This window comes from Bos javanicus, chromosome 17 (genome assembly GCF_032452875.1).
Source record: "Bos javanicus breed banteng chromosome 17, ARS-OSU_banteng_1.0, whole genome shotgun sequence".
Taxonomy (NCBI): Eukaryota; Metazoa; Chordata; class Mammalia; order Artiodactyla; family Bovidae; genus Bos; species Bos javanicus.
Genome location: NC_083884.1, coordinates 19978779 through 20122957, shown reverse-complemented (window position 1 = coordinate 20122957; position 144179 = coordinate 19978779). Strand labels below are relative to the sequence as shown.

Here is a 144179-nt window from a genome sequence, read left to right as displayed (position 1 = left end):
TACTTACTCAATTTGCTCATGTGTCAGAGAAAAATCATTCACTATATTCTCAAGGTATATGAAGAATGTTTAATAAATATCACTGCAGAAATATAGAAATGTCCATTTCAATATTCTCTTCCGTTTTTCTGCGCACATCCAGGAAGCCATTTCATCCCAACTAAATCTCTGAGACCAAGACTAATTTAGGTTATGTTGTGACTAAAATTTAGCTTGCTTTCTTATTTAACAATTATCTCTCACTGTATTATCTTTTTGCTAAATATATCATTTTGGAAATAGATGCTTGATATACATATTTCACATAAACCAATGGTAGGATCCATAGGAAAAATCTTACACTGTTACAGGAAATAAAATACTTGAATGTTGTTTGTGTCAGCTGCTAGAAAGATTGAGGTCAAATTTTCAGCCAAGCTATAGCAAAGCCTATTGGACATTATGGAATATAATCTATGTTTAAACATTATCCCCAGATTTATTTTACTTTTCCTATTTATTTCCCTATTTTCCAATTTTATTACCTAAAAAAATGGTATCTTATAAGCCCTTTTAAATATTTATTTTAAAAATGAGGGCTATAAGTAATAAATACATAAAATTAATCTACTTTTCTTGAGACTGCAATATCCTAAAGTCAAAAATATTACACAGGTGTATAATTCTATTAAATAAAAAGAAATTACCAGCTTTAGGATATTTTCTTAAAAGTAGAATGATTTTAAAATTAGTTGGAAGGTGCAAGAAAACTCTAAAGATTTCCTAATTTGCTCCTAATGTTGAGATAAGCCATTTATTCATTTTTATCTATTTTTTTCCCTCTAAGGGTAAGGTAAATAAAACTTCCACCTGGCGATCTCACTTTTACAATTTTATCATAAAGTACAAAGGTTAGAAATCTTGGCTTTCAAAATTCCTTGCAATACTCACAGAGCTATAAAGTTATAAGAAATGCAGAGTGGTACTATTCACTAAGAATCTTGTTTTCCAAGGCTACAGCCATGCATCAACTAAACAAACTATAAATATGAAATATTATTGGCTATTCATCATCTGAAAGACCTTCAATTCAGTTTGGTCGTTCAGTCATGTCCGATTCTTTGCAACCCCATAAACCACAGCACACCAGGCCTCCCTGTCCATCACCAACTCCCAGAGTCTACCCAGACCCATGTCCATTGAGTCGGTGATGCCATCCAACCATCTCATCTTCTGTTGTCCCCTTCTCCTCCTGCCCTCAATCTTTCCCAGCATCAGGGTCTTTTCCAATGAGTCGGCTCTTCGCATCAGGTGGCCAAAGTACTGGAGCTTTAGCTTCAACATCAGCCCTTCCAATGAACACCCAGGATCGATTTCCTTTAGGGTGGACTGATTGGATCTCCTTGCAGTTCAAGGGATTCTCAAGAGTCTTCTCCAACATCACAGTTCAAAAGCATCAATTCTTTGGCGCTCAGCTTTCTTTATAGTCCAACTCTCACATCCACACATGACCACTGGAAAAATCATAGCCTTGATTAGACGGACCTTTGTTGGCAAAGTAATGTCTCTGTTTTTTAATATGCTATCTAGGTTGGTCATAACTTTCCTTCCAAGGAGTAAGCATCTTTTAATTTCACAGCTGCAGTCACCATCTGCAGTGATTTTGGAACCCCCCAAAATAAAGTCTGACACTGTTTCCACTGTTTCCCCATCTATTTCCCATGAAGTGATGGGACCGGATGCCATGATCTTCATTTTCTGAATGTTGAGCTTTAAGTCAACTTTTCACTCTCCTCTTTCACTTTCATCAAGAAGCTCTTTAGTTCTTCTTCACTTTCTGCGATAGGGTGGTGTCATCTGCATATCTGAGGTTACCTTTAAAATGGGCTTCCCTGATAGCTCAGTTGGTAAAGAATCAGTCTACAATGCAGGAGACCATGGTTCAATTCTTGGACCAGGAAGATCCCCTGCAGAAGGGATAGGCTACACCCTCCAGTATTCTTGGGCTTCCCTTGTGGCTCAGCTGGTAAAGAATCTGCCTGCAATGTGGGACACCTGGGTTTGATCCCTGTGTTGGGAAGATCCTTGGAGAAGGAAAAGACTACCCACTCCAGTATTCTTGCCTGGAGATTTCCATGGACTGTATATAGTTCATGGCGTCACAAAAAGCAACTTTCACACTAGTCACAAACACACCTTTAAAATATGTAGTTCTCTCACTAAAACAAGATGAAAACTTAGAATTTGAAGCTGATTAACAGCAAAAATCACTGCAAGTGTCATGAAATTTCGTCAGAACTTATTTCCAAAATTTCCCATCTTTAGTAATGCCATGTCATACATATTTTGCTTTTATTTGTATACTTTCATTTCCAATTAAAATGTTTCAAAAATTAATGTTTTGAGTAAAAAGAGTCATTAAAAGGCCAACGCAAAATATGAAATTTTACAAAAACAGTCTTTTAAAAAATATGTCTCAGATTAAAAGGTTTTTTATGAACTGGTTATTTAAATGTGTGGAAGTGAGCAAATGTTGTATTATTGCTGACTCAAAAGAAGACGCTTGCTGTGTGGGCAGAGAATGTGGAAGCTATTTGTGAAGGGAAGAGTTTGTCACTTGAATTAATGTGGTAGACTTGCCTCATAAGTCATCTCCACCATACTGCTCTACTACACTGCTGGGAAGAGTCAAGGTCAATATTCTACTCATTTAGAACATACAGAGCCTATTTATTTACTAAAGGACTCATATCCCTTCATGTGGTCAGGATACAATAAGACTCAGAATAAAAGCTTCTTTAAGAAACCAATTACTCAGGGAAATGAATAAACTATTGCATTTGAACAAATATGTCAAAATCTTGCTTGCTCTCCTCTGCAGCTGAATGCCACACCTCGCCTATCCACACAGAGGAGGTGGTCACCTACCAACTCAGATTTCGGTCCTACTGAATAGGTTCCTTATTACAATGCAATATTGTTTCTCTCTTTATGTCTTCCTTGAAGCCCTGATTTCTATTATATTTTCCCAAAGTCCTTTAAAAAAGAACAAAGCATTCCTTTGTGCAATAGGATTTAAGAATTGAACTTGTTTATGCAGAAAGAGCTCTGTCTTCAACATGGCGGCCAAGCTCTCAAAAAGCAGAAAGTCAAAGCAGTACATGGGAATGTCAGAGAAAAAGAGACACTGAAAGTGTTAAAAACAAACTTTAGCCCGGGTCAGCATTCTGTTTCTGGTTCACTTTTTGCTGAAGGTAAGAACATACTCCATATACCTAGGATAAGAATTTATTCTGAATATTCATATTGATGATTTCTATTTATAGGAAATAATCATGGCTGGTCACAAAAATAACTGAATATGGAACAAATGGACTCTTCCTGGCCCTGTGGGCCAGTTTCCAACAGTGAACATATTCTTGGTACTATTTTGTTCCCATAGATTCACAAAGAGTGGCTGCTTTGGTTTTCTTGTCCAGAGAATTGGTCCATTCAGCACATCCATATGGTGCCCTAGATTCTATTGAAAAGTCGATGAATCATGTGGGTGAATGGACCACTTCTATGTCCTCATTTTCTTTTCCATTATTTGGGGTTTTAAAACTTTGGTTTGAGTTCATTTTGATTGCTAACTATTAATACTGGCTTTATGCTGTGCTCACAGTCGTGTCTGACTCTTTGCGACCCCATGGACTGTCACCCTCCAGGCTCCTCTGTCCATGGGATTATCCTGGCAAGAACACTGGAGTGGGTTGCCATTTCCTGCTCCAGTCTCTCTAGCTGGTTAGAACTGTTAAAGGAGCTGAGAAAATGGTGGGAAAAGGCAAAAGGCTGGGAAAAGACTCAAGGTTGGCACAGGCATGCAGCCAACTAGGATGTCCATTTCCTAATGCTCTGGAAAGATCTCTGTATTAAGCTTTTCTGCTAGTCTTTGCTTCAAACCAAACTGATCAGCAACTTCTGTCAGAGGATATTTTAAAAATACTCATTAAGCACTAAGTATACATGAAGCACTGTTAGAAAGACTTTCAATTACATTTTTTTTTTTAATAATTCCTATTTTCACAGAGCTCAGGGTCCTTGTGAAGTCACCATGGAAGTAATACACCTGAATAAAAACTTCTCCGATGACTGGGGGCAGGTTATGAAGAGATCAAAGTGTCTCAGGAGATAAGATATGGAAAGGTTATCTAGCAGAAGAAACAAAGACTATGATAAAGAAAGCGTCATAAAACTGCGACTGAGAAATATAATATCATTTCAACATATGAGAAGCAGGGAATCACTTCCAATTTCTCACCAACTGGGGAGATAATAATACAACTGGAGCTTTGTGTTTCTACCCCATGCACTTTTAGCTACCTCCTATTTCTATTTATGCACCATTAGCTGGTTGCCTGGAATCTCTGCTACCACATGTTCATCATCCCTGCTCCTCTTTCATTTTTTATGAAAAATGACTCAATTTCTGTAAACAAATGTTCTCATAGGTCTCTATTTCCCTATAATTTTATCATCGTTAGACCTTTCCTTGACCATTTGTAAGCTCTCTAAATTCAACTGTAATGGAGTTTTCAGAAGGGCAGAGGAATCAAACCTGGAGCACATCAAAATTGGTTTCCCTCCTCCCCTGTGAAGTACGGTTAAAATGAATATCAAGGAAATCTATGAAGGCAACTAAACAGATAGGAGATCTCTTAAAACCAATGAGAAGAAAAATGAAATGAAGCAAAAAGTAATTAATCCCTGCTGCTTCCGCCTGTGGAGGAAATACTGTCACAGGGGCGGGAGTGGGGACGCAGCCACGGAGGGCTCTCCCACTTTGTCTCCCGGCGTTTTCCACGCGACATAAAGCAATCAAACCCCCGGTGCCCGCTTCAGGCCTGCATTCAAGTTGCATCCCTGTGCTTGTAAAAACCCTCCATTCAGCTGGAACAGAGGGGACTAACTTAGTTCTCACAGCAAGGAAGAAAGCACATGGAGCAGAAGTTCAGCTGCAGAACAGACAAGAATACACCGGTGTCTCAGAGGGCCTCCAGCAACCGGAAGCAGAAGAAACCAGGCAGAGCACACACAACACAATCCAGAGCAGAAACGCTTCCGCGTGTTCAGCACGCCTTCACCACCCTGCCCTTTCTGCCCGTCAGTTCTCCAATAACTGTCTTAGGTACTGACACTGTACCTCTCCCATTAGTAATATTTTCACTTGTCCAAATATACTTCTGCTCTCAACCTCCTGGTGTAGGAGATAGGATGGTAGAATGGCCACTATTCTCTTGAAAAGCAGATCCCATCTTCAGTTGTTTACTGAACGGCTGACAATTGTTCACTCCTACCAACCACTTCCAGAAAGTCAGAGAAGGAACTGCCCATCACCCTGAAGGAGAAAGAAAGGTAATTTCTCTGTGATTTTTAAATGCATGAAAAGAAAAATCTCTACTGCAGCATTAACTATAAACTGCACAAACATTAAATTGTTTTGAAGATTAAGCTCCCAAGAGCTGCCATGATTAATATGAATCAATGGCATCAGCAAATTTTACACAACAGAAACAGAGCAATTGTGAAAAACCAACAAGCACAACTAAGTTTTGTTGTAATTGGCTCAAGTCATCTTAGATGTCATGAAAACGGAAAATAAAACAGTATTAAATGGTACAAAGTTTAGGAATCCTGAATTTGTACTGAAAGAGTTTGATTTTAATTGTAAAATTTTAGGGTAAGTTTTGATTCATAATGTGTTCCCATTTTCAAGGATGTAGTTTTCTTAGGCCAAACATCTAGTTTACCATTAATGTAAGATTTTTTCCTGTATTTTTGGATCTTTGACAAAAATACTTTATTTAACCCCTTTTCATATCCTTTATTTTTTCTGCCTACTGGAATAAGTTTGAGGTGAATGAATAAGCTATCCAATTTAGCAAGCATTTTCAACCCTTAAAAAGCTGATGTAAAGGTGGCTCTAAGAGACACCCAAGAAAATAGAATGGATCAGTAGGATAACCTAAAGCAGAAGGGTTGTCTCTGATCTTTTCTGCACCTCTACTTATTGTCTAATGCAGGATATAGCATAGACTAGGTTTTCAGACTTGCTGGATGAAACTGGTTAAAGATGAATATGCTTATGTTGTAAGAATACAGTAAATTATCATTTGTCACCCAGTTCTTTCAACATGACCTCCACAGAAGTAAGAGAGCACCCTGACTCTTGGAAGTAAGCCTTGAAAGATGGATTTGCCAAAGGAAATGTCAATAAGGCCAGTTACAGGATCATCCTTAATAATCAGATCAATCTGGGCTAAAAATTTAGCTCTGTATGTGTTAATTAGAAATGATATTATTGGAGTTTTAAAGAGTGAGACTGCACCACAGTTTAACTCAAAATATCTCTTCAAGGAGGAGTCATGTAAAACAGAAAGAGCACTGAGGCAGGAGTCGGCTGACAGAACTCTATCTTGACTGACTGTGTCCTTTTAAATGAATTTCTTTAATTTTTGAGGTCTCAGTGTGCTCATCTACAAAATGAAACAAGTTGAATTCCCAAATTTCCTATGTATGTCAGGGTGAAACTTTTTAAGTAGCTTGTTGGCTTTCATCTAGAAAACCAACAAATGTGAGATAACCAAAATGGAGGTCTTTAAATTTTAATAATTAATAACAAAAATTGAAAAAAAAATGTGATGAAGGGGGCATCTTATTTGATTTCTTCCCCAGGGCCTTGTCTTTCATCATCATTTTTCTTCCTCATTTTTATGCTGTTAGTATCACGGGAGAGCATGTGTGTGCACATCTGATCCCATTTTGACTACCTAGAGGGCTTAGTTTCTTGGATTTCCCATGAGATTCAATTTGCCTGCCTGCACCAGCTCTTTTGTGATTTTTAGTAACTGTTCTCTAATCTCCAATATCACCCACCCTTCCAGAACATCACTTCCTCATCAAGGCCCCACATTTGTCTATAGTCTAATTTTTTTTCCACAAAGTCTAATAAATCTTTTATTCCCATGGAACTTAGACTGGCTCTGTTCTCCTAACTGAAAGCTGATGGGTACAATGGCATGACATACCACGCTGACCACCAATCAAGTCTCTGACTTGTTTGTACATGTTGAGTCTCTATCTTCAAATCTCTTTGTCCTCAAGAAGATACCCCAAGGGAAAAGGACAATGAACTTCCCTGACAATGTGATACATCCAAAATCACTGCATATTATACATCTATTTTTTTAATTGGAGAATAACTAGTTCACAATATTGTGGTGGTATCTGCCATAAATCAATATGAATCAGTCCTAATTATATTTATATGTATAAAAAATACATATTATATATGTGTGTGTATGTATGTGTGTGTGTATATATATATATATATATATAGAGAGAGAGAGAGAGAGAGAGAGACTCTCCGACCATTTCACCACTCCAGGTCATCACAGAGCACCAGGCTGGGCTCCCTGTGTTATACACCTTTTTTTCACCACGTGGAACATGAGGTCTTAAGGGCTGCTTCTTGCTGAAAGAACTTCCCTGCCTATTCTGTGGGTATAAGAAGACAATTAGTATGAAACAGAAATCTTTCTGGGCAGTTCTCTTTTTTAGTATCATCTAAAACTGTGGAAAATTCTTTTAAGAGATGGGAATACCAGACCACCTGATCTGCCTCTTGAGAAACCTGTATGCAGGTCAGGAATCAACAGTTAGAACTGAACATGGAACAACAGACTGGTTCCAAATAGGAAAAGGAGTACATCAAGGCTGTATATTGTCACCCTGCTTATTTAACTTCTATGCAGAGTTCATCATGAGAAACGCTGGGCTGGAAGAAGCACAAGCTGGAATCAAGATTGCTGGGAGAAATATCAATAACCTCAGATATGCAGATGACACCACCCTTATGGCAGAAAGTGAAGAGGAACTAAAAAGCCTCTTGATGAAAGTGAAAGTGGAGAGTGAAAAAGTTGGCTTAAAGCTCAACATTCAGAAAACGAAGATCATGGCATCCGGTCCCATCACTTCATGGGAAATAGATGGGGAAACAGTGTCAGACTTTATTTTGGGGGGCTCCAAAATCACTGCAGATGGTGACTGCAGCCATGAAATTAAAAGACGCTTACTCCTTGGAAGGAAAGTTATGACCAACCTAGATAGCATATTCAAAAGCAGAGACATTACTTTGCCAACAAAGATCTGTCTGGTCAAGGCTATGGTTTTTCCAGTGGTCACGTACGGATGTGAGAGTTGGACAGTGAAGAAAACTGAGTGCCAAAGAATTGATGCTTTTGAACTGTGGTGTTGGAGAAGACTCTTGAAAGTCCCTTGGACTGCAAGGAGATCCAACCAGTCCATTCTAAAGGAGACTAGTCCTGGGTGTTCATTGGAAGGACTGACCCTGAAGCTGAAACTCCAATACTTTGGCTATCTCATGCGAAGAGTTGACTTGTTGGAAAAGACTCTGATGCTGGGAGGGATTGGGGGCAGAAAGAGGGGACCACAGAGGATGAGATGGCTGGATGGCATCACTGACTCGATGGATGTGAGTCTGAGTGAACTCTGGGAGTTGGTGATGGACAGGGAGGCCTGGCATGCTGCAGTTTATGGGGTCGCAAAGAGTCAGACACGACTGAGTGACTGAACTGAACTGAAAACTGTTCCTGAAGGTAAGAGACAGGAAACTAATTATCAGGTGGAACTCATGTCACTGTCCCCAAGACCTTTACACATTTTAAAATCTATGCTTTGTCTAATAAAAATTAGAGTGAACTGCAGAAAATAGGAAAATGAAAACCTGATATGAAGGATGTATTTAGTTAATGAAAGTCAGTATCAGATGTAAAACATACTAAAAAATAAAAGCAAAACTATTTTATTGACAAATAGATTTCAAGTTGTTCAATGACACAGAAACATAATCACTAGTCCAAGTGAAGGAAAGTATGACCTTCACTACTTTAAAAGGCACTCTGTCTTCTTTGTCCTGTTGTTTTTCCAGTCCATTTCTAAGTGGCAATGCCCTATCAAATGCTCAAATGCAAAAACTTGAGTTCAAATAATTGTCAATGCTTATCTGAATTCTTTTTTATTCCATCTTACATTTCTAAATCATGTTTATTTCATAAAGTTAAACTCAAGCCAGATGCAATCCCTTGACAAAAGAATCGAACAAGTCCAAATTGATCTCTTAAGTGGATCAATAGAAACTTAACTGAAATGGATTGGGGATTTTATCAAACTTGATGTAGTAGAACACTAATAAGATCACTTCCAATTCACACATATAGAACGAAATTTTCAGCACAAATTGATCTTATTACTAAGGATGAATGGTCACCTTTAATAATGGATTAAGGTGGTAAAGAATTCTCTTTTTATTCAAAAATCTTTTTTTTTCTTTTAAACTATTGGAGATTGTCTTAACTTTTTCTCTTACATTGAACTTTACTCACTTTTTACATGATCAGGTTTGAGGTTTAGGATTGTTTTAATTTTCATAATTTGACCTGGATTTTTAAACTCAGAAATATCTTCTGATGTGTTCTCAAAGGAGAATTTTGTAACAGCCAGAAAATCCATGATGATACAAATGTATTGCTCCAGTAAACCATAACATTCCTACAAGCTGTTTGTAAAACAGTGCAAATAATAGTTAGTAAAGCTGTCAGTATGACAGAGGATTGTACATTTGAAGTGCTAGGTTTGTCTATTTGTGACTATTAATGTGATAATCAGGTATGTTTCTTAGATCTGTTACATGCTAGAATTTATTAATATTATTCATAAAATGTATGCATGAAAATTTGATGATCAATCTTCTAGGTGGTTTCGGTAAAGACAATATAGTGAAGAATAAAGGCCAAAGACTTTATCTCTTTAAAAAACCCTAATCTACCTCCAGTCTATTTGTTTGTTTGTTTGTTTTTTCATTTTATTTTATTTTTTAACTTTACAATATTGTATTGGTTTTGCCATATATCAAAATGAATCCACCACAGGTATACATGTGTTCCCCATCCTGAACCCTCCTCCCACCTCCCTCCCCATACCATCCTTCTGGGTCGTCCCAGTGCACTAGCCCCAAGCATCCAGTATCGTGCATCGAACAATCCATTTGAAATATCAGAAGATTTATCCATCCTAAAATCCATCTCTTCATGTCTACATGCAGAGACTGGCCTCTGCAATGGTGTCAAATGTTGGTTCAGATTGCTCCCAGCAATTTTTGCTGCTCTTCAGCGAAAACAAAGAGAACTGCTATGAAACGTTCAGATACTTGGAGATTTTACTGGACACTTTGCCAGTGAATGCATGTGAATGTAACTTTTCCAGAACGTTTCTTCCTCCATCTCATATTAGTTAAATAGATCCAAAAGAATAAAACGTCTCTATACCTAAGAAAATGTTCAAACATTCATGTAAAACTTTGTATCCTGTTCTTGCACTCACTTCTGCCTACTGCTGGGTGTGCTCTGAATTATAAATTCTTAACTGTATTTGCAAACATTTAAGGCATGCTGCAGTCCACGGGGTCGCAAAGAGTTGGACACGACTGAGCAACTGAACTGAACTGAAACATATTTGTGCTTCAGTAAGGAAATACTGGGCTTCCCTGGTGGCTCAGACAGTAAAGAATCCATCTGCAATGAGGGAGACCTGGGTTCAATCCCTGGGTTGGGAAGATCTGCTGGAGGAAGGCATGGCAACCCACTCTAGTATACTTGCCTGAAGAATACCCATGGAGAGAGGAAGCTGGCGGGTTATAGTCCACTGGGTCGCAAAGAGTCAGAAACAACTGAGCGACTAAGCACAATACAAGTAAATAATAAGATAGGTAATATGGTGTACTCTGCTTTTATGTTCTTAAACCTAGAAGGGCTTCCCTAGTGACTCAGATGGTAAAGAATCTGCCTGCAATTCAGGAGCCCTGGGTTCGATCTCTGAGTTGGGAAGATACCCTGGAAAAGGGAATGGCAATCCACTCCAGTATTCTTGCCTGAGAAATCCCATGGAGAAAGGACCCTGGCAGGCTACAGTCCATAGATGGTTTAGATGGAGAAAATCCACCCAAAACATTCTTGATCTTTTGGGGGCAGGATAACTCAGAAGAGTTTTATATTGGAGTATGGGTCTAAATATGGAGTTCTATATATGGAATTATATGAATTACCGTATAAGAATTATATAGTATATGGGTAAGACTAGCGATCACTTTAAGAAAATTAGAGACCCCAAGGGAACATTTCATGCAAAGAAGGGCACAATAAAGGACAGAAATGCTATGGACCTAACAGAAGCAGAAGATATTGAGAAGAGGTGGCAAGAATACACAGAAGAATACACAAAAAAGATCTTAATGACTCAGATAATCATGACGGTGTGGTCATGCACCTAGAGCCAGACTTCCTAGAGTGTGAAGTCAAGTGGGCCTTAGGGAACATCACTGCGAATAAAGCTAGTGGAGGTGATGGAATTTTCAGTTGAGCTATTTCAAATCCCAAAAATGATGCTGTTAAAGTGCTGCACTCAATATGCCAGCAAATTTGGAAAACTCAGCAGTGGCCACAGGACTGGAAAAGGTCCATTTTCACTCCAATCCCAAAGAAAGGCAATGCCAAAGAATGTTCAAACTACTACATAATTGCACTCATCTCACATGCTAGCAAGTCAATGCTCAAAATTCTCCAAGCCAGGCTTCAACAGTACATGAACTAAAACTCCCAGATGTTCAAGCTGGATTTAGAAAAGGCAGAGGAACAAGAGATCAAATTGCCAACATCTCTTGGATCATAGAAAAATCAAGAGAATTCCAGGAAATCATCTACTTCTGCTTCATTGACTATGCTAAAGTCTGACTGTGTGGATTACAACAAATTGTGGAAAATTCTTCAAGACAGGGGAATATAAGACCACCTTACACTACCATATGTAAAATAGATAGCCAATGGAAATTTGCTGTATGACTCAAGGGAACTCAAGCTGGGGTGCTGTAACAACCTAGAGGGGTGGGAAAAGTTGGGAAGTGGGACAGAGGTTCAAAAGGAAGGGACATTTGTACACCTGTGGTTAATTCATGTTGATGTATGGCAGAAATCAGACCGGTATTGTAAAGCAATGATCTTTTAACTAAAAATAGATAAATTTTTAAAAAAGAAAAAAAAAATACCACCTTACCTGCCTCCTGAGAAATCTGTATGCAAGTCAAGAAGCAATAGTTAGAATCTGACATGGAACAACTAACTGGTTCCAAATTGAGAAAGGAAGATGTTAAGGTGAATACTGTCACCCTGCTTATTTAACTTATATGCAGAGTACATCATGTGAAATGCCAGACTGGATGAAGCACAAGCTGGAATCAAGATTGTTGGGAGAAATATCAATAACCTCAGATACACAGATGACAGCATCTTTATGGCAGAATACAAACAGGAACTAAAGAACCTCTTGATGAAAGTGAAAGAGGGGAGTGAAAAAGCTGACTTAAAACTCAACATTGAAAAAAACTAAGCTCATGGCAACTAGTTCCATCATGGCAAATAGATGGGGAAACAATGGAAACAGTGACAGACTTTATTGGTGGGGGCTCCAAAATCACTGCAGATGGTGGCTGCAGCCATGTAATTAAAAGACACTTGCTCCTTGGAAGAAAAGCTATGACCAAACTAGATAGCATATTCAAAAGCAGAGACATTACTGCACTGACAAATGTCCTTACAATCAAAGCTTAGGAATTTCCAGTAGTCTGTATGGATGTGAGAGGTGGACCATTAATACAGCTGAGCATGGAAGAATTGATACTTTTCAACTGTGGTGTTGGAGAAGACTCTTGAGAATCCCTTGGACAACAAGGAGATTATACCAGTTGATCCTAAAGGAAATCAGTCCTGAATATTCATTGGAACAACTGATGCTGAAGCTCCAGTATTTTGGCCACCTGATGCAAACAACTGATGCATTGGAAAAGATCCTGATGCTGGGAAAGATTGAAGGCAGGAGGAGAAGGGAAAGACAGAGGATGAGATGGTTGGATGGCATCATCAACCCAATAGACATGAGTTTGAGCAAGCTCTGGGAGTTGGTGATGGAGAAGGAAGCATTGCATGCTGCAGTCCATGGGGTCACAAAGAGTTGGACACAACTGAGCAACTGAACTGATATATGGAATATGGAAATATCCCCTGGAGGAGGGCATGGGAACCCACTCCAGTATTCTTGCCTGGAGAATCCCCATGGACAGAGGAGCCTTGCAGGCTATAATCCATAGGGTCATAAAGAGTCAGAGATGACTGAAGCAACTTAGCACATGGGTCTAAAGCCCTAGAAACTTCTGCAGTGTCTTTTCCCCCCACCATGGGATGCCTTCTCTGTTCAGCATTGCCCAAAATCTTGTCTGCATACATACACACACATATACACACAAAGACATAAATGCTGATTTGTCTAATGTAGATTTAGATATGTGTTTCTAAAAGTAATACTGCCATAAGGAGGGTCACACACATCTTTTTAACATTGGGAAAAATAATTAATATAAAAAAGAACAAGATATTATAAATACTATCAAGTGACATGCAATTACCACTGACTTCCCTGAAGTCAGTCTCTCCTGTGGGTGTGCATGCATACACACATGTGCTTAATAGTTGAGTTCTGTCCAACTCTTTGAGACCCCTTGGACTATGCCCATCAGGCTCCTCTGTCCATGGAATTCTCCAGGCAATAACACTGGAGTGGGTTGTCATTTCCTATTCCAGGGGATAATCTGGACCCAGGGATTGAACCTGCATCCCCTGTATGGGCAGGCAGATTTTTTTTTTACTACTGTGTCACCTAGTTCAGTTCAGTTGCTCAGTCATGTCCAACTCTTTGTGACCCCATGGACTGTGCCATGCCAGGCCTCCCTGTCCATCAACAACTCCTGGAGCTTACTCAAATTCATATCCATTGAGTCGGTGATGCCATCCAACCATCTCATCCTCTGTCGTCCCCTTCTCCTCCTGCCTTCAATCTTTCCAAGCATCAGGGTCTTTTTTAATGAGTCAGTTCTTTGCATCAGGTGGCTAAAGTATTGGAGTTTCAGCTTTAACATCAGGCCTTCCAAAGAATATTCAGGACTGATTTCCTTTAGGATGGGCTAATTGGATCTCCTTGCAGTCCAAAGGACTCTCAAGAGTCTTCTCCAACACCACAGTTCAAAATCATCAATTCTTCAGTGCTCAACTTTCTTTATAATCCAACTCTCACATCCATAGCTTTGACTAGACGGACCTTTGCTGGCAAAGTAATGTCTCTGCCCTTTCATAAGCTGTCTAGGTTGGTCATAACTTTTCTTCCGAGGAGCAAGCGTCTTTTAATTTCATGGCTGCAGTGACTTTCTGCAGTGATTTTGGAGCCCACAAAAATAAAGTCTGTCACTATTTCCACTGTTTCTCCTTCTATTTGCAATGAAGTAATGGGACCAGATACCATGATCTCAGTTTTCTGAATGTTGAGTTTTAAGCCAACTTTTTCACTCTCCTCTTTCACTTTCATTAAGAGGCTCTTTAGTTCTTCTTCACTTTCTGGCATAGTGTGGTATCATCTGCATATCTGAGGTTATTGATATTTCTCCCGGCAATCTTGATTCCAGCTTGTGCTTCATCCAGCCCAGTGTTTCTCATGATGTACTCTGCATATTAGTTAAATAAGCAAGGTGACAATATACAGCCTTGACGTACTCCTTTTCCTATTTGGAACCTTTCTGTTGTTCCATGTCCAGTTCTAACTTTTGCTTGCTGACCTGCATACAGATTTCTCAAGAGGGATGTCAGATGGTCTGGTATCCCATGTCTTTCAGAATTTTCCACAGTTTCTTGCGATCCACACAAAGGCTTTGGCATAGTCAATAAAGCAGAAATGTTTTTCTGGAACTCTCTTGCTTTTTCGATGATCAAGCAGAAGTTGACAATTTGATCTCTTGTTCCTCTGCCTTTTCTAAATCCAGTTTGAACACCTGGAATTTCATGGTTCACATATTGCTGAAGCTTGGCTTGGAGAATTTTGAGCATTACTTTACTAGCATGTGAGATGAGTGCAATTGTGCGGTAGTTTGAACTTTCTTCGGCATTGCCTCTCTTTGGGATTGGAATGAAAACTGACCTTTTCCATTCCTGTGGCCACTGCTGAGTCTTCCAAATTTGCTGGCATATTGACTGTAGCACTTTCACAGCATCATCTTTTAGGATTTGACATAGCTCAACTGGAATTCTGTCACTCCCACTAGCTTTGTTCGTAGTGATGCTTCCTATGCCCACTTGACTTAGCACTATAGGATGTCTGGCTCTAGGTGAGTCATCACACCATCATGGTTATCTGGGTCATGAAGATCTTTCTTGTACAGTTCTGTGTATTCTTGCCACCTCTTCTTAATATCTTCTGCTTCTGTTAGGTCCATACCATTTCTGTCCTTTATCGAGTCCATCTTTGCATGAAATGTTCGCTTGGTATCTCTAATTTTCTTGAAGAGATCTCTAGTCTTTCCCACACTATTGTTTTCCTCTATTTCTTTGCACTGATCACTAAGGAAGGCTTTTTTTTATCTCTCCTTGCTATTCTTTGGAACTATGCATTCAAATAGGTATATCTTTCCTTTTCTCCCTTGCTTTTCACTTCTCTTCTTTTCACAGCTATTTGTAAGGCCTCCTCAGACAGCCATTTTGCTTTTTTGCATCTTTTTCTTGGGGATGGTCTTGATCCCTGCCTCCTGTACACTCTTTAATTAAAATGTTTTGGAAAATAAGTTCATTGTATTTTTTCTAAATGTAAAAGCAATAATGTGCTTATTATAAAATAAATGTTTGGAAAATATAGAAAACTAAGAAAAAATTAAAGATATAAAAACTCATTTAATACCACAAATCAGAGGAAAATCACTACATTTTAGTGAGAAACTAGTCTGGGCTTAAGTTGAAAAGTTCTGGAGCTAAAGTGTTGAACTGGAAATGTCTGTTTCTATACCAAATCCCAAATAGTGGTCACATGTTTCAAATATTCAATGGAAGGCCACCATTGCAGAAAGAAGCAGAAAGAAAAATGTTTAGGATATTCACAGAGAATAGTTACTTCATTTTTTTACTAAAAGCTAACTAGTTCCATCCCCATTCCACTCACTCGTCTTACCTGATTATATCAGAAATAATTCAAAAGGGAGAGAGAGTAAATATGCATGGTCTGACAACTATGAGAGAGAGGATGCTCCAGGCTACTGGCAGCACCAGCGCACTCCATCTCAGCACAGAGAAAGCTCCTATCCATTTTCAGCTGGAAGATAATGTCTCTGACTTTGAGCAACTCATCTCCTTAAGGCCCACTGAGTGGAATATTCCTACCTCTTCTCAAATAAAGAGTCAGAATGTTGTGAGAGGAAACAATGTTTGAACTCCTTGAGAGTCCAGAACCATAGTACAAGATATGACATGAGTATGGGTAACTAACAGGGAGTGGCGACAATTAATTAACGTGAAATAGTGCACTTCCCATGTGGCTCATCGGTAAAGAATCCATCCGCCAATGCAGGCAATGCGGGTTTGATCCCTGGGTTGGGAATATCCCCTGGAGAAGGGAAAGGCAACCCACTCCAGTATTCTTACCTGGAGAATTCCACGGACAGAGGAGCCTGGCTAGGCTACAGTCCATGGAATAGCAGAAGTGTCGGACATGCCTCAGTGACTTCACCACCACCACTACAAAGTGGCCAAGTTATTTAGTGTGAGACAGTGGAGGCAATGAGAGCTGAGGGTCACCTGCTGTGAGGTCCAATGTTATTCCTTCCCTTCCTTTAGTGCCCCTCTTGGGGGGATGCTTCTATGTCCCCACTCTGCTGAACCTGAACTTCCTCTGGCCAAACAAACATGTGTGAAGTGCTGTGAGCTAATGAGGTGCAGAGCTTTTAAGAGCCTATGAGTGGTTTGCCATGCCTCTTTACTCATTCCAGATAGCTATGGTTCCATCACCTTAAGTTCTAAGGGAAATAAAAGGAACAGATAACTAATTTCTCAGGCAGGATATAGCATGAGAAAAATAAACATGACAGTTATAAGTTAATAGGATTTATGTGTTATTTTATGAATAATAACCTATTCTGATGGATATATGCCAAGTACCAAAGATTTCACCTCCAAGATGAGATGTAATAGATGACACCAACAAGAAGGAGCAGAGCAAACACAGCTGTGAGAACTGCAAAAGAGATTTGTTTGTTTTTTTTTTTTAATATAAGAGTGAAAGGGAAATTTCTGGAAGCTGCATACACTCAATTTTTCCCCCACGTATTTGATTTTGAGTCATGTTGATTTTACTCAATGTAATACTGTGAACATTTCTCATGTTTTGAACATTTGGGGAAAGCAACATTTTTAATGCTTATCTATCTCACTTATTTACTTATTGCACCACTGACATTTATCTCCTATAATATGCCATTTCAATACTATAAAAACATCATTGTCTTGATACTCAAATTTTGAATATACAATTTTATAACCTTAGTTGACTATGGATTTTACTTATTTAATATCTTTTTTGTACTATCTCTTGTATTAGATTATAGCTCCTTATATGTACATTTTATGTTTATTATTTTCTCTTAATTTCCCTTGATACTTATCCCAGTAAATTACATAGAGCTAATACATATAGTCATTATAACTTGCCAACTAACCAAATAGTGCCATGAACATGCTTTTCTCCGACTCTTATAGAGATAACTAACAGGATGGTGGGATGTTAACAATAGCTTATGTATGGGTGATGTAACAGCATAAACTTTCATATTTACTTATAGGAAGGCTGATTCTGATTTTATTATATTCTACTTTTGATATAGATGGTCAGGTTCTCATTAAAGTTCCTTAGACAATTTAAGAAAAATAGCAAAAGCCAATACTTAATATATCCAAATATCTATTTTACTTCTTATTCAATAATTAAAAGCTATGAAACACAGTAAGATGTTACAAAATCAAGTTCATGACTGATTCAAATGTGAAACAGATAAGTATGTGAATGAAAGAAAAACTAAAGTCTTTACAATTAATCATCCGTAGATGATAAACATTCATGCAGACAATTTAGATAACCCAGAAGGGAGAGAAGGAAAAGAACTAAGCTTCACTCAAATTATCATGTATGCTATACAATTAGATTCTAAATTCACCAAATGTAATGTATTGATAAGCTACAGTAGGGTGATAGTTGAGAATGATAGCCAAAATTCTGACTTGAGCAGCAAGGTGATACCATTCTCTAAGAGGGGGAAATATAGGTTGAGGGGCTGAGTTGAAGAGCAAAATTCTCAAATAATCATGGACATGTGGAAAAATGTGAGACCAGGGTGTCTAATGTGTATATACACACAATTATCCACTTGTCAGATTGGTGGCAATTTCCTATACTTATAAACCTGGTTGGCACAGTATCTAATCCTATTCATTAGCTATTAATAGTTATGTCCTGTGATTTAAACTTACAAGAGGACAGAAAAGCAGTGGAAAAATAGCAAAGTGTTTTACTAAGGCAGTAAAGTAGAAATAAATGCTTACACAATAATATGCTTTAACTCATTTGGAGTAAGTGTTGGTCATTAAATATAGTCAAAACAGTTACCATGCTGTGAATTACAGGGTCTTAAACATTCCTTTCACTGATACTTGACTTGTTAAAGGATAATGGTGGGTGGAGAGAGGAGTATCACAATAAATAATTGAAGACAAATTCTAGGCCTGTCAGCAATGATTTCTTATGTATTATTTTCATTTAAACAGTGAAAGAAATGACGAAGGCATAAATAGAATGAAAGCCAACTTAATAAAGTCTCTCTTTCACAGTTCAGCAACGCTGAATCTAAACCAGTTTTCAGGCAGGGCAATTTTGGCACTAGAATCAGATCTCATGACTGGTTTTCTGGGATCAAAACTGAGATGCACTTATAGCATTGTCTTTATTAGAATGAGCCAAAATGGTTAATATCTTCATATCATCTAACTTTTTGCATTTTTTCAAATTGATGGTGTCTGCAATATCCTTTTAAATTTACAAGATTTATACTGTAGGTAGAGATGGGCTTCTCTGGTGGCTCAGATGATAAAGAATCTGCCTGTAATATAGGAGACCCAGGTTCAATCCCTGAGTTGGGAAGATCCCCTGGAGAAGGAAATAGCAAACCACTTCAGTAGTCTTGCCTGGAGAATCCCATGGACAGAAAAGCCTGGCGGGTTACAGTCCATAGTATTGCAAAGAGAAGGACATGACTGAGAGACCAATACCACCACCAGAGATGTGCTGCAGATTAGTGAATACTAAGTTGTTTCAGAGTTTTGCGAGCAGCAGTAAATCTACATGAAGAAACACTACAGACTTTCAAAAGCTAATGGGTCTCCAGTACAAGTCAGTCTACTTTTAGCTTCTAAGAGTGTCTATCTGAACTGCCACTGATCCAAATTTACATCATCACTACAAAATCAAAGCAAGTCACAGTCGTAAAGAACAATCCTATGGACACCAAGTGGGAAAAGGGGGGTGGGGGGTGGGGATGAATTGAGAGATTGAGATTGACACATATATACTATTGATAATGTGTATAAAATAGGTAACTAATGAGAACCTATTATATAACACAGGGAACTCTATGCAATGCTTTGTAGTAACCTAAGTGGGAAGGAAATTCAAAAAAGAGAGGATATATGTACATGTATAGCTGAATGGGGAGAAGGCAATGGCACCCTACCCCAGTACTGTTGCCCGGAAAATCCCATGGATGGAGGAGCCTGGTAGGCTGCAGTCCATGGGGTCGCTAAGAGTCAGACACGACTGAGCGACTTCACTTTCACTTTCCACTTTCATGCATTGGAGAAGGAAATGGCAACCCACTCCAGTGTTCTTGCCTGAAGAATCCCATGGACGGAGAAGCCTGGTGGGCTGCAGTCCATGGGGTCGCACAGAGTTGGACATGACTGAAGTGACTTAGCAGCAGCAGCAGCAGCAGCATAGCTGAATGACTTCGTTGTACAGTAGAAACTAACATGCCATTGTAAGAAACTATACTCCAAAGAAATTCCTTTTCAAAAAAAGCAAGTCAAAGATTATACTGTATTGACTTGCCACATACTTATAACTGTCTAGAAACAAACTTTGCTTCAAGAAAGTCAGTTAGTTCTGTATATTAATACATACATTCAACCATTTTATTAAGAAGGTATTTAATGTCAGATATCAGGTCAATACTGATATAATCAAAATATTAAGTGTACCTTCCCCATCTCTCTTTGAGACCTAGATATATGACCTGAATTGTGATGGCTGATTCATGTGAATGTACGGCAAAACCACCACAATACTGTAATTAGCCTCCAATTAAAATAAAATTAAAATAAATAAATAAAATATTGGGAAAGTCAAAGCCTTTCTCACAACTGATGTTTCCAGAGCCCTGTTTTATCTTGAAGCCATCTGCTTCCACACCCATCCATTTGTGAAACTTAGTGCTTCTAATGGAAGGCACACGCATGTGGTGGGGGCTCAGTGGTGAAGAATCGCCTCCAATGCAGTAGCCACAGGAGACACAAATTAATCCCTGGGTTGGGAAGACCCTCTGGAGGAGTAAATGGCAACCCTCTCCAGCAGTACTGCCTGCAAAATCCCATAGACAAAAGAGCCTGGTGGGCTAGATAGTCCAAGGGGTCGCAAAGAGGCAGGCATGACTGAAGCAACTGAGCAGGCATTCCCACACATGCACACCTGGCTATTTCTCAAGTTTAATGATGCTGTTAAACAATGTGCTCCTGGGGCCTCCCTGGTGGGTCTGTGGCTGAGTCTCTACACTTTCAATCCAGGGGGCCTGGGTTCAATCCCTGGTCAGGGGATCCCAAGTGCAGCAACTAAGAGTTTGCATGCCACAAAGAAAGATACCTCAAACCACAACTAAGACCAGCCAAACAAATAAATATTTTTAAAAATGTACTCGCGAGTATGAAATTAACATGGCAGAATGTATAGCCTTCTCCCAGCTCTCTAGTTCCCTGTGTCTCTCCACTAAAACTCTCTTCTCTTCCTCCACTCTCCTCCATCTCTCAAGACCTAAAGGGCAGTGTGCTCCGTGTTCAGGCAGATCTTGCTTCAACAGTGTTTGGAAAGAACAGATCCAGGGACAGCCCTTGTTGCAGTCTCTGACCACCCTCCAACCTTTTTTTCCAGCTGGAACCTTTGGAATCAGCCACTCAGCTGTTCTCCGCCACCTTGACCAACCAATTTCTTTTCTTTCTTTTTTTTTTTTTTAGCTTAAAATTCCTTATTACCTATCATCCACATGCTCTTGGATTCCTCAACTTATTCCAATGAGGTGGAGGCTATCATCAGACACCGGGTCAATGCGCATCTGCGTGCCTCCTACACTTACCTTTCTCTGGGCTTCTTTTTCGACCTCCACAACGTGGCTCGGGGCCGCTTGGGCCACTTTTTTCCCCCACAAAACCGCGCAGGAGCAGCAAGAGGAGTCAGGCCTCTCTTCAAGTGCAAACCAGTGCTGTAGCTGTTCCCTCCCCTTCCTGAACGTGCTGAAGCCTTCTCAAGTCATTGAGTGGCGTGAAACCCAGCCCACTGTGGAAGTCCCCGTGCTCACCGAGAATAACCTGAAACATACCCTTGTGGATCGCACGTCCCAGGTCCTGCCCTTGCAGACCCCTACCTCTGTGACTGCCGGGAGAACCACACACTAGGGAACAGGTGAAACTTATCAAGAAGATGGCGACCAGCTAACCAATCTCTGCAGGCTGGCTGGTTCTCAGGCTCGGCTGGGCGAGGATCTCGTGGAAACTCTCACCTGTAAGAAGGACTAGCAGCTTCCGAGGCCCACCAGTATTTGCGGTGTGGGGGTGGGCCCTTCTGGTGTCAGGGCTTCTATCTGAAGCCCCTCTCTGCAGTCACTAGTTGGATTTTTAACCACCCTGAAGTTGTCTCCCAAGCCTTGGACCAAATAGAAACAATAAAGCTTCTTGCAGCAAAAAATAAAAGACCTAAGCAAATTCTTTTTCCAGATGCATGCCTGATATTTCTGTCTTATTTTATTGAAATGTTCTAAATCAAACACAAGCCTCTCTCTAGAGAGTCTGTTAAGTTGTATGTTCCAGTAAAACCTCTAATTTAAAGAGCAAGGTTGCTGAATATAACTCATTGCAATGAAGGAAATGTTCAATATTCATCTTGTCCATAGAATAGCCATATGTGACTACTAAACATCTTAAGTGTAGCTAGGACAAATAAGGACCTGAAGTTTTATTTAATTTTCATTAACTAATGTTTAAATAACCACATGTAGCTAGAGGCTACTATATGGAACAGCACCACTCTAGAGCAAGTAACTTCTGCCAAGCATTCAAGTACTTACTTAATAATCAGGGTTATATTAGCAACCAAGTCAGTAAGTGTATCCTTATAGACCTAATTTTATTCACATTAAATATTTTAAACTCTTAAAAAAAAAAAAAAAACAAGGACTGATTTAATGAATTAGACTCACCTGAATCAGAGTTTCAAACTTTGAAAGTGTTAATCACTCAATTCTGTCTGACTCTCTGTGACCCTGCTAAGTCTCCTCTGTCCATGGAATTCTCTGCGAAGAATACCAGAATGGGCTGCCATTTCCTTCTCCAGGGGACTTTCCCAACCTAGGGACTGAAGCCAGTCTCCAGCATTGCAGGCAGACTTTTACCATCTAAGTCTTTTGATTTTTAAATCAATCTTTGAAACAAGCAAAACAAAGAGGGCTAGAAGCCCTCCTACAGCTTCCCTGGTGTTTTCTCGCCACATCAGAATACCTTCCAGCCCTGATTAACATGAGATCACTAATAATATATGTGCCTACACTACCTACACAGAAGGGATCTATTTTAATTGTAAATAACTTCATTTTATACCAAATACCATGACATTTCCTGAAAGGTGATGCCCACACATCCGTAGATTTCATTCCCCCAAATTCACAGATTCCCATAAGCAATCATGGACAGACCAGGTGCATCTGCTCACAGCCTTTCATAGATAGAAGACTCTCAAACTGCTAAATACCATTAGTGCATTTCCCAGCAGTTCTGTAATTAGGATGTTTATAAGAAGGCTTCTAGGTCACCTTTGTTCTTTCTTGGAGGCATTTTCCAAGTAAAGGAAGAGAATGGATCAAAGACTTGATGCTTAAACCTTCACTTCCTACTCAAGAAACTGTGTTCACTGAAGCTCTGCTGAATCTTATGTGCATCCAACAGTTAGGCAGCTATGGTGAGCCCACTCCAGTACTCTTGCCTGGAAAATCCCATGGACGGAAGAGCCTGGTAGGCTGCAGTCCATGGGGTCACTTAGAGTCAGACAGGACTGAGCAACTTCACTTTCACTTTTTACTTTCATGCATTGGAGAAGCAAATGGCAATCCACTCCAGTGTTCTTGCCTGGAGAATCCCAGGGATGGGGGAGCCTGGTGGACTGCCATCTATGGGGTCGCACAGAGTCGGATACAACTGAAGTAAGTGACTTAGCAGCAGCAGCAAGATGTAGTTCTATATTTGGTTCAAGTTCAACAATATTAGGGGAGCACTGAAAATGAACTCTTACTATCAGCTTCAGGTTACCTATAATATGGAAATCTAGAGTTTTAATGTCTAATATAGAAGCCACTAGACACATGTTGAGTCCTTGAATGTGACTAGTTCAAATTGAAATGTACTGTGAGTACAAAATGCACACCAGTTTTTGCAGAATTAGCATTTAAAAAAGGAATGTGACATATTTCACTGATAGTTTTACATTAATTACATGTTTAAGTGAAAATATTCTGGATATGTTTTGTTAAATAAATTATTAAAACTAATTCCATTATTTATTTTCACTTTTTTAAATGTGACTACAAGAGCATTTTAAATTACCAATGTGGGCTTGTCTTTTGCAATTCACATTATATTTCTATTGGGCACCACTGGCCTAAAATATCCTAATTCAAATATACTTTTTTTGTTGTTAAAATTCAAAGCCTCTTTTTGATCTCTTGAAATTCTAAGATTTTACATTTCCATGGCACTTCTGCCAATACTTCCTCTATACACACTATCTCTGTTTTGCTCTATCCCAGCTCAGCCCAAAATTCATAACCTTTATCAGTTATTGATTTAAATGAAAGGATTTACAAGTACAGAAATGTTATTGACAATTTATGGGCCAGAGTTGTATCTTAAGATCTCCTGCATTCTCTTTGCTTTCTTACTTTTTCTTTTTATTCTTTGTTCATTCTTCCTTTTCCTCTCCTCTCTCCTCAGGAACAAAACAATCTATCTCTCTTTCTCCCACAAAGCAGTTTAGCAGGCATGGTATTTTGTTTAAGCATGCTTTTGAGGTCTGTCTCTTTACCTGAAGACCGGCAAAATTTCTCCCCAGGATAAAGTCTAAGGAATGCTTTTTCTCCTCATCTTTTTATTCTTGCAATACAAAGATGAAAGCCACTGGGGAGATTTTTAAGTGTGTTCATAATCTAGAGGAGGATACAGAGAAGTAAAACAAAAATGAAAATGGAATATGAAAAGAGCCACAATCAAACTTTGCACAAGATGCTTTGAGACTATAGGGAACCAACAGCACGAATCGTTAATTAAACAGATTGACAAAAGCAATCACAGCTGCATCATTTTGGCTACATTCACCCTATGCTCTAGCCAAGCAACTATGTGACGTTCATCATTCACTCTATCCCAAATTCTCTACTCAGGAGATTTTCATATTTTAATACAATTCTATAACAAACACCCTCATTTAAATAAAACCCTATGGGAAAAATGTGAGCATATGACTCAAATAAAAGCACAGTCATTTTGATTTTGGTGACAGATGCAGGGTCCCACTTATTCACTCCTTTTTGCTATTGTGAAATAGGTAACCCCTAGAGGGACTTTGAGGAGTACAATGTAAAAACTATTGCTCTGTTGTCTTGGCTCCTGAGATATTCTCTTCAGCAATTTTCTAACAAAACCTTTTTCAGTCAGAATTGAGGGCTTTTCTTCCAAACATCCCTAAAGTCGGCTTCTTGTTGTTCTTCCCACCCTCAATTTCTTCCGATGTGTTTTCTTCCAACATGGCCTCAACTCTGCTGTCTAAAGGCTGAAAACATCCAAATCTAGACTTCCAACACAATTTTCATCCAGGTTTCAGGTTCTGATAGCAACATGTCTGCTAGATAACTAGATATCTCTTGTTGGCTTGAAGTTCCACAGGTACCTCCAGATCTACGTGCTCCACACCTCACATGTGAGTTGACAATTAGCATAACCTGAACAATTCTTCCTCCAGTATACCCCATCCCCATTGATGGCACCTCTGAAAGTCAGCTAAGTTAAACAGCTAGGAGTGTTTCACTTTCTCTTTCACTTATTCCACACCATCTTCATAAATTACTGCTGCTGCTGCTGCTAAGTTGCTTCAGTCATGTCCGACTCTGTGCGACCCCATAGATAGCAGCCTACCAGGCTCCCCCATCCCTGGGATTCTCCAGGCAAGAACACTGGAGTGGCTTGCCATTTCCTTCTCCAATGCATGAAAGTGAAAAGTGAAAGTGAAGTTGCTCAGTCGTGTCTGACTCTTAGCGACCCCATGGACTGCAGCCTACCAGGCTCCTGTGTCCATGGGATTTTCCAGGCAAGAGTACTGGAGTGGGTTGCCATTGCCTTCTCCATCATGAATTACTAAGTCCTCCTAAATATTTTTTCAACTTGTCCCTTGTGGTAGACAGAATAATGACCCATAACATATGTTTCCATCTTTATCCCTCACACCTGTTCATACATGGTAAAAGGAACTTTGTAAAGGGGATTCAGGTAAGGATTTGTGAGATGAGGATGATAATACAGGATAGTATTATCTGGGTGAGTCAATCCCAATGTGAGTCATTATAAGAGGGACACAGGAGGGTCACAGTCAGAGATATGATGACAAAAACAGAAGTCAGAGTGATGCAAGGAAGAGAAAATGAAGCAAGGAATGCAGGAAATCTGGAAAAGGCAAAGAAGCAGATTCTCCCCTAAAGCAACCAGAAGGAACACAGTTTTGCTGATATCTTGATTTTAGCCACTTAAGACCTATTTCAGACTTCTGACCTCCAGAAATTTGCATTGTTTTAAGCCATTTAAATATGTGCATGGGTGCTAAGTTGCTTCAGTCATGTCTGACTCTTTGTGACCCTATGGGCTGTAGCTCACCGGCTCCCCTGTCCATGAGATTCTCCAGGCGAGAATACTGGAGTGGATTGCCATGCCCTCCTCCAGTGGATATTCCTGACCCAGGAATATCTTGCATCTCTTATGTCCCCTGCATTGGTGGGTGGGTTCTTTACCACTAATACCACATGGGAAGCCCCCATTTAAATATGTAGTAATTTATTAGCACCACTGTATTGCAGCAATAGAAAATCAATACACCCCTTTATCTCAGTCTCAATGTCCACAGCTCTGGTTTAGTTCTTGATGTGTCTTGTCTAAAAAACTGTCAGAACCAATTTACTGTGATTCTTCTTACATGCTAGACTCTAGTCTCTACCCACTACGGGGTTTTGTGAAACTTCCCCTTGCTTCCCCCAAGGAATCATATAAAGATTGTTCACCAGTGTTGTATGTCATTCCATGTGACCTCTGCTTACTTCTCCAGCTTTATGCTTTTACACCTCCCACAAACACCACTTGAGGTCCTGTAGTAGAGAAGAACAAACTTGATTCCATACTGGATCTGTTCCTTATTCCTAACTCTAACCCTTGTGTTCTGTTGCCTGTGCTTAGTCATGCTGGTCCAGCTCCTTTTGTAAAAGAATGTTACCTAAAGCCTGAAACTACAGAATGGCCCCATTCTCAAGGCTCTAATCTTTAAAGGAATAACACTTTTCCATTCATATAGAGATAAAAAGTTGCAGACAGAGAATAACATAGGAACCCCATGACCTGACCCATGTAGACAGCTGCAAGAACAAAGGATTCCTGAAATAAGGAGTGTGCAACAACCAGCCACACTCCCTCCCCTTTTTGTATAAAATAAGCCTGAATTCTAACCTAGGTAAAGATGATTCTTTGGAACACTAACCTGCCACCTTCCCGGTCTATTTGCTTTCCAGATAAAGTCGCTCTTCCTTTCCCCAGCAGCTTGTCTTTTGATTTACTGGCCTGTCCCGTGGTGAGAAGCACAAGCTTGGAGCCTAACATGGTCTCTGTGCACTCTGTACAATTTCTTCCTCCATGGCATTACACACATTGCACCCACTAGCTAGAATGCTTTCCACAGTCTCCACCCTCCCACACCCTCTTTGCCTGGGTAACCTTTAATGCCAAGTTGATTCATCACCCCTCCAGGATCTCATCTCTATTCTCTTTAGGTGGGATTTGGTTTTACTCTTAAAGGCTCCCATAAGCCCCCCATGCATGCCTCTATCCAGCCCTTATAACACTGTCTTAAATTTGTTTATGGGTCTCTTTTTCACTGTTAATTAGTTGAGAAAAACAGTATACAACAGTCAACTATGGCACACAGTAGTTGCTTTTCTATGTTGCATAAATTTAATTATTCCATTAAACTACATAATATTGTACATCTATGCAAAGACTAGTTTCTAACAAAGGGATGGAAATAATTTAACGGCAAATTGGAATATTGAGAAACTGTGATAGAAACATATGTCACCAGTGAGAGAAATCTTAACGCATGTTATAAAACATCACAACTCATTCTGTTATTTATAACCTGGAAAATCCATCTAAGATAGGAAATGGTGTATAAAACAACCCAGGGTTGCAATGGTAAATTTCTAGTTTAAAAGTAGAAATTACCTTTGCATTGGTATGATGCAGATAAGACTCATATTTGCTCAATGAAGGAAAAAGATTTTATAGGATAAGAAGTAATTTTAAATTGATATTCATATTGGAACTCAAATGAAAGTCTCTGGAATGATCTCCCTTTGCCATATTTATCTTATTATATAGCTGAAAGGTTAATAAGCCCGTCTCAAGGCTTCTTTTTGTTGCTTCATTTAGTATGGAGTTAAATTGTGGAGACTATTTTATGATTCATGCGATATTAGTATTTGAAAATTATACTACCTGGAAACTTCAGATGATTAGGTCAAAAATTTGGCCAGGCAAGCTGAGAAGTGAGGAAGTTTGTTCTATGCTTCGTTTTTCTCTGAAACCCAGAAACAGGAATGAATTCCCTGGATAATGAAGCAGAAGATTGCAGTAATCCACAAAGGAAATGGACTTCTCTTGCTAACATGGCAAACTCACCATCTTTATTCTTCTTAATGTTTTATTGTCTTTTATGGATGACAGATGCATAAGTAACTAAAAAATTGATGATAATTTATAACATGCATTGACATTTCATTGGTACAAACATTTCTATTACAGCTCCTCAGTATCAATTTAATTTCCTGTAAAACAACCCCCTACCACTGGACAAGGAAATGGCAACCCACTCCAGTATTCTTGCCTCAGAAATCCCATGGACAGAGGAGCTTAAGGGGCTACAACCCTTGGGATCCCAAAGAACTGGACACAATTTATGGACTAAACAACATCAATCATTCTAAAAACTGATTTAAATGGAACACATTCTTATTGCATTACTGCAGTTAGTTTTTTCAAAACTATTATCTTTTTAAAATACAGGAGAAGGCAATGGCGACCCACTCCAGTACTCTTGCCTGGAAAATCTCATGGACAGAGAAGCCTGGTAGGCTGCAGTCCCTGGGGTCATGAAGAGTCAGACACAACTGAGTGACTTCACTTTCACTTTTCACTTTCATGCATTAGAGAAGGAAATGGCAACCCACTCCAGTATTCTTGCCTAGAGGATCCCAGGGACGGGGGAGCCTGGTGGGCTGCCGTCTATGGGGTCACACAGAGTCAAACAGGATGGAAGCGACTCAGCAGCAGCAGCAAGCAGTTTCTCAGTTCATGACCTGTCATCTTGAACAACATGTGCAATGCCTCTGCTGGTTTTGTGGCTGTTATACTGTTGTTATTATTGTTGATTTCCCCGTTCATCTGCATCTCCATTCTCCTTGCCTTCAAAATTTCCCTCCTAAATGCTTTAACTGTCACGGAAAATTGCTGGCTTGTTTGTGCTCTTCATTATCATGTAGTTCTAGGTATTCTGTAAATTTTTTACCCAAGAGTACAGATTTATAGACTTTTTAAAGCTATACTTTTCTAATTTCTAATTTTACTATATTATCATCATAGTCTCCAAGATACTGATTCCTTGAGATTTAGGTGGTTTTCATTGAGTTCCAACAGAAGCTAAATATCTGTGGGTGGTACATGGATGCTCAAAATAATATTTGCTTATTGGTATTAAGTACACACATATGTATATACAATTTTATGCATCAACATATAATTTATATGTAATTAATTATATAAATATAATTACTATTTTCAAACATTCTATAGCTTCATGTCTTATGTGTTTGATATAAACAATTTCTGAGGAAGTGTTAAAAACTTCCAGTCAAAATTGACAGTTCATCCAAATCTCCCTGCCGTCCTACCCACTGCTCACCCCCACTGCATCCCTACTAATAAAGTTTCTGAAGCCAAGAAACTAAAAGGAACATGGAATTGTTAGTTAGAAGTAGAATCATTTTTACTAGCTATAGGCTCAGGGTAGGATTGCGGAAGTCAGGTCTATAATTTGAGTTAAATTGTTTTACTATTTGCAGGATTTTCCAGTGGTAAGAGAACCCGGCAAATTACACTTCCACTCTTAACATCTTCCCACAGCTGGATAAGGTATCCTCCAGGTGAATATCAGCACACCCTGTGACCTATGAGTATCCCAAAGAACCAGTAGTACTATCACCAATCCTTTCCATTATCAATCCTTTTACCAATGGAGGTTTCCTGAACTTTTTCTCAGTAAGCAAATGCAATAATTATGAACAGACAAAAAATAAAACATTTGGTGGCTGGAGAATATGAATAATTTTTAAATGTTTTTATTTAAAGACATCTGAAATGTTCCAGACACATACTGTGTGATTTTGGATGTTTTGGGCTTGATTCCAGCTTGCCTTCATTTTTTTCCTAAGAATACTGCTACTGCTAAGTCGCTTCAGTCGTGTCCGACTCTATATGACCCCATGGACGGCAGCCCACGAGGCTCCCCCGTCCCTGGGATTCTCCAGGCAAGAACACTGGAGTGGCTTGCCATTTCCTTCTCCAATGCATGAAAGTGAAAAGTGAAAGTGAAGTCGCTCAGTCGTGTCCGACTCTTAGCGACCCCATAGACTGCAGCCCACCAGGCTCCTCCGTCCATGGGATTTTCCAGGCAAGAGTGCTGGAGTGGGGTGCCATTGCCTTCTCCATCCTAAGAATGAGGACCTCCAAATGTTGTTATCACATTAAATGAGTTAGTGTATAGTGCTTAAATAGTGCTAAAGGCAGGTAACATGCATTTGTTAAGCGTTAGCTATTTTTATCTTGCTGGTTGCATTTCACTCTTCCTAGTCATTCCAGCTTCTGGATTTATTCATGTTTTACATGAATGTGTCTGTGTATGTGCGGTATGTGTGTGATAGAGAGGAAACATTTTATAGTGAGTGCAGCCTCTGAGAATTCTTCCTCCTCTAAAATATGTATCCATTCAGTTCTGCAGGAACCTGAAAACCATAACTGGATTCTGCTTGGGGTTAAAATTCATTACCTGACTAAAAGATCTGAGAGTTCATCTGAGTTTTTCTCTTGATTGGAAGATGTGCGTAAATTCAGGCACTGGATACAGAAGGACAGTACAGGGGAAAATAGAGGTAGAATAGAGTCACACAGAGATGGAGATAAGGAATGGAGAGAATGTTTCCCAGCTTCCTGGAGCTCTCTGTTCCAGGCCTGGGCCCTCTCTGAGGCCAGACCACATTCCTGACAAATGGTTCTTCAAGGTATGGCTATAACCATACATCCCATTTCCTCTTTTACTTCATTACTTGAACTGGTTTCTGTTACCTGCATCTAATAAAGTCTAAGTAATATGTCACAACAACCTGGTTAAGGCTGAAACATGCCCATTAAGGCTGAAAAATGCCCATTAAGGCTGAAAATTGTGTTTTTGATGGATCAGAAGATGAAACAGTAATCACTGTTGGACATCTTTTCTTTAATCACATTCCTGAAACCACAAAGGCTAGAAGAGCTGTCAACTTGATCAAAATATGGAAAAAATAGAGAATGACATCAATGGAAGTATTCTGAAACTACAACACACCATGTCGTCATGCAAAATAGACAGCCATCTCAGATCTACAGTCATACTAGGTGCCCTCTGTCCTTTTCCCACTTAATTCCCTTAATCCCCTTGCTCCATTTCCTGCCCATCTCAGGCAAGTTCATTCCACGGGGCTACACTTTTCTCTTTTTACTCTCTGCAATGGAAATCCACCAAGTTGGATTTCTGCAATGGAAATCCATCATTTTCAACTGACAATTTTATTTACCCATTTAATCAAAAACTATTTGTTGGGCAATTAATATTTTCCAGGTACCAGATTATCAGATTGTAGATACGAAATACGTATTTTCTGAACCCGTGAAGGTCCGTTTCTATACAGAGCACTTCTAAAGTGTTGGGGTGAGAAAAAGAAGTGGTTCTTTCCCATAACTGATATTTACTCCCATGCAGAAACCACCATGAGACACTCTTGGCCTCATTCTAGAAAAGTAGTGCCCTAATCTTACTGGTGAGTTTGGAAAGGAAAAAAAAGAAAGCTGACTATACGTCTTTTCCCTCTTGGGAGCCATCCTGGCCTCAGAGGGCATTAATTCTGCTGTCCTGCTTCATGTCTTAAGTTTTCCAGGGCCAGAGACCCAAAGAAAGAGGTGTGAATGGGTACAAGACTGCCTGCAAGGGAGTGAGGAAATCTTTCTAACCCCAGAATTCAACGGTAGAAAGCCCACTTGCCCTTAGCTTCTAATATAGAAGAATCAGATTCTTCTATATTAGCTGCATCAACAATAAAGGTGATCTTTTATTCTATCTGCTTTAAAATGTCCACTTACAGCTTAATTGATTTATAATTCAAAAAGGGAAGAGAGGTGTTATGTATAAGCCTTCCCAAGAATATTAACAATGTGTATCTAAATCTTCTCCTCTCACCTGAGTTCTTGACTTATAATCTGTTGATCAGGGGATGTGTCCAGATGGAATTATCACTATCTCAAATTTAGCACTTCACAAATGAAAATGTGCTCTAATCTCCAATCAGCTCAAAAAAGGAAATCAGAAGTTTGCCAGCAAACATGTCTGTTCAGTCACATGCTCCCTTATTTGTTTATTTAGCTCGTTCAGGTTGGGCTTCCCTGATGGTTCAGCAGGTAAAGTATCTAGCTGGAATGCAGGAGACACAGGAAATGTAAGTTCAATCCCTGGATCAGTAAGATCCCCTGGAGAAGGAACTGGCAACCACTCCAGTACTTTTGCCTGAAAAATTCCATGGACATAGGAGCCTGGTGGGCTACAGTCCAATGGGTGGCAGAGTTGGACACGACAGCACAGCACAGGCTTGACACCATGGAGTCACCTATGACCCCTGCTCCTCTTAATCCTCCAAAGTAAGTCAGGCACAAAGGTTTGACTTTTTTGCTAAATTTCTTATTCATCTGCCCTTTTATCTCCAATCCCAACTAGACTTCTTCATGCCTGTTTATTGCAAAAACTCTTCAGCTAGATTTTGCTGAACCCAGATTTGTCTTCATAAACTCTAGCAGAGCTGACAACTGCCCAGTTGCCACTTTGACCATATGATTCCCTTCAGAAATGCCTTCAGTGGCTTCCATCCTCAGATCACGCTCGTTTTCCTGATTTAAAGGTACTGCCATAAGTGACCAGGATACAGTCAACTTCTCTGTATTTACTACCCTCAATTCTATTTGGACTTACATCCTTTATGAACCAAAGGCAGACTATCCTTTTAATATATGCCTTTCACCAAATTGTAAACCATATATACACATCATCCAAATCAACTTCTACTCTACAATCTCCTTCAAATGTTTAAGGACTAATGCAAAGTCCAACACACATTTTTCAGTTACTCCCATAATGTATTCAATTATGTGTCCCTGTGGTTTATTACAGATTCTTCTTTATCCAAGCTGAATTTGTGTGAGATTCAGCTGAAGAATCATGGTACATTTCCCATACCATAAAGTTCACTGTAAATCATAGATATGAAATAAATATTTAATGACTGATTGACTTACAAATATAAGAAAGTAACTGTTTTCAACCTAAGCGATGATTTGATCCAACATTCAGGAACTTAAGAGTGATTTAAGTAGTAATCAGAATTTCTACTCTGATCTTTTTGACTTTCTCTGTGGCTCGAGGCAAGCATTTTAGCTATTTTGGACTCATTTTCTTAATCCAAAAATGGAAGTAAGACTTGTCATCTGTCTTATTCATAGAAAGTGTTGAGGAGTATCCTAGTCAATGCAAAGCACATGGCTAATACAAAGTTTAATAAAAATGATAAATAACATCTATTACGAAATTGAACCATTGTTCAATTTCTTCTGCCCTTTCAGTCCTTTGATTCAATATTCTCTCACTGGAATCTGAGAGCTGTGATTTGAGAAAGTGCTTTACTAATAATCATAGACTTTCCACATTAACCTTTTCTTATCATTAGCCACACCTGGATGATATCAAATTATTCTTTTAAGGAAATCAATATATCACTATAAATACAGAGAAACATCTGGTAATGGGACTTCAGATTAGGGAGACTTGGGTATGGAAAAACTGCATCAGAGCAAAATGGCAAAATGGATGGTTCCTGACTTCAGTTCCCCTCATAGAAAGAGTGACTAGCAGTGCACACAGACAAGATGCCTTTGTGAAGATCCCAGAACATGGGGACGAAGCTGAAGCACACACCTGGACCACAAAAACCAAGGAAAAACATATTAAAAGGGTCAGGGAACTTGCTTCCTTTTGGCCAAATCTCTCCTACCCCAGGCCAGTATGCTGCCACACCAGGAGGTTCCCCTTCCCCACCAACTTGACCTGTAATTTCTCCAGGGAAAAAAGGAGGGCCCAAGGCAGATACCCAGCTTCTCCAGCATGCAGAAAGCTTCCCAGGAAACCCTCTGAGGTATTGCCTCATGGGATTTCCCTGGGGAACAGCTAGAATTGGGATGGAGGAGCTTACAGATCTTGACAGACAACTTTCTGCTGGTGGTGACGCCTGATCCTAGATTCCAGCCAGCAGCTCTGTCCATCTATGGACCCAAGTCGGTGGCCCTGTCTAACCAGACAGCTTAGTAGGAAGTTTTGCTCAGTTTCGGTCCACAGCCAGTAGGCTGTCCCAGTGGCAGGGCCAATTCTGTACACTTGCCTAGACAGTGAAGCAAGTTTGCAGCTTCACTCAGCTGCTAGACAGAGCCTCCAGCCCTGCCTGACCAGCAAGCCCAGCCAGAGACCTTGAGCAGCTGTGATGCTCACCCTGGAACCCAGCTGAGGCAGAGAGCCAAGTTGGCTGCCCCAACCAACCACAGTACATAACTTCCAGTCCCATGGCATGGCATGGGAACCCAAAGCATGACCCTAGGCATTCTCGTGTTGAGCCCACACTGCCACTTAAAGGCTGAACACAGCCATCTTCCTCTTCTGGGCAGAGCCCAGCCAGCCACCCTTTCCCAGCCATGGTATGTAGACTGAGGCTCCATGTGCCCAGGAAACTTGGACAGCAACCCTTACAGATCACAGACTCCAGCACCACCCAACTGCAAGGTACAGCTGGAGGGCCTGCTCCGCCAGGGATCCCAGCCAGAGACAAAGAGTGAATTTCAGCCAGCAGACTCCATGATTACAGACTGCAGCCAGGATTGAACACAGAGTCCAACCAGGGGCACCATCCAGCTGGGGGGGCATGGCCTGATGAACACAGATTCAAGTATTGTGAACAAAATACAAGCAAATGAAATTCAACATTAAAAGGATTGTACACAATGACCAAGTGGGATTTATTTCAAGGATTGTAAAGATGGTATGAATCAATGCAAATCAATAAATAGGATTCATCACATTAATAGAATGAAAGATTAAAATCATATGATTTTCTCGATAGATGACGAAAAGGCATTTGATAAAGCAGAATACCCTTTAATGATAAAAACTCTCGAAAGATTGGATACAGGAGGAATATACCTCAACATACACATGCTCGGCAAACCAAACAGCTAACATCATATTTAACCGTGAAAAGCTGAACGCTTTTGCTCTAAAATAAGGAACAAGAGTGCATACTCACCACTCCTATTCAAAGAGTACTAAAAGGCCTAGCCACATCAGTTAGGCAAGAAAGAGAAATAAAAGGAGTCCAAATCAGAAAGGAAGACGTAAAATTGTCTTCGTTTGTCGATGACGTGATTATATATTTACCAAAAAACTCTTAGACAAATACTTTCTGATCTCACTAATATGTAGAATTTAAAAAGTCAAATTCATAGAAAGCAGGTTTATGGCTACCAGGGACTGAAGGGTGGCAGTAATGGGGAGATGGCCAAAAGCTACACATTTTCTGTTATAAAACGAACACATTCTACACATGTAATATACAACATGGTGACTGTATTAACAATACTGTACTGTACACTTGAAATTTGCTAAGAGAATAGATTCTAAATGTTGTTAACACAGGAAAAAGCGGTTAGTGTATGAGGCAAAGGATGTGTTAACTAACCTTACTTGATAATCATTTCATAATATGTATCAAATCATCACCTTGTACTAAACTTACACAATAATATTTGTCAATTGTATCTCAACAAAGCTGGGGGGGCGGGAAATGGTATCAGAGAACTCCCTATTTTCCATGGATCTGTTCTTTAAATAATCTCAAATCGTTTTTGTCACTTTACTTCCCAATTGCTCAAATAAAATTCTTGTTCTCTTGTCGGAAGTGTCACTTTTCATCAATTGTTGATTATGAAGAGTAGAAAAAAAATACTAAACATTCTTCTCCGTATTTCTACAGAACCAGAAAAATTTCAAATATTTATGGTATTGACATTTTAAAAATTAACCCATTAGAGTCAAATGTATGATACTTTTACCTGTGAGACAATGACTCTGTTATAGTAGGTCATTCAAGGTAGACTTTTATTTAATATTTTCATTTGGACAAAAAATAAATTTAGAAGTTAAGAAGAGATGTAAATTATAGCACCAGAGGACTACCTCTCAAAAAAAAATTACAAACCTTTCTAGAGATGATAGTTGATGAGGTTCAACATTGTAGATCAGATGTGATCTAACTTGAACAAAAGAGGGGAAAACATGCTAAGGAGAGCCAGCAATAAAATTCCTGGAAAAAGAGATTTATCTCTTTTGTTGATTACACATTCCTGTAGTTACTTTCTCTTTCAATATTATATGTTGAGCCTATTGTACTTTGCAAATACTTCTGGCAGTGTGAACTAATTAGATAAGATATAAGAATAACAAGAAAGTGGTAAAAAAACAATTCATCATTTACTACTGAAATAATTATATTTAGAAACTTTGCAAAAGGGTAAAATTTGAAATTTTGATAAGGTTCAATGTTCACGTCACATGCGAATTTCATTTGTCTCTACCATCTCCATCATACTGGGTAAAGACCACAATTTTGAACGTTGCCTAATAAGTCCTCTGCAACTGCTCTTCTTCTTTGGAAAGTACATTATGATTTTGTGTTGTGCTCTAGGAACACTGATCTTGCATCTATTTCCTTTAACAAATGTTGCTTTTTTTGGCTCAGGGCCTTTATCACACAGACTGCTTTGCCTATAACCCTTCTCATCCCACTTCCACTTTACCTGGTGAATTCACATCGTATCATTAGGAAAGCCTTCCCCAACCTCCTAGACCAGATCATATCGGAGTATACTGCATTCTAGCACCTGAGATTTACCTTAATTCTTAACAAGACATATGAGTGATTAAGGGAAAAATATCTATGTCCTCAACTTTTTGAATCATAGGCCATACTAACTCTTAAGCACTGTATCTCTAGCATCATTATATTGCTTGGCATAGGGCAGGTGCTTGAATTTTTGTCAAATCAGTAAATGAATAATTAAACTTTGATTTTAATACCTTAAGTAACAAATTTGAAAGGAAAATGACAATGTGGGAGTGAGAAATAAACATAAGTTTAAGATAGAATCCAGAACATGAAAGAAAGAAAGTTTTATGGTGTATTGAGATTTTAGAAAATGGAGTACAGAATGATAATAATGACATATTGTATATTTACAATGTTAATTACTATGAGAAAAGTAAGATTAGTCTCTTATTTTTAACAAAAATTAGAATGAGAGGAAAATAACTGGCTTACTCATACATTTCTTAGGGTTATACTCATTTATACTTACCAATTTACTTTATTATAGCTAGAGGGTATTTCAATTTTTATAGTAATTTAACCTGAATTAACACCTTTGAAATTCTCTTTCATGTCTTTCAGAGATTAATAAATCTTCAAAGCTAAACATTTAAAAGGTATTGAATCCTAATTATATTTTTATTTCTAAATTCTTTCAAACATAAAACATTTTAAGATCATAGTTTTGAGTTAATGTCTGCTGGGGACCAGGTGTTCTTAAACTTAAGACCATAAAAACAATAACGTGGCTATGAAGACCCAACCTTCAAAGTCAGATTTCTAGAAAGTCTGAAAATGTAATTCCAGGGCATGTGGAGGCAAAAGCAACAATTCAGTTATTTAGGACCTGCCTACCCATTCCAGGATCAGTTCAGTGCAGTTCAGTTGCTCAGTTGTGTCCAACACTTTGCGACCTCATGAACTGCAACACGCCAGGCCTCCCTGTCCATCACCAACTCCCAGAGTCCACCCAAACCCATGTCCACTGAGTCGGTAATGCCATCCAACCATCTCATCCTCCATCATCCCCTTCTTTTCCTGCCTTCAATCTTTCCCAACATCAGGGTCTTTTCCAATGAGTCAGCTCTTCGCATCAGGTGGCCAAAGTATTGGAGTTTCAGCTTCAACATCAGTCCCTCCAATGAACACCCAGGACGGATTTCCTTTAGGATGGACTGGTTGGATCTCCTTGCAGTCCAAGGGACTCTCAAGAGTCTTCTCCAACACCACAGTTCAAAAGCATCAATTCTTCAGTGCTCAGCTTTCTTTATAGTCCAACTCTCACATCCATACATGACCACTGGAAAAACCATAACTTGACTAGATGGACCTTTGTTGACAAAGTAATGTCTCTGCTTTTTAATTTGCTGTCTAGGTTGGTCATATACATCAGCTCAAATTTTTATGAATTAGAAACAGCCTAAAATTCACAGTAGAAAATGATTAGATGTAGTTCAGGTGCAAAGTCATTGTGAACCTAAACCAGGAGGTTTAAGAGCCTAATTATGTATTTTCTAATTTTTTAAGACATTTTCAATAAATACATTTCTAGTTATATTCATTAAGATAAGTATATAAAATAAGTATAAATACATATCACATGGTTTGTATTTCTCTTCAAGTGTTTAAATTTAACAGGTGCAAAAGTTATTAATAGTTTCCTTTCTTATTGTTCTCCTAAAATATATTAGGAAAAAGTGCTACTTAATCTCCTGTGTCTACTTCAAAGAGAAGCTGAATCATCAAAGATATAAATTTTCTGTCTATTTCAGACCATTATTTGTTTTCATGCTACTGTTATGAAAAAGATACCTTATCAAGACTGCTGCTACTGCCAAGTCGCTTCAGTCGTGTCTGACTCTGTGCGACCCCATAGACAGCAGCCCACCAGGCCCCGCCGTCCCTGGGATTCTCCAGGCAAGAACACTGGAGTGGGTTGCCATTTCCTCCTCCAGTGCATGAAAGTGAAAAGTGAAAGTGAAGTCGCTCAGTCGTGTCTGACTCTTAGTGACCCCATGGACTGCAGCCCACCAGGCTCCTCCATCCATGGGATTTTCCAGGCAAGAGTGCTGGAGTGGGGTGCCGTTGCCTTCTCCCTTATCAAGACTATAGGAACCCAAATATCTTTCATGGGATGAGTTCATAGTAGGTCATTTGCCATTTTTTCTATTCAAGACCCACTTAGCAACATGAACTAGCAATGCAGGAGGGTGTAGAAAGAAAGAGGAGGAGAAAAGAAAGACTGAAACTCTCCACTTTTCTTATGTTCTGAAGGTAAGACATTTCATAGAACTCCACAGAATCGAAAAGATTGCTTAAAGGTAATACAAACTGCTTCCAAAAGAAAAAAACCTTACAATGAAACCTAATAAATAACCATTACTGTTCATTTATTGAATGTATGAATCTAAAACACTGAAGACTTCCCAGGTGGTAAAAAAAACCACCTGCCAATACAGGGGACATGTGTTCGATCCCTGGTACAGGAAGACTGCACATGCCAGGAAGCAACTAAGCCAGTGCATCCCAAGTACGAGCCCGTGCTCTGGAACCCGCAAGGCACAACTGCTGAAGCCTGCATGCCCTAGAGCCCGTGTGCTGCAGCATAGAGAAGCCACTGCAGTGAGAAGCCTGCACACTGCAAGTAACAGTATCCCCCTCACTGCAACTAGAGAGGAGCCCCCCTTGCCACAACTAGAGAAAGCCTGCACACAGCAATGAAGACCCAGCACAGACATGAATAAATAAATAAAAATCAAAAAAACACTGGGTACCTATTATATACTTCAGTTGAGTAAAAGATAACTACATGTTGCAAATCCGGGCAGAGAAAGGAATTAGGCAAAATCAATTTCAACGCTGTACTATGAGTTCCACTAAAGAAGCGTAGTGCAGAAGATGAACATGGTTGGCAGTCAGATCCTAATCCAACTTGGAAGATGGAATTAGTGACTTTGCTATGGTTTTTCCTGTGGTCATGTTTGGATGTGAGAGTTGGACTGTGAAGAAGGCTGAGAGCCGAAGAATTGATGCTTTTGAACTGTGGTGTTGGAGAAGACTCTTGAGAGTCCCTTGGCCTGCAAGGAGAGCCAACCAGTCCATTCTGAAGGAGATCAGCCCTGGGATTTCTTTGGAAGGAATGATGCTAAAGCTGAAACTCAAGTACTTTGGCCACCTGATGCGAAGAATTGATTCATTGGAAAAGACTCTGATGCTGGGAGGGATTGGGGGCAGGAGGAGAAGGGGACAACAGAGGATGAGATGGCGGGATGGCATCACTGACTCGATGGACGTGAGTCTGAGTGAACTCCAGGAGTTGGTGATGGACAGGGAGGCCTGGCGTGCTGCGATTCATGGGGTCGCAAAGAGTCGGACACGACTGAGCGACTGATCTGATCTGATACTCAAACTTGAATGTTGGGTAGCAGTATGCTATGTTGGGTGTAGAACATCAATGGGGGAGGATAATATAATTCCTGTAGGTATCTGCAGAATCCCTACATTGTTTCAACTATGTCAGATGAAATAATGGTATCTTTTTCTTTGTTAGACTACTAAAAAGGCATTCAATATTGTGGCAGAGAATATGGAGGTGGCCATTTGCAGCTGGAGAAAGAAATGTGGCAAATTATGGAAAATACTGCATGCTATACAGAAGTATGGGTTTTACCCACCCAGGAAAAAAAGTTAATAAATGTGAAACTATCGAGGATTTTTATCATCGCTGTGTTTTAGAAAGAACATCCTGGGGAAAACATGTGAGGCTGAATTAGAGATAGACAGGAGATAAGACTTTTGTTAAGACACAAGAAATAAGAGGACCGAACTAGGACAGGCAAAAATGGAAGAGAGAAGTTGCTAGATATTTCAGGGCAAAGGACAGATGAATGTAGGCCATGAGGAAGAATGTCTACAGTGTTGCTGAATTCACCACCACTTTCAGGGTTTAGTATAGGAAATTGTTTTGAAGTGAGACACTCCAACAAATTTACATAATTAGTGAAAAATCCGATCATTAAAACCAAAACCTTCAATTTAATGGAATGTACACTAAAAAATGTATGCTAAATAAAAACACAGCATAAATTTTTTTGGTAAACTATCAAATGTTTATTTAATTTCCATTTAAAGTATTTTCTACTAAAAATATGTACAAAAATATGTATTCAAAGTTTGAACCAGAAGCATGACAGGTATACATGTACATAAATACAACTGAAATAAATGCAATGCAACACTAACATCATATTGCACCAAAATTTATTCCACAAGAAAACACATGCATCAAGAGTTTCCACCAGATGAATGCACACTTATTTCATAGTATCTTACCACTTACACAAATAGCCCATAAACACCATCTGGTAGTGTGATTGCTGTACCAGAACTCTCCCCAGAGGGCAATCATTAAGCTGTAGAAAAATCCATTTTATTTCACATATCACATGCTGGTATAGGTATCAGTGCCAGAGAATCCTAAGAAGCACTGCACACTCCACAAATGAAAGTCCCTTTGCATCATTTGAATTTTCATAAATATCTTAGTACTTCTATTGTCTTGGAATACAGATGCAGAAAAGGAATTTTGCACCATAAGAATTTATCAATGGATACTGTGTAAAATGTGTATAAAATACACACAGTCCCATTTGCCAAGGTTCACAATCACAATGCTAAGAGGCAGAAACACTGCCGCAGATGAGGACCAGTGAGAATGGTGAGGCTCTCTCCCTCTGCCCGACTTCTCATTCTTCTACTTGAGAGCATCAGGCCAACCCCACCTCCCTCCCTCTTCCAATCAGAGAAACATTCCAAGGTCTTGGGGAATGCATTCCAGACCCAAGTTAATGGATTAGGCTGGCTGGCTGGTCTATTCATTACAATCTAAGCCAGATCAAAGAGACAGCTGCCGACACAGCCCTCCAGGGTAACCGAACTCTTTTCCCACTGGGCTAAATTGATTCCCTTGGTGCAAATTACTGGTTCTTGCCAGAGACTATGAAAGACATTTAAATACATTCACATATAGTACCTAATAATATGTTAATGAACATACCAATACATATGGATATTTTCTGTCCCTTGATAGTTGAAAAAGAAATTATTGTTACCAGGTCAAATCTGAACAAAAAATTCACTAAACCCATTTTTCATAGGGTCGATACAGTTATATATATACAAAAGACAACATGAAAGATTCAAAATGAAATGAATTCTGAGTCAATAAGTAAAAACCATCTCTACCAGTGCATTGCTACCGTCTATGAAAACTAAAACCCAAGCACAACAAAGCCCAGCATCAAAACTTTGATAGCAAACTAGGAAAAATTAAGTTCTCAAAGCATCCAGTACAAGAAGTCCTTTGATTTTCCTCTTTGTGACTTGTATTTATTATAAAACTGCAGGTAATCAACATGTAGTATCAGTTAAACAATTCTACACCACGTTTGTCCACCCTAAGAGAAGACACTGCATTACATGGTAATAAGCAATGTTTTTTGTTTTGTTTTGTTTTTAATACAAAACATCCAATGCTTATGTTTGCAAAGTTCCCCAAATACTGAGAGGTACCACTGACAATTCATTACTATAGTGCTATAATCCATCTACAAAAAGATAAAAATTTGGGGCAAATGCCTGTGTTCACAATAAGCAAGAATAGAGTGATATGCCATTCTTGGAACATGGATATTGTCAAAAGATGAACCCTGTTTTCAAGATATAAGCATCAATAGTTTAGTTCTAGATTTATAACAGTAGTAATAACATTCACAAGGGAAAACCATTAGATAAAACATTTCTCCAAAAAGAGGATCGAAATAATCCCAGACTTTAAAAAACAAAGAAGAAATAATTCTAGACCATTTAAAATCTTTGAAGGGTTCTTGTGGTTTGTGTGAAAACCATAGTTATATGCTTCCAGAGCAATTAAAAAGTGCTGTGTGGTAGTGTTTGAAGTAATTGACATACACAGTAGTTTAATGTAGATAATTTCTATTCTATTATAATCATACATTCATTTGAAACAATCTGTGTTTTACTTTTCCAAAGTATTTTTACTTTATAGTCCATTAGTCAGTGAGTGAAGATTTGGAATGAAGGAGGAATGTAAGGGAAAAAATAATTCAGAAATCCTTTAAAATAAGACAGTTCAAACTCAAACCAGGGAACCGTACTGCATCACCCTCTAGTGCACTGTGAATGTGTTTCCAAGTGTGCACAGAAAGATGCTAATCAGTAGAAATAAGCTGAGTCCAACTTCACAATCCTCATTTAAGTCAGGCCTCTCAAACCCAACCAGCTACACAGCTGTGACATCCAAAGGCCTAAACTGTTTTCCCACAAGATTCTGTGCAAAATACCCTGTTGCACAAAGTACTCAAATACAGTCACTACTGCAAATGAGATAAATAACTGTGCGTTGGTCTTTTTTTTGTCTCTCTCTCTAGCTTTCAACATGCCCTTTAGAGGCTTCAACAAGAGGTAACAAGAGTCCTTGTTAGGACTCAGGAAGCAAATCTTCTAACCAAGAAAATTAATTCACTTGAAAGTCATACTTTCAAAAATAAAATCAGTAGTGTATCTGTTGAGGGAAAAACGTATGCTCACTTTCAAACCAGTGCATCCATCTGTATGGGCTCCCAGACATCTAATGTTCCACAGTTTCTCTTTCTTGAGAGATCGTTATCTATACAACTGTTAAGGCAGTTATTGATACTATAAATGTACCCTTGGTCCAAGTAGCCAAAACACACACAGGTAACAGATAGCTATCTGGAGACTGTAACCATCCTCCACCAGTATTTTAAAGCCAATGGTAACAAAGAGAAGGTTGTGGGGACTCCTAAGTACCCACAACTAACCGAAGTGGTAGCTTCATGCTAAGAATATCAAGTAATTGTGTAAAAGTAAATTAAGGCTCACTCTTATTTTGAAAATAACTTGTCAAAAAAAACGAAAAATAGAAAGAATCACTGATTAACTAAAAGGAACAGAGAAATGCTTCAAAAATATCACGTATCCTGATGAGGTGACAATATCTCACAACATATGGAAAATTGATGAACTTTCTATGAGACCATAATGAACACCTTTGTGAATTTGTATCAGATCTAAAAATAGATCAAGCATTTATTTTTAGATGCCAACTAATTTCTAAATGCAACAGAAAGAAGAAAGGATCATCTCTCAAAATTGGCTATTAAAATATCTTCTTAAGTACAGTACTAATAATACCTAGAGGTTACACTTTTAGGTAATATATATATTGAGATATGTTAAAAAATAGTTTATCAGAAAATTAACCTAAAATACATTTATAGGTAATAAACTCTGTCCATGGGATTTTCCCAGCAAGAATACTGGAGTGGGTTGCCAGGCCCTCCTCCAGGGGAATTGCCTGACCCAGGGATCAAACCCACCTCTCCTGCATGGCAGACAGATTCTTTATTGCTGAGCCACCAGGGAAGCCCTAATAATTATTTTATATATAAATAATGTAAACAGAAGCTGTCAAAATGACTCATTATCTACTCTAATTTGCATCCACCGTGAGCTTCTCGTCAGTTACACAATGACATGCTTTGATTCCTGACTTTGAATGGTTAGGAAAGTTAGGAAATGTAGCTCTGTAAACATGATCAATACCAACATACAGCATATTACACAGGGTAAAATGAAGCAGGGTTTAACTGAAATCAAATTTCTTGACTCATCTGCATTCAAATCTCAAATATCTCCATATTTCTTTCCAAACTAAGAAAAAGAGCTACAATTAAAATCTCATTCATTGTTTTCCTATCATTCAGAATTGACACATAAAATGTCAAAAGTGCAACTCTCTCCTTATATACTACATATAATATGTATTAGGAGAAAGCCACTCTATAGTTACAAAGAGATAATTTAATTAACTCACATCTATATTCCTTAAAAAATATATCCAACAAATATCCCATGCTTATTTCTAGTGGAAAAAGGAGTGAGAATCCTTTGTTCTCTCTCACAGGGACAGATGCAGATTTTGTAGGGCCAGAAATAAATATATAATTTTGCCAATCTTCTTCAAGAAAAGTAATACAAAATTCTTAATGCAAAATGAGATACAGGACCCTAACAAAGGCATGTCTAAGTGACAGGCACTGAACCTTACATTTCATTAGCTTTTAGGGGTATCTGTGTACAGCAGTTAATTTTTACAAATTTCTCTGACTATATTGCATAATGTTAGACCAAAGTATTGCTACCTCCAATCACATACTACCTTTCATTTCCTGCTACTCTCTATCAGCTTCTATCTTTTCATAACCCATTCCTTGACTGTAAGAAACCAGCTACAGGTCAAAGGTGCGCCCTTTTTCAGTTAGCATTACATACATCTCAAATACTAGAGATAATGAGTTTCCTGAAGACTGATTCAGTTCAACATGGAATTCTATTGAGTTATGTAATTTTTACTCATGTTAACCATTTGTTGATATATCAAATAGCAATGGGGAAACAATTGTACCAGACACACAAAACAGTCTAGAAACTTCCTTCAACATATATTATCTTAGTGTTAGAGAAACTCTCATGAGCTGCTAATGTAACCTAATACTCTGCCCTAATTTTGCACCTCACAAATGGGATAGATACAGTACAAGTATGTATGCAAATATGTATATATTTTACATATGCAAATGTGTGTATATACATATTGTTATATGTATATAACAATCTACTGTTTATGTTTGGCCATCTTTTCTAAGACAAATCTTTAATCTCCTAATGAAAGACAAGAAGGGAGTTTATTTCTAGCTGACCAAGACACCATTTATAACGGTCAGTTTTCTTCATCACACAGAAGAAAAAAATCTCAGAAAAATAATCCAATATTTTTTAATGGGGGTCAAAAACTTTTACTGAAATATTCATAATTGTGTGAGGAGAGTCATTCCATTTCATCTATCAGACTGCTTGAGCTTTGGAAGTCATTACTAGGTCCATTTAATTCATAATTAAACACTTGAGAATCTATGTTCCAAAAAAGCAGAACATTTGAAAATGTTATATTAGTTGTTGTAAACTATACTGGCTACTTACACTTTTTGCATTATAATAAACTGATAAAATGTATCTAAACATTTGAAAATGTACATTGGTACAAATATATCACATGCAAAAGTTCAATATATAAAATATATATATGAGAAAATTTTTCCTAAAGATATGAGAAAAAATTATTTAGTATAAAAATACACATATACAAAAAAGTGTGTAGGAGAGTTTTCAAACTAGAATCTGCTTGACATAAAACCATTACGAATAAATGTTGTGAATATTAAATGAATGATTACAGAAGGTCTGTGTCTTGTCATGATGTATCTTAAGAATAAGTAGAAATACAAATTAATCATCACTTTAAAAAAATTGCTGACTTTCCATCTCATTAAAATGGCATTACAATTAGAAATTTAACAATGATAAAATCATTTTTTAAAATGATGAAAATAATGTGTAATCTAGTCAATTTGTATAATGATATATTTAAAAGAGAAAGTGAAAGTGAAGTCACTCAGTTGTGTCCAACTCTTTGTGACCCCATGGATGGTAGCCTACCAGGCTCCTCCATCCATGGCATTCTCCAGGCAAGAGTACTGGAGTGGGTTGCCATTTCCTTCTCCAGAGGATCTTGTCCCAACCCAGGGATCGATCCTGGGTCTCCGGCATTATAGGCAGACGCTTTACCATCTGAGCCACCAGGGAAGTCCTTTAAAAGAGAAACTAGAACCAAAACTAAAGAAAAAATAAAATGAGGAGACCTATCTGTCACTGTTGATATAAGCACATTAACCTCAGGAATAATCCAGAAGTATACAAACTTCTCCATGATGCTTCACCATTATTTTTTTCCATTGGGGGGAAAAAAAATTCCAGAAGAGTTTTCTGGTTTAGATTATATGGGCCTAGACTAGAAAAAATAGTATACAAGAAATTTGTTTTTACTTTTAGCAACTATTTAGTGGGAAGAGACATAGACAAATGGGTAAAAGAAGTATAAATTTCACATCCAGTTTTAAGAACCCATGGTAAGAGAAAAGGAAGGAATTTTTATAAATTCATTTAAAGACCCAAACACTAGGTTTGGGCAAAAAAATTTCAATCTCAGATATATATTAAATTGAAATTTAATTAATTAAATTTTGAAATTGAAATTAATAAACTGAAAGTTAATGAATTGTAATTGCCTCAAATTATCAACTGTCTATGAACCCAATATCCGTCACTAATTTTAATCAGTATAATTTTTCCAAAAATTCTTTTTTTCACATGGACAAAAATTAAAGAATGAAAAATATTCTGGCTGTGACTATTCAATCCAAGACTTGAGTAAGAGTTAAGAAATTTCATTATATTATTCTTATTTGAAAATTCCCTAATGTTTTCTAAACCTGGCATAATAATACCTGCCTGAATATATACACTGCATGCAGTTTCTTTGAGTGAATTTGTTATTAGTTATCTCTTTCACAAGTTGAATGATAATTAAGGTGAAGAGATTACTGACCAATCCTAAATGCAGAAATGGAAAATTTTTTAGAAACATCAATTGTAAATCTTATTTAGCGGTGACATTTCTTCCTTAGCATGCGTGCATGTTGTCACGTCCAACTCTTTGAGACCCCATGGACTGTAGCCTGCCAGGCTCCTCTGTCTGTGGGATTTCCCAGGCAAGACTACTGGAGTGGGTTTCTGTTTCCTTCTTCAGGGGACCTTCCCAACCCAGGGACTGAACCCAAGCCTCCTGCATATGTCTTTTCCTAATTGATCTGGACAGTTTTGCCCAAAGAGAAAATGTACAAACTGTCAAAATTCATCACCGTGTAAAAACAGCTATGAAATTAAAATATTATTCAGAATCACTAACAATGTATACAGATCTATAGATCTGGGCAATATATTTTGGACATTTTCTCTCTTGGTGATTTCTGTCTTCTGTTGATATTGTTAACTTGAAGATTTAAAATGCACATATTTAGATAAATTTATCAAAGAGTAAATTATTAGTGAAACACATGACTGTGCTTAAGAGAATTTAATACCAAACTGACTATTGCTTTACTCTACGAAAGGTGCTACATCCTCTCCTGATCAATTAGGCTACCATGAAAACAAAATGGCATGTATCCATGGAGCTTCCTGATAATGAATGAATAAAAAAAATCCTAACAATATTCTCAAGAACATTTTTTGCTTAAACATAATTCCTGGATTTGCCTCCTAAACAACAACCCCTAGAAGCTCTTCTCTAATGGATTCATTAAAATTATGCATACTCTCTCTATTCTTTGTTCAAAATGCTCTGGATACAATCCATTAAAACATGAATGATATCTAAGTTGGTATCTATGGGAAGCAGTGCTATGCCCACGTAAAATAAATTTCTTTCCACTGTCCATAACGATGGCACACACTTTTCTTTACCCAAAAGAGTAGAAACAATTTTCACAGTACAGTCATCTACAGTACATAAAAATTGTTTTTACAAAACCCTTATATGCAGAAAACATCTCAGTCTTCAGTTTGAAGGTTCTTAGCCATAAGATATCTTACAGACAAAGATGACTAGAATTGTACATTCTACAGTCTTTTCCCCTAACCTCAACAGGTAGGTATAGGGAACTCAATGATCATATGAACTTATGGTATATCTACATATCAGCTTTCTAGAACTACATGGAGTAATAGTAACTAAATTTCTTAGTAACCACTTTGAAAACACTGGAAAATTAAATAGAAATAACCAATTCCTTTCATCCATCCCCATAGTTGCAATCCTCTGGATTTTCATAAAATGGAGTGAAGATCCATTTTTTTGTTTGTTTGTTTCAGCCTTTGGACAGAAACAAAGCCAAGGATTGAATGCCAAGATTTCAAACGCATTAATTCATAATTTATGACAATCTTCTTCTGGCACAACTTCCAGTATTATTTGTAATGTTCTGGTTATAATGTCTACAAAGAAATAAAGAAGACAAATTTAAAATGCATGGATGTCAGAAATGCATACAAACAACAAAATGCAAGTTATCTGGGGTTGAATATTGAAAACCCACAACCACCTATTTCATAGAGCACTTTCAAGAAATATTTATTTCATTAGAATCCTATCATGTTCAATTAATTTACTTGTCACCTCTGTAACTTCCTATGATGGCTTCTCAGCAAGAGTACATTAATATTTTGTGTTCAGATAAAGACTTTTATTCATGAACCAGGAGGCTGAGAATCTTTTGAGACAATCGGACCAAGGTATAAATAAATGTTCAAAACTACACTTCATCTTGAGTCTAAAATTGGTTTGTTGTTTTTGCACCTACGAGAGTACATCCAATTCTGCAGCAAAATCAGAAGAATCAGAATATAATTTCCAGTCTCAACTTGTAGTATGTTATTGAGCAAAACATATTATCTCCTAGGTAGGGCCTCATTTGCTTCATCAATAGAATGAGGGACCTGGGAATGACAACAGCAAGACAGAGGGCAGGGATGCTTATCTTCTCCCCCTAAACCAAGCAAACAAAAAAAGAAAACCAAGAACAATAAACAGCTACAAATGGAAGAAAACAGCTCAGGCAAAGCTCTAGACAATAAAGCAGCAGTAGCAAAAAGCATGGCGAGCTCAAAAATCAAGGATGGCCACATGGGAAAATAAAGGGAGCTTTTTTCCCCCATTACCCCATTTCCCTGGAGGGAACTGCTAGGCACCGGAAGGAATCCTTTCAGAGGAAGGTCACCACATGAGGAGGAGAGCAGAAGGACCACAGCAAGCCTCACCATCATGGGTGGTAGCAGCTTTGGGTACAAGGGTCTCAGTCTTCAGTGATGCTGACCCTAGCTGATGGAGCAGTCTGTAGCATCAAGGCTCTGGGCTCTGGATCTACTCCCAGAGGCTGGAGCTGTTGCCAGAGTGAGACCTACCCTCAAGGGGCCCAGTTGTTGCCATGCCCCACTCTCACAGATTGGTACCACAGCACACCTCCCCATATGAGACCAGAGCTGCCACTGTTCTTTGCCCACCCCAGTCCCAGGCTTTGCTCCACCATTACCAAGGCAACCTTCCTGGCCTGAGCCCTGCCTTGGCGGGTAGTGGGGGTTAAGACTCAGATCCATCATTGCTGGGACTAGGCTGCCTGTACCCTGAGCTTCACCCCTATCCCAGGTTGAGGCTCTTGAACCATCACTACCAGGAGGGCTACCCATCAGGTTTCAGGTCAGGGCTCTGACTCATCAAGGCTGGGACCAGGCTACCACTGCCCTGAACCTCCCATCCCAGCTTGAGGCTCTGAACTGCCACTGCCAGGGCCTTGCTACCACTGCCCTGTGCCCAGTTCCCCAGAGTCTCAACACAGAGCTCTAACCAACAACTACTGGGGCTGTACCACTCTATCCTGTGAGTGTTCTGCATGGTGGGGAGGGGTGCGGGCAGACTGGAGACTTCAACCTACCACTCCAAGGCTGTACCACTACTGCATTCTGCCTTCTGAGCCCAAGCCACCAGTGCACCTTGTCACCCCAGGGCCCTTGTCACCGCCATATTCCCTCCCCTCATCACAAGTCGCAGCAGAGAGCCTGTGAAACCCAAGGACCAGTTCCACAGGCTACGCACACATGTCGACACCCTACACACCTGTGCCATGCCCACCGCAACTGTGCCTATGCTCCAGGACCCTGGCACTGTAGTAGTTCCACGAGTGCCTGGTCCTATGACCCCTAGCTCTGAGAGTCAGCACATCAGACCAGGCACCAAGAGGGGTCTCCTCAACTAGACCTCTCCCATAGGCAAAGAGCAACCTCAGACTCTGAAGATACTAATAGCCCCATCTGCTGCCTGTCCTCTGTAGCCTTAGGCATAAAAGACCCCCTATTCTGGCCAAGGTCAGCCAGTGGAGTAGCATGGAGTCTGAATCACTGTGCCTCCTCGGGAACCAAAGACACTGCATCTCACCCAGCAAGTGCTCTCATAGCTACCTCCGGGGGAAAGGCTTTCCCTACTGAAGCCAGTCTGAAAAGGCCAGAAGAGATGACTTCACCTCAAAGGCATAAACATCAGCACAAACCCATCAAAAATATGAAGGAAATACGACACCACCAAAATAATGCAATACTACTCCAGTAACTGACCCCAAGTAAATGGAGGTCTGTGACCAAACTGAAAAAAAAAAAAAAACTGAAAATAATGATTTGAAAGAAGCCAAGTGATATACGAGAGAATACAGACAAGTGAATGAACTCAGGAATAGTACATGAAGAGAATGAGGAATTTAACAAATAGAAATCATTTAAAAAATCAAGAAATTCTGGAGAATAAAATACATGAAATGAAAAATGTGATAGCTTCAACAGGTAGGCTCAAAAGAATCTGTAGGCTTCAAGACAGATATCTTGGTGTTATCTAGTCAGAGGAGAATAAAGAAATCAAAATAAAAAAGAAGCAAGCCTATATCAACTGTGGAACATGATCTAAAGAAAGAATATCCATATTTTGGGAATCCCAGAAGAAGAGAAGGAGAAAGATACAAAAAATTTATTTAAAAATATAATGGGGAAAACTTTCAAATCTGGGGAGAGATATGGCCATAGTATTGGTATGAGAAGTTCAAAGATTCCCAAACAGATTCAACCCAAAGAGATCTTTATTGGATGCATTGTAGTGAAACTCTCAAAAATCAAGGACACAAAGAAAATCTTGAAAGCAGCAAGACAAGAAAGAATCATCACATATGAAGGAATCTTGATATGACTATCAGCAAATTTATCAGCAGAAATCTTACAGAGATTGGGATTGGGATCCCAGGACAGAATGGGATTATATATCCAAAATACTCAGAGGAAAAAAAAAAAAAAACTACCACCAAGAATACTTTACCCAGAAAAGCAATCATGAAGAAATGAAGGAGAGATAAAGACTTTCCCAGACCAACAAAAGCTGAGGGAATTTGTAGCCATCAGACATTCCCTATAAGAAATCCTATTAGGAGTTCTTTAAGCTGAAACAAAAATACACAAATCAATAACATGAAAATATATGAAAATATGAAGAAGAGGGAACACTTCCAAACATTTTATGAAGCCAGCATTGCCATGATGGGCTTCCCTGATGGCTCAGTGGTAAAGAATCTGTCTGCAATGTAAGAGATGCAGGTTTGAACCCTGGGTCAGGGAAGATCCCTTGGAAGAGAAAATGACAGCTCATTCCAGCATTCTTTCTGAAGAATTCCATGTTCGGAAGAGCCTGGATAGCTACAGTCCAAAGGATTGCAAAGAGACACTATGCAAAGAGAGTGACTGAGAACAATTACCCTGAAACTAAGTACAGACAAAGACCCCGAAGAAAAGAACATTACAGACAAATATTTCTGGTGAATACAGATGTAAAACTTCTCAACAAAATATTAGCAATCCAAATTCAACAACACATTAAATGGATCATTCACCAAGATCAAGGGGGATTTATCTCTGGAATGTAAGGATGCATTCAATATAGTAATGAAAGTTCTAGCCAGAGCAATTCGGAGAAGGCAATGGCAACCCAGTGCTCTTGCCTGGAAAATCCCATGGATGGAGGAGCCTGGTAGGCTGCAGTTCATGGGTCGCTAGGAGTCGGACACAGCTGAGCAACTTCACTTTCACTGTTCACTTTCATGCATTGGAGACGGAAATGGCAACCCACTCCAGTATTCTTGCCTGGAGAATCCCAAGGACGGGGGAGCCTGGTGGGCTGCCGTCTATGGGGTCGCAGAGTCGAACACGACTGAAGCAACTTAGCAGCAGAAGCAGCCAGAGCAATTAGGCAGAAAAAAAAAAAAAATAATAAAAGGCGTCCATGTCAAAAACGAAGAAGTAAAATAATCTCTGTTCACAGACAACATGATCTTATATATAGGAAACCCCAAAGACCAGTAAAAAGCTGTTGGAACTAATAAATGAATTGCAGTAAAATTGCTGGATATAATACCAACACATAGAAATCAGTTGCATTTCTATACATTAACAATGAATTATCTGAAAGAGAAATTAGAAAGCAATCTCACTGACAACAGTATCAAAAATTAAAACAACTAGGAATAGATAAAACCAAGGAGGTGAGAGATCTGTACACTAAAAACTACAAGACAAATGAAAGAAATTGAAGAAGACAAACCAATGGAAAGATACCCTGTGTTTCTAGGTTGAGAGGAGGTCATACTGGGGAAATGTCCACATAACCCCAAGTGATCTAAAGATTCAATGCAATCCCAATCACAATTCCACTGATATTTTTCACAGAAGAAAAAAAAAACTATCCTAAAATTTGCTTAGAACCACAAAGTAATCCTAAAAGATCAGGAGAGAGCTGAACACATTACAATACTTGATTATATATCAAGCTATATTATAAATAGAGCAATCAAAAGAGTATGGTGTTGTCATAAAAACAGGCCTACAGATCAGTGGAACTGAATGAAGAGTCCATACATAAACTCCCATGTATACAGCCAACTAATTTTTGACAAGAAGGCCAAGAGAACGGACAGTTTCTTCAATAAAATGTATTTGGGAAAACTATATATATATACACCAAAAAAATAAATGAATAAGTAATATAAAACTTAACTTATACCTAATACCACTCACAAAGATTGACTTAACATAGATCCAAGATTTAAACCTAAGATCTGAAAACATAAAATTCCTAGAAGAAAACATAGGGAAAAAGATCCTTGATATTGGTCTAGGCAATGATTTCTTGGATAAGTTACCAGAAACACAGGCAACAAAAACTTGTTGATTGTCCAGGAAAGCTGCAGGCCAGTGGCCTCCAACTGCATCCCTACACATATAAGGTCTTTGGCTTTCGGGATAAATCAGTCCCACAATATTTCTCTAAATAAAGTTGAGCTACTGAGTCTGCATTTGATATTCTTAGTTATGTAAAGCCAAACAGCAATTGTAGGATTTTTAGCTTTGCCTTTCATGTTCAGTAATTGTTTTTGAAATCAGATGAAACAACTTCTGACCCTGCAAATCTGATTTACCCAATCATGCCTGGTACAAGCACAGGAGCTACAGCCAAATGTGAATAAGCCTACTGAAGTATTGGCACAAAACCAAGCTTTCCCAGAAATCATAATAAGAATAACAGTATTTACATTTTTTTGAAAAGCCTTCAAAACCCTTTCACAGGCCTGGCTACATTTCACCCTTACAGTGAAGATGGTTTGACCTCCTGAGAAATGTAGACAAGCTTAAACTCATTGAAAAGCTTGCCTGCAGGTTTCACGAGGAGTCTGTCAAATGCATGCAGCAGCTTTCAGTGAAATACCATAAACAAACTATCACGACACACTGTATGCAGACTATGCTCTCAGGACTCTGATTTTGCAAAATCACTGTCCACCACAACGGACTACAGTCACTCTGCTGGTGCTGCCCAGTGTGATCCTCTATAACTCAAGATTCTGTTTAAATACAGCTGTCCTCCACATCATGCCCGGAGCCAGAAGCATCAGCTTCCAGTCATCCCATTCAGTCTCAGCTGGGATGAGGTTTGACTGATAAAGAGAGGCAGCCAAGTAAAAGGGCTGCGGGGAAGCCTGGCTGGGCTTTGCTGGCTCTAGCTAGCTCCATGAATTTCACTACATCGGTGGGGTATCTGCTCCTTTTTCCTTGGGTGAGAAGCTCGTGCCTCTGTAAATAAATAAATAAAGACCCAGAAGAATTAAACACTCCGTCACAGATGGCGGAAAAAAGCTCTCTGCACATCCGACTGTTCCCTTAAGAGCACGTTTTTTTCTTCTCATCCCAGGAACGCTGTCAAATGAAACGTGGTTCAATACTGGCATCCTGTGGCCACAGAAATTCATCAAGTCTCTGAAACTCAGCTCCTCCGGGTCTGCAGTTCCCTGGTTATCTGAACTCAGCAGTCTACCTCCCTGTTTTCTGAATGTTGTTCTGGCGACCTCTTTTTTTTTTTTTTTTTTAATGGAAGCATCCTCGGTAAGATGGGTTTTGATAAACTATCATTTCACAGGGCTAATCTGTTCATGTATATTTGGGTGAAAATATGGTATCAAGGCTAAAGAATGTTCCCCAACAGAACAATCTGATGTTAAATCTGTACACAGGGCACCAAGCAGAGGCTCTCTGGCCTCTGAGTTCACACTGAGTTTCTCTCGCCCCAAACAGAAACAGTCGGGAGAGGAGGTGAGACAGTGGTTCAGACTCTGCTGTGTTGTCTGTGTGTGTGATTTGTTTTGGCCAAAGGCTAGGAAAATACTTGCTACAGCCGCAATAAATATTATGAACTTTCTTTATTTTACTACAAGAATGCTGCCTAAGAGGAAAATCAAACAAAATTACGGAGGATTGTTGCTTTTTGCAGACTCACTTTCAAGGCAGCTATAAAGATAAAGGGTTACAATGATCGCAGTTTAGAGGCAGATTTGCCACGCTCCCTGGTAAGACTCAGTGGCGTTGTTGAGAACCAAATAACCATTATGGGACTACTACTACTACTGCTACTTTCACAAATGGCTAACACTACATTTAGAGTCCTTGGAGATGTTCAAAACGCTATTTGAGACAGAAAAATAACAGAAAACTTCAAAATTACATGAGCACGGAAAAACATCAAAGGAGCAAGCAGGAAAATCAGTAGTTAATATGCACCAGCAAAGAAATGAAAGAAAATATGCACATGTTAGCAGAAGGAAAGCTTTGTTAGCGTTGGCTGACTACAAACAGGAGGGACAAAATGTTTATTCAATAGGGGAAGTAAAAGGAACTCCTTCTCTCATGTAATCTCTCTCATTGTTCAACTCTAAGGCAACCTGCTCTTCCTAAAATTCTCAAGGTTTTCCATGTGTTCAGGGATTTTAATTGTCTTTAGCTAGTTATTCTGCAATGGACAAAGACCTCCCAGTGGTAAATACTCATCTACTCTGAAAATTAATAATGAGCAATCCTAATGGTAAATATTGTGTAACAAGACTTGGATTTTTTTTTTTTTCAGAAAAAGCTCTATATTTACTGCCTACAGCAGAGAAAACTTTACCAAAGCTATTCTACAGAAAACTAGTGTGATCTGACAAGAAACAAGGATTAAATACACCGCTAGGCAAACAGTGTTGCCCTGTTAGCATTGAAGAACCTAACTTTTACAGTAACACTTCTTTGGGGAAGAATGTTGCTAGCTAGGAAACAAAATGCAGGTATAAATAGTAGTATGATATCAAATACCAAGCTAATAAAAGGCAGTAGCTTAAGTCTATGTTAAAGGACTAGCTTCTAAATGAGTTTGTACAGCACAGTAGAGATGCAAAATGTACATAAAGTTGTTTGTTTTTTTATATTTAGTAACACTGACATTATTTATTAATAATTTTACCAGAACTCTCCCTGAACTTTTCACTAGACTTTAAAAAATTAATGATGGTAAAGTAAGTAAATTAAAATGAAAGAGAAGAACAAAAGAGGATTTCTAAACTCACCAGCAAGAACACATTTGCTCCTCTGGATATATTTTTACTTCTTTCTCTCTTCCCCCAGGCACGCAGTATAAAAAGAGCATGAATTTGAAGTCCAGAAGCTATGGCTTCAAATCCCAGCTTAATAACATGGAAACATATACACTGCTGCTGCTGCTGCTGAGTCACTTCAGTCGTGTCCGACTCTGTGCGATCCCATAGATGGCAGCCCACCAGGATGCCCTGTCCCTAAGATTCTCCAGGCAAGAACACTGGAGTGGGTTGCCATTTCCTTCTCCAATGCATGGAAGTGAAAAGCGAAAGTGAAGTCGCTTAGTCATGTCCAACCCTCAGCGACTCCATGGACTGTGGCCTTCCAGGCTCCTCCATCCATGGGATTTTCCAGGCAAGAGTACTGGAGTGGGGTGCCACTGCCTTCTCCAAACATATACACTACCATATGTAAGATAAATAGCCAGAAAGAATTTGCTGTGTGATTCAGAGAACTCAAACTAGGACTCTGTAACAACCTAGAGGGGTGGGAAGAGATGAGAGGTGGAAGGGAGGTTCAAGAGGAAGAGGACATGTATGTACCTAATATACATGACTGATTCCTGTTGGTGTATGGCAGAAACCAATACAATATTGTAAAGCAATTATCCTTCAGTCAAAAAGAAATAAATTAAAAAAAAAAATGCTACATCTTCCTGCATTCTGGTTGTCCTATCTGGGTATAGAAATCAACAAATTCACACATGGATCTTGTGGAGGAATGAAAGAGATGATGATATAAGAGAGAATCTCCCAGCCCCTGACAGAGGGTTAGGCTTTTGATGGCTTTTGGCAGAGGCTATTCCTAAGTCCTCTTCCTACCTACTGATTTACTGTATTTTCTCCTCCCTCAACACACCTGGTCACCAAGCTCTGTTGATTTTTCATCTTTAATATCTTTCATTTTCCTCTGGACCCTGCCAACATCACCTTATTCAGACTTTTCTCAGTTCAGTCAGGATTACTGTGATAACCACTAATCACTACTCTTGAGAATGTCTTCAGCCTCATGCTCTCTATTCCATCCTCATTGTCCCTATCATCAGGATGACTTTTGTAAAGTACAAATCTGCCCAAGTTGGAATTCTAGGTCTTCTACTTAATATCTTCATGACTTGGAACAAGTTATATGGATTCTTCCATACTATAACTCAAAATCTATAAAATATGGATAAATTTTTCTAGCTCAGAAAGTTGGTATAAGGATTAAATATGGTAATATATATATATATGTTAACACAAAAAATCACTCAATAATTGTCAACTGCTCTTCTTTTCTTGATCATTCTTGCTGTTCCTGTGATTCTCCACGATTCACGAGCTGGGCAGTGTTATAATAAAAGAAACCATGATACTTGAGAACTTTTCAGACTCTACCTGACCCCCCACCAAATCTCACACCACTCATTAAGTAGTGTGTTATCATATAGAATCAATAAACTGCATTCAGCCCAGGATAAAAACAATTAGGTAAGTGAGGGATTCAGTAGAACAATTAGGTTGTTTATAGTACTGCTGATAAAAATTCTATGCAAAAACTGGTTCTCCTAAGAAGTGATTAAAGAAAATCAAACTAAATACCTTCAAAGGATTCAGTGACTCTACCCTAAATATCCTTCCTGCCTTTTCTAGAATGCATTAATATATTCAAACTAGCAGTTTCCCAAGTGGTATTTTCAGACTTTAAGGTGTGTATCATATATGTACACAGAGATGGGCTTTCTACAACACAGTCTCTCAAAGGTCCTAAAACTGCTTAAAAGTCTTACCTGACATTCTTCGGAACCACTTGGGTTTCTTGTCCCATATAATAAAGAGATAGTAGGCAGGAATCCCAGTCAGAGTGATGATGAAGCCAATCCCTGTACTAAATGGGTCTGAGTAAAGGGAAAGGGCAACCATGAAGAGACACGTGAAGGAAAACAAAGCTGGGATGAACAGCGGCACCTGGAACATAGCAAAAAAGAAAACCACTTCAAACGTGGCTTGAGAGACAGAAGGTAGATTCAAGTTGAGCATTGCAGTCATGTGATCAGGTGATACACTTTGATCATGCAACCAGGTGACAGGCACCATCCTACTTACCTTTCTATGAAAATCTCTTGACTAGGGCACAGAGCAGGTACTGATTTAAAAACACTCTTTTAAATTAAAAATAAATCTTTGGGTAGAACAAAATCTAAGGATAAATAAGTGTGTTTCATTAGAGATGCTCTGTTTGAATTATTTTACTAGTTAAGTACCATTATGATTTACGTTTCTGATTGTAAAAGATTGCTTCTTTGATAATTATGATTAGAATCCACTTTAATGTAGAGCCAAGAGCACAGGCTGCTTGTTACATGTTAAAGCCTTTCAGTGCATATTGATTTTCTGTTGGAGATTCACAATACGAACTGACAGGGATAACATAGGCCAACTCCTATTCAACCACTAATAAAGATGTCACCGGCATTAGGTAATGAATATAATTAGAAACAAATTCTGACAACATGATGGACAACAGTATCTGTGTTATTTCTTAAAAGCAAATACATAGTGAGTTCAAATCAAACCATGAACATTCAAGGCTGAAGGAGATGAGAAGCATATTCATCAGCCTTCCCAAAAGGAAATGCTTCGTTATGGTAAATGGACATTCTATTAAGTGGTAAATTCAGACATCTTCACTTTTGTATGTATTTTACATCTTTATTACTTCTGGAGTGCATGATGCGGAAAAGGGGCAATGTAACAAGTCATAACATTCAAGAATACTCAAAATGCCTTTTTTGAAAAGCAGCATCCTTTTTGGGGGCTTCCCTAGTAGTGCTAGTGGTAAATAATCAGCCTGCCAATGCAGGAGATGCAAGAGAAGCAGTTTTGATCCTTGGTTTGGAAGACCCTCTGGAGAAGGAAATGGCATCCCACTCCAGTATTCTTGCCTGGAAAATCCCATGGACAGAGGAGCCTGGCCGGCTACAGTCCATGGGATCACAAAGAGTCAGACATGATTTAGTTATTAAATGACAATAATTCCTTTTCAGAGTATTAATTAGTGATGATTCCATATGTATCTGCCTCACTCTTTCTCCGCATGATTGTCCACAACTATTCAGCATAAAAGAGTAGTCTATACTTTGAATGTATCAGATTAGGCACATTAATGAAAAATCAATGTAACGACCATTTAATGTTAATACTCCTTTTCAAAAGTGCGACATACAAAGCTCAGTACATCACAAACAAACTAATCAACAATTTTTCCAAACTAAAATAAATCCCATATGAAGGCATTACCTGCACGAGTTAAACGTTTTATTTTAGAGGATTCTGCCCTCTGCCCAAGCTCCTCATCATCAAGTTATGACAGAGAGAGGACCAGATATTAGGAGGAAGATTTATGTAAACCCATGAAGATTGCTGAGGTTACCTTGAAAGGACGATGCATATCTGGGCGTTTGTATCGAAGATAAATCAGCCCAGCAACTGCCAGCCCAATAAAAAGCCACCTGGCAAAACTGAGGAAATTCAGAAGACTGTAGAGGTCTCCAGAGAAGAGCATTATCATTGTCAAAGGGTGCTGGGGGAAGGAAGAGAAAAATCACACTCAGTGAGTTAAAAGGGAACAAACATGATAACAAGCAATAACATCACTACACAATATTATTGTATTTTCCAAATGACTATTTCTACTGATTAACTAGCATCATGATTAAAATCTATACTCCACTACCCTCCTAGCTATATCTTACTCTTTACTCCTACATACACACATACATTGATGTGTTATTTTTCATTGTTTTTCATTAAGAGAATGTGTTTTCCAAGAGTAAAACACAGGACACTCAATAACTCAAAATTTAAAGATCCAGAGGGCAGCGATGGTTAATAACTAACAATAAAAATTAGAAGCGCATCCAATACAAACATTTACAGAAAGCTCTGTGAATGGTGTCTGGTGAGCTCCTGGCTGTGCACACACAGGAGAGACAGCCACGGGGTGACTGTGTGGTCTCCTGAATGCAAAACATGACCTTTCTTCCCCCCACACTTCCTTTCCCCATGTGCCTGCCACGTATGACCCTCAAGACCACAGAAAAGAATGAAGTGCAGAGATCAGCATAGCAAGTCTCTCCAGCTGCACATACCAAGGACGGCATGACTGATAGCAGAAGCTTAAAGGGAAAAAAACCCTCTTCACAGAATAAATACATTCTGTTCCCAAAGTGACGTAAACATCCAGATGCCACACAGAGAGTAAACATACTTGACAAAGAAATTTCAAGGAGACATTTTGAAACAAATGAAATTCATGGAGAGAAAAAAAAAAAAAGGTGTATCAATGCATTCTATGGTGGTCCTGACAGCAGATTCCACCGGAGACAAAATAGTAAATAAAAAGGAATATAACATTGCCAATGAGGATTTGCGGACTTGCACACCTTCCACAGTCTTCTGTATCCCACATTTTGCAAATACTTTTCTCTGCTTAAAGAATCCTACAGCTCAAGTTTAAATTGTGGTGCTTTTATTTTTTTCCCTTTAGGCTGCCCTCAAAAGTCTCACTTTTAAGCATAAAATCACTGCAGTGTCTAGGATTTCATTGACTTTTTCTATAAATTTGTATGCATTTCATCATATGGGGCCTCTGATGAGACATCTGGATATTTGGGGACTGTAGCTTTTAGCTCCACTTTCAATAGAATTGGGACTTTTTACTCTATACCATTTTCTGCAGAGGCTCTAAGTCATTGACAAAAGCCCAGGTAATCATTTCCCTTCCATTTCACAAATGTTTACAAAGGTGAAAGAGAAGTGATTTGGTTATTGCTCCAAAGCATCAAAAGTGCATCAGAACTGATAAAGAATTTGCCTACAATGCAGGAGACCCCAGTTCCATTCCTGGGTGAGGAAGATCCCCTGGAGAAGGGATAGGCTACCCACTCCAGTGTTCTTGAACTTCTCTGATGGCTCAGATGGTAAAGAATCCGCCTACAATGTGGGAGACCTGGGTTCAATCCCTGGGTTGGGAAGATCCCCTGGAGAAGGTCATGGAACCCACTCCTGTATTCTTGCCTGGAGAATCCCCATGAACAGAGGAGCCTGGAGGGCTACAGTCCATGGGGTCGCAAAGAGTTGGACACAACTGAGCGACTAAGCACAGCACAGCATACTGGATAAAGGGAAGCAGTGGAAAGCATCCTGCCTCTCTAACTCCACCATGATACAAAGAGAGCCAATTTAGAGATGAATGAGAACAGAAAGAAATTCTCCTTACTACCCTGTCCTTTGAGGCTATATCTAGATACACATGTTAATATGCATTACCAAAACAATAACAGCTGGCAGAGGAGTGTGCTTCCGGATGTGAATCATGGAGAGGATTTCTGGAAGGTGACCCTCCCGGGATGCAACATAGAATAACCTGATGGGAGAAAAATGTATAATTGATCATTTCCAAGGGGGAAAATCCAGAAAGCTAAGAGAAAACTTGCACCTTCTTTGCACCAAATGGTGATTACTTAGGTTTTGCTTTTTAAAGTAGAGTACATTATGAGAAATCAAATTTTGAATTTTATAAATATCTGCCAAAATATGATTCCTTGAGGAGAAACAATAGCAACATCCGATTCAGTACAGCTCTGCCCCCATATACATAAGCTGGTGGGGAATTTAGTTCTAGATTCCTATTATTACCTGTGTGCTGTCAATCCAACACAACATACACACATACACCAAACATTCATATTTATCTGACTGGGTTTTCATATTAAATCAAAAAGGATTTCTAGATGAAACAGAACAAAAGGGATTGCAGATGGTGGGATGATGATTTCTTGTGTCTATGACTTTACTTTTTTTTCTTGTCACCTTTTCTTTAGAGAAACCAAAGATTTTATTACTAGAAATAAAAAGCTGTTGTTATAGACATACATCCAAAAAAAAAAAAAAAAACCCTTGATGCCTGGCTTCAGAGTAGGCTATGAGCAGACAAGCAGTGCCCTCTAATGGACAGAGAAGGACGTGCTGAGGAAGATTTCAATCTCACCTGTCCCTTTAAAAGCAACAAGTTTGGAGGCACTGTTTCTTTTCTTCTTAAACTTATCCTTATCACATCCCATCTCAAAAACAGAAATGCTTTTCTAGAAATGCTTGAACTACTCACCTGGAGACAGCAAACACACCACCATTCATGGAGCCAAAGCAGGAGAGGGCAACAAAGATCGGAACTGCTAATGAGAAATTTCCCAGGAGCCGCTCAGAAAAGGTCTAGTGAACGGCAGAAGGGAGCAAATTAATGCTTTGCCAGAAAGTAGAATAAAATGAAACAGTTTAGGCCAAACTCGCTCCATGACTCTCTGTTCACCTGGTGACACGTGTGTGTTTTACAATCCTTCTTTTGGGTTAGGGTCAGACTAACCTCTTAGGATAATAATCCAAGGCAGGTAGCCTTGCTTGCTACAAAACTGTGGACAACGGTCTAAACAAGCATCTTTCCTCTACCTTCAAAAAGCAGTGATCCATTTATCAAATCTATCAACTATGATATCTATTGTCTCTGACTCTGGGAAGTAAAAAAAAAAAAAAGCTCAATTTAGAATTTCTCCTTTTGGAGACAGAAATCCTTCTGTATGATACCTTCTCTTTAGTCTGGAAAGCCACATGTTTATAGTGAAGTACAAAGGAAGACTGAGAAGTGCTGCAGATACTTATTTCATATACCAATCCTAGTGTTATGACTTAGAAGTGTGATGAAAAATAAGTGATGACTTAATATGTGTATCATGGATAAGAACAGTTCTGAAAATCTTCTGCCCCGGAAAAATCACATCAGCTGCATCTCTGTTTATCAAGTCAATCCCACCCTCTCAGGTATCTGCCAATTCCTTCTGTAGTTTCTTATTAAAAGCTTAGAATACCAATACAAGTCTGAGGGAATCAAGTCACAGAAAATATAAAAGAGAAGCGAAGTTTATGACATTCCCTTTTATTCTATGGCATGTGCAAGACTGCAGATTTTCATGAAGGATATATTTAAAAAAAAGAAAAAGATGTAGGATTCTTTACTTGTCCTTGAGCAGCTGGCGCTATGTAATTAATGGACCACATTACGCTCGGAGACTAAGTGCTGCCCTTTGTCTAGTAAGACGAGATGACGACCTGACATCAGAAAGCTCTGTGCATTTGGTTGTCTGGTAGAAGTTACAGCAGTGGGCTAAGTCTTCTTTAATACAGTGAACTCGTACATAGGTTCACGAAATGGGATAATTTGTTCCCTGTGGATGTTCCCTGCGGATGATTATTATGAGGTAATAGTGACTATTTTAAAAGGAACCGACATCTAGTGGTGGAAAGTTCTTTTTTTCCACCCTTCATTGTTACAAGGTCATGAATGAGCGCTCTCTTACTAGCTAAGTTTTTATACCAAAAAGTCTGTGCCACAGAAGAACAGTCCCCTAACATGACCTCTGGAAGCAAAAGATGGTCTTGAAGTCAAATAAATTTTGGAAAATGCTGTGAAATTATAAGTATCCACTTCTTTAGGAGTTAAAATACACATTAGCTTCTGTGATATTCTGAGAAGTACAATAAAAATGACATCTGTTTAACTTTGAATAACTCTATTTCCCCAAATTAATAATATCCTAGGAGCTAGTATTCAAAAGGATATATATACTAGGAAAAAAAAAACAAATGCATATGGTCTATTTGGAAATTCTAAAGTGATACTTTGGGGAAAAGATTTTAAGTTAGCATTTAAAAAGTGTCTAAACAGGAAAGAATACAGAATAAATTGCAATTTGCATATCCCCAAAATGAATTCATTTAAATTCAGTAACTGCCCACCTGTACTTAAAGACACATTGGAAGAATAATGCCTTCTATTCAATGTGTATGTGGAAATGTGTTTTCAAGCTGGTATATGTGGACATATTTTACATGAAATTAATAATACAGAAATTGTATAGGATTGTAGTTGTATCAATGGCTACAGCTGTAGCTATAGCTTTAGTTTAGTTAAATGGAATACGCTAAGGTATGTCCTAAATTTTTAAAATATTCATTATCATTCAGTTCAAAAAAATTACTAAATTACCAAAACACTTTCCACTGGAGGGAATTACTCTAAAACTGCATCAATTCATTAGCCTGAATTCAAACCGGCATTAGCCCCACTTAGACTTACCACCGCCACTGCATTTGAAAGCATCAGTTCCTCGGCACTAATGGTTGTGAAGTAGGCCACGTTTGTTAGCACGTAGCCAACAGTGACAATGGCCATGGATATACATATCGCAAGGGGGATGGTTCTGAAATGCACAAAGGAATTGCTTATTAGTCATCTTTTGTTAGTCATTTCTCTGAGACCAAAGAAAATAACAGGCTCGTTCAAAGCAAAAAATAAAACAGTATGGATAATTACAGGCTCTGTTGGGTATGTATAAACACTTCATCTGGGTGAAGTACCACATAGTCCTTTGTAATTTAATAAGGGCCATGAGGGGAGATACTACATTTGTCTTGCCTACTGCTCTGCCCCAGAACATATGGGTCTGTCCCATTCTTTTACTCCATAGATCTTAGAGCAGTGTTTCCCACACTTGAGCGTGCATCACCTGGACGGTCTGTTGGAACACAGATTGCTGAGCCCACCTCAAGAAGTTCTGATTCAGGAGGATTTGCATCTGTATAACCTCCCTGGGTGATTCTGATGCTGCTGGCCAGGGTACCACACTTTGAGATCCACTGGCCTTTCAAATGCCTTTCAAATACTAATTCACTTGGCTTGACAACCTTTCGAAAACTAGTTTCCAAAAAGGTATTTTGCATTCAGTGTTTTCCCCTTCAGTAATTCTCCTTGCCATCAAATAAGTGTACAGTATTGGAAGCACGGGAACAGGATGTATCTACCTTTCTAAATGATGGCAATAATAATTTTGTACATAACACAAAAAGCCTAAAAGTGCTTCCAATAATGGCTTTGCACTGCCCTGCTGTGAGTTCAAAGGAAGCTCAAGATCATGAGTATCTATTAAAGCCATAGCACAGATAATCCCATGAAATTAGAGGTGACATGCTGTGAAGTACATATGACCGGACAGCACTGACACCACGCAGCATCATGAAGTATCCGGCACAAATGCAATGTTATGTCTTCATTTAATGCACTTGGAAAGTCAGGAAGTTACTGACCCTAATAATTTGATTCCATGTTACCGATACACATTACTTGCTTAACATAATCACCTCTTCAGACTCTTTCCGGTTCAAGCAACTTAAACCTTCAGCTCCCTGCACAAAGGCTGATGGGGTTTTTTTTAGCCATAGAACTTATCAGCCCTCATGGAACCTTAACCCTGCTGGATGCCACTAATGAAGACCTCCATATAATTTCTTCCAAGATGAAAATACAGTTCTGAAAACAGGAAAGAAAAAAGGCACAGCCTGCCTCACTCCCCAAGCTGGGTGTGTTGAGCACACGAAGTCCCAGCTCATTACACTGAATTCTCTATCCCCTGTTGAGAACAGGCAAACCCAGCCAGTCAGCAACTGCCATTCATTACGGCGCTTGGAGCCTGGCACTTCCACTGATCCCCAAAGCCTTAAGCCTCGATGGGGAAACACACTGACCTCTAAAATCCTGGCATCCTAACAGGAAAGGAGCAGATGTTCCACTTCCCCAGCGTGAAGAGGGTCCTATGGAATTTGCTGTTCACACCATAACACTCATTGCTTGTTGTGATTGATAAATGCTAAGTGTAAGCAAAGGAAATCACTGGGCCAATACAAAACAGAGGGGTAAATGGCACAGGGCAAATTAAAGATGAATCCTGTTTCTTTGGGTACTTCCCTGGCGGCACTAGTGGTAAAGAACCTGCCTTCCAATACAGGAGATATAAGAGGTATGGGTTTGATCCTAGGGTGGGGAAGATCCCCTGGAGGAGGGCACTCCAGTAATCTTGCCTGGAGAATCCCATGTAAGAGGATCCTGGCAGGCTACAGTCCATGGGGTCGCCAAGAGTTGGACACAACTGAAGTGACTTAGCACACAAGGATGCCTGTTTCTTTGAAAGACAGGTGGCAGATCAATGCAAAGGCGGAAGCAGCTGAGCAAGAAGGTGAACAGGCAGCTTTTCAATCACTCACTGTATTTCTTTAAATTTGAATCCCTAAGCTTCTATAACATCCCAAATAGGGTTCTGAGTTCTTTCTGTGGAGGAGGGAAGCAGAGAGGGAGAGACTTTCTAGAGATTCCTCGCAAGAGAATTAAGAAATGCGAAGGCTCTACTAATTAAAAGTGAAGTGATTTATTGTTCAGTGCAGTGAAGTCACCTAACCCGTCCAGGACAGGTAGTACTGTCAATCACGTGATGCTGCCACAGAGCAGAGAGGAGTGAGTCTGAAATTTGATGGTGGCTCTCCCAGCAGAGAACCTAGCCTCCCAAGGCAACCTCCCTGTTTCCTGCCCAGAGATTATGGTCTTTCTGAGGGGGGATTTCTAAACTGACTCCAGCAGAAGGGATCTTAAAGAAAATTGAAGTTTCCAGGTTAGTTTCCCTTTCTTTTTTTCCTTTCTCAACTTGTCAATAACAAAAACAACAGCAGCAACTCTGCTCTGTACCCTCTACTTTACATATTTGTCTCATTTTATCCTTGGAAAATTCTGTTATTTAGGAGCATCATCACCATTTTATATATGAGTAAATGAAGTCTTAGTTTAAAGAACTGTTCAGGATACACAGCTGATAAGTAGAACTTCAGAATTCAGCCACAGATCTAGCCTATCTTGAAGTCAAAGCACTTAAAACCACTAAAGAAAACTCTCTCTCATGGATGTGGGTCTTCAAACTCAATTTTCAGAGAAATCATAACTATTGAATATGTATAATGTTCATTGGAAAGCTCTTATCATGGCTGTATTCTTCATGTATTCACTGAAAATGCAGTTTCATGTAGTATGAAGGAAGGGAAAAGACTTATTCCAGGATTTTTGTAAATTATGAAACATTATAGTTCTTAAGAGCTATACTTCAGTGTTTCTGTCTTATGTGAACTATAATGTCAAGGAAATGTTTTCAAAAATCTCAATATTTAGGAAATACTGGTTCCTCCTTAATTTAAAAACAACAAAAGCTCACTGAATAAACTTCCCTAGACAACTCTTACAGAAAAGGAGGAAAAGTAAGCATACACATCAGATAATTTTAAATAGATTATTAACAGTTTTACTATCAGCCAAAAACACTGTATAGATACCAGAGTGGGGGGGGGGGGAATCAAAGGAGTTTAAACTATAGGATAAAAGAGGAAAAGGGTCTAAACTTGCAGCAATTCACAATAAGCCCAGTAATTCCTCTTGAGGTAAAATTAAGCCATGGGAATTGGAGAGGATGAGGCCAGATAGCCACTAGCTTCTGTCCTTAAGGTTCCATTTCACTTTCACAAAGGGAAGGAGAGGAGGTTGTGGCTGCCTTGGCATAAACAGCGATCATTTACCAAGAACAGTTCATTTGTTCAGAAGGGCTTGGCACCATGTGCGTAACTCCTGGATTTCAAGCAGCAAAGCCTAAGAGCCACTGGGTGAGCTGATAAAAGCTCTTAGGCCATGCAGAAGCAATCTTTCTGGAGGCTTTAGATGCAGAGGGCAGATAAGCACAGTTAGTACCCAAGATTAAGGCAAATGGCATATGATAACAAAAGGAATCAAGGGAACTGGTAGGCCACTGATATTTCAAAGCCCCTGTGTTACTGTGGGGTATGCATCAATTGTAAATGCAACAAAAGCATTGTCTTTAAGCTGAATAAAAATGATTTGCACCTATGACTTATACTCTCTCAAATGTTTGTGCATTTTTTTAATGATTAACAATATACTAATTATTAGAAAGATAGTATTGGGAAAAGAGACTTAATCCTTAAGAGCTTTTTTGTCATATCTATCTATATACCTGGCTTCCCAGGTATGGCAGTGATAAAGAATCTGCCTGCCAATGCAGGAGACAGGGGTTTGATCCCTGGATCAGGAAGATCCCCTGAGGAGGATATGGCAACCCACTCCAGTATTCTTGCCTGGAGATTCCTATGGACTAGGAGCCTGGTGGGCTGCAGTCCAAGGGGTTGCAAAGAGTCAGACAAGACTTAGAAACTAAATAACAACAATAAACAACAAACTATATACACAGGTCGACAGACAGATGGATATAGTCTTTTCAATTATGTATTAATGGGAAGAATTAAGTGAGAATCTGATATTTTTATTAATTGAAAATAGTCTCCAATTAAAAGGTCTTGGATAGTCTTTTGTTGTAGGCTTATTTTAAATTGGCATCTGTAACTGGTCTATGTAACACATGGATAAATGTTTATTTTAAAAGAAATTATTAAATGGAGGTCTCTGGAACATCTGCTTAGAAGCACTCTCATTCTAGGGGTAGGCTTCCTCAGAAATTTAAATAATCCCAATAGGAATGGCAGGTAGATTATATTTGCATAATCTACAAAGTGCTGGCAAATACATTTTATCTCCAAATACACACATGGCATATCATATCCTTTGTGAAATAAAATAGAATATGAACAAATGACACAATCCAAAACTCACTGAAACAGGAGGCAATTTTCAAACAATTTTCCCTTGTTTGTATTTTCAAACAAGGGAATCAAGGCTCAGAGAGGTTACACGACTTGACAGGCCAAGGTCACAAAAGTAGTAAGCGTGAGAGCTGGATCTTGAACCTAGATCTTCCAATGCCAAGTTCCACATTCATGGAGTTTATCTCATCCAGGATAACATGTCTGCTTTGTGCTTACCTGAACTCTAGGTACAAAGTTCCTAGGATTTTTACATGCTGACAAACATATACTCTATTTATAATACAAAGATCAGAAGGCTGATATCTTCTAATGTTACCATGTGACACATTTTAAGCCAAGTATATTTTACTATGCATTTAATCATCACAAATGATGCAGCATGGGATGCATTTTTAATACACTTTGCATCTATATGATTGAGCATCAAAAATGATCATTGTTTCCAGCTTCATATTGGCTAAAAAGACTCCTGCCACGAAAACAGAATTAACAAACCTAGCTTGATTCTTCAGAGCTGAGGAATCTGAAGGTCACAAAGATTTCTGATATTCAGACATCTGAGTAATTCTGTAATCACTTGAATTTCTGGATATTTCTAAAGCTGTTTTATAAATGGCATAAAATCTTCTGAGATTTATGTGAATGAAAGTAAGTTTCATACGTTCCTCTGTGGATATACCCACTGGGGACCACAAAACTCCTTGGTCCCCAGGCATCTAAAATTGTCTTTGAGCCATGGAACTGGGCATGATGACAGTTGCTAAAACCTACTCTTGTGTATACTGGAAACTTCTAAGAGAAGTGCTTGATTCTTCACATTTTTTTTAATTTAAAAATCATTAATATTTTAATGCAAGTATTTGGCATTCAGGAGGAAGCAGGGAGGGGAAAAAAGAGAAATTAAGAAGGGCAAGAACATTAGCATAAGCAAAATAGATAACCAGTGGGAAGCTGGGGCTTCCCCAGTGGCTTGGTGGGTAAAGAATCAATCTGCAATGCAGGCAACACAGGAGACACAGATTCTATCCCTGGGTGGAGAAGATCCTCCAGAGAAGGAAATGGCAACCCACTTCAGTATTCATGTCTGGAAAACCCCATGGAGAGAGGAGCCTGGCTACAATCCATGGAGTTACAGAGTCGGACAGGACTGAGCAGCTAAGTACTTTCCACTTAGTGGGAAGCTAAGTGTTGCTACATAACACAGGGAGCTCAACCTGGTGCTGATGCTCTGTAACAGCCTGGAGGGTGGGGTGGGGTTGGGGGATGGAAGGGAAATTCAAGAGGGAAGGGACATATGCATGCTTAGAGCTGATTCACGTTGTTGTATGGCAGACACCAACACAGCATTGTAAACTAATTATCCTCCAATTAAAAATTTTAAAAATTAAAATTAAAAAAATGGGCATGAAAACAGCAAACTTCTTAATATGAGATACAAATAAAAAGGAAAATGGGATTTTTCACAGAATTTTAAAATTTTTAGTAAACTTTCTATATAACTGAAAAAAAGCCATGACTGATGTCAACACAAAATATTTAATATTATAAATACTTTTTTGCTTCTGAGTACTTTAGAATCATACATATTTCCCATTTTCTTTATAAGGACCCTGAGGAGACCTTGAAAACCTTTCTCTAGATCTGACCCAGAAGTGACTCAAGCATGTCTTACTAATCCCTTTTTGATCCACCAATTTAATTTTGAAGAATTATTCAGTTTATTTTATTACCACTACTGTTAATTTTATCTCACTCCAAATATGTTACAAACCAAAAGATAAATAATAGTATATATCAAAGGAAATCTATATTTTTTCATTCATGTGATTCTTCTTTCATACATTTTTACATAATTTCCCTGTTTCTTGCTCATCTCAAACTCTCCAGAGATGCCCTCTAGAATGGAAATGTAATATCTGGCTAGGTGATTTCTGATGTTTCCAGCAGGGACTGTATTACAAAGAAGAGTTCTTGGATTGTTTTCCAGACTTGAAACAGTTAGATTACAGATGACTGGACTCTGATGAATTGCTTTATATGTTTTCAGTGATTTTGTCTCATTGTTATTTAGTGCTATCATATCTCTAGTTATACACCGCGAGTGGGAACTGGACTGTTAATAACACTACAAGAGAACTGCACTTGAGGAGACAGTTGGGAAGAAGGTGAGGGTTGTCACTGAAAGGAGAAAATGGAGCAAGAGGAAGAATACATTCAATAAAGCTATTTAGAAACATTCTTAGAGGTCCACGGTTCACATTCTAACTTAATGACAATTTCTGGGCCAAGGCTGAACACAGTGATGTGACAAGCAGATTGTCACATAAAGGTACACAGTGATCCCACTGACTTCAAGCATTAAACACCTGCCCTCTGCTTCTTAACTGCACTCTGGCAAAGTTACGGGTATTTTCACTGAGACGCTGTAAATTTCATTACCACTAATGTCTAATCTAAATCTCACCATTTTCCATTGTCCACAGATGAAGAACTCCATAAACAAAAAGAAGATAGAGAAACCTGTAGGGAGATGTAAGAAATGAACAGAAACAGATTAAAAGACTGCAGGCTCAAGGAGGCTCAAGGAACAATGTACACAGATACATGAGAGAGAGAAAAGTGCAGCAAAACCGCTCAGAAAAATGAACTAAAGTAGAAACTTATAATTCAGAAACAGGGTAATAAGCAATCAGAAGCATTAGTATAAGCATTTTCAGCCCTAACAACACTTGATTTTTTATCCCACTATTAGAATAAATTCATGCCTAAATAAAATTATTCAGCAAAATGTAAATAGCTTGAGAGTAAATTTTCATTTGCTTGAATTTCATATGCACAAAAAATTTGCATTGTCTGCATCTCATTTTTTCTTATTTTCTCAAGATTTAGAGTGTGTCTTCCAGATGTATACAGTTATCCATATTTATCATGGATGAATGTAGAGATATTAGTAGGCAAGTTTGAGTGCACAAAAATAGAAACAAAATTGGTTTTTGATAAAATGTTAGCAAGTAAATAAATCAGAAGATAAAATATTTTAATAACAATAAATTACATTTCACACTAATGTTCAATCCTTATTTTTGTTATATTGTTTTTACACTATACTTTTTAAAATGTTATATTTTCCTTGGGATTTTGTGTAAAGTACTCTAAGGTGATACAAACCATTTTTTCAAAATAAGCAAGTTCCTGAGATTCAGATGCATAAAGTGAAAGTGAGAATTGCTTGGTCGTGTCCAACTCCAGGCCAGAATACTGGAGTGGGTGGCCTTTCCCTTCTCCAGGGGATCTTCCCAACCCAGGGATCAAACCCATGTCTCCTGCATTGCAGGCAGATTCTTTATCAGCTGAGCAACAAGGGAAGCCCAAGAATACTGGAGTGCATAGCTATCCCCTCTCCTGTGGATCTTCCCAACCCAGCAATCGAACTAGGATCTCCTGCAATGTGGGCGGATTTTTTACCAACTGAGCTATCAGGGAAGGCCTCAGATACATATGGCTGAGTAAATGAACTACTCGTCACAATTCTGTGTTCTTCTTTCCAAAGTATTCCTGCGAAGCAGCTATCTAGATGGACATTTCCCAGACTCTCCAGTATCTAGGTGGGAGTGTGGCTCATTCATCCATGTCGACTGATGTGGCAATTGCAGACAAGGTGGTTAAGAGTGGGTTGCCTTGTTCACCCCTGCACTCCACCCCTACTTCCCTAGTTGCAGAGGATCTACACAGAGGCAAAACCACAATGCGGAAGAAGGAATCTGGGCCACAGAACCAATACGTGGAATAAAATCCACCCGCAGCCAGGGACACCAACAGTGGACTGTTACATGATTTAAAAATTAAATCACGTGTATACCTGTGGCGGATTCATGTTGATATATGGCAAAACCAATACAATATTGTAAAGTTAAAAAATAAAATTAAAAAAAAATTTTAAACTTTCGATTGTTAAGAGCCACTGAAAATCTGTGGCTCATTTGTTAAAGCAGCTAGCATTACCCTAACTAATAAGAAAATGAAGGACTTCATTTTATCAAGACTTTTTGTGGATCTCAGTGAATTAATTTATATGAGACAAAATGGGTCCTCATTAATTTTTATCATGTCTTTTGTTTTGTAAGAGACTAGTATATGACATAAAGTCTTTAAAATGATGTCCCACATGAGAATAAATTAAAAATAAATAAAATAAAATAAATTAAATTAAAAACATTTGAAAAAGTTAGAATAGTGAAAATTCTATTATTCTTCCAAATTCTAAGAAACAGAGCAAACATAGACCCCATTGTTCACTCTTTTGAAATATAATATCCCCTGCACTTCAATGTATAATTGAAATCAATCAGTATAAGTGAGATCAATGTATAATTGCCTTTTTTTGACCAAGGACACATAATAAGATAATGCAATGTTTAATAAATATACTCTTAGGCTAAGAACAAGGTGATGTAAAATAAATATATCCACTTTGGCATAGTAAGTGGGAATTAAGAGTCAAAATTCCCTCAGGCCATTAACATGAGTCTCAGAAGGAACTGATAACACTTCTCCTACTATAAACCCATAAATCAAATCCAACAGAGGAGCCTGGAGGGCTACAGTTCATAGAATCTCATAGTGTCTGCTGCTGCTGCTGCTAAGTCGCGTCAGTTGTGTCCGACTCTGTGCAACCCCATAGACAGCAGCCCACCAGGCTCCTCCGTTTCTGGGACTTTCCAGGCAAGAGCACTGGAGTGGGTTGCCATTTCCTTCCCCAAGGCATGAAAGTGAAAAGTGAAAGTGAAGTTGCTCAGTCCTGTCCGACTCTTTGAAACACCACTGACTGTAGCACACCAGGCTCCTCCGTCCATGGGATTCTCCAGGCAAGAGTACTGCAGTGGGTTGCCACTGCCTTCTCCCCTCATAGTGTCGGGTCCTACTAAAGCAACTTAACATACATACGTGCATAGATATAATAACTAATAGGTAAGTAGGTGAACCTATTCTCACTCACTTCAACCAGATCAGTCCTCTTTTACTTGTTTTATGTATTGATACACAACTGAAGTGATCCAGTGCTTTTGAATAGTTTTAACATCATTCCTCCAGATGCTACAAGTCAAATCATGTCTTTAGATAATTTTTGGACTCAATACTGGCTTCCTATTAAAGGTACATGAATTGGGTTCATAAATTGCCTATCTATGAATGATTGCATATATGGATATATTTGATCCTAAAAGTTAAAATAATTTTTCACTGCCACAAATCCTACATATAGGTAATTAAGGGAAAAATTCTTAGCAGGAAAGGTATAAAGTTGATAGGGGAGCTAATAGTTATGTCTTGACTTTAATCAAAATGGTAAATTCACAAGGCCAGGCTCCAGAGAACATGACACAGCAGCTTAATGGAGCTACAGAGAACGGCGAAGATGAGAAGAAAAAGAGCTGATAGGTTAAGCACCTTGCCAGTTAAGAGAGATAATATGTCATTATCAAGAAAGTGATGATGAAGACTCCTGTGTGGAACAGTTGACAGTTCCCTGCAAAGGTCACAAAGGCCCCCAGAATGGCAGAACTTCCTGCAAGCTCCTCTCTGCTCTCCTTGGGCTTTCCCGTTACCAAGACTTGTATACCCAGTAGAAATGGATATCGTCATCTTTTATCTTTCAGCTCAAAAGTTAAACCTTTTGAAAAATAAGCTTTTGTGCTTTATCTTGTATTTGCTAATGCCTTTTCTTAGATTGCAAGGATTCACAGGCAAGCTCTCTCCTTAGGGATACACTGTATTACAAAGTCCAACACAACATGCAATGGTTGAGGGGCCACCTGCCTCAGAAAGAGAAGTGGTTCCCTCATTCGCCCACCCTGTAATTCCCCTTCTCTTACATAGTCTCCCTTAGCCCCATCCTCAAATTCCTATAACCAAGAAGAGAAAAAAATGTACATACACCATCGCAAGTGTAAGCTTTCTTTATGCAAAACCTTTTCTCTGAAGTTTTGCCTTTGATGTTTGTTTTTAACTTGATTTCATAGAATTATGAAAAATTCTATGGACTCCAGTCTGAAGGCTGGTTCATGTTCCAGTCATTCGCAGGGACCTAGAAGATCACTGGACCTCTTCAGGCTTAAACTTCCTCCTTAAAGAGGGTGCTGAATTAATGAAATGCAGTGTCCATTTCACTTGGAAGATCATCATTTGATCACTTTAGCAAATAAAGCTGATTTGTAAAGACTGTTTAATAGAATCCTTTGAATACTCAGCTAAGCCCTTGCTCATGTATCAGAGCATCCAAGGAAATGCCTGCTTTTGCCTTGTTCTGTCATCGCTCAGTCGTGTCCAACTCTTTGCGACCCCATGAATCGCAGCACGCCAGGCCTCCCTGTCCATCACCAACTCCCGGAGTTCACTCAGACGCACATCCATTGAGTCAGTGATGCCATCCAGCCATCTCATCCTCTGTCATCCCCTTCTCCTCCTGCCCCCAATCCCTCCCAGCATCAGAGTCTTTTCCAATGAGTCAACTCTTCGCATGAGATGGCCAAAGTACTGGAGTTTCAGCTTTAGCATCATTCCCTCCAAAGAAATCCCAGGGCTGATCTCCTTCAGAATGGACTGGTTGGATCTCCTTGCAGTCCAAGGGACTCTCAAGAGTCTTCTCCAACACCACAGTTCAAAAGCATCAATTCTTTGGCGTGACTTTCAAACTCTTCTTCTGGGTCTTGAGATTATGATTCTATCCTCAATCAGGAATACCAGCACATTACAACTACCTACATTGTATCAGCCTGGCTGACCATTACAGAAAAGCATTTAAAGGCTAAGTGGTCTGTCCTTTCTCCAAATTCTAAGACAGTGTTTATAGATCAGGTCAGACCTCTGGATGCCACATTAAATGGACAATATTATCAAAGACATTTATATTTCATGCCTTTAGCTTTCATCAAAATGTTATTACAAATATATTTTTTAAAATTATATGAATTTTAGGACGACATTTGTAATAACATTATTAAGGATATTGTCGTTTTATCCGAGTTGTTTATAAAAAAGTTCATTCACTTCACCACTGTTTGTCAAATATCTTATTTATGCTAGACATTGTTATAAGTAAAGTGATAAAGATATAAACTACAATAAAAAATTCATTGTCTTATGGAATCCAAAATTTGAACAGGATAAGACATGGAGTTCCCCACCTCCCATTCTTCACATGATGCCCCAGTCAGTCAGGCTCGGATTGAAATCTCCCCTTAGAGAAGCCTCCTCTCTATTTCAGAGTATACTCCACAACCCCTGTACTCCTCATTCTCTACTATTTTCAATGTGAGGAAAACAAAACATTTTTAACTTCAAAAGTCTTTGCAAATATCCTTGTATTTTCACACTTAACCAGATTCAACAGAGAAATTAAGAACATTCAACTGAGCACATCAAGTGTCCTGCAAGCATTTGCTCTAAAACTCTAGTGCAAATATTTTCATGAGGAGCTGTCAGGACTCTGACACTCTCAAGGATAATTCTGCTTTTCACAAACATTGTAATCACATGTGGAGAGTTCCTGGACTATTTGGCCTCTATTATTCATTTATTTATTTGCTTTTTATCAACCTGTTATTTTTGGACATGTTCTAAAAGACATTAAAGCAAGAAGAGAAGATAACTACTTTGGATGTATAAAGGGATTAAAAAACTTAGAAGTGTGTTTATAATTGTGATGGAAAAACTCAAAAAACTTAGCAAAGTTAAATTACTTCATGCAAACTAAGCTATCGTTTTGACTCTTCCTTTTATATTATTTTCACAGCTATGAGATAAATCTGTACAAATCTCCCAAAAGAAGACTTTAAAAAATAAATAAATGGAAGCAATGAAGAGGAAAAAGGAGGAAAATGTTAAGAGGCAGCTTTAACGAAAAAAAGGAATGTTTATTCCATCCAAACCTCATGTGAATTCTAAATTATTAAATCTCTGCAAACACCTGATTTATGAACAGGATAACACAGCCCCTAGCCAAAATCATTTTTAATAAAAAGCAGGAGGTTTCCTGAAGTTCATCTCAGATTTAATATCAAACACAGCAGCCACACATGAACGTTTCCCCATAAAACATGAACACAGCATGGCACCGGCAGCTGGCAACCATCGGCAGAGACATAGCAGTGCAAACAAACAGGGTGTCCACACCGTGAAAGGATCAGGGCTTGCAACCTAGAGGCGGCAGCCAGTGGAAAGGGATCACAGACTGAAAAGATACCACTGAGGAAGGGAAAAGGCACGAGGAAGGCTCACTTCTAAATACGTGATAGCAGCTGACTCACTTCTGGTCAAAGCACTGAGCTTCTTGATTGACTATTGGATTGAAAGAGCAACGCGATTGTGTCTTGAGTTGATTTCTATGCATAGATTTGGAACTGTACCAAATGAGTTGGAACCACCACAAGAAAATAAGTGCTAGAAATGATATAATTCAATACTGCATTCTCATTTTGTAAGAAAAGTAGCAAGTGTCTAAGAGATGCATTAAAAACATGATTTGAGTATTTTCCCACAGATATTTGGTTCAATGATAAGAAAGATGTCAAGGGAAAAACTTATTATTTCTAATATATGTTGCTTAGGAATTGTGTATATTGCCATGGTTATACTCTGTGTGGCAAAAGATTATTTCTCAGGAGTATAAATTGAACTAGTTGGATACATACATAATAATTACATTCTTTCATGTTTAATCCCTTACACGGTTGATTCAACAACTACAAGCATCATAAAGAAATAACTTTTGCATGTTTCCACTGAAATTTCTATTGACATTCTGGCATTTGGCATTTTGTTTAAAAATATTCCGCAACAGAGACAATCATTACAAAAGGTTCTTTATCAGTAGAGATCAGGTGTTAAAAAAAGAAAGGCTAAAGGGGAAAAAATTAAGACTAATATTATTAGCTGATAACTTGTAGGTTATTTTAATTAGTCAGCACTTAAAAAATCCAATAGAATAAAAAGAATAAGCCAGCAATTAACCATAATACACAGCAAAAGAAATTTCTAGACTATAAAGAATTTAGTCATATATGCAATGTGGGCATGCTTAGTCACTCAGTCATGTTCAACTCTTTGCAGCCTATGGACTGTCACTCACCAGGCTCCTCTGTCCATGGGATGTTCCAGGCAAGAATACTGGAGTGGGTTGCCATTTCCTTCTCTATGCATATATGCAGAAAATATCTTTATTATAGTGCAAGTTATGAGATAATATTACCAAAATAACTTGAAAAACCATGAGTTTTAAATTTCAAAGTACTGCATGGATTCTCTTCCTATGCATGGAAAGCTAAGAGTAGAAACTGTCTTTATACAAATATGTTATACTCATGTTGGTTTATTTAGAGAAAAAGAATACTGATTAAGGCCTCCTTTTCCTCTCAATTAAAAAAAGCATTAAAACTTTTAATAATAAAAATTGCATATTAATTGGTTGATATATCAATAGAGGAGATAAGTGAAACAGAATAGATTACCTTGAAATAAAACCTAGTATATGACATAGAAGCTTAATATATAATAACTGTAGTAAATGTTATAAACTAAGTAAATATCATAAGCTAAAGGTAATATGACTGTTCAAGAAATGATGGGATATTGGAATATTGGGGAAAAATAAAGGATAGATGGATACGTTGGATGGATCACACTTGAAGAAATCCATTTCAGATAAGACAAAATGTTCAATGGAAAAAAATCAAGGAAAAACAAACAAAACATGAGTGAGATTTAAATGATCTAGGATATAGAAACAGTTATGATATAAAAGCAATATACAGAAAAAATTTTTAAATGGTTACATTTAAATGTGCTGCTGCTGCTAAGTCACTTCAGTCATGTCCGATTCTTTCCGATCCCATGGACTGTAACCCACCAGGCTCCTCTGTCCATAGGATTCTCCAGGCCAGAATTCTGGAGTGGGTTGCCATTTCCTCCTCCAGGGGACCTTCCTGACCCAGGGATCTAGCCAGCATCTCCTGTGTCTCCTGCATTGGCAAGCAGGTTCTTTACCACTAGTGCTACCTGGGAAGCCCCACATTTAAATGTAATAAATATTTAAACATTTTACTTATTAGTTACTATATTTAAAGTCAAAGTTCTATAAGTTGAATCATAAAGAAAAATTTATTTATATGAAAAATTCAAAAAATGTTTACAAAAAAAAAACAACAGGATATAAAGAATCAGTGCCCATGATAAACAAAGAATTATGTTAAATCATGACTATTCATGCCCCCACGTGGCATCCACACAGCTATCTGACAAGGAAGAAGTATTAAGCCTCTTGTGTGAAATTGGAACTTAAGGAAGTTTAACTTTTGCTTTTCATTTAACAAAGATTTTTTATAAATAATGATACAATGCTGATTAAGTGTTCTTAATTATCACTATTGGGAAAGGAAATTGATATATGTACCCATTTTGGAAAGCAACTTGGTAATGCAAAAAGAGGCCTTTTAAAATTTCATTGCCTTTGGCACAGTAAAAGGCTCTTTTATCAATCTTCCTAAGAAAATCATTGACTATGTACTAAGATTTACATATTAAATACATAAAAACAACATTATTAGACTAAGAAAAACTGGGAACATTTTCAATGTCTAAAAGAAAAATGAGTACATACTGATGCACCTACCCAGTAAAATATTATACCACCATTAAAAATGGTATTAGATTTTAAAGATCTAGGAAAATAACGACATGACATTTAAAAAGTGAGATAGATCTAGATAAAAGAAAGAGTTAAGCTTGACAAACAGCAAATCGAGATGGCAGAGAAGACTTCATAGTTTCTTCAAACTGCTGCGGATGCAGCAATGAGTGACACAGGAGAAACTGCCAATATATAAGCAAACAAGTAAATACATATTAAAATGCCAAGGTTATGAAAAAATGCCTCTGTATATTTACCTCTACTAATACATGCATGGCACAAATACACACACAAATGGGACAAAACAAAACTATCAATAACAATGAGTACTTACATTTGATCTAATCATGAGATGATAGCTGACTTTAATTTCCTTCTACCTATTTTGATATTCTAAAATGATCATCTATTATTAAGATAAAAGGAGAGAGACTATAGACTGTTACTGAAAATACTATGAAAATCATAAAGTTTTACTTTGACATTTCCTGGTAGGGTACAGAAGACATAAAAAGAAATTTTCTGTTCTATCTCTTGACTAAATCATTTGACCACAACTACACATGGAAATTTGTGTCCTAGGCAGTTAAAAATGGAATAAACGAGGTGTGTTAGGAGAATTATGAGAACGAGATACAGGGTATCTTGTGTTCCTGGGTGCCCCTGGAGTAGCCATGTGAAGCTGGGGAGGCCAGATTGAGAGGTGGGGGACTTCTGGGAGGAGTTGCTGTAGAAATGGCAACTATGCTCCAATAAAAATTAACTGAAAAGAAGAAATAACAATAGTAGGAACTGAATTAGCACTATCTTTTAGAGAACAGGAAACTGCCGCTCGGTTTAGTCACAGAGTTGCATCATAAATTCGACAGTTTGAAAGCACCTACATATTCAAGTGAAAGCTTTCTCCCTTGCTGCAGTTCAGAGTTCAGGTTGTGGCTTGGCAGAAAGACAGTTTCATGGCCCAGACAGAGATATCACTGAGTTTAATTTGCAGCTCCATTCCACCCCCCATCTTTGCCACTGGATCCCCTCTCCCTGGCAAGATCACATGGCATTATGAGAATCAGTAGCTAAATACATACATTTAAAACACATTTAACCTTTCCTCTATCAGACTCTGAGCAGCTATAAAACAGTCTTTTAGAATCATGACCTCCTTTTGCTATCTATCTCATTCATTTTTTTTGTCATTTCCTGGCTCAAAGAAGAAAAAAAGAATTAATCGTGTCTTCTATATCAATTTCTCTTTTGCCTGCCTCAGGCCAAAATAAAGGAAGTGAGATTTTGACTGTTTGACAATATCAATGCAGGGAAATTAAATATTGCCCCTCAGAGAGACTTCAGAGCTCTTTTAAGAACTAGTCTATCTCTAAAGATTAGTTAGAGAAAAGTTTTTAAAAACCTAACCATTTCCTTATAATGGCCTAATATTCAATATTTCCTAATCATCAAGTTTCTGTTTTGATTTTGCAACTAAAAGACCTTCAATAAACGACCTGGAAGAGAATACTTAATTCAAGTAGCCTGGGACTTCTTTGATTAAGTGTGTGAATAACAGTTTTAGAAAGTCAAATGTAGGTAAATGTTAATATATTTGAAAAGCAGTTTTGTTCTCTTCTCAAATGACATACAGGTGATTCCTAATGATTATATTCTCCCCTCAACTGTTAACAATTTCAAGGCTACAATCTTGCCCTATCCATCTCTTAGATTTGTATTCAAACATTATTGCTGCTGCTGCTGCTGCCGCTTCAGTCATGTCCGACTCTTAGCGACCCCCATGGACTGCAGCCCACCAGCCTCCTCCATCCATGGGAGTTTCCAGACAAGAGTCCTGGAGTGGGGTGCCACTGCCTTCTCCAATTCAAACATCATTACCTGTTTAGAAAGAGGACTGGAAAGGGATCAAGACTGAAACTCCTAAATACAAGCAAATTAATCCACCAATCCAACAACTGACTTCAACTGTTTTATCTTTACAAGGAAAGGGTTGGAAAATTTCATGGCTACTTTCCTTCAAGTTCTAACACCCCAGGCCTTTGTGGTTTATTTTTTCAAGGTCAAGTTCAATGTGTTGTTAATTGTGACAGTGAGTTAGTCTAATAAACTGGGCCACAACAATGCCAATGTGTAAATGGAAGAAGGTAAATGGGTAGAGAACTATTTTTACACAGAGGTAACATGAAAATTGAAACAATTTAGCCCTTTAGAGATATTATTACATGCTTTGCGATCTATTGTTGAATGAATGACCTTGACTGTACAATATTGGAAAAGAAGAGAAAATGACGTCATGAAAGGCCAAATGAGAGACGATTTAGACACTTTAGGACAGCAGATGCCTGTAAAAAGCTCAGTGTGATAGGCAACCTACCAGGTTCTGGAAACAACTCAGTTTAAAAAAATCATGCATTATAATCGCTAGTCTCTTTCTCATTTTATGGTACATGATTGTATTATAAGCTTTACTTTTTCACATATTATAAAATATTTGATTGTTATGCCATAGACTTAATTTCATAAATTATCTTCCATATAATATAGTATATCCTACCATATAAAATATATGGTGACTCCGATGGTAAAGAATTCACCTGCAATGCAGGAGACCTGGGTTTGATCCCTGGATTGGGAAGATGCCCTGGAGAAGGGAATGGCAACCCACTCCAGTACTCTTGCCTGGGAATCCCGTGGACAGAGGATCCTGGGGGCTACAATCCAGAGGGTTGCAAAGAGTTGGACACGGCAGAGCAATTAAGCACAGCACACCATATAAAATAGTGGCCTTTGTATTTCATCACTGCATTCTCAACAAATTTGCATCAGTAATGATTATTGTTAAGCTTTTGATACTTCTATCTGTCACATGTTTATAATTTTAAGAGAGGAATAAAGAATACCTAAAAGTGGGGTATGAGAACATGGTACAAGAGTAAATAGTTGCAAGAATCATCTGATGTTTAAAAGCTGTGAGCTAGTCTCCTTAGAAAACCGATGAAATACTACATGTCTTTGAAAAACAGCCTCCGATGTCAGAGATCAGAAAAGCCTAACTCTGAGACTGAGATAATTTCTGCTTCCCATGGCAAAGCATTTCAAACAAGGGTGTCTTTTACCTTGTCATAATGGATTGCAAACCCAACAATTAAGTAGTGCAAAAGAAAAAAAAATACTTTGCCCAAGTTTACAAATCCTGATCTGATAACCCTTACTGGATTACAAAAGAGCTGATGACATGGTGTTTGATGACAACAATAAAAAGTAAGTGGCCTATCATTAAATAAGCATCTACTATGACCAAAATAATGTCAGACACATCAGTATATTGTTTCTGATTGTCACCAAAACTTTGCAAGATAAGCATATGAATACCCACTGAACAGTTGAGTAGAAGAATGAATATACATTTTTGAAAGTCTTTACAAAAAAAACTCTCATTCCTTAGGTAGGAAGCATACAATCCTAAATAAATCAATAATTCTAACCTAATTATTGTAAATGTCTAACACTTAAGATAATAGAGCTATCATATATGTGATAAAATTAGTAAACAGATCCAGGGTTCATCATCACATTTTACTGATCATCCTAACAAGTGTATTAACATCTATATTCCTCTTGGCACACTCCACATATCATAAGATCCTGTGGTTAAGGTGGTCCCAATGAGTCAGTTTTCAGAGCTTGTATCTCCCCCTAAATTTTCAGGTCTGATAAATTCTCACATTGGGATGAGGGTGGATGCCAACTGGGCTTTATTACCCCTACATGTCCATCCAAACTTCTTACCATTTTCTAAAGTAACTCAAACACTTCAGTCCTGTCCAATCTCCCAATCACTATGTGATCTAGAAAATGGTCACAGTTGACACTTTTTATTCCTCAGAGAGGTCTCATAAGTTTCATCCCTTGGCCATGCTCCCCAAACACCTTCTACTTGTTAACCTAGGTACTTGCATGTCATCTACAAGAATCACAGAACATACTGGAGTTGGCAGAAAATTCAAGATTTGCTATTCTACCCTTCCTTTTTTTGCACTGAGACATCAAAGGCTCAGAGAAGATAAAGGATGTAGTTACAGACACAAAATCAAGTATCTCCAGAACCAGACTCGTCATCACTTACTTCAAGTTCAGAGCTTTTTCTACACCAGTGTGAATCTCACTGTGCCTAGCAGTGCTAACTGCCTCCCAGCCCAACTTTTGTCCTGTACTGATATTGCTATTTTCCTTGCCTCCTTACACTCGTTTCCCCTAGAATCCAAATGTTTGAATGTCAGAGTTTTTAAACCCATCTTATTTAAATACTTCCAAACTCTGATACAGGATTTCTTTTTTTTCAACTATTTTTTTAATTAAAAGATAATTATTTTACAATATTGTGATTTCTATTTGACCTTAAAAATCTAACTAAGGATTTCTGGATTTCATCTATCTTCCTAGTATGTGACACCTTCCCCAATAATATAGACCTGTGATGCTGTATATGCTTCCCCACATTGGTTCCTATATATTCAGTAATCTAAAAAGAGAATCTTTATATTATAGAACTGGAAGCAAGTTTAGGCAATGGTTTCTCTGATTTTTTTCAACCTGAATATCTAAATCATTGTGGCTAAATGATAACCTGTTTAGCCTGATTTTGATCATTCTAATGCCTAATCAAATTCTCTTTGTTTCAACACATATCAATAGAAATTTTATTCTAAAATGAATCCTCTTCTCATTTAATTTAGCCTCAGTTGCTCTTTTATTGGTATGGAGAATAAATGACACCATTTTTTTTCATTAAAAAAGACAATTCTATAATTTTTAGGAGAGTTATATGTAGACTATGCTGATTCAGTCTTTTTCTCTAAGTAGTTTGTTTAGTCCATATCTTTAGGCTTGGGAGTAAAGAGATTAAGATGCTATTTGATAGAATTTTCTGCCACGGTTTTTTCACCTTGTCTGACTCTAGCAATGGTTCAAGTCCAGGACACAACTACCTTTTCTAAGGTACATATAGCTGATTCACTTCAACATACAGCAGAAATGAAAACAACATTGTAAAGCTCCAATGTTGTCAATTGTACTCCAATTTTAAAAAAAATCATATAAAAGAAGAATGAAATGTGACTTCTTCGACTGGAATTCTCTTCAAACTGTATATATGTCACAAAAAGAAAATCCACTGAACATGCCACCAGGGTCATCCTCCCCGATCACTGCTTCATGTACACCAAAAACATTCAACATACCCCTACACAGCCCATCCCATAGGGCTCCTAGATCAGGTCCTAAATTTTTGTAATGGAGGATAAAGCTCACCTCACGCCAGCACCCACATATTAACTACCACTGGGTCTTCTTATTCATCTTCACAACCCTTTGCTTTAGCTAAAGGAGTCCACACAATATTCCCTAAAACCCTGTGCCCATCCGCTATCAGAGATGCCCTCACTTCTCTATTCTAGCCTTCCAGGTTCTGCCCTTCTCTAAACTTCCTCTTTCAGAACCAAGTTACATCCTTAGTCAGGCATTACACCATTATCCTGCATACCCATGGGTCACATCTGTTTTGCCTCCAAGGAGAAGAGCTGGCATTTGAGAAGAACTCTGATGGATGGACCTAGAGATTATAATACTAAGCAAAGTAAGACAGAAAGAGAAAAATACCAGGATATCGCTTATATACAGAATCTAAAATATGACTCAAATGAGTCTACCTGTGGAATAGACTCACAGACTTAAGAAATAGATATGTGCTTGTCAAGGGGGAAGGGGGAGGAGAGGGGTGAATTAAGAGTTTGGGACTAGTAGATGCAAACTATTATATATAGAATGGATAAACAACAAGGTCCTACTGTATAGCACAGGGAACTGTATACAATTTTCTGTAATAAACCATAATGAAAAGAATATTAAAAAAGAATTATATATATGTATACTTATATAACTGAATCACTTTTGCTGTATACCAGAAACTAACACAGCATTGTAAATCAACTATACTTGAATTTAAAAAAAAAAGAAAAGAAAAGAAAAGTTCTGGAGCCAGAGAAATAGTCCATTATTATATCAAACATGGATTATAATCCTAGTCTTCTCATGTACTAATTACATGGCCACAAGACGTTAATTCACTTCTATGTGCTTTTTCAACTGAAGAATGGAAATAAGACACATTATATTGTTAAAAATAGTGAAGTGTTACCCTGAAGTAATCCATCTATTACTTAGATAACAAGTATCATATTTTCAATAATGCATTTTTAAATTAGGTGAACACTCACACACATACATACACACCTTTCAGGGCTAAACTAGTACTTGTGTTCTATTTTGTGTCAATTCCGTAGTTTCCTCTCTGGAAATAAAAATTTCAGCACATGATACCACCACTCAGATCAAGAACCTGTTTGTCAGATTTCATAAAGGAGTTTCTTGGGAAGAGAGGGAACCTAAAAATAGGTGACTGCACTGGAAATACAAATAGTCCATCCATTATGGCAGCACCATTGGCCAGTGGAGTGATGAGGACAGTATGAGTGTGGGTGTGCAAATATTTGGTTCAGACAGAAAAAAAAAAAAAAAAAAAAAAAACCTGCCAAGAAATTCATTCTGATTAAGATACATGAGCTTATTACCACCTGAGGGAGGTTAGAAACTATTAAATAAAAAGCAGTTCTCATCATCTTCTGAACCCTTTAACTACTAATAATTGGGCACTTTGCTGATGGTGCAGAACAACTTTCCAAGCTGATTAATAGGTCATGTGTGTTGAAAAGGCACCTTTGTTCATAAAACAATTATGCGAATCCTCTAATTTTTTCCAAAGATTATTAAGTATTCTAATCTTTGAAGAACATAGGTTTGAGTTGCAGATGGTATTTGTATATTACTTGTCAGGCTCTTTAACATTTTTTTATTTTCACATATTTTATCCTTACAACCCCATGGGAACCGCAATATAGGGATTAATACCCTCTATTTAAAGGGGGGTTAATAAAGATTCAGAAGAAATTTAGAGGTCTGACCAAGGTGAAACATCTCATTAAGAGGAGACAGCATTAGAATTTTTATTCCCTGAGCAAATGCTATTTTCAAAGATTCAGTAAGTAAATATTTTTATAGTTCATAAAACTGAAGGAAATGTTGCTTAACTGGAAAGTCTCAACTCTACTGGGTTCATTTTAGATGTTTACATTATTGGAATACATTTTTAGCTTACACCTATACAGATTCAAAAGTTGCTCATTTTCCTGAGTAGATCGATAAGCTGAGTCAATGTTTGAATACGACTAGAACAAAATTGTCAAAATTATTTCAGGGCATGGCAAGCACACAGCTAGTGGCCTACTCACATCTTATTTCTTCCCATGACGAACAATATGGGATATCCATCTATTTTTGTGAGAATCTTAAACTCTGTTTAACGAATAAATGAATACCAAGCAGCAGTTCAAGAACTAGATATTAGTGTTCTAATAAGTTTTTACCTAGTATAATCCAGAATGTAAGATTTAGTTATGAGCCATCTTTTGAGTACAATCATTGATTTTCAAATCCAGGCATAGAGAAGGGTAGCTTATCTGCATAAAGCAGAATACTGATGATGGGAGCTCCTACAGTGATGAACTCAAAAGAAGGAGACAATCTAATGACCAACATTACTTCTAATTGCGGAAGGTATTTCCTTTCAGATAAGAGGATTCTAACTCTGCAACATCTAGGGTTTGAGGAATTAAATGACATTTGAAAGTGTTGGTGACTTAGTCATGTCCGACTATACGACCCCATGGACAGGTGCCCGCCAGGGTCCTCTGTCCATAGAATTCTTCAGGCAAGAATACTGAAGTGGGTTATCATTTCCTACTCTAGGGGGCACTTCTGATCTGGGGATCAAACCTGGGTCTCCCTGCATTGCTGGTAAATTCTTTACTGTCTTGAGCCACCAGGGAAGCCCCCAAAGGACATTCTTGTTGTACCTAATAAAGTCAAGACATTTGATCCACCCTATTTATGCCAGCCAGCCAATTTATCAATGTTTAAAATGCTTATAGAAATTAGCATGTTGATAATCAACAGATGCAAGTAAAAAATATTGGTACCCCAGTTCAAAAAGGCTACAGTAAGTTTCCCAATGTTTCTTATATGAATTTTATCTGTTTAAAGATATGGAGGAGATTCATATTTGGTAAAGCGTTAGATTAGACAGCATGCAAAGTCCCCCTCCAGTTCTGAAATTCTTTGATTCTATTCATCATACCACTTGCAGTCTCTTGTTTTACATATAATTAATGGGAACAGAAACATGGGGTAGAACCAACACTATTGTTCCTAAAACATATGTTTATGGATTTAGACTCAAAACATAAACTTCAAAAAAATTAAAATTCAAATTTAAAGACAACTAAATTGAAAGGACATAAAACAGTCAAAAGCATTCACCTTCAGATTTTTGCCTCATAATAGGGTTCGAATCCTAAAAATTAAAATATTCTAAATATCTTCCACAAAGCACATGAAGGATTAATATCTGTCTTCTTTGATTACTGCTTGATAAAATATTATAACATAATCCTGTAATTTCTGCACCACTTATTTGACACTTTAGCCTTACATGAACAAACTGTGTTTGAGCCAAATTTATGCATATGTGAAGCTGAGAAATGCGAAAATTGTGATCGCAGGGTACATCAACCTCATGTTCCATTAGAGAGAAATTTTTAGACCACACAAAGGCAAAGAGGAGTAACTTGGTGACCTTGTTCTCTGAACACAGAATCATCTCTTCTCTGTGTCATTTGTACAAATCCTGATCTTTTGTCTGCCTCAGTGGCTCAACCAGCATAATTATCCTCCTACTCTGCAAATAGTTAAAAATACATCTGCCAAACTTTTTATGTATATTTCCAGAAGAAATACATAAAGTAGAATGATTTCAATTTAGGTTTCAATTATTTCAATAGTTGAAGAGAAACACTGTCACATATTAAAATAATCCTAGCAGTGCTTTATTGCCATTAATAAAGAGATGCCTCATTTTGCCAAAGAAATCTTTGTAAACTTGGGTGTAAACTCAATTTTACAAATTAGCTTCATTAGGAGACATCATGTCTAAGAAGCTCATGTGGCAAAGACTTTTACAAATTAATTCTGCTTAATAATCCGTATTTTTCTAGATACATTTACCTATAGTGAGGTAATTTTCTGTGAAAATTAGTTTACATACCTTAAGAGCATATAACATTTAAGTATTTATAAAAGACACCTTGGGAATACTCTAAGAATGAAAACAATATTACTTTTTAATGTTAAAAAGATCACAAAACAATATTACTATAATCTGTGCATATATACACTATATGCTATTTTCTAGCAACTATTACATTAGAAAGCTAGAAAGCATTTAAGAAGACTTGTCTTTCATAGAAAATTACATCCTTTAAATGCCAAAATGCAAGACAAAAGATTTCAAGTCAACTTTTAATGTTTTGTCATGCAATTTTGCTTCAGCATATTTGGACAATTTTTAAATTGTGTTGTTTTACCATGACTTTAATCATATTAACAGTTTCGTATGTCCTATAAGCAATAGGCGTATAAAATCATAAAATATTATTAACAAATGCCTTTACTCTGGCTTACTACAAATCAATAAGGATAAAAACATACATACTAAGAATTTAAGACCGCATCATTTGAACTGAATGTAAATAACATGGTTATGGACCATTTATGAACCACTCTGATCGATCCCAGGACCTTAAAGGTCTTTGGGCATTTTTCCCAAGCCAAATTTCTCCTCTTCTAAATTATCATTGGTATAAGGTGTGATGACTTTCAGGCATCAATTCATACAAATTGAAAGCAGGCAAAGTATTAATTAAACTTGACACTCTGATTATTTAAACCTTCTATTAAAGCTGATTAATCATAGCATGTTGATAGCCTGCTCTTCAGTAATGACAGATGATATCAAGGCTTACTGACTTTCTCCAAGTCTACTATTTCCAACTCTTCAGAACAGAAGGAATAAATGAAGTGAGAAGAACACTGGAACAAGTCTAATAGACAGACTGACTAATCTCAGACCCCCAAGGTCAAACTAAAGCAATCCATTTCTTGGCTTTCATCAACACAAGACATGATTTATCCATCTGAAAGCAGGATTACAAACATTATACATCTCAATGATATGTTCTTTGCACCATGTAACTTTTTGAACAATGATAGATTGCACAGTTGCCAGAAAAGTAATGTCATGAAGCAAAAACTCATTATATTTTCAAATAAAAACATTTTGACTTTTAAGAACAACTATACACATTAACAATTATTACTATTGCACACTTCATTTTGGGGGGAAATATCATTTTAAAATTCAGATATTCCTTGGGACTATATATCACCTTAATGGTCCAAACTTTAGACATTTGTGCTCCTCAAAATATGATTCTTACTCTAATATTTATTGTTTGGGGAGCCAGTTACCATGCTATAAATAATTATTAAATGAAATAATTTTATATTACTACAAAATTTTAATGATATTCACTGTGTTTTCACATAAAAATATTTAATAACTCCTAAAGATGGGAATACCAGACCACCTGATCTGCCTCTTGAGAAATTTGTATGCAGGTCAGGAAGCAACAGTTAGAACTGGACATGGAACAACAGACTGGTTCCAAATAGGAAAAGGAGTTCGTCAAGGCTGTATATTGTCACCCTGTTTATTTAACTTATATGCAGAATACATCATGAGAAACGCTGGACTGGAAGAAACACAAGCTGGAATCAAGATTACCGGGAGAAATATCAATAACCTCAGATATGCAGATGACACCAACCCTTATGGCAGAAAGTGAAGAGGAACTCAAAAGCCTCTTGATGAAAGTGAAAGAAGAGAGTGCAAAAGTTGGCCTAAAGCTCAACATTCAGAAAACGAAGATCATGGCATCTGGTCCCATCACTTCATGGGAAATAGATGGGGAAACAGTGGAAACAGTGTCAGACTTTATTTTTCTGGGCTCCAAAATCACTCCAGATGGTGACTGCAGCCATGAAATTAAAAAACGCTTACTCCTTGGAAGGAAAGTTATGACCAACCTAGACAGCATATTCAAAAGCAGAGACATCACTTTGCCAACAAAGGTTCATCTAGTCAAGGCTATGATTTTTCCTGTGGTCATGTATGGATGTGAGAGTTGGACTGTGAAGAAGGCTGAGTGCCGAAAAATTGATGCTTTTGAACTGTGGTGTTGGAGAAGACTCTTGAGAGTCCCTTGGACTGCAAAGAGATCCAACCAGTCCATTCTGAAGGAGATCAGCCCTGGGATTTCTTTGGAAGGAATGATGCTAAAGCTGAAACTCCAGTACTTTGGCCACCTCATGCAAAGAGTTGATTCATTGAAAAAGACCCTGATGCTGGGAGGGATTGGGGGCAGGAGGAGGAGGGGACGACAGAGGATGAGATGGCTGGATGGCATCACTGATTCGATGGACGTGAGTCTGAGTGAACTCCGGGAGTTGGTGATGGACAGGGAGGCCTGGCGTGCTGCGATTCATGGGGTCGCAAAGAGTTGGACACGACTGAGCGACTGATCTGATCTGATCTGGATCTGATCTGAAACAATAACTCCTTCCATAGATCCAAAGCCACGTTTAGAGAAGAAAATATAAATTATAAGAAACACCATGGGAACATTTTTTAACACTACAAATATAATCATATAACAGGAATTTTGCCCCAAATTTTAGTGTTTTATAAGCTTTAAAGAATAGATGAGACTTAAGAAAGAAGTCATGAGCTATTTGGATTCCATTATTAATATTCCATTAATTTCCCAGTGTATCTCTCATTTGCTACATTAAGGAACTGTTCTATAAGTCATAGCCATAATAGCAGTTCAGAAATTATTCCATAGAGCAATGTTAGTTAATTTGAAAGATTTCCACTGAAATTAAATTATATGTAAAGGGTAACTAATTGTGATCATGAAACCTTATTCTACATTCTATATATTTTAAACCACATCACTACTTTCACTGATCTAAATTAATGATCTCTTTTTCTATCAGGTCACAATTTTAGGGAAATTATACTGCCCAGGTGGAAAAGGACAGTAAAAAGTATTGTATCTCCAGCTGATGATTCACTTCACCAGCTGCCAGAATGCTGCCCATTACAGCACACCTGGACACATGCACCCCTGACTGATTGGAAAGCACATTTATCTTGGCATGTCACAAAGGAGATGGAATAATAATTATTCTCCCTTGTAACTAAAGGTATTTGAGAGCTGTGTCTCCCTACAAAATAATACAAATTACACAGCCGGACAAGGTCTGCATAATTTTACCATCTGTTCTCTATATTCAACCATCAATATTTCCCAAAGCAGTCTGTTTTTTTAAAACAATTATGAGTTTTAAAAGACTTGGATTAACTGTCAACATTTCAGAGGATTATTATTTTTAAAATTAATGCATTAAATATTGGTTGATAAATACATATTACAAATTAATACTTTCCATTAGGTACTTTCCATAGTACTTTTTATTAAGGGGATTCTGCAAACTTCTCATATTCTGATTCTGAGAAAATAAATGTGTTGTCTGAGTTTTACAAAGAATCTTCCATGCAAAAAATGGAATATCTGAGTACCTAACATAAAAGAACAGAAAGAAATCAGAGGTTTCTTTCTTCAGCTGAAGTCTTGGCAGTTACTCATCATCTTAAACTAAAAATCTAGGGATCTGTACTCTTTCCTGAAAAGTTCCTTAGTTTAAGAGCTTAAAATATAATTTTAAATTAAAAATATTCTAGGAAGAGTTAATGAAATTTGCAGAATCATAATTTGCAATAAAAGACAACATTTCATCCAATGTAACCAGTGATAACAACCTTAGTCTTATACAAGTTTCAATATGGTATGAAATAATGTTTTTGTATTTCCTTCAAAAACACCAGAAAAAAAGAATTGCTTAGGACATTGAAAACTAGAAAACATTCTTATGGGAGTAACATTTTACCTTGTTCCAAAAGTAAGAATATAAAAGTATTAGCAACAACCAATTGTGTAGAGATTAAAATAACAGTCACTAATCTACATTCTTTATACATATCAACTCATTACCACAATCCAATAAGGCACATACTATTATTATGATTACTTTTTGAGATGAGGAAATCTCTTTGCAACAATGATGATGATGGAAAATCATTGAACCAATACATCAAAGTTCTTTAGTATTTGTATATCTATTGATCATGGACATTATCTATGTGTGAAACTAAAGCTCTTTAAGAAAAAGAAAAGGGGAGAAAGAGAATCCTTGACTGGCATCTCTCTGACAGAATACATCAAAAATTCAGATCAAGCTAATAATGGCATAGTCTTGATATGCTTAATATGCACAATAGTATTATTGTATACATTGAAAACAAAACCTATGCTTAAATTATTAAATAACATTAAAAAAGAATATGAATTATCTCCATGCCACTGAGGTACCAAGTCATAAATGTTATATTATGGGTTCACATCCAAACCGACAGTTTGCCCTTGTTTTCAGAAGAAATTATCTCTGATAATGGATTTTAGCAATAGGTCTCTTAAAATGTTTTTAGACTTAAGAGACAGCCATAAACCACAGCTATCTCTTTCACACAAAGCAAATTCAATAAATACTTTACATGAAACCTAGTAAGAGAAGTCTTTTCTCCACATTGCTACTTACACGTGAATTATTTAAAAAAAAACAACAGAGCAACCTATTTATCTCTGTAATCAATAGATTTAGAGTCAAAATGTAGTTTATCATTTCAGAGTAATGCTAGAAAAACTAGTTTCTGGTAAATATATGTTCTCAACCACAGTTCTAGTTATAAAGATAAAAAGATTGCTATAAATTTATATTTCTCAATAAAAGAACCTTTTCACATGTTTAAATTTGCATACAGTAATTTGCATAAAGGTTACATCAGATAGTATGAAATACTGTTTTAACCTCAATTGCTGGGTCGGGAATATCCCCTGGAGAAGGGCATGGCAACCCACTCCAGTATTCTTGCCTGGAGAATCCCATGGACAGAGAAGCCTGTCAGGCTACATACAGTCCATAGAGTTGCAGAGTCAGACATAACTAACTGACTTAGCATGCACACATGCTGGTTTATGTGTCCAAAATTCTGACAACTCTGGTATTTGGCCAGATTTAATCAGCTTCTAATATACTTGCCGCCAGAACTTTAGTCTACCTTCATTTGAATTGTCAACCCTTAGGCATGTTCTCTGAAGTCCAGGTTACTTCATACTGACTCACCTTCGTGCTTGTTTCCCTTTCTTCAAAGTCTGTCCCTTCCTCTCCCTTTATCTTCTTTTCTCTCTCTCCTTTATTACCTAAGGAAAACCTGGGGCTTCTCTGGTGGCTCAGTGGTAAAGAATATGCCCGCCAATGCAGGAGACATGAATTCAATCCCCAGGTCTGGAAGATCCCCTGGAGAAGGAAATGGTAACCCACTCCACTATTTTTGCCTGGAGAATTCCATGGACAGAGGAGCCTGGTGGGCTACAGTCCATGAGGTCACAAAGGAGTCGGACACAACTTAACTAAACAACAAGAATCACCTACTCATCATCTGAGTCTCTGTATAAGCAACATCTCTCTAGATAATATTTCCTCCTTTCATCTCTGTGAGACTGAGAAAATAATCTACTGTGGTACCAATCACACCATGTTACAGTTATTTGATTACATATTTGACTCAATGACTAGACAATAAAATCTTGAATGCAAGTCTTATTCATCATGTAAGATGATGCTCAATAGTTGGAACATGGTAGATATTTAATAAAAGTCAGATGGATTAAATAGCTTCAAAATTCTGTCTTTATCTTACACTGTACTACTTCAATTGTCCTTCTTTTGACTTTCTGGCCATAGATTATGTGATTTTCCTGTATAAAGTCCATTTTTTATACAAATCATAAAAATTCATTTTTCAAAGTTCTAGATAAAAAATAATTCATTTTGGAACATATATAAACCATCATGCCACCTAATTATAAAAGGATTTTTATCAACAACAAAAAGTAAAAGTAGTCGTCCAGCTTCTCAAATTTACAAGTTCCTATGATATTCTACAGCTATTTACAGGCTTTCATAACTACTTGTTCATTAATTACATCATTCTCCTTAGTTGGATAGTTATGAAAAAAATTCACATGAATCCTAGAAATACTCAAGTTTTGGAGTTCACAAATTACGAAACATTTGTGAGCAGCCAAGAGTCCATTTTAAGTTGTATGTATATTTTTAAGAAATGAATTACCTAAAATATAAATCTATTCTTTTATGCTTTCAGGTAATCAGACAATTTAAATATTGGATGTAGAATACACAATAAAGTTATTTACATCTAACTTATGATAAAATCAAGTACATTTTACTGCCCAAGACACTGATGATGATGATGAGAAAGCTAATTAGTCCCTGCTGAATTCCTTCTTTAGGTCCACTTTTTAACCATATAACCTTACATTTTATTCCTTATGAATATTTCACAGTAAATATAACTACTTACTTTTCAGGATTTTCTACTTCTTCAGTAACAAAGTTGAGATAAAACCTAAAAAGACATACATAAAGTACAAACCATTAATAAACTTTATGATCACTATCCAAAGTTTCACATTTTAAATATTTATAATCAAACTCAGAATTATAAAAATTTTATAAACAAATAACCTAAGATGAAATTCTCCAACACTAAATGCTCCCGCATTTTATTTTTTCTATTAAACATTATTTATGGAGTTCTTTTCTATTTCTTAATTTTTTTATGGAGGTATAACATGAACAGCAAACTGATTAGTGAACAGTGAACAAATCTTAATGTATAAACATGTAAACAGTATGTAAACAGTAAATGTGTAAATATGTATAATGTATAAATAGCAAACAAATCTCAACGTATATTGATAAATTTTTATTTATTTATACACCTACACAACCAAAACAAAGATCAAAACATAAAACATTTCCAGTACCCTAGAAGGTTCCCTCAAGGCCCTTTGCAATCATCTCTTTCATCCTCCCATAAAGGCAACCACTATTCTGATTTCTATCACTATAGATTAGTTTTGCTCATCTCAATACAATAGACTAATAATATCTGCTTGTATAACTATTATACAATATTCCTTTGTGTCTGTTTTTTTTTTTTTTTTTTTTGCTGGACTTTATATCTGTTGGCTCTCATCTATGTTATTGTATTTAGCAATATTTCATCATTCTTTATTTTTGCTTTTCATTGTATGAATGTAACACCAATACAGCCTACCACTGATGGGTATTTGAATTATTTACAATTATAGCTATTATGAATATGGATACCATAAATATGCTTGTGCATGTCCTTTTGGGGACCATACAATCATTTTGTGCATATACTCAGAATATGATCACTGGATCATAGGGTAGGTACATGTTTATTATTACATTATTATTATTTATTTATTTTTTTTTTTTACCATTTTTGGATTCCTAATTGCATTCCAGCAATATATGAGATTATTATGTGTTAGTCACTGGGGAAATAAAAGTAGGAAATCTATAATCCCTCTCCTTAAAGAGCTCATTGTTCATAGAATGGTCCATTGTGGATATTAACAACACAGTAGGCAATGCTAGAGCACGTCCAGGTTACCAGGAGCCAGGGGTGAGGTCAAAACCAGACTGGCAGGTCACAGAAAGCTTTTGAGAGGAGGCATCACCCAAGTTGAGGCTTCAAAAATGCTTAACTACTAGCCCTGGTGAAATGGCATAAGGACATTCCAGGTGGAGTATAACACATACACATGTGAGTGTGGTAAAGCTCTACATGCACAGAGATATGAGCTACAGATAGGTATTCTGCAGTACAAAGGGTGCCCAGGGAGAGAGAATAGAGTGTAAGGACAAGATGCCCTCTGGCTTCTGGGAATCTAGATTTCAGTAGGGGTGGCAGGTCAATAAAAACTTGTAGGAAAATAGAAGTATGATAATAACATTTCTCAGTTTTAGGGAATTGGCTTACTAGATATGAACACTGAGGCAAATAGGAAATAAAAAATGGGATAAAGGATTTGCACTTTTAAATTGCAATTTGCAATTTGCACTTCTTCCTTTCAATTCAGTTTTCCAATATGCATCCCATCCAAATAATCTCAAGTCATAAGGCAACTATAAGAACAACATGAGGTAACTATGCCTTATGCATAATAGTAACTATGAAGTTGCCAATTTTTTTGTATCTTTAGGCAGCTAATTTTAGGTCCATTGTTAGTCAATACACTATAGGCTGATACGAAAGAACATAACATTTTGAATATTTCCCCCAAGACCTGAACACTTTTGTCATCTCTTACATGACAAGAAGCATTCTAGACACATGATATTTCACTTTCTAGTCCCACAGGGTTGCAAATATTACCCTAAACTTATGGCCCAAGAAAAATTCAGATTCCTTTCCTTCACTTTACAACTCTCCTTATCCCACCCAGGAATGGTGGCTGCCTCGCATCCTTGACTTCTTTTTCCAGTCTAAAAGGACTGCTGGAGACCCTTTAAAGCCCTTAAAGTTCTCTTTCAAGGTTCCAAGATGCAGCAGACCCCTCAGATATGCACACATAGATAACCAAATCGTGAAGATGGGGAAACTAAGGGATCATAATGAATAGAGCTAGACATATAAGGACAAAGACCTTTCCATTTCTTCATTGTAGAGGCTTAGAAAATGTCCACAAAGTGAAAAAGTCATATTTTCATTGTACTCTTCCGTGTTCTTATTATTCCTTAGAAGATAAAATAGCCATTACATAGGTCCACAGAAGCACTGGTCAATAGGAACAAATTCTCTATATAATCTAAAACCAAGTGACTAGAATATAGTCTATCAGCCTTTAACATACTTAAAGTGTCTCATAACTTAAAACAAAGATAAGAAAACCTGTCTTATTCCATCTTTATTCACAAGCAGGCACTTGATGCTCATAGTTGAAGAAAGCCAAGACAACAGGCCCAAAATGGAGTCGTTTATGCTTAAGCCTCATGCCACCAAACCAAAACATAATTCAGTTAAAGTTTCACACCTCCCAGAAATGGAATCCAAAACCAGTCAGTTAGGAATTGCATTATTTAAGTATTCTGCCTGGTAGACTCTTCTTAGCCCCTAAATGAAAATAACTCCATAATAATCAACCTGTTTTTTAGCTTAATATAACTTTTTTGTTCCCACCCTTTCAGCCTATAAAAAGCTTTCTCTTTTGTACAGCTCCCTGGAGTTCCGTTCTATCTGCTAGATAGGATGCTGTCAATTCATATCGATTTTTTCTCAAACTCTTAAAAATTTTAATATGATTCAGTTTATATTTTAATAAAGTTAAGGTGTCTGATATTTTAAGGACTATATGTGAAGCAGAAACATTTGAATATCTGAGAGAACGGTAGCAACAAAGGTGATCTAAAAGGTTAGCAGCCAAGGATATTTTTTAATGACTAGAAAGTAATTTTCTAAAAATAGAGGTTGTAGTTATACCAGGAAGGCAAGCAAAAATCAATACTTATATCTGGAATATGCACTCTGAGGGATTTGATGCGTTTGTTATAAGCCCAAGGCAATGGGAAGTACAAGAAGAAAATGAACAAAACAAAATCCAAGGAGGGAAAAAAAAAAAAACTCACACAAAAACCACACACACACACTTAGAAATATTTCCAGGCCTCTCACTTCAAAAATAGCCAGTTCCTTCTAAACAGTTGTTTTAGAAACTGGTCTTTTTCCAACAACGTTAAGGAAAGAAAGGAAATATTTATGAAAAAAGAACCCAATTTCAAATATTTTCCATAGAGAAAAGGAAAGGACTTGGGACATGGTAGCAGGGTGGGAAGGAGAAAGCTTCTTATTTTGGTTCAAACATTCACATCCTGTGGGAAATATACCTTTATGCTCGCCTAGTCTCCAGTCACGCATCCGTAGCGTTCTCTATACATCTACTCAAGTTCTCTAGAGAATGTTCACAAGACCTATTGTTCCAGCTTTTCCATGATTGCGTATAAAAGGCACCGCAAAGCTAGCAATGCATTCTAATACCCAACTATGAATTATTTTAAAAATAAAGCTTATTCTTTAGATTAGATTTCACACAATGCTAGAAAATAATCCCAGCAGATGCTTTAGAAGACTAAATCCCCTGAGGATACGATTTAAAGGGAAAACACACACACACACACACACACAATGAAAAACTATTTCCTATCACACGGTTCAAAAAAAAAAAAAAATTCCCACCAAGCAATATTTAGCTTTGGATCAGGATATGGGACTGTAATTGGTTGAGTTCCCCTGGGCCACAGGGAGACTGACATATTTCTCTGAATGCAGACGTTGGCAATAATATTAAAGTTGTTCTGACCCACCTCTGTGACCTGGCTGGGTTAATGATTTCTTTCCCCCAATCATGTTTCTGTGAAGGAGTTTTCATCATTCTAAAAAGGCCCAGCACTCCTCATACACCAACAGCCTGCTCTATTCGCATCCAAGTTCTGGCCTTGCCTTTTTCCTATTCAATGGGTAGGTGGTGACTTGCTAAACGAACAAGGCCTCCCAGACAACAAGGGTCTCGCTGCTTTTACTTACACTGTGGGTGGTTAAGTTCTGAGGACAATGACTGATTCTGTCTCATTTGCAATGCCCCCTACACTTTTATTTTTGCATCAAACATTGTCAGGGCAGGAGCACAGGGAGTGGAGGCTCATTTATGGTGCCCCACTTATAATTCCACAACATAGTCTTTTAATTCCATCATGAAAGACAAAGAAAGGTCAGAGAGGCAGGATCATATTTGGAAAGTGACTACATAACTCCCGCTTTGGGCACTCTTTTAGTTTCCATCTTGTTCCATTTATATCCAGATATTAACTTTTTCCTCTGGAATTCCAAACCAGCAGACTATTTCTTCTAAACACAGCTCCCTTTTTCTAAGACGGATGGCCACATATTAACAAGCAGGTTATTTCTACCTACCTGCAAAGCAGCATTCAGGTAGCTGAACAGCTGTTGGAGACATACAGTTATTTATCTGTCCCATACATAAATCACTTGTATCAGATGACATTCATTTAAAATCTTGGCCTTAATGTCTTATGACTGAACCCTCTAGAATATAAGAAAACCAAGTTTCCTGTTCTTTAAAATAGGACATGGACATGAGGATTCTATGATGAAAAGTATAATATAAACAAGGGTTCATGTAAACCCCATTTGCCCTGTAAACAGAGTACTGAAATAAATTTCTATGTCTAAGATGGAGCCACTAATCTGCAAGTCAACCCTGAGTTCTACACTTATTTCCCTGTTTTACATTCATTTTCCATTTTTCTCTTATTTGTTCCTTACTCTTCATCCCATAAAAGCTTCTTGTCTTCCACCTCATTTTTAAGTTTGGCTGGACTCTTGTTTATACCACCAAAACTGTCTTTTTAAAATCTAACAAGAGTAACATTTTGGGTTTAGTATCAACAAAACTAAAGATTAAGATAATAAGATAATTCAAAATGAAAAGACTCTTTATACTTGGAGAAAGCTATCAGCCCTCAAAAGCTTACAAAAGTGAAGATTTGCTCTCCATAAAGCAGGTGACTTGAGTATTCAGCCCTTGTAGTAGGGGAGTGAGTCGGGTAGAAGAATATTTTAAGATTCCGTGGGAACAGATGCATGGCACTCACAGGCAAAAGAAACTTCATTCAATAGAATTAATCAAAACTCCCTCATGAGGATCTCCACATTCCACATTCCTGACTGAATACTACCAAGCCCCCAACGCTTGGCTCTAACTGAAAGCTTCTGTCACCTCCCCAACTTGCTCTGGCCCCTCCTGGTGACCCTCCCAGGGCTTGGCCACTGCCCCAGGGCACTGGAGCTCTGATCAGGCTGAATAGCCATAGAATAGATGATTCCACTGCTAACCCTGGGAGCACAACTCCTTTTTTAATTTTTTTTTCTTGCTCAGCACCACATTGTGCTTTGGACAAAAATAAAGACTTCAAAAATACTAAGACTAACACACATACACAATGGCTATCAAAATATTCCAAAAGTACACAAATATTTTATGCTAGACTCTTCAGAGCTACAATTTTCTAAGAACTTCAAACATTATGCTTCAGATGCCATGCTAAAATCTTTAGTTCCTTTACTTTCCTAATCCTCCTCTAGTGCTCTGAATTTCCATAATTCAGTGAGATTAATAGGGTAAAAATTTCATTTATTGAAAAATATATTTTTATATTCCATGCATTAGAGAATAAAATCCTAAAAACTGAACAAAAAGAAATTGTGTTTGTATTTGAGATGCATTTACATAATTTTAAGCTAGTATAATTTGTTGCTTTTTTAGGCTCATAGAACATTCTAACTGCAACTGTACAATTAGCTCGATAAATTATTTTTTTAAAGAAATATTGCTACTAATTACTTCAAAACTGAAATTTAATTTTACTACAATCATTTTGATGTTTAAATAATGGCATTTCTAGTGGCATTTCTTGCAATAATCACCTCAACTGAATCTTACTAGATCAATAAAATTTAATTAGAAAAAATTCCCACTCAGAACCATGGTTATTGTTATTCAAGTTCCTAAACAAAACAAGACATAAATACAAAGCTTAATGCTTCAACCAAAATGTCATCACACTTTGACATGGATCCACGGAAATGTACCTATGCCACTGTGGTTTTATTCATCTTTTCTGCATTTTTTGTTTTCAAATGTCGAGGAAATTTTAAGGAATGCATAAAGTCCTTTAGAATGTATCAGACTATCTAGTACATCTGATTTCGCTATCCCGTTTACTCCTTCTTGCCTTTAGAGTACCATTTTACCTCCTGGGAACATGCTACTTATTTCTATATCTGAATTCTTTCTTTCTCATAGGAAGGTGGAAAAAAAAAATCAACTAATCACTATGTGAGCAGACCTTGTAGCTTCAGCTTGGCAGGCTTTTTGACAAACAAAGTACTATTCTTTAATGGCTTTCGGCACTATTATGCCCTTACTGATCCATACTTATAAATGATTTGTATTGGCTCTCAAGACCCAGCATTTGTTTATTTTTTACATTATCATGTTAAATTTACATTATCAAGTTAAATCTAGTATGTGCCTTGACTGGAAACCTCAGTGATTTTGTGTTGAGTTGTATACACAGTGCCTGGCCTGGTGAAGGGAGCTACGTTACCTTCCTCTCTTCAAGTACGGCATAGCATGTTGAATTACGGCTGTTCACAATTACCTAGCAGCTCACTTGGCACTTGAAGTACTTGAAGGAATTAATGAATCATCCAAATCACCAGTTGATAGTGATATCAACTTACCAGCCGGCGTACGCATACATTCCATAATAAAAAGCCAGTGGCAACCCCATAATACTTGCATCTCTTCCTGAAAAGGCATCTTTAAAATACTGTGTTTGCCCTGAAATAGGAATAGAAAGATTAAGGACTTTTCAAACAGCTGGTTATTATTCATTCTTTAACCATAAACATGAAAAGGGGGAGAAAGGGGCTTGGGGATGAACTATATCATTTCAGGTCTAGATTTCTTACTCTCTGCTCATTTCCAACTTTATCTACTAATGCTGTATCCATTATAGAGAAGGAATCCCAAACATATGCTGATTGCCACTAACACTACTTAACATTTATTTTAATAAAATCATGGCAAAGAGGAAAACAACATTTCAAAAACAGTCCCTTGCTTTAGCATGCCTCTACTCTTAACAGAGTTTCACCACGAAAGAAGACTAAAGGATCATCTGTAAATTATAGTGTTTAGAGTGTGATATAATTCTCAACAGCGATGATAATATAGTGCTTAAGAAGAATTATTCAAGGGTCTATCTTCAATGAGGAGGTGGCATGAAACCCCAAAACCACCTTCTCACATCATTTAACTTGCTTTTTTGGCTTTCTCCCTATAGTTCATTAGATACCTACAGGGGTTGCAAAATGCTGTGAAACAAATCTCCTTGGCACTTCCAGGCTTGTTTTATAAAGAAAAACTTATTGGAGCACAGTTGGGCTTACTTATTCATCTAGATACCATCAGTTCAGTTCAGTTCAGTTGCTCAGTCGTGTCCAACTCTTTGCGACTCCATGAACTGCAGTACGCCAGGCCTCCCTGTCCATCACCAACTCCCGGAGTTCACCCAAACCCATGTCCACTGTGTCGGTGATACCATCCAACCATCTCATCCTGTCGTCCCCTTCTCCTCCTGCTCTCAGTCTTTCCCAGCATCAGGGTCTTTTCCAATGAGTCAGCTCTTCGCATGAGGTGGCCAAAGTATTGGAGTTTCAGCTTCAACATCAGTCCTTCCAGTGAACACCAAGGACTGATCTCCTTTAGGATGGACTGGTTGGATCTCCTTGCAGTCCAAGGGACTCTCAAGAGTCTTCTCCAACACCACAGTTCAAAAGCATCAATTCTTCTGCACTCAGCTTTCTATATAGTACAACTCTCACATCCATACATGACCACTGGAAAAATCATACCCTTGACTAGACGAACCTTTGTTGGCAAAGTAATGTCTCTGCTTTTGAATATGCTATCTAGGTTGGTCATAACTTTCCTTCCAAGGAGCAAGCGTCTTTTAATTTCATGTCTGCAATTGCTATCTGCAGTGATTTTGGAGCCCAGAAAAATAAAGTCAGCCTCTGTTTCCACTGTTTCCCCATCTATTTGCCATGAAGTGATGGGACCGGATGCCATGATACCATTAGTCTATGGCTAATTTTACTCTCCAAAAATAGGGCTGATAATTGTTGCAGAGATCACACGGCACACAAAGTTGAAAACATTTACTATCTGCCCGTTTACAGAGAAGGTCTGTGGACCCTTACCTAGAGAACAGCACTGTTTCCTTCTAGAAGCATGGAAAAGAAACTATATTGAACTTTAAATAGGTTTAAACACATTGTTGCATCAACATGTAGACTGCTTTTATGCATCACAGTTTTCTCCTCTTTGTGATGGGACTTTTCTTCTATATCTTTTGGATAATTAAAAAATAGAAATTCAGATTTAGTCAGTCAATATTCAAAGTAAAGCATAATGAGTTTCTGTTTCCCAAAGAAAATACAAATGAGATTACCTAAATGGGAAATATGACTATTTCAAAATTGGCTATCACATAAGTAAATAAAAGGGGGGGTGGAAGATAGATGGTGTACATAAAACTCTCTTCACACTTAAACCTCAGTTTTTGTTTGCAGTTTCCAGACAACAACATATATATCAATACAGTGTGTGAGTTTTGAAGCCAAAAATGGAGAATATTGTGTTATCCACTAAATGACTCTCTCAAAATATCCAATTCCTAAATATATCTCATTTTTTAAAATGACACTGTCAATTGAGAAATATCTGTTTTACTAAAACATCTCTGTGTCCTCATAGAAGAAAAACATAAATCTTTGAACCCAGATTAAAAACATCTGCTGTATATTGCTTTATCATGATCTGTGGTCTCCTAGGACTTATGGGACACTATTGCTAAAGTGCAATGCTGAATAATCAATAAAAGATACAAAACTTTGTAAAGATTGAATCCTGAGCACAAAGTGTTACAAAAGAGAATGGTTTCCAAATTTCAGGAGTATTTGGCTGCATAACAGAGATCTCAAGAAGATGAAAGTTATTAGATTCAGAGGAAAGTTTAACAAATCCTTATAAGAGAATACAGAACATACAATTATTTTCTGAATTTCATTAGATCAAAATAAATGTAGAATCTGGGTAAGTAAAAATTTTCTCCTCTTGAAGTTTTTTGTATTAATGTGAAACATATGTGATAAGTTAGAGACAAATATCATTGTTTTATAGTAATAGAGCAAATATACCTGCTAAGAATACTCTCCAAAATATTTAACTTACTTTAAATGTGGTGAAATTCCCAGGTCATTTCTCTGCTAAGTGAGATATATAAGAAAACCTGGTCACATTAAGCACTGATAATGAAACTGGAGACAGACCACTGCCATGTCCCCCGCCGCGTGTTTGTAGAAAAGTTTTAGCCTCCTAGGCTTCCCTGAGTTCCAAAGAGCGATTTTAATCATAGAAGTGAGAAAATGCAGAAACAAAGGAAAGCAGTCAAGAAAGATAAAAGAGTAATAGTTTTGCTATAAAGCAAAATTAAAGTTCCTTAATTATTCCTTGGGCTTCCCTCGTAGCTCAGTTGGTAAAGAATCTGCCTGCAATGCAGGAGACCTAGGTTTGATCCCTGGGTCAGGAAGATCCCCTCGAGAAGGAAATGGCAACCCACTCCAGTATTCTTGCCTGGAGAATCCCACAGACAGAGGAGCCTGGCAGGCTACAGTCCGTGGGGTCGCAAGAGTTGGACACAACGTAGCAACTAAAACCACCACCACCAGTTGTTCCTTAGGGCTACAGCTGACATCCTGAGTCCTATCCTCGAGTTGTTTCCTGGACATTAAAGCCTGTATCAGGAGGAAGAAGCTAATTGTAAGATGACCACAATCACATAGCCTGCAAATTGGCTGGAACCTAAGGATTGATAATGTTGACCTCTGTGACCTCACCTTTATCATCAACCTATCAGAGTATTGTGCAGGAGCTAATCAGGTACCCTGTGACCTTCTCCCTCACACTCTCTTTAAAAAGCCTTTCCTAAAAGCTACCGGAGAGTTTAGATTTTTTTAACATAAGCTGCCCATTCTCCTTGCTTGACTCCCTGCAACAAACACTATGCTTTCCTTCACCACAATTTGGTGTCAGTAGATTGGCATTGCTGGCCCTTGGGCAAGCAGACCCAAGCATGATTCAGTAACAATACCATAAATATTAAAGGATCATTCTATTGTAAGTGTAAAAAAAAAAAAAAAAAAAAGCTAAAAGATATGTCATGACTTCTGCTCTCAAGGAATTTGCAATACAGTAACATTTGGGCAACTACACCTCACCTCACCAACATATATAATTAAGTGGTAAAAACTGACTACAGTCTTACATCAAAAAGAGAAGAGAAAAAAATTATCTTTGTTTTAAAGGACTGCATGTCATTTTTTGGAATCTAAATGACTCAGTTTCTGAACTTTCCAAAAATGTAAGAAATTCTTTACAGAAATATAAAGAGCCCAGAAAAGGAAAGCGGTAACAAAATAAGTTACTTTCCCTACATTTCTAATGGATCAGATAAAGTATGAGAAGGCCAGCTCTGTGGAGACCAACATGAATTAGAAGAGTTCATGTTTTCCCTTCAGTGTAAGCTATCGTATTAAAGCTCTTCATTGTGTTTATTTTGAGTTGGCTGAGGTTGCTGAATTTGATGCAAACATTTAGCCGGGAGAGTTCTAAGAAGTCCCACTAGGTTTTATTAAACGCACAGCAGTAGTTCCCTTTCCCCGGGTACAGAAGGACAAATCTTTCCACCTTTGTTGTCGTTTAATGCTTCTACCATCAGCAATGATTTTTTGTTTAATTTTGGAATTTCCTTTTGCCTTGAGTGATCCTACTCTTGCAACTTCATTAAATTTCTCTATAAACTCCTTTTCTTGGAACAGACAACATCAATGTGAACATGAAATATTTTATGTGCCAAAGTTACACATCACTCCTTTATCATTTCTTCTTACTTCCTTACGTATTTCCTACTACTGTACCCATTGTTAGTTAAATAACTCACTAGACCTCCTTCTCCGGAGAAGGTGATGGCACCCTACTCCAGTACTCTTGCTTGGAAAATCCCATGGACGGAGGAGCCTGGTGGGCTGCAGTCCATGGGGTCGCGAAGAGTCGGACACGACTGAGCGACTTCACTTTCACTTTCCACTTTCATGCATTGGAGAAGGAAATGGCAACCCACGCCAGTGTTCTAGCCTGGAGAATCCCAGGGACGGGGGAGCCTGGTGGGCTGCCATCTATGGGGTTGCACAGAGTCAGACATGACTGAAGTGACTTAGCAGCAGCAGCAGCAGCAGACCTCCTTCTCACCCAATAATTTCCCCTGAATCCAAGCAATTGCCTGTGCCTTCTTACCTAGAACAATTAAAACTCTAAATGACGTCATTCTCAACCATCTCAACTCTAGAAAGGCAAATACTCCCAGAAATTGGTGTTACATTGCTATAGAAATGCAGATTTTACATTAAAAAAAGGTAACAATAAAATACATTTTTACAACTATTTTTATTGTCAGATAGCATTTTTTTAATGAATGCTATTTCCATATCTGACTCTTCTGTCAAAATTCCATTCTCAAGGTAAAAGGAATAATTAAGAAAAAGTAAAACAATATTTTATCATTTTTCATTATTTTCCAGATATCTTTTTCTCTCTCTAATCTTTAATAAATGTTTGAACTACTTTAAAGTAAAAATAAGAAGACATATTTATCTGTAGTTGAAGCTAACAGCTTATTTTTTTTTCCACTTTGTGTTTTCACTACAAACAGTTTAGACCAAGAGAAAATTCACTGATGCCTTATTTTGCTGCTTGGCCCAGGCTTAATCCTCTTGTTGCCAATCAGCTGTAAATACCAACTCTCCCCCCAATGTTGCAGGCTTTCAAATCAATTAGATGACAGTATAGAGTCTAAGTTCCATGAGCAGAGAGACTAATTAAGGGATTCTGCTAGTACAAGTGAAAGTCAGTGTTGGAAGAGACCAAAAGCAGATACGTATTTTAAAAAGCATTTACTTTTCAGTCCATACCTTTAATTAGCTGCATCACTCCAGGGACTATAATTATCAGAATTGCTGTGAGCTTGCAAAAGGTTAGGAAAATCTGGATCCGGGCGCTCCAACTGACACTCATGCTATTTAGGACCATCACCACAGCTGCAAACAAACAGATGAAGTTTCAAAAGGTGAATCCTCACTAGTACACGTGAAGATGTCTTGGGTCCTGGCTACTCAAAGTCCCAACCGTGAACCAGCAGTATTGCCATTCATTACCTGGAAGCATTTTAGAAATGCACAATCTCAGATGCCACCCCAGACCGAAGAACTATAAACATGCATTTCAACCAGATCTCTAGGTGATTTTTATGCACCCTGAGGTTTGAGAAACTGGATAAAATCTGCAGACAGTAAAAAGTTATCTCTTGTTCTTTGTATGGGCTTCCCTGATAGCTCAGTTGGTAAAGAATCTGCCTGCAATGCAGGAGACCATAGTTTGATTCCTTGTTTATGTCAGTAAGAGTGAACAAGGATTGTGGTGCCCTGCAAGGAGATCCAACCAGTCCATTCTGAAGGAGATCAGCCCTGGGATTTCTTTGGAAGGAATGATGCTAAAGCTGAAACTCCAGTACTTTGGCCACTTCATGCGAAGAGTTGACTCATTGGAAAAGACTCTGATGCTGGGAGGGATTGGGGGCAGGAGGAGAAGGGGACGACAGAGGATGAGATGGCTGGATGGTATCACTGACTCGATGGACGTGAGTCTGGGTGAACTCCGGGAGTTGGTGATGGACAGGGAGGCCTGGTGTGCTGCAATTCATGGGGTTGCAAAGAGTCAGACACGACTGAGTGACTGATCTGATCTGATCTGATCTGAACAATCATATAAAAATATCTTCTAAGCAAATCCTGAGGTCATCCCACGCAGACTGTGACTCTAGCCTGACACAGCGGACAGCTCTTCTCCTCCCTCAATGTCCACATGCAGAGTCACCTGCCAACTTGGGATCACATTAAAAAAGGGACAGAGTTGGGATCACACTCAAGAAGGGACAATGTGTGGAAAAGTGGGCTGGGACTTTATTCTACTTTCAGAATTAGCCTTAGCCAGAACTTTTTGTATTTGTCTCTACTTTCCAATCAGCATAGTAAGGAGTGACTTTCAACCTACCCTAAATGTACAGGTTTCCAAGATATGAAAAAATGTTTTGAATGATAAATCCAAAAGTGTTTCCAGAGTAGGGTGCACACGGGGTCTGAAGCCAGCAGAATCTCTCTTTCTTGGTGATGCTATCTACAATGTCCTCTGCAGTATTTAAGCAGCCACTCGCCCGCACTGTGGACCATGAGAATCTTGAGAATAGAACAAGCATCACTCATCTCTGTCTTGCTAGTATCCAGCTTCATCCATGGCCCAGGAAGATCATTAACAGTTTTGTTGAATAAATGAATGAGCTGGATCCTCAGTTTTTAAAAAAAATCTATAATACCTTCAGCCAAAAAGGCGTGAAATAAATGGTGGTACTTTCAGGCCAGGCCTCCTATACTATTCTAGAATGACTGAGTTATTCTAGACAGCAGATTTCAACTTTATACACTTTCTAAACCTCACACTTGGTGTTACTCACCCTCTCCTCCCCACTCCCAACAAATAAACTGCTTCATACCTGACATTTGTAGTTATTAGCTACAAGCTTTATTTTTAAAAGGTATATTCTCCCTAAACAAACAACAAAAATGAATGAAAATACTTCTTGGGGGATTAAAAAAAAAAACAACAACAGAATTCTTACAATTCAGGTTGCAATAGGAAGCTTTCCATATGTACACTAATGACTGATCTTCATTGCCTGATACAATCATTAGCTCATTTCAGAATTTAAGAATTGGTACAAATGTTTTCAACACATAATATACAATAGCAAAAATATTTTAAATAATCTAGCCTTCTAAAAGTAGGCTGATTAAGGTATATCTTTTTAAGAGTTTACTATGCAGCCATTTAAAATCATGACACAGTTAAATATTTATTACATAAAAGATGGTTCATAACATGCTAAATTGACATACAGGAAGATAGATAGAAGACAAAGCTACAAACATAGAAAGGAAAGGAAAGGAAAAATTTTGAAGGACTATTTACCAAAACATGAAGAGAAGGTATCTATAGATGATAGAATATGGAATAAGTTTTAAGTTTAAAAGTTTATTTCTCTACACTTTTAAAATAATTCTTACAATGAACATGAAGCATTAAGTAAAAAAAATCAAAAAAGCAATTTTCATCTTTGAAAAAAGCTCAAAGATGGGAAGAATAAGGAACCATACAAAGTTAAATAGGGGGTTACTAATGAAGAAATGTTTCAAAGGAGAAATGATGAGAATGATTAGAAAGGCTGAAGCCCCGAATAAGCTATATGGTAGGCTGAGAGAAATATTCTACCTGTGTTTGAAGCTGGAAACATGAAGAACTAGACAGGTCCATTGTTAATTGCCAAGTGCATTATTTTATCAGAAAGATAAAAAGTAAAATGATTTTTCTCGCCCCTGTAAAAAGCACTTATATACTGAAAATAATTTAATGCAACTCTGCACTCATCGTCATCATCCAGTGATTCTTGTCCTTTTTCTATGCAAATGACTCTGTGATAAATGAATCATCATATGAAAGGGATTGTTTTTTCAGTTAAGGAGATTCAGCATTGGTCTGAAAATAACTGGACTCATGTTCCCACCAACACAAAAGAGCACTGTTTCCTTTTAAGCAGAGCTCCTAAAAACCCAAACACCATTTCTGAGAGTACTCCACAGTAGAAAAGAGCTATTGTAAAGAGAGGAAAGGAAAAGAGGAGGAAGGAAGAAGAGAAAAAGGAATAGAGGGAGGGAGGAAGGAAGGAAAAGAAGGAGGGGGGAGGGAAAGGAGAGGCATCCTCATATTAGAACCTCTATGTATTTGGGAAGAGGAAAGAAGTGTTGTTACTTTCATAGAGGGTTAGAATTCGATGCCTATTGAAATAGAAAACAAAACTGAGTGCTGGGGATTTTATATTTTGTAAAGTTTTCTTAGAAAAATGGAAGACAAAAATCAAACAAATATTATGAATTGATAATCTCACCTTGCTTTCCTCTCAGGCAGCTGAAATCAAAATTCTGGTTAAGCCTGATTTCTCTCAAAAGGTTTCTCAGAACCCTGCTTTATCTGAGCATCCAGACATCGCCCTCATTACTCCGTATGCCAAATTCCAGCTGAGATGTACCTCTATGACCCTGAAGGGATACAGCTTAACAAGCACCGAGGCAGCCAGTACTGAGGCCTGCGGAGGTCCTCAAGTGGCGAGAACTGCTGTTCCATCATGTGTCTTTACGGAGAAGTTTAAGTCTGCGTATGTTGCTTACCCAACAATATTGAAAAGGGATTTGGGATTCACTAAATGCTAAGAGCTTTCAGAGTTTCTGAAACAAATAGTATCTACTCTGGTTTTTATACACTATCTACTTACACTGTGATCATTAAAGAAATCTGAGCAAGCTTTCATCCTAGCTTTCCTTCCTTTGAATAATAATTACTAAATTCATGCATTAGAAATTACCTGTATTGATTTGAGCTTATTATTTTATTTTTTGCTGACCTTAAATGTTACCAAAATGAAAATAGACATATAGCTTTTATTTACTTATTAATGGTGCTGGTTGGTTCCTAAGAACTGAAATGCAGCAATGAAAGTTATAGGTATAACTCTGGCAATCAGAAATACGTAGGGAAGGAAGTTGCATTTGAAGAGGATGTTTAGGGGAGTGTTAAAAACTGATACAGTGATTTAAGAACTAGCAAGCATTTCTTTCTGTACTTCAGTAATTCAAGTTTGTCTTTTGTTTTGCAGAGTGAGGTTACTAAGTCTGGATATATTAGGTTTTTTTTCCCCCCCAGATTCAGGTTCTCCCTGGCTTCTGGCTACTTTTTGCTAAGCTGGTAAAATATATGGACACTGTACGGATGCATCATGGTGAGCTGAAGTGAATTGTTCCACTGTTCTTTGTAGCAGCTGCCTGGGTTGCCTCCATTTTTCTGTTAGCATTTGTTTCCTGGACAGATTCATTGCACAGAAGCTATGTAGCAATAAACACCTTTATGAAGGAGAGAGGCTATATCTAGGATCTCACTATTGGGAATAAAAATGGTAAGCATTAAACAAATGTACACTATTATATGACACATATTGTGCAAGGACCTTACATGAATATTATTTAATCCTCATATCTGTATGACTTGGTTACCATCATTAGCATTATTTTTCAGATGAACAGCTGAGAACCCGGATATTACTTAACTTGTCCATGTACACAAAGCTAAAGGTGAAGATAAGATTGAAGCCAAGTAAGCTGACTCCAGAGTCCACAATTTTACCAGCAGTGCACAGGTAACAATGAGGAAGCAGGTCAAAAGACACATATGATTTCACAAGTTCTCTCAAACATCTGATGCTCTCTCTCTGCTAAAGTGAAGTAGCTCAGTCGTGTCTGACTCTTTGCGACCCCGGGGTCGCAAGGCCCTACCAGGCTCCTCTATCCCTGGGATTCTCCAGGCAGGAATACTGGAATGGGTTGCCATTTCCTTCTCCAGAAGATCTTCCCAACCCAGGGATCGAACCTGGGTCTCCCATATTGCAGGCAGACGCTTTACCATCTGAGCCACCAGGGAAGTCCCTCCTCTCTGCTAAGGATCATGTTTATCTTGGCTGGGATTTCAAGACACTTAGATTCCACATTTTATTTCTCATCCTTCTGAAGGGTATGATTGTTGTTTTGAAGTCCTTGTATATTTCAATACTACATATCTCTACCTAAGAATTGGTTGTCATGGTATTTAGTTACGGTAGAAGAGGAGTAAAGATAGTCCAATTTCGGGTTTAAACAGAGCCACTTTATGTGCAATATTTGAAAAGCTAGCACAGAACTCAGCCTAGACTTTCTTTCATGTAATTTAATGATGCTAGTACAGTTTGAGAAAATACAGTAATGCATTTATAGAAATAGCTATCTCTCTTTCTCACATCATAATCACAAGTGTTATTTTGTTTGCTTTCTCCAATTATTCCCACAGGTGAATAACGTTCTTTATTCACCTATGTAAATTAAATAAGAAAACTGAGACTCAGAGAGGTTGTTAGATGTGTCTGAGATAAGAGCCCACATCTGACATAAGGTACTTTTATTAGAATATTCTGCCACTCAAGTGTATACTTAAACAGGGTCTGGTTTCAGGAGACCAGAACCAAAAACTAAATGTCATTTTAACTTTTGAACATACTTCAGTGTTTATTGAAGCTTCAAGGAGAGTGAAAATTCATGAAGTTCCATAGAAAGTAAAGGGAGCAATGTCCCTTTACCTAGGGACACTGGGCTAGAGGAAAGAAGACAAATGTGAATATATAAGATTTCCCTACTCAACTTCCACATGCCTGACATGCTTGCCAGAATGGACAAGACTTGGAGTACGCAAAACCCTTTTTTCTTTAAAGATTTTTTTTTTTTAATGTGGACCATTTTTAAAGTCTTTACTGAATTTGTTATGATATTGCTTCTGTTTCATGTTTCAGTTTTTTGGTTTTTAGGCATGTGGGAATACCAGACCACCTGATCTGCTTCTTGAGAAATTTGTATGCAGGTCAGGAAGCAACAGTTAGAACTGGACATGGAACAACAGACTGGTTCCAAATAGAAAAAGGAGTACGTCAAGGCTATATATTGTCACCCTGTTTATTTAACTTATATGCAGAATACATCATGAGAAACGCTGGACTGGAAGAAACACAAGCTGGAATCAAGATTGTTGGGAGAACTATCAATAACCTCAGATATGCAGATAACACCACCCTATGGCAGAAAGTGAAGAGGAACTAAAAAGCCTCTTGATGAAAGTGAAAGAAGAAAGTGAAAAAGTTGGCTTAAAGCTCCATATTCAGAAAACGAAGATCATGGCCTCTGGTCCCATCACTTCATGGGAAATAGATGGGGAAACTGTGTCAGACTTTATTTTTCTGGGCTCCAAAATCACTACAGATGGTGACTGCAGCCATGAAATTAAAAGACGCTTACTCCTTGGAAGGAAAGTTATGACCAACCTGGATAGCATATTCAAAAGCAGAAACATTACTTTGCCAACAAAGGTCCGTCTAGTCAAGGCTATGGTTTTTCCTGTGGTCATGTATGGATGTGAGAGTTGGACTGTGAAGAAAGCTGAGCGCCAAAGAATTGATGCTTTTGAACTGTGGTGTTGGAGAAGACTCTTGAGAGTCCCTTGGACTGCAAGGAGATCCAACCAGTCCATTCTGAAGGAGATCAGCCCTGGGAATTCTTTGGAAGGAATGACGCTAAAGCTGAAACTCCAGTACTTTGGCCACCTCATGCGAAGAGTTGACTCATTGGAAAAGACTCTGATGCTGGGAGAGATTGGTGGCAGGAGGAGAAGGGGACGACAGAGGATGAGATGGCTGGATGGCATCACTGACTCGATGCACATGAGTCTGGGTGAACTCCGGGAGTTGGTGATGGACCGGGAGGCCTGACACGCTGCGATTCATGGGGTCACAAAGAGCCAGACACGACTGAGCGAGGCATGTGGGATCCAGTACCATGCAAAGGATCAAACCTGCATGCTCTGCACTGGAAGGCAGAAGTCTTAACCACTGGACCACCAGAGAAGTACTCCAAAACTTTTCACCTTTATTAATTTGAGAGAAATGAAGTTGAATACTTTCAAAAGAGGAGAGGAGTAAACCCAACCAGTCTCCTTCATTCACAGGATTTTCCAGGCAAGAGTACTGGAGCAAGAGTACTGGGATAGGTTGCCATTTCCTTTTCTAGGGGATCTTCCCAACCCAGGGATCGAACCCAGGTCTCTCGCATTGCAGGCAGACACTTTACTGTCTGAGCCACCAGGGAAGCCCCAGAGGGGTAATTAGTATTTAGCAATGCCACACTCCCACCCGACTCTCACTTCTCAAGTGATCGGTTAACATTTCACAAACCCTGAAATTCCTTTTCTTCTATGATTTGATGATAACAATATCCTTCAAGTTTGTTCTTCTACACTTGAACTAGAGAATTCAAACTACCACAAATTGCTTCCATCCCTGTAGGAGAACACAGGGAAGCAATTCACACAATTAAACTCTGTTTTCTACATCTCACTAACCTTTCACCCCCGGCAGGCAGAAAACCACCTCTCTCCTCGCTTTGAACCCTACAGAATGTGAGATTTGCCCCCAGGTAAATGTCTCCTTTTCTATCTCCATCTCCACCTGCTGTTGCTTTAAAGCTAAGTTCTCAGAGACAGTCTGACTTTCCCAATTAGGCCATTGATTTATATCACCTGCCACCGAGTTGCAAGACTATCTCATTTCATCTTTCAGTGCTTCTGATCTTAGGAACAAATTTCCTCAGAAACTCAAGCTTGCATCAAAATCTGTAAATTGATGTTATAACTAATGGTAAAAATGGAAGAACATGACTAAGTTCATCCAAGATTTACTCAGGCTCTTTGTTAGTTACACCATCACCAAACTCTACTACAGCTTTTGTAAACTGCAACATATTTAATCATTCTTACCTATAATTGCTTTAATTTTTTGATTTGAACAGTTTCCATTTACTCTTCTAAAATACAGTTTTCCCTTTAAAATGTTTAACAGAATTGGGACAAATAAAAGAGCTATCTAGATTTACCAAAATGGTAATGTGTTGTCATTATCTAATTCATTACCAGTCCTTCTCAATCCAAGCTGTGGATTTGTAAATGTTTACATAATATATAATGAAAGTTTGCTGTTACAGCTTTTAATCAGTAACCTCTGATTGGCAATTTACAGAGCTCTCAAAATGCTACCCCTGTGTTTCTCTTTTCAAATACAATACTTGTGATATGATTCTGCCTCACTCAGTTGAGAAACAAAAATAAAATGAGTGTAACAGTGGCTACTGATCCAGTCCCTAAGTGGAACACTAGATTTATCAAAAACTTTCTATGAGCAAGGCACCACTCTGCTAAAGTCTTAAAAATCTAACTTCATCCTTCCAGAGCCATTCAAGATAAATTATCATCTCACAGATATTTTACGAATAAATAAAACTGATGCTTAATGAGATTTAATATTTAGCCCCAAATCACATAACTGAGAACCCCTACACTATTCCAGTTGTTTCAATTGCAGATTGTTTGCCTCCAGAGCCTGAGCTATAGCCACAGTGCTAAAATGGTTCCAAAAATCAAAATTTCATGGTGTTAGATCTGAGCAAAATCTATTTCATTTACCTCCATTTCCTGCTGCTTGAGAAACGTGAAGATGTGTAATCCTTTAAGTTTAACACATAGGCATTCCATTAGCTTCTCTACAAGAGAAGAATGCTTATATCTCTTCTAATTAAAATCAATCACGAACAAATATTTGTTGAGCACAAACAATATACTAGGGGCTATGTGAAGGGCTGGAAACACAGCACTTAGTTAATCCCCTGGTCTTATGGAACTTGATAAGACGTGTTCCCACAAGAGTATTAAAAAGCTACCATTTGTAATTTCACTCTTTAAACTTTTCTAGCATTACTCCAGTGTTCTTGCCTGGAGAATCCCATGGACAGAGAAGCCTGGTAGGCTGCAGTCCATGGGGTCACACAGAGTCCAACACGACTGAAGCGACCTAGCAGCAGCAGCAGCAGCATTACTCAAAACACTGTATATACACTCTTTTAATATCATTTAATCCTCAAAAGACACCTTATGAGACTAAACATGATTTGTAAATAAGAACACTCAGTGCAGAAAGGAGAAGTGACTTGACCCCAAGTCTCACAGCCGTAGTGTGTGGAAAGGGTAAGATCAATCGAGAACACGATTACCACTCCAGAACTTAGAAATATCTCATTCAAGTATTTTTCTTGGTCTCCCTTCAAATATTCCACATAACAATTATTTTGTTTCATGAATTAAGGGGGGAATCCAGGATGAATCTATTTAAGTGCAGAAATATGGACCCCGTACTAGAGATATTTTGTGTGTAACTCCTCACTCTTTCCTGCTAATCACCCAGCTGTCTACTGTGAAATGTTCACCTTTCTCTCACAACAGGAAGTTGGAGTCATATTGCGCCTCACATCACTTATGTCATGATGTGCATGTTCCTCTTTTTTTACTTCCTTTTTTTTAAAAAAAGGTTCTAATATCTGGGCCCAATGATGACAATGAGCAACTTCCTAATTCGGAAATGATAAAGAAAACTCCTATTTGAGAAATGCTGCTGCTGCTGCTACTAAGTCGCTTCAGTCGTGTCCAACTCTGTGCGACCCCAGAGACGGCAGCTCACCAGGCTCCCCCTGTCCCTGGGATTCTCCAGGCAAGAACACTGGAGTGGGTTGCCATTTCCTTCTCCAATGCATGAAAGTGAAAAGTGAAAGTGACGTCGCTCAGTTGTGTCCGACCCTCAGCCACCCCATGGACTGCAGACCACCAGGCTCCTCCATCCGTGGGATTTTCCAGGCAAGAGTACTGGAGTGGGGTGCCATTGCCTTCTCCGTTGAGAAATGCTACTAATAATCAAACGTTGGAAGAAGACTCTAGTGACCATCAATGGACAGCTAAAATCTGAACACAGAGTGGCAGGTGGTAACACTAGAAAATTCATGAACATAACATACACACCCAACACACAAACACCATTCCATGAGGGTAAGTGCTTATACTTCTCCATGTTATTGCTAAGGAAGGATATTTTATAATTCAGAACATCCATTTAAAAATGGGGTTTTCCCTTGTAAAAGTCTCTCTTTATGCACAATCAAGTTACTATTTTACTAACAAGGTGTTTTGTTTGCCTGTTTTAAAAGATTAGCCATCACATGTATTGACCCAATACAAAATAGGCTTATAATGTCGTATCAGGCATTACACCAAACCCTTATTCTTTTCTTTGTTTTCCAACACAAACCTGGTGAGCAGTTGTAAGCAAGAATACCATGTGAGGAATAGTACCACTATGCAAAAAGTCTCAAGAAATTTTGTCTCCAATCACTTTTGTCGGGACTGTTTTATTTTTCATATTTATACCTATGATACTCACTTATGCCCACAGCTGTAATGAGCTTGATTGCAAGTTCAGGAATTTCACAGTGAATAAAAAATGGTTCCAGAATATAGCGTCCAAATGCCAGAGATATCACAGCAGTGGCTGCAGGGCTAGAAGAAATGCATATTTAGGTTAACCACAGGAAAAAAAAAACAGCACTTTCACTAACTTTTTCTACCTTGAGGTACTGTTACTCAGCACATGGAACATAAACAGAGAAGTCTATGATTTTTAGAAATCTATATTTGATTCAGTTCAGTCACTCAGTCATGTCCGACTCTTTGTGACCCCACGGACTGCAGCACACCAGGCTTCCCTGTCCATCACCAACTCCCGGAGCCTCCTCAAACTCATGTCCATCGCATCAGTGATGCCATCCAACCATCTCATATTCTGTCATCCCCTTCCCCTCCCTCTATCAATCTTTCCCAGCATCAGGGTCTTTTCTAATGAATTGGTTCTTCACATCAGGTGGCCAAAGTATTGGAGTTTCAGCTTCAGCATGTCCTTCCAATGAATATTCAGGACTGATTTCTTTTAGGATAGACTGGTTGGATCTCCTTGCAGTCCAAGGGACTCTCAAGAGTCTTCTCCAACACCACAGTTCAAAAGCATCAATGCTTTGGCACTCAGCTTTCTTTATAGTCCAACTCTCACATCCATACGTGACCACTGGAAAAACCACAGCTTTGACTAGACTGACCTTTATCAGCAAAGTAATGTCTCTACTTTTTAATATGATATCTAGGTTTGTCATAGCTTTTCTTCCAAGGAGCAAGCGTTTTTTAATTTCATGGCTGCAGTCACCATCTGCAGTGATTTTGGAACTCCCAAAATAAAGTCAGTCACTGTTTCTATTGTTTCCCCATCTATTTGCCATGAAGTGATGGGACTGGATGCCATGATCTTAGTTTTCTGACAGTTGAGTTTTTAGCCTATATTTGATTAGGTTCTCACAGATATTCCAAATGAAATACTGTCTGCAACTTTGATAGCTAGTTTTTAAACTTCACATCTGCTTAGGAACAAGGCTGGGTGCTGTCAGTTTTTCCTCTTCCCTCCCATGTTTGACTTTTTCTTAAAAATCTAGTTTATTACTTGAGATCCAATAGGGCTGGGCCACACAAGAAATAGTCTCCTTTCTCAGTAAGTCAACAATTAAACTCCAGCAGAGTAGGAATGAGTTTTAACAGCACAGTCTAATGGGTTCAGAAAAGGAACACAAAACTCAACTTTAAAAAATTAGTATTAATAAGTGTTCATTAAAAATATATGCTTATATGCTTGACATTGTATTAGTCTAGATTTTTCCAAACAGAAAAACCTTGAGAGCCAAGTGATTATTCTTAATTCCATAGAAATATTTAGGTGAAAAGTATGTGTTGAAAAACAAAATTAGTCTTGTAATTTTATAGAGAAAACATGAATGAGATAAGAAAATGAAATAAGGTCAGGTATATAGTAAAACAGGTAGCAAATGATTCTATTTTAGCTTTTCAACTTTCTGTTAGAAAATGACACAGGCCTTTCCAGTTTAAATATACTGCATATGAATGCATGTTTGTTAGTACACAGGCAAGTCAATGGAATTATTAAATTTCCCATGCCAAGTCTTCCATTTCAGTTTATCTCCCATCTCATGCTTACTCAACCTCCAGGTCCAACCCCTATATTGTCAGGAAACCAACCACCATTATGCATTCCAACCCTGACCTGCTGGTATTAGAAAGCAAGATAGATTTATTTATTTTTAATTGGAGGATAACTGTTTTACAATATTGTGCTGGTTTCTGCCATGCATCAATAGGCATACATATGTCCCCTTCTTCTTGAACCTCCTTCCCAGCTCCCACCCAACCCCAACTCCCCTAGGTTGCACCAGATTTGAGCACCAAATTTGACCTCCTTGCATCATATAGCAAATTCCCACTGGCTATCTATTTTATCTGTGGTAATGTAGATGTTTCAAGGTTACTCTCTCAAATCACCCCACTCTCCTCCTCGCCCATGTCCGTAAGTCTGTTCTTTAGGTCTCCATCTCCACTGCTACCCTGCAAATAGGTTTATCAGTACCATCTTCCTAGATTCCATACATATGGGTGAATATACGGTATTTGTTTTTCTCTTTCTGACTTCATTGTGTATAACAGGCTCTAGGTTCATCTACCTCACTAGAACTGACTCAAATGTGTTCTGTTTTATAGCTGAGCAACATTCCATTGTATATATGTATTTCTTCTTTATCCATTCATCTGTCAATGGACATCTAGGCTGCTTCCATATCCTGGCTATTGTAAACAGTGCTGTGATAAATACTTGGGTGCCTGTGTCTTTTTCAATTATCATTTCCTTGGTGTAGATGTGCAGAAGTGAGATTTCTTGATTTTTTTTTCCCAAGACAATCTCCTCCTGACCACAGCAAGACATTTTTCTTATTCTATATCATTTATAAATTTCTGATGTATAAATTAAAATCTAGTCATGTCATTTTAGTGCTTTCCAAACATAGAATCCACAAAAATCCTTCAATACAAGGCTCCATCTGGTCAAAACTTTTCCTTCCTCTTCAGTGTGCTTCCTCCCACTAGAAGGATCTGAATACCCTTTGCCTAGAGCCCCTGAAACTCACTGACAGTTTCTTATATCTCAGGTCTTAATTCAATCTTTTTCCCAAGGAAGCTTCTTCAGTCCTCTGATTGCATTAGATCTCCCAGAGTATACTCTCATATGGAACTTCATAGCTCCCCTTTCACATGTGTATCACAGTAGTAACTTTTTATTCTCTTACATGATGTCTTGATTGATAACTGTTTCCCTCACTTGACCATGAGCTTCATGCATATGACTGTGTCCATATTAATCACTATTTCATCCTCAGTGTATGGGTAAAGTGTCTAGTAAAGTGTCTGTCACACAACAGAAAACTAATAAATACATGGTGAATGTATGAATTCAAATGACCCCTGATGTATGATTTCTTTTTAAGATTTGTTACAGATTATTTCTGACAGAAGTGGCTTAATCTGAAGTACAATTTTAATAGTAAATATTTAGGTACCATGGGTACTTTCAGTGGAAGAGGAATGTTATATTACTCAGGTATTTTGTCAATCTTCAAGTCATTCATTACTCTGAGAGAACAACTGAGTAATGTGAGTCCATATTACAAAGAAATACATGAATCCATTACAAAAGCTTCTAGAATATAGTTAGGTAATTGCTGCCATAAACACATACCCAGTGAAGTAGCTATCTAAGGTAATATGATTATAGGCTACTTGAGAATAAGAACTGAGGCTCACTTCACTTCAGATCTTTTTAACTTGCCATACACCATTCAGTAGCAGTTTGTGGAATGAATAGATGAATGAATGAGCACTGTGTTGGTGCTACTACTGCAAATGGAATGATCAAGTCCATTATAATGCTGAGCAATTAACCAAAGTATGGCTAACCAGCCAATACAATTAGCCAGTACATGGCTGGAGAGGGACTCAAGCTCAGCTGCATCAGGCCCCAAAGCCCACTATTCTGACAGGCCACCACTCTAAATAAGCATTGTACTTATTTGAATACTGAGTGTATTTTATTCAAACTATTGCCCCCCAAAATAAAGTCTGACACTGTTTCCACTGTTTCCCCATCTATTTCCCATGAAGTGATGGGACCGGATGCCATGATCTTCGTTTTCTGAATGTTGAGCTTTAAGCCAACTTTTTCACTCTCCTCTTTCACTTTCATCAAGAGGCTTTTGAGTTCCTCTTCACTTTCTGCCATAAGGGTGGTGTCATCTACATATGTGAGGTTATTGATATTTCTCCCGGCAATCTTGATTCCAGCTTGTGCTTCTTCCAGCCCAGCGTTTCTCATAATGTACTCTGCATATAAGTTAAATAAGCAGGGTGACAATATATAGCCTTGACGTACTCTTTTTTCCTATTTGGAACTAGTCTGTTGTTCCATGTCCAGTTCTAACTGTTGCTTCCTGACCTGCATATAGGTTTCTCAAGAGGCAGGTCAGGTGGTCTGATATTCCCATCTCTTTCAGAATTTTCCACAGTTTATGGTGATCCACATAGTCAAAGGCTTTGGCATAGTCAATAAAGTAGAAATAGATGTTTTGACTTTATTTTTTGGGGCTCCAAAATCACTGCAGATGGTGATTACAGCCATGAAATTAAAAGATGCTTACTACTTGGAAGGAAAGTTAGGACCAACCTTGATAGCATATTCAAAAGCAAAGACATTACTTTGCCAACAAAGGTCCGTCTAGTCAAGGCTATGGTTTTTACAGTGGTCATGTATGGATGTGAGAGTTGGACCGTGAAGAAAGCTGAGTGCCAAAGAATTGATGCTTTTGAACTGTGGTTTTGGAGAAGACTCTTGAGAGTCCCCTGGACTGCAAGGATATCCAACAAGTCCATTCTAAAGGAGATCAGTCCTGGGTGTTCTTTGGAAGGACTGATGCTAAAGCTGAAAGTCCAATACTTTGGCCACCTCATGCGAAGAGTTCACTCATTGGAAAAGACCCTGATGCTGGGAGGGACTGGGGGCAGGAGGAGAAGGGGACAACAGAGGATGAAATGGCTGGATGGCATCACTGACTCAATGGACGTGAGTCTGGGTGAACTCCAGGAGTTGGTGATGGACAGGGAGGCCTGGCGTGCTGCAATTCAGGGGGTCACAAAGAGTTGGACACAACTGAGTGACTGAACTGAACTGAACTGATTAGGGTTGGCAAAAAAAATCTGTTAAGGATTTTCCATGCCATCTTAATGGAAAAACCTGAATGAACATTTTGGCCAACCCAATATAACTTACTGAAAGATTGAAGATTACTAAATTTTTCAACTGCTATTCAGAAAGAATTTAATATATGACAATCAGTGCATTTAATATATGACAATAAGTAGTATTAGAGTTACAAAAAGTGAGAGACCTGGTTTTATATACTTGAAATGCTTGCAGTTTTAACAAGAAAACAGAGCACAGATTCCTAAAATATTCAATAAGAATATAAGCCAGCATGTTCAATGTCAAATGAGAAGCAGAGACTGCATTTTTTTTTTTTCAGAAGAATTAAGAGAGGAAAGAAATACTATAAACTAGGGTGAACAGGAAATTAACTGTGGAAAAGACAGAACTTAAGTTGACCTTTGAAGAGTAATCTTCATGTTATCAGAAAATAGTGGAAGGCACCTCCCAGGCAAATCCCAGAGTTTAGAAAAGGAACAAAATACTTCTTTATCATTATTTCATAATAAAAAGTTTTAAATAATGCAAAATTGCTTAAAATGAGAACAGACTTAACAAAGATGTAAATACTATTCTAAGCTTTTTACTACAAAAGAGACTCCTAGGACTATAAAAATCAAGATTAGTGTTAAGTCAATACATATTAGCTCTGCATTTACCACTTAGCTCTAAATGATAGGATAAGAGCTCACAGGAGCTTTCGGCTGTGTAAGTCTGATAAGTTTACAGTAAGAACAAGTTTCTTTAATTATTTCTGTTAAATTCTGCTGTTAGAATGTGCTAGTCACATTTCATGGAAGCAGTTTGCCTTAAGGATAATCTGAAGACATCATAAGTTTCCCACAAAACTGGAGGAAATTTGCTATTCAGAGTGACTTAGCATTATTTGGTTTGATTTTAAACCAAGGCAATCAGGAATGTATTCTCACAACAATATAATCAAAAAGCGTTTTGCAACTGTAGTTCACTGATTTGTTTAATATGAGGTTATGAGTCATTGTGACAAGTGTGTGTGTGTTTGTTTTTTTTTTTTTTTTTGGTAGAATATAAAACTCGATGACATACTAAGTTGCTAGGAATAGAGGTTTCCTAGTCACAAAAAACTGAGTAAACTTAAGACGGCTTAATGGTGTAATCTACAAGAAGGAAAACCCCAGTTCCTAGGAGAACATTTAAATTTTGTCAAATTACAATTTATAATCAAACAAAAGGTCTGATTTATCATGGTAGATTTTGACAATTCATATTCTTTTAGGTCAGCATTTTTCCTGAAAATGACTTAGAGAATAGATGAATATTAACAACAAGCAGATGCTTTGAAAGTTTGGCATGGTTAGAAGATTACTGCCAGCGGCAAAATGGCACTAAAAACATTAATTGAGAAAGGTATTTTATCCCAGATTTTATGTCCTGAAGGAGACCTATTTACCACAAAGTCATGCGTATTTCTAATTATTTAAAAATAATCAAAGTGATTCAAAAATGGGATAATGAATAGATTCATTTTTCCTTAATCTTTTTTCTGTCTAGGCTCTTACCGTATAATGAGCAGTTCTACCCAGACTCTCACAAAAGCTGGTAATGGGCCAAAGACTTCTAGAATATATGTGTAATGACCACCAGATTTCTTTATACTAGTTCCCAGTTCAGCGTAGGACAAGGCTCCTGTGAAATAATTGTGATAAAAAGGCACAAAGTTAAAATATTACCAAGTCATCCGGCAGTAGAATGGACACAGCAATATTTCATGAGATGATACTACATCCTTTGGTTTGAATGACACCCTTTTTCAAAATAAACAATACGAATCAAATTCCTAAGAACCTCCAAATTCCCCTTGTAACTTCCTCATGCTTGAACTCTGGTTCATTCTGTTCAAGATAATCTTATTTGAAATGGTAAAGACAAACTTCTAAAACAATATAATATTATTAAGAATTTTAAATCTCAAATCTGAGAACAAGAGAAAGATGCCAATAACAATCCATTTTTGAACATAATTTCACATCAAGACAAAGAATTATATCATATTGACCTCATTATATTGAGCATCCTTTTAATAAATAATGTTTTTGTGACACATCAAAATAAATAAAATTCCTCTCTTCTGTAAAGTATGGACTCAAGGTTTTGGAAGCCTTCATTCAATTTATAGGATATATTTTGTTTATCAACAAAATTAATTTGACTCAGATATTCTATTTTTAGGAAAGTTTGTTATAGATGTATTTCAGAGTATCCTTCCTGGGTGACTGAAATAAAAGTTTTGAAAAAGAGATGCTTTAACGTATTTATGAACATGGAGATAAAATTAATTACGAACCAATTTTTAACATTTAGCAATAAAATTCACAAAGGCTTGAGCAGATTATGTAATCTCCCCAAACCTCAGTTTCATCCTCTGAGAAATAAAGATTTTAATTCTCACTTCATAAGGGGATTGTGTGTATAAGTATGAAAATGAATGCCAAGAATAGTAACAGGCCTGGTACACTGAGAGCACCTCAGGAAGTGCAGCTTTACCTACTACTATGAGCAACTTATTGTGTATATAATGAAAAGTATATCTTGACATTATATGAAAAGTTCTACCCATACTATTAAGTACTCAAATGGAAGACATAATTTCTGCCTGAGCTATTCTGGAGACTAAAAGCGTGAGAAATCATTACTAATCAGTAGAGCTTCAGGTAGAACTGTCCAACATAAATGTAATTTGGATATTCAGCAAAATCTTAGTGTTGCTTATCCTATTTCCAAAACTAGCACTGTATCAGAGTCACCTGGGAACAATTTTTTAATTAAAATAAAAAATACTAGCACTAAGGCCATCCCCCAGACCTACTCTCTGATCAAGAAAGGCCAGACTCTTCAACAGAGGCATCAAAGAAAATCTATTATTTTAAAATTAGCACAGCTAATTCTAAAGTAACTTAGTCTACAGATGGATAGTTGGGAATTACCAATACAGTTTGTCCATTTAAAACTAACTATAATTAGTTGCAGTTCATTCTCTATTGGAAACCAGGTGCCATGTTGGTAGGCTGTACAAAAAATCATCCAATATTAAATGTTATTGGAAAGTGCCTTAAGAACCTCAGAATTTATCTCCAGAGACTCAATACCTAGACCTGTGTGTTCTTTGGTTAAACTCCAGGATGGTTGCCCCAGGTTTAAATTGAGTTCTGGGGAAGTGAAATTTTCATTTAAAGGTCTCAAGCTCCATAACCATATTAGTCAGATGAAAACAGTTCAAAATAGGATGCAAGAACCCATGTATTAAACCTGGCTTTAAACAAAATTGTAAACACAATATACACATTCTATGCTCTTAGTTCCAGAGTTTTAGGACAAAGAATTTTTTCCCTTATATTTTGCTTTGCTTCCTATTAGGAAGGCATTCCTGTCAAAAGTTCCTAGTAGCTCAAGTGACCAATGTAATGCAAACATCGATAAATAGATTAGTATAGAAGCATATTCCCTGTGATTAGTAATCAAAGAATACCAACTCAAGTGTAAACTTAGCTAGTCCCATTAGCTTATTTTTAATCACTTGAGATGACATACTTACGCAGAAGCATATTTTCTTAGTACAAGTCAACACCACTTTAACTAGTTAATGCTCAGAGCCACCCATTTTATCATATCTGAATAGCCTTTTATAGTGTACAAAAATGGAACTACGTACTGGGAGCTGCATGCACACAGGACATAAAACCCAGGAAACTGGTTATGGTTTCTCCTATTAGACAATGATTTATTCTGAATATACCAAGTGTTGGAGAAGATTAAAGGCTGAGGGCACACAAAATCATTTAAGAAGATCAATAATTAGGTTTCTTTTTGTCTATAAATGTGTATGCCACACCATATGAATACCATAAACCCTTTGTAAACACCTAAATATAATTCCTCTGTTGATATTTCTATACTAAGTTTTTATTTCAACAAGTTTTCTTTAAAATACTTTCTTCCTAACCATGAAAATTTGAGTTCTCTAGATAAATGCTCAAACCAATGCATGAAAACATTGCCAAGACCTTCAGAATAAACAGGTTGGTCCATGTAGGACCAAGAGTTAGTAGTACTTGGTCCTAGAGAGTTAGGACAAAGAGTTAATACCTTTAAAGAGCAGTATCTTTTGGAATAAAAAAGCACTATTTGCCAGAGAAGAGCAAATATGTCTTAGACATTTTCCCCATAGTATAAATACAATTTAATTTTCTTGACCATTCACCAGTCTTTAACACCTTTACAGCTAACCCAAGAAGCATTCCAGTCATATGCACACCTCATGAGGGGACATTTATTACCTCTTTATTATTAATTATCACATCAATAAAAGAGATCTAGGTTTTGAAAAAAGTTAAAAATCACATTTTTCTACCAGTTCTGTTGAGACTAACTCTGCAGATAGGTGGACCAATGACCTGTGTCTCCAAAGATCAAGTGAACTGTAAACGAAGAAAACAGCTGGGCAAAAAGCAAACTAATACCCAATTCCAATTTTACAATTCATATTGCAAAAATTTATGGGTACTGGGGAGAGATGAAAAGTATAAAAAAATGTGAAATATGCTCACACCCTTGCAATAATCCATTACAAAAGGAGATGAATTATGTGCCATCACACTTCGATCCACATTCAAGGACTTTTGAAAGAAGACTAGGAACTGACAAGCACATGAAGTAAAAAAATTAAAAGCGAAAAGACTGCCATCCATTTGTTTTGCCAATAAAAAGTCAGTAAAACTTCTGCTGAGCACTCAGTTCTGTGTCTAAATAGGCCACACTGGGTTTCACTTCACAGGTGTTTCATTCAGCTTGCCAGCTGCCAAGACACCCCAAACATACCTTAACTGAGCACAAGTGCCGGGTACAGAAAGTTCACCTGTATTTTACTGGGTCATCAAAGTTAGCATCAACATTCAATGCCAAAGGGAAAAGTCAGAACATAGAGTGCCTTGGTCAGGAAAAGAGAGCATAGATTTAGGATGCAATTTCAGGGAACTCAGCATTCTGCCAACAGTGGACAGTGTGCTTAGATAGCTCGCATACCTCCCCTAAAATCAAAAAATCTGGGGTAGCCTTTGCCATTGCTTTGAAATCTCCCTCTGCTCTCCCAGACAGCACAGTGCTCAACCCCACAGACACACCCCCAGAGAAGCAGGAGCACTCACCAAACAGCGACAGGACCCCACAGACCGTCCAGACCACCAGGGACAAGCCCACGCTGCCGGTGTTCTGGAGCACGCCCTTAGGAGAGATGAAGATTCCTGCTCCGATGATGGTGCCAATGATGATGGAGATGCCTCTCAACAGAGTGATTTTCTTCTTCAGGACAACTTTCTCCTGCCCAGGTGGCTCCTTGCCGCCCAGGGCAGGCAGCCTCCCATTAACACTGCCCTGCAGGTAAGCCCCACTGGAGATGGTGGACACCACAGGCTTTCTGACCATGGTAGTGACCCGCAGGGGGGAAAAAGGAAATGGAAAAAAAAAAATTGTTTTTTAATTCCAAACTTTCAACTGTGGTGTCTCTTGGGGTGACTGACCGATCTGATCTCTCCTTTTTGCTTTCAGATTCGTTCTCAGTGATATTGTGCTGCCAGGTAAAAGATCTAAGGTGTATTTTCACCTTCCAAGATCTAATTACACCTCAGAAACACCTGTGTGGTCTTTCATGGTGTTCTGGCTCGTTCACCTCCCCGACTACCTCTGCTGCTGCGGCTGCTGCTGCCGCCCTATCACTACAGACCAGATCAGCTTCCTCATGGGCTGGTATTTAAGCGCCTGCCTGTCACACCAACTTACTCCAGCTAGATGATGATGCAAATTCTCCAGGTTTGCATCAGCCACATGAGAAAGCTCCAGCATTACTCAGCTCTTTTTTTTTTTTTTTTTAACACGAGCAGCAAGTTGCTCAACTGACCAAAGCTTTCAAAGAACAAAGCACACACTTAAAGGGGATTTTAACCAATCCAGAAGTAGTAAATTCAGAACAGACCTTCCCAGAGATTTCAAGCAGCTCCTAGTGAAAGCTCTTTACACGAGAAGAAAATTAAAAATGAAACAGGAAACGATCACTACGTTGTAAGAAGTTTTTTTTTCTTCTTTAATGTACATATGAAATAGTTTACACCAACCTTTTAATCACGGAGCATAATACAAAGCTGCACTGTTTATAAAAACAAAATTTAGTTTTCATAATGCTTCCTGCTTACTTAAATTTCTTTTTATTTGGGGTTTCCTAGCAACACAGTCAAATCTAATATTTACAGAGCTAGAAGGATTCTGTATAGCTGCTGTCACGCACAAACTGTGAGCTTTACTTAAAGATAAAAACTATTTCTTACTACCAATAATACACCAGTACTTAAAATTGCCACCTGAGTATGACTACTTCAAAAACTAGTGACTCCAGAAAATAGACATTTTTTGATTCTTATTAGTGCTAGGTGACCTCCTAAACTAAGTATTCATAAAAGATATACCCTTCATTTGCACGTTATTCCAACCAATTACCAAAAATATCTAATTTCAAAATTAACATTTAAATGATATAAAAACATGCATATAACAAAACTTGAAAACAGATACATACAATAAAATTGAGAAAGTATTCACATTATATAGGATTTTTGTCTAAAGTGTACAGACTATTGTTACATTATGATTATAAATTTTAAATATATTAGAAAAATATATGCTAAAATTAAAATGTTTTGTTTGAAATAGTAAGAAAGGCAAACATGTTTAAACCCTATTAACTTTCTTAATCAAGTGTTCATAAAACAAATACCAAAAGAAATCTCAGCTACCACTTTTGGCTGTGGTCATAGGTGGCTGTGGGTTTTAGTGAGGAAATTAGTTATCATTACTCTGAATCTACATTTACAAACACTATTAAATATGTTTCTGAACATCTGAGCAAAAACAGCAGCAAACGTGCGTGTGAGAGGTGGCAATGGGGATGAGGAGGGAAGCCAGGATGACACAGGAAAGAGGCAGCCACTTAAAAGTGGAGATCAGACCATTTTCTGTTCTGTTGGCACCTGAGCAAATTACACCACATCAATGCAAGTAACTGAGGCTGCATCATTTCCGTCTTGTATAATCTACCTAAACCCAAGTACTTTGCTTTGAGTATACCAAGTTAGGGTTTTTATCAAGCCAAAATAAATACTTTTTCCCAGCTGCATGTTTTTCAAAAAAATGAAAATGGTTAGTTTTCCTCATTCAATCTTGTTGAAATGCCAAAGAAAGAAAGAAAAGGGGAAAAAAAAGAAGCTAAAGGAAAATTCTTCCTCTATTTCTCTTCCTCCTCCTACATGTCCTTCAATCACACAATTCTCTTGATTCATGTACATAATGAAGAGAGGAGAGGCCTTTGTTTTCCAAAAAGGGGAAACAGATTAGCTGTGAAGAAATATGAGTTAAAAGTAGCATGTTAGAATCTCAGGGAACAGTTTCCCATCTCTAACTAACATACAGCCACAGTTTAATTTTAAATTTTGTGCTAAATGACAGAGCTAATAAATTGACAGTAAGGCTGCACTCAGACAGAAGTTAGATAAAGTCTAAAGGAGGAAAAATATTCTTTTAAGAATAAATAACACTCCCCCTCCAAACAAGGGGAAAAAATGTTGTTGAAGAAAAGTTGTTGAAGTTTGACTAATGGCCAAAAGGATTGGACTATCATATAAATAGAGTCACATTCCAAAACTCTGCAAAGCAGCAAATAGTTACCAAAGACACCAGTATATCTCATCCAATCACATGGAAATCTGCAGAAAATGTAGTTTACAGAGAAAACGTTGAGTTATTTTCAGGGTTACCTTAGAAATCAATAGTCCTAAACTTATAAATTAAAAAATTGTATGGTCTTCAAATATGTGTTACCATAAAAATCAGTTCTAAGCAAATGCATTTATAGTCTCCCCCTGCTTTAGGCCTTATTTTAAGCACTGGGAGATTATTCTAGTGTTATTCACAAATATTAACTTAGTGCCCAAAGAATAGCCACCACAGCAGGGTTACCTAAATGTCCAACAGAGGAATGGATAAAGAAGATACGGTGTATATATACACCGTATCTTCTTTATATAATATTCCATATATATATATATATATAATGGAATATTACTCAGCCATCAAAAAGAATGAAATACCGCATTGCTCCGATATGGATGGACCTAGAGAGTGTCAAACTGAATGAAGTAAGTCAGACAGAGAAGGAGAAAAATAGTATGGCATCTCTTATGTGTGGAATCTAAAAAGAAATGATACAAATGAACTAGTTACAAAACAGAAAGAGACACATAAATTTAGAGATTGAATTTATGGTTGCCAGAGGGGAAGGATCAAGGAAAGGGATAGTTAGGGAGTTTGAGATGGACATGTACACACTGCTATCTTTAAAATGGATAACCAACAAGGCCCTATCCAGGGCAGCCTGGATATGAGGGCAGTTTGGGGGAGAATGGATACATGTCTATGTATGGCTGAGTTCCTTCACTGTCCACATGAAACTATCACATATTGTTAAATGGCTATATCCCAATACAAAGTAAAAAGTTAAAAAAAAAAGATCCAAATAGATAAAAGCACAGAATTAGGTATTGTGGGACAGAAAAGAAATGAATCTACAGAAACCTCAAACACTTTTACTATAATTTAAAGGAATTTTTCCATCTTCAAACTGCCTGGTAGAGCCATAAAAGTATTTATGCTCCCTGACTCCCTCCCAAGAAAATAATACAAAAGACAACCTATAGTCCCAGTGATGTTTACTACAACATTGTTTACAATCACAAATATTTTTAAAACAAACTAAATATCCAATTACTAGAAGTTACATGAACTATGAATTATAATACAGATCATTGAAGTTTACAAAGATTATGTGGAATAAAAAGCTATTAAATGAAAACAGAACAATTTTTGACACAGTAATTAAAACATTAAAATTATGTCTGCATAGAAGACAAGAACTAGAAGGTAAAACTCAGTTTGACTTGTCAGGGTGTTAGGGTGACTTGGCAGGGTGAAAACTCAGTTTGCCTTGTCAGGGTGTTAGGGTGACTGAATCCTTGTCATTTGGCTTCTTCTCTTTCATTTTCATTTCCATGAATGCTGTTCATGCAAAATTTTTAATTGCTTTTTTAAAAAAGAATCTAGCTATTGATGATCTATTTTATCTTAGATCCTATTTTACCCTCCGTAAAATAGGGATAAAAATAATATTTAAAAAGATGTAATATATCATTGTAGCTCCCCTTTTCTGGTGATAACTTCTGTCCCATGATTATTAATATGGACATATAATGAATGACCTGGCCAAAGAGAATCATCTCCCCACCTGCAGGGTATAGGAGGAATGTGGCCTGAGCCAGGATATTTCTAAACCGATTAGGTTTATTTTTTCTCATCTGTTGAAGTTGTAAAGATATGACCCCAGAACAACTGGTGGCCCTGTCCCCTGCCATGTTGAGGAAACCCTCATGAAATAAGAGAGTAAGGAGAGAAGAGGGTTACTTAGAAAGTCCCAGTACCATCAAGCCCTCTTTTACTTCCTAAGTAACCCAGATGGGCTGTGGATCCCGAAAATCTTCCTTTAATTCTATAAAGCTATCATTAAAATGGGATTTAAAGTTCTTTGATAGTATCTCTAAAGTTAAACATATAGATACCTTTTGACCAACAAATCCCACTCTTATGAATTTGCCTCCCCAATAACAAGGCAGGACATTCATGTACCAAAATACATGGATGAGAATATTCATAGCAGCTTTACTTACAGTAGCCAGTACTGAAAATAATACATATATATATATAAACAGTAGAATGGACAGATGCATCACTGTATTTGTTCTGTGAAATATTACAAGATAATGAAAAAGAATGGACAATATAACAATGTACAGCAATATTGATAGCTATTACATAGTGTTAGAAGACAGATGCAAAACATACATACTGTATGACTTAATTTACATAAAATTTAAAAACAAGTAACTTCTATTGTGTGAAAACTCTGATAGCTATCTTTGGGGGATAAGTGGATTTAAGTGATTGGGGGAAGGGGGCACAGAGGCAGTTCTAGGATCCTGTGTGCAATTTAACAACCTGGTAAATACCTATGTCTTTTAACTGGGTTGCATACTTATATTTAATACTTTTCTGTATGCATGTTAAAATTCATCTTTTTAAAAACAGGTATTTTATTGGAAATTCATGGCATTCTCTCAAAAATAGATAGATCGAGCAGACAAATAAGCACACCATAGAAAATCGGCAGATTATGATTAACAAATTTAAGATGGTCATTCTATAGAGAACTTCCTATTCACCAAAGAAACAAAACACAGATTATTTTAGAGCATATAGAAAGCATTATCCAAAATGCCATGTCTAAGACACAACTGAAACCCAATAAAGTTTCAAAAAATTACACACAAGCTACACACTCTTACCATTATGCAATAAAATTAGAAAGCCTTGTTCCTGCCTGGAGAATCCCAGGGATGGGGGAGCCTGGTGGGCTGCCGTCCATGGGGTCATATAGAGTCGGACACGACTGAAGCGACTTAGCAGCAGCAGCAGCATAAAATGTAAGACAATAAATCTTGCATGTCTGTAAGTTAAAAATCATACCATCAACTTGTTTTTAGGTTAAAGAATGATTGTGAGAAAAAATATTCAGAAAATAATTAAAATTGTATAATAATAAAAAGTATATGTTTGAATTTGTAAGACTCTGTGAAAAGTTACTTAAAGAAAAACTGAAAGCTATAAATTACATTAATAAGAAAATAAGGAAATTTTAGAGCAAAGTAGTTCCATGTTTAACACAAAATTTGAGATAACTAAAAAATTCAGGAGTAAGAAAAGTAAGAATAAAAGCACAATAGAAAACATTTCTAATAGCAAACTGTAATTTTTGCCAAGATTAACATATAAAAGTTTGACAAATTTAACAAAAACTTAGGAAATTAATTAAATGTAAAATAAAAATAGAGAAAATATCTTAGCAAGATGGAGAAAGTTTTTCAGCAACAAAGAAATATAATGAAAAGAACTATGTGCCAGTAATATAAAAACCTGCAGTAAATGGACATCTTTTTGGAAAACAGATAGATACTGAAATGGCAGTAAAAAAAAAAAAAGAGAAAAATTAAACAAACAGAAAAATCGAATTACCATTTAAGGTGAAAATCAAGGATATCCTTAATGCAAAAAAAAAAAAAAAAAAAAACTAGGCTTCATTTGCTTTACAGACATGTGTGCATGTTTATTCCGTCAGTTATTTCAGACTCTTTGCAACCCCATGGACTGTAGCCCACCAGACTCCTCTGTCCGTGGGATTCTCCAGGCAACAATACTGGAGTGGTTGCCATTTCTTCCTCTAGGGAATCTTCCAGATCCAGGGATTTAAACTGTGTCTCCTGCGTTTGCAGGTGGATTCTTTATCACTGAGCCTGGAATCACAGGAATCTGTGATTTACGGAGGAGGCATACCAAATTTTTATGAACTAAAAAAGTTTTTTTAGTTCTTATTTATTGTATAACTTATTTATGAATTAAGTAAGTTATTCAAGAGAATGAAAAAAAAGAGTAACTATCCAACTCATTTTTCTGAGTCTAGTGTAGTAATCAGCAAACTTCTGTAACAAGCCAGGTAGTAAATATTTGGGTTTTAAGGCCACACATATTCTTTGTCCAGTATTCTTCATGTGTGCATGCATTTGTGTTTTCCAACACTTTACATGTATACCTGTGGTGGATTCATTTTGATATTTGGCAAAACTAATACAATTATGTAAAGTTTAAAAATAAAATAAAATTTAAAAAAAAAAGAAAAAAAAAGAAAAATGTAAAAATTATTCTTTGCTTTTGTGCAGTTTACCAACACTTGGTCTAGTAGTACTTTGATTGCAAATAGGATAAAGTAATGCAAAGTCACTGAGCTAACTATGTCAGATGATTCTGTAAATAATGTTTTATTGAAGCACTGGCGTGCCCAGTTATTTGTTATGGTATTTGGCTGCTTGGACAGTATCACAGCAGAGGTGAATAACTGCAACAGAAACTGAGTAATTCACAAAGTGGAAAATGTTTACCATCCTACTCTTTACAAAAAGTTTGATGATGCTGGCCTAAGCTATCATAAAGGCCTAAGGGAACATACAAAAAGTTTGACGACCTTGGCCTAAGGGAACTGCTAACCCATTTCTTCTTTGATTTTCTCCTACTAATAACTCTTCTTGCACATTCATCGATTGCTAGTCCTATAACATAGATATGCTTCAGACTTAGGGCATTTGCAAATGCTGTTCCCTCTGCCTGAAATTCTATTCCCTTAACATTTACAGGTCTCATTCTCACCTCCTATACAAACTTTTATCACAAATAATCATTTTAATTCAGTTAGTTTTATTAATTTTCTCTGTACCTCATTAGATTGTGAGCTCCCTCATCTTGGGTGAATTTTTATTTCTGTATCTTGAATTCCTACCCTATAATGTATTATAGACTAGTAAGTATTGGATATATATTTGACAATTATTAAATCCCTGAAATATAAACAATATTATTCTATAGCTCTATAGGGAAAGAAATAGGAGTGGATTGAGAGAAGAAAGGACTAGCCAAAAAGTCACATCATTATCTTTCATAGCAAAAAGTTGATATATAACATACAAAGCAATAATAACTGTATTATAAATACAAATAATATTATAATTTACATTCTATATTTATTTATATTATATATAAATTTATAATGTATATGTTATATTATATAATCTATATTATTTGCATATAAGTATAAAATTTTATATTTTACAATTATAATAAAAACAAAAATAACTGTATTATGACAGGATATGCATATTATTTAGATATATAGACACAAAGAATAGGAGAAAATCAGGCTCTGGGGCATGCGTTGTGTTTGGGGAGCAAGAAAAAGGGTAGGGGAAGAATGAAAAGAGGTATTAAAAAATAGGGACATCTGTTCCTGTTAAAAACTTTGTAGAATAACTTGAATTTTCAAACTATCTTATTTTTGACTAAAATAAAACAAAATAAATAAATAAAATCACTGACTCAATGCACATGAGTTTGAAAAAGCTCCAGGAGACGGTGAAGGACAGGGAAGCCTGGCATGCTGCAGCCTATGGGGTTGCACAGAGTCAAACACAACTGAGAGACTGAACAACAACAATAGCTAAATTCAGATAAAATAGCATAAAAATAGGAAGTGATCAAAATTTCTAATAGCTTTTTATTTGAGCATTAGGAAGGTAGATATATTAATCAATTTAGATTATATAGTCATGTATTCAAATGAATTATTTAAAAGTAATTATAAAAGGGGAAGGAAAGAAGAAACAAATGCAGGAAGGATAAAAAGAGAAAAAAGAAGTGATCCATGACTCCCAAATCAAAAGAAAGGAAAAAGAAAAGAGCAAAACCTCAATTATCCCAAACTATAATTAGGAAAAAAGGGGTGAAAGGGCAAAGTATGGGTAAGCTAAATAAAATGAACAAAATTAGATTATAAAAATATATCAAAATATATGAGTAATATCAATAAATTTAAAAGGATTAAAAGCATATGTTAAAAGACAATGATTTAGACTGAATTATAAAAAATGAAGATACAGTTAGGTTCTATTTACAAAGAGCATATGAAATTAAAACAAAATAATTTGAAGATAAAGAATTATTATGGATGAAGTCATTGTGAAAATTTAGACATTTATGTACCTAAAATATAGACACAAAATAAGTGAAGCAATTATGATCAAATTACAAGGAAAATTTCATACACAATTGTTCTTGGTAATATCAACACTATTAATATTTGTTGAATCAATAAAAAAGAGTTTTATCAATTGTAGGCAATTACTGATGTTCTACCAAATTTCCTTATATCACAATTTTTGTTTCTGTGTACCCATTTCCTGACTTGTTATTCTGGTTTATAAAGGCATAGCTGTGACTGTCCTCAGAGGACTGCCTGTAGACTATTGGAGTCATTTCCTAGGTTCATAGAAAGGAAAGTACCTCGAAGTCTACATCCCTTAAGAGATATCAGTCAATGACCCACTGATCTGATTATATGAAAGTCCAAAATCCTTGCCTTGAGTTGAGAAATTTTCTAAGGTATAATTCTTAATTATAGAGTTCTTCCTGAAGAATCAAACTGAAACTACCTGAAAAGTTGTATAACAAAAGTTGCATATTTGCTATCTTATTTCTCCTCCTTGCTCTGCTTTCTGTATTCTTTTACTAGTTTTCATGAAAAAATTTCTTTATCAATCGCTTACATATGATCCTTCATCTCACAATCTTTTTCTATAGAATCTGAACTAAGATGATTGATATATTGAAAGGAGTCCAGAATGTAAATTCTAAAAAAAAAAGTGCCAGGGTTGTTTACTCACTCGTCTGTCAAATGGCAGTGAGGACCCCATCACTAATGGCAATTAGAGCACTTATAGCCCATTTCAGGCTTTTATATTGCAATTACTAAGACTCTTGCCTAAGGTAAAATGGGGGGAAAAACTACCATTGGAAAGGAATGCATTGCCCCGTGCAAGCTCTTTGGTATTTGAGAACATGAGAAATATTCCTCAATATCAAAAGTAAGTAAAAAAAAAATAATATTTTGTTACCATTATTTAATATTATCTATGAGGTACTATCACAGCATTTAGACAAGAAAAATAAATATTTAAAATAAAAAAGAGAGGACAAAAATTCCATTTTATGATAAATTACCTGGGAAAAACAAAACATTCAGCAATAATAATAAAATTCCTATAAGGGTCAAAGAATTTATAAAGTAATTAATAAAAACAAATAAATATAAAAATATATTTATAGATTATAAATATTTACACAGGCAAAAAGTTAAATGAAAACAATGAAACCAGTTATGTCATTTATAATAACAATGACAAATTTAAAATTAAACAGTGAACTTAAAAGAGATTTGTAAACTTGTATTTTTAAAAGAATCAGCTTCACCAAATAGAAGAGTATGTCATATTCGTGGGTAGGAAGACTAATATCATACAGCTGTCAACTTCTTAGTTGATACACAGGACATGATCTAGATGAAATTCTGAGTTAATTTTGTTTTTAACTAGAAAATAGATTCTGCACTTACAGAAGAATATTATTTCTTAATTATGAAAAATAAGAGCATTAAGGGAATACTAGGTAATCAAAATATACTACAGCTATTCATTAGTTCGGAGAAGGCAATGGCACCCCACTCCAGTACTCTTGTCTGGAAAATCCCATGGACAGAGGAGCCTGGTAGGCTGCAGTCCATGGGGTCGCTAAGAGTCGGATGTGACTGAGCGACTTCACTTTCACTTTGCACTTTCATGCATTGGAGAAGGAAATGGCAACCCACTCCAGTGTTCTTGCCTGGAGAATCCCAGGGACGGGGGAGCCTGGTGGGCTTCCGTCTATGGGGTCGCACAGAGTCGGACACGACTGAAGCGACTTAGCAGCAGCAGCAGCAGCAGCATTCATTAGTTAAAATGTATGGCACCAGTACATTAAAAATTGAGTAATAGAAGAAAAGACAGAGCCTAGTATTGATCCAAATACATTCAGAACTTTATGATAAAAGTATCATCTCAAACTACAGAGGAAAATACAGACTATTCAATAATGACATGGACAAAGCTGGATAATCATTTAGAAAAACAAAGTTGGGTCAGTTCTAAACACCAGAGAAACAAAACCCTAGCAGGTCAAAGGTATACATGGAAAAATAAAATCCTAAAAGTCCTATAATAAAACATGGCAGAATTCTTCAGAATCGAAGAATGAAGGAGGTTTAGTGAACTGCTAAAAACTCCAGAAGTCATAAAAATGATAATATTAAGAGGATATGAAATTTAAAATCCATGTAGCAATTAAGAAAAAACCAAATGAAAAAAATAAAATAGGAATGATATTTTAATATCACAGTCAAAGATCTAACCTTTTAAAATAGTTTTATACAAGTAAATAAGAAAAACCCTGGGTGTTCATTGGAAGGACTGATGTTGAAGCTGAAAATCCAATATGTTGGCCGCCTCATGTGTCAGGCATTACTGCGTTAGGCATTACTGACACTCATGTGAAGAGCTGACTCATTGGAAAAGACCGTGATGCTGGGAGGGATTAGGGGCAGGAGGAGAAGGGGACAACAGAGGATGAGATGGCTGGATGGCATCATCGACCCGATGGACATGAGTTTGGGTAAACTCCAGGAGTTGGTGATGGACAGGGAGGCCTGGCATGCTGCAATTCATGGAGTCGCAAAGAGTTGGACACAACTGAGTGACTGAACTGAACTGAACTAAGGAAAAAGACAATCCAACAGAAAATGAGCAAAATATATGAATAAACCCTTCATAGAAAAGTAAATACCAAAGGCATTCATATAAACAAATAATCAACCTAACTCATATTGAAATAAACACAATTCCATAAATCAAGGATGTATTCAAAAATGACAGAACTGGTCAAAAAAGACACTTTCTTGAAGCAGCTCCTATGGTACAAATTTGGGATAATCTGAGTATCAGAAAAGAAAATGAATACAATAGATTATAACATACTTTTGTAATAGCAAATACGGTGTACTTAGGAAAGAGAGTGAGAGAGAAGGAAAAGGAGAAAAGAAGAAAAGTTTTCTAAAGACTCATTGCTAATATATGTAAAAGGAGGGAAAGAATTAGAAAATCAATATTCTTGCAATTCAATGCAATAATTGATTCAGATGAGGATTAATACTGAATATCAAAATCAGTGGATAAAATGTGTCATAAAAGAAAATATCCACATAATCTTGAGTTCTCTCTCCAGAAATCTGTTACCACCTTAGTTAAGTAATCAAAGTAAATACCATCAATAAAGACAATTGATGTAAACAATATTGATAAAACTCAATATCATTTGTGTAAAATCTTGCAGAAAAGGTCAGTTTTCATTCCAATCCCAAATAAAGGCAATGGCAAAGAATGTTCAATACCACACAATTGCACTCATCTCACACGCTAGCAAAGTAATGCTCAAAATTCTCCAAGCTAGGCTTCAACAGTATGTGAACCAAGAACTTCCAGATGTTCTAGATGGATTTAGAAAATGCAGAGGAACCAGAGATCAAATTATCAACATCCATTGGATCATTGAGAAAGCAAGAGAATTCCAGAAAAATATCTACTTCTGCTTCATTGACCATGCTACAGACTTTGACTGTGTGGATCACAATTAACTGTAGAAAATTCTTAAAAAGTAATGGGAATAGCAAACCACCTTACCTGCCTCCTAAGAAATCTGTATGCAGGTCAAGAAGCAACAGTTAGAACTGGACATGGAACAACAGACTGGTTCCAAATTTGGAAAGGAGTACATCAATGTTATATATTGTCACCTTGCTTATTTAACTTATATGGAGAGTACTTCATGCAAAATGCCAGTCTGGATAAAGCAACAAGCTGGAATCAAGATTGCAGGGAGAAGTATCAATAACCTCAGATATGCAGATGACATGACCCTCATGGCAGAAAGCGAAGAACTAGAGAGCCTCTTGGTGAAAGTGAAAGAGGAGAATGAAAAAGCTGGCTTAAACCTCAACATTCAAAAAATGAATATTATGGCATCTGGTCCCATCACTTCATGGCAAATAGATGCAGAAACAATGGAAACAATGACAGATTTTATTTTCTTGGGCTCCAAAATCACAGAAGATGATGACTGTAGCCATGAAACTAAAAAATGCTTGCTCCTCGGAAGGAAAGCTATGATCAACCTAGAGCGCATATTAAAAAGCAGAGACATTACTTTGCTGACAAAGGTCCATCTAGTCAAAGCTATGGTTTATCCAGTAGTCATGTATGGATGTAAGAGTTGGACTATAAAGAAAGCTTAGTGCTGAAGAACTGATGCTTTTGAACTATGGTGTTGGAGTAGACTCTTGAGAGTCCTTTGTACTGCAAGGAGATCCAACCAGTCCATCCTAAAGGAAATCAGTCCTGAATATTCATTGGAAGGACTGAAGGTGAAACTCCAATTCTTTGGCCACCTGATGTGAAGAACAGACTCATTGGAAAAGACCCTGATGCTGAGAAAGATTGAAGGCAGGAGGAATAGAGGATGAGATGGTTGGATGGCCTCACCGACTCTATGGACATGAGTTTGAGCAAGCTCTGGGAGTTGGTGATGGACAGGGAAGCCTGGCATTCTGCAGTCCATGGGGTCACAAAGAGTTGGACACGACTGAGTGACTGAACTGAACTGAGTGATAAAGAAACAATCAGAAAAATCCACAGTAGGAGAAAGTCTATTTAACAATTAAATTTTCAAAAACTCAATGTAATAAGCAAGGGAGTAGGGGGTGTATTACTATATTGCAGTGCATGCGTGGTAGTCATATCTGACTCTTAGCAACCCTATGAACTGTAGCCCACCAGGCTCCTCAGTCCATGGGATTCTCCAGGCAAGAATACTAGAGTGGGTTGCCATGCACTCCTCCAGGGGATCTTCTTAAGCCAGGGATCGAACCTGCATCTTTTATTTCTCTTACATCAGCAGGCAGGTTCTTTACCACCAGTGTCACCTGGGAAGCCCATTCTATGTTAGAGGAAACTAAAGAGACATAATGCAATTTATAAAACTTAATTGGAATGCAGATTAAAAAAAAAAAAAGAATATAAAAGATTTATTTGGGAAATCTGGGGATATTTAAATACAAGTTGTGTTTTTTGGATAATATAGGAAACTTTTTTTAATTTCCTTAAGCCTAATAAAACAATTGTGATGCATAGAAAAATATTCTTCAGCAATAGGTATGAAATATATATGTCATGATGCATGCAAATTTCCAAATTGTTCACCAAAATATTTATAAAAAGAGATAAATTAAGTCAGTAAAATATTATCATATCATAGTCTGTAGTTATAAAGTTTCAAAACATCAGTGCCCATCAAAATTGAAATGGTTTAATAATTATCCAAATATGCTCTTTAAAAAACTTTAAATATATGCCAATATAGATAGATTTATAAAATATAATATATATGATGTGATATATATGGAATATAATGTGAAATATATGAAGGACAATAATTACAGATATAAATGTCACTGCATAAGATCTCTGCAAGATAATTGAGCAGATGGGGTTAGAATAGGAGGGAAATTCTCACTATATACATTTTTTAGTGCTATTTGATACTACTGTGAATTAACATTTTAATAACCACAACAAAAATTATAACAATGGAGAAGGTTCCAAAAAACATAGACGAAAGAGGGTAATTAGGTAATAATAAAAATGGAAATAAATAAAATAAGAAACAACAAAAGCAACATAGGTTTCTATGAAAAGCTATCAAGTTAAGCATACTTTTGGCAAGATGGATCAAAGTAAAAAGACTTGGCAGATGTTGATCCTTGTAAAATAAAAATAGGGCTCATATGTACCAACAAAATACAGGTTTAGAACTATGCTAAAGTAGTACAAATTCAAAACAACTTTTTCAAAAATTATATTAAATGAGCCATCTTTAAAATATATATATATATTACCACAATGATTCAAGGGTGAACAGAAATTTCAAATTCTTCAATAGCAATTAATCAGCAGTTTAAAAATCACGCATAACAAATGCACAAAAAGCATACAGGTATCTATGTAGGAAAGATCCATAAACAATCTAAGAATGCATAATTCATGTCTTAAGCAAATTGTCACCCAAAGTAATAAAAGAGAAAAAACTCCAAATCTTTAATTATATTCTTAATGTATTATACTTACATATTTATTAAATAATAATTCATAGTGATCATCAGGCTATCTCAGTAATATAAAGTAATTACCCTGTTTTATTTTTCCATCATAACAATTTATTTTTCATCACTGGTGAGATAGAAATAGAATATTTCCCAAGACCTAGTACCTAGCATGAAGTATTCCCTCAATAACATATGTAGAATTATAAAAATACCCCCCAAATTAAGTATTTATAAATTTATCACATTAAGTTGACACAAAAGTTACCATAAACATAGAGATAGGCCTTATCTGAAAAATAATATTTATTATTTCAATAAGAGAAACACAAAGTTTAGAATATCTATTTGCAAATCTATGAGAAAAGGTAAACAATCCAAGACAGAAAGGGCTTAATCAAATATTTCAGATAAGAAAACCCAACTGGGAGAAAACATAAGAATGTGTACCTCATTAGGTACACAATCACTTTATTGAAAAGTGCTAGTAGTAAATGGTACTGGAGGCCAGCACCACTTTGGGAAATCAAATGAGGTTTATGTACCAAAAGCACAGAGAAGGCAGCAAGTGCACTCAAGTCTATACCTCAGAGTTGTTAACTACATTCTGTGGCATAGACAGAGGTTCAAGTTCACCAGCTATCAGTTCAGTTCAGTTGCTCAGTTGTGTCTGACTCTTTGCAGCCACATAGACTGCAGCATGCCAGGCTTCCCAGTCCATCACCAACTCCCAGAGCCTGCTCAAACTCATGTCCATAGAGTCGGTGATGCCATCCAACCATCTCATCCTCTGTCGTCCCCTTTTCCTCCTGCCTTCAATCTTTCCCTCCATCAGGGTCTTTTTCAATGAGTCCATTCTTTACATCAGGTGACCAAAGTATTGGAGCTTCATCTTTAGCATCAGTCCTTCCAAGGAATATTCAGGACTGATTTCCTTTAAGATGGGCAGATTTGATCACCTTGTGGTCCAAGGGATTCTCAAGAGTCTTCTCCAACACCATAGTTCAAAGGCATCAATTCTTCGGTGCTCAGCTTTCTTTATGGTCCAACTCTCCCATCTATACATAACTACTGAGAAAAATGTAGTTTTGACTAGACGGAACTTTGTTGGCAAAGTGATGTCTCTGCTTTTTAATATGCTGCCTAGGTTTGTCATAGCTTTTCTTCCAAGGAGCAAGAGTCTCTTATTTTCATGGCTGCAGTCACCATCTGCAGCGATTTTGGAGCCCAGGAAAATAAAATCTGTCATTGTTTCCATTGTTTCCCCACCTGTTTGCCATGAAGTGATGGGACTTCACCATCTATGGACCATTCACCAGCTATCGACCATGACATACGAATGAGATGAGTGAGTTCCCTCTGGCTTTCTGTTAGCATGACAACTACTCTCCAGATCTGGCCTGATGTAATAATCCTGGGGCAATTCTGCATGTAAACTAATCTGAGTAAGTGCCTGGACCGCCTCCCCAGGGCCAGGTCTAACTTATCCATTTAAGGAGTGTACAACCCACTATTTGATAACTTTCTGTATGTCTTACTCGTAGACATCTTAGCCAGCCTCATAAGCCTCCCTGGGGTCAGTATAGTCTCATCTAAGACAGAATTAAAAGAAAAAACACACTCTTCTCAAATACACGTGGAACAGGTACCGCGGTTGACATACACTAAAACCATAATACATATTTCACACCTTTTCTGAGAAAATGTATACACATTATGTTTTCTGACCATACCACAATTAAGTTAGAAGTTGAAAATAAGAAAATGAAAATACACATTAAACAGAAACTTTGATCAAAAAATAAATGGTAAGAAATTTAAAAATTCTTAGAGATGAATAAAAATAAAAGCATTATGTATCTAAATTTGTGAAGAATAGTTTAAGGCCTTTCTAGGAGGGGAATGTATAGCCTTAACTATTCACTTTAGAAGAGAAGAATGAATAAAAACTAAAGAGTAAATGTCCAAAATAAGAAATTAGAATCAAACAATAAGCCCAAAGAAAGTTAAAAAAAGAAAATAATTTTA

General features: G+C 37.5%; 1 protein-coding gene across 1 annotated transcript; it reads right to left on the bottom strand.

Annotated features, from left to right (window-relative positions):
- Positions 1-41023: 41023 nt before the first annotated feature.
- On the bottom strand, positions 41024-128335 carry SLC7A11 (solute carrier family 7 member 11). Its single transcript, XM_061384179.1, has 12 exons — positions 127525-128335; positions 123883-124009; positions 117584-117699; positions 107505-107630; positions 102153-102252; positions 95319-95363; positions 64649-64772; positions 62627-62730; positions 61789-61885; positions 59891-60040; positions 58248-58425; positions 41024-48934 (listed from the first exon to the last, which is right to left on the bottom strand). Exons 1-12 carry the CDS (start codon positions 127799-127801, stop codon positions 48867-48869), a joined length of 1512 nt encoding a protein of 503 aa, XP_061240163.1. The 5' UTR covers positions 127802-128335; the 3' UTR covers positions 41024-48866.
- Between the last annotated feature and the right edge of the window lie 15844 nt (positions 128336-144179).

Excerpts from the sequence above, each read along its gene's own strand:
- SLC7A11 (XM_061384179.1), bottom strand. The coding sequence starts at position 127,801 with ATGGTCAGAAAGCCTGTGGTGTCCACCATCTCCAGTGGGGCTTACCTG. Across the intron at positions 107,631-117,583 it reads CATTACAGCTGTGGGCATAA|CTGTGGTGATGGTCCTAAAT; the intron begins GTGAGTATCATA and ends GTTTGTTTGCAG. Across the intron at positions 58,426-59,890 it reads ATATGCATCGTCCTTTCAAG|GTGCCGCTGTTCATCCCAGC; the intron begins GTAACCTCAGCA and ends GCTATGTTCCAG.